This window comes from Biomphalaria glabrata, chromosome 17 (assembly GCF_947242115.1).
Source record: "Biomphalaria glabrata chromosome 17, xgBioGlab47.1, whole genome shotgun sequence".
Classification (NCBI taxonomy): Eukaryota; Metazoa; Mollusca; class Gastropoda; family Planorbidae; genus Biomphalaria; species Biomphalaria glabrata.
The window spans coordinates 19,584,374-19,706,269 of record NC_074727.1 but is presented as its reverse complement, the minus strand read 5'-3'; the positions used below and the strand labels follow the sequence as shown (position 1 = coordinate 19,706,269).

The following is a 121,896-nucleotide window of genomic DNA, read 5'->3' as shown; positions in this document are numbered from 1 at the left end:
CTATCTATCTATCTACCTATTTATCTTTCTTTCTATCTTTCTTTCTATCTTTCTATCTTTGATATATTAATCTCCCTATTTCGATAAAAAAATAAAATATTACCAGTAATTAATTAATCAATGGTTAATTTTAAAAAAAAAGGTTCCTGTTTTGTCTATGCCAATAAATAATTGTGCAAAGATTCCATTAAATCTAAGAACTAATGTGGTAGAAATCACGTAGACATTCTTTTTACAAGGCAGAAAGGGTTATTTAATATAAGCTTTCTAAAAATAGTTTTTTAGAGGTGGTTAAATAATGTATACTACACATTTGCCGGGATCCAACGGAGGCTTCACTTTTTTTTGTTTGTCTGATTGCTTGTAACATCTAGCTTATCATCAAAAGCTTGTTATCTACTCATCGTTTTTTTTATATATTTTTTTATTCTATTTTATTTCTCAACTTTTCAAGAACTAGAAAATGAAAGAAAAGCTTTTTTAAAAAGTATGCTACTTGCAATATCTTAAAAGATAAAACTTCCTTTGCCCTGGTCTTTGAGCCTCGTTTTGAATCATGTTGTCAAAACAAACACACAGCTCTCCAGCCCTCTCCATCCCCTCCGTTCTCTGCAACTCTCTATCACAGTGGTGTCTTTTCTACTCACACGCTCATCTCCTCCGCGGCAGACATCACCAACACCTCCGACAGAAAAGATTACTGTTCGTTTTTGCACCATTCAAAAGGACTTTCTCACAAAGCTCGTTACAAAATATCTTCCAACTTTGGCAGTTATGTGTTAGCATGTGAGTCTGTTCTCTTTAAACTACAAGAAACTAGTTCTACTAAATAGCAAGTAAGTTTAGGCTTATGGAGGCTCATGTATTTATCAACATAACTATTTTTTCCCCATCAATTCTAGTTAATTAATTTCCCTTTCTCCAGGACAACAATAGACCGCATACAGTAAACTATAAAGGCACACATTACATAAACATAAGCGTCATATGTTTATAAAGTATTTAGTTCACGTTGGTTCTTTAAGGCCATATGCAATTATTTTTATTTTTTTTAAACAAATGTGTTAAATATTTCAAGTTATTCAATTCTGTGGAAAGCGTGGGAAACATTCCAGCTGCTTGGAAGTCCTCTTCTCTTGTTGATCAGAAATAATTTGTGCCATTTTATGTAATTCATTTTTTTTTTCAGTTATTATTTTATTAACTGCTGCAAATTAAGTTCATTTATTTTCTCATGTGTGAGGTCATTTTCTCACAAGGTCGTCACGTGAACAGAGAAAATATCCTCATGCATTTCATAGCAACGTTATTGGAAATATATTGGAGGCGCTGTAGTTTTATAATTTCGGGATCTTTGGGCGCCTCTGAGTCCACCCAGCTTTAATGGGTACCTGACATTAGTCGGGAAAAAGTAAAGGAGGTTGGTCGTTGTGCTGGCCATATGACACCCTCGCTAACCGTTGGCCACAGAAACAGTTGACCTTTACATCATCTGCCCCATAGATCTCAAGGTCTGAAAGGGGGAACTTTTAATGGAAATATTACAACTTTGTTGGCCTCCTTCAGCTGTAGAACGACTATGGTTTATCTCGAACACTTTTTCATGTGGAGCCCTATTTTGGAGAGACACTCACATCCAGTAGAAATATTAAAACTTACATTGCTATTAGCCTCACCAAAATACGTTTTTTTTTTGTTTTCTTTTGGTTTGATTCCTTAAAAATTAAAACTATCAATTAAATCAGTAATGCCTAACCTACGGACCGCGAGCCATTTTCGGTCCCTGAATCTTTGCTTTCCAACCCCTCACAAATTCTGTCCACAGATTGTAATGAAGCTGCAGACTTATTTGTTCCATTGCGTTAATAATATTATAAGCGGTAATGTGGCATGTGACCTGGGGTCGGAAATGTATATGGCTCCAAGATGATATAGCTTGGGCATCGATGATATAGTTACATTGCTTTTGTGTTGAAAAATATAAACATACTATTATATATAAATGTTTTAACTTACTTATTCCTGTAAACCCCCTAGGGGAGCAAATACTCTGAAATCAGTTCTTAGCAGCTTTCTACATCTGCTCCCGTCATTTCAGTATCCTCAGCTTCCCCAACGACCTACTTCTTCCAGGTTTGTTTGGGCCTGTCCACTTTCCGCTTAAACTGGGGGATTCCAATCAAGTACCTGCCTTGAACCAATGGTTGTTGGTTTTTGAAGGGTGTGTCCTATCCAGCTTCTTTCTCACTTTTTAATATCTTTGGCTATTGGTTTTGCTTGGTTCTTTTCCACAAGTTGACAGATCATTTGTCAGGAAAGACAGTTTAAAATATTCTTAAGAACCTTTTTATTCGTGAAGATATCAGGGCCGGTTTTAAATTACTGGAGGCCCTGATAAGGATTTTCTGGAGGCCCCTACACTTTATAAATGTTTTAATATGAATGCACTGCCTTTAATAGTGATACGTAACACCTGAAACAATGTTAGATTTTGTAAAGGAAGAGAGTCATTTGAAATTGTATTCCATCTTAATTCTGCTTTTCCTCTATATTTAATAGGATTTTTTATTATTTTTTTTTAGTTTGTGGAGGGCCAACTCGACGTTTAGGCCCTATGTGGCCCCTTAGTCTGCATTTGTAGATAGCTGGTCCTGAAATCGCTCACCTACACAACTTAAACAATTATCAACAACTCGTTAAGCAAAAGAATCGATTGAATCTATATTCAATTTTGATAGCGATAAAATAGAAGAACGAGACTATTTCTATATCTCTGTATGTATTACATTTGTTTTGTTGTATTTCTACCAGGTTAAGTCTATCATGTTTCTCAACGCGAAGGAATCGAAGCATAAACTTGGAGCACTTTCTTCTTCCCGCATTAATGTCTTCACAGAGAACCGCATCCCTGGATGGTGAAGTCTACAATGACCAACCAAAGCTCTTTTAACATCAGTGAAGAGAAGCGTCTTGAAATTCTGAAGGCGATCAGCCACAGAGAGCTGGAGAGGCTGATACCATCCATCGTCATCCTCAGCATCTTCTCCCTCACGGGCACCGTCGGGAACTCGGTCTCCGTCTATGTCTTCGCCTCGCGCATGAAGAAAAACTTCCAGAACAACCTGTTCATCTATCTCTGCAGCATGAACATCATAGCCTGCGCCGTCTGCGTGCCCGGGAACATCGTGGACCTGGTGTTCGCCTTCAACTACCCGTCCACAGAAATTTGCAAGGCCACCAGGTTTTTTAACCTGTTTACAGTGACCGGCTATGTGGTGACCCTGGGTACGATCTCTGTGTACAGGCTGAGAGCGGCTAGTACAGCTAGTCTGACCATGTCAGTCAAGAGGACCAGCATAAGGGGAATTGTAGGCATTTTCATAGCCAGCCTTGCAATGGCTTGGTTAGGTAAGCATTGTGTCCGTTCTTGTAATAAACATATGCTGCGAATAGTATGGGAGGGGGTTGGTGGGGGTGAGTGATGACGCTCCGGGTTTCCAAACAAATGGCCACAAGTTCGAATCAACAAAAATGTAATTTTGAATTTCGGGATTCTGAGGACATCCCTGGGTCCATCTATGTAGTGGGCAATCAGGTCGATGTAATGTCTACATGACTCTTTCCTTAACCGTCGGGCATATCAACAGAATAGCTTTGCATCATTTGCCCCACAAGGTTTGAAAAGGAAGCCTTTGACCGGAAGAAATAGGTTTCCAAAAACTTTAAAGTTGTTCTTGTAGTCTTTTAGCTGAAGCACTTAGCTCATATCTAAGCTTGCTTTCTTTTTCTTTCTCTGTTCACATTTTTCTAATTGAAGTCAACTGTACACACACGCACACACCCACACACACACACACACACATCCCCCAAACAATAGTTATAAAAAAGATGTGTTGTGAACATTTTATTTAAAGCTTAAAGTCAAAGCACAAAAGAAATCAATATTTAACTCAATGCAACTCTCGTATCAGAAATACATTTCATGATTGCGTCTCAGGCTCTGCCAGGGTGTAGCACTGAGTGCTGCATACCGCCAGCTCCTGCAGGGTTGACTCCCGATGTCTCTTCTGTGATTGGGTATAGCTGTAAGGCAGCAGAGGTTTGAATTCAGAAAGATTGCCATGGGCGTTATCTTTAGCATTGTCGACTAAAATTTAAAAAACAAAATAAAAAACTGTACGCTTCCTTTCCACATCGAAACAATTAAAGATTTTAACCTTGAATTTATACAATAGAGACTCTTAAGTTATTATCAATTAAAAAAACTGGAATCGGTAAAGCTCTAGCTGATTGGAAAAGCAGCAGACTATAGCGTTGACACGAATAGAGAAAGCTATTAAAGAAAAACTTTTGCTTAACAATTACCCTCGTTTTCAGTACGAGGCTGAGTATGGCTGATTAAGGATAGACTCCGATAGAGTCAATCTACCTTTCATGATTTAAAATTCTTTTTCATTACATTAAATCATTTTTTTAAATATTCGTAGGTTTAATTCAGTTCATCAAGCAAGTTTATTAAAACTGGTTACAGGTTCGGGGCGGCACCTGGCAATCAACGATTCTGGATAGATTCTTTTCCGTATTAAACTTTAGCAAAAATAACAAAAATAATAATCTTACGGGTGGGAGGTGGGTTGATTTTCTTACATTTATAAATCAATTTTAAAAGCCTATTTCATTAAGTATTGTGTTCAGAGACATCAAAAATGTTTTCATTTGCATTTTCTTTTACTTTTTTTTTCCCTTTTCCGTGGACCATGGTCATCTGTTTGTTTGGACGAGGGTTGCCGATGGCGCTATAATGTGCTTAGATAATAAGATCTTTTTTTTTAAAATTGATATGACCTAAATGTTGACATTCTTAAATTTCCTATTGCGTTATAGATTGTTCGTGAATGTTCGGCCTGTTTTCGAGAGTTTCCGTAGTTTAAATTAAATTTAATATAATGTAGGTAATGATCATCCATTCTAGAAAAAATTTATTGAAAGGATCTTTAAAAAAAATTAGAGTTATATATATATATATATATTTGAAGTTCTATTTCAGAAATCGAAATTGTTGATGCATACTCTTTTTTAATGTATTCATTTATTTAAGAAAGCTACAATTATCATGTGAGTATCATACAAAATTTAATCCAGTTTGTTTTACGCCCATACAGGTGCCGTTGTTTATGGCGTTCGTCGCACTCCAACGGGGGTGCAGGGCATTAAAGGTCAAGACTGCTCCATCGCAGAAGAGGTCTCCGACACAGCATGGCCGGCCGGATTTTATTCCTTTCTGGGCATTGGCTTCACCACTCTGGTGCTGACCGTAGCCATTTCCTATTACAGGATCTGGCAGATAGTCAAACGCAGCAAGACCACGGTGGCCGCACACACGACCATCAACGTGGTGGCGCCCGTAGCCACGGGTCTCGCAGTGGTGACCAGCCCGCAGGAAAGGTCTGACCGACAATCACAGGCCCAAGAAGGTGAAGAGCCCTTAAAGCAGGATGTGGTTTCAGGGATGTACGACCTCATGCCGTCTGCATCATCGGTCTACCAGGAAGCTAGCGTGGACTACTATTTTGAGAAAGAAGGAAGCGATTTGTCCGCGCCTAGCGTATCTAAAATCTCGTGTGATAATTGGTTAAACCGGAATACCCAAACCTCATCACAATCTAAAAATAACATCAAAAGTATAACCACAACAGATGTTTGTGGCGTCACAACGATTTGCCTCCTTGACGACCAAGATGGCGTTGTAAGTAAAGACAAAATTTACGAACGTTTCAACAACAATTTGTTTAAAAGGAAGAACTTTCCCCTCCTTATTCAAACCACAGCTTGTCGACGTAACAAACGAAGCGGTCAGTTCAGAAGTAACCCTGATCTTGCTTCCGTGGAGTTGGACGACCAAGCGTCCGCCTTGTTTAGATCTCTGTCCGTTGTGGAACTAGGTCACAGAGGAAGCCATGACCTGTCTATGGCAGTGGAACCCCAAAAATGCTCTTGGCTGGATTTCAACAAAGATTTGATAGAAGCTTCTCCGAAATGCAACATTGGCATGGAAGCCGAAGGCACATGCCACGATTCCACATTTCTGCTCCAAAAGAAAAAATCAGGTAGGAAGTCAAGCCTGGCAAACATTACCCAGCTCAATGCAACAGCTAAGAAAAACGAGTTGGAAACTGATCCATCTCTAAATTCTAAATTTCACCTTAACCCTTTTAAACCAGAGAAAGAGAACCTAAGCTCCCAAGAACAGTTTGTGTTTGCCAATGTTGCTTCAATGAACTCGGTCATCTCTAAATCTAGCACTGCAGTGCAGGTAGCCCCCAAAGACAAAATCCAGACAGATACTTTATCGGATAAAACAAAGAATGACAGACTCCTAAACCTAGCCGCCACATCAACAGAGCAGTCTTTAATTCCTATACAGACTACAGCGAAAACCAAAAACTCGAAAACAGCCTTGGAAAACGCCATTACCCGGACGGCTTTTCTCCTGACCTTCACCTTTATCGCCTCCTACGTGCCGTTTTTCGTGGTCAGCATCCCTCACTTTTTGATCGCAGACTTCGACTACACCCAGAACACAGCCACCCTGAATGTCATCAACATGGCCTACCGCCTGTACTTCATCAACCCGACCATAAGCCCTTTCATTTTCTGGGCCTCCAATCTCGACTTCCGTCGGGGCATTAAAGCATTTTGTAATAGAGATTAGTGAATCATGCTGCAACAGTTTGCTTTCGAGATAAGCATGTCATTCTTGCTTGAACTCCGAATGACCTCGATGGATTTTCAGTAATGAATCTATTTCTTTAGGCAGCTTTCATACAGGCGACTGTGAATCGAACATAGGGTAAAATTAATTCAGTTAGAGTGCAGATGGCTCTATTGTTATCAAACAAAAACTGCTTAAATTGTTGTGTAAATAATGTTTTCAATATAGATGTTTATCCTTTTCTGTCTAATTAAGTCAATAGGCACAGATATACAATAAAATACGACGAGTATTTTAAAATGTGAAAGCTTTTTTTTTTAAATTACGTAAAATTTTTTTTTTTTATAAAATGGAATTATGGGATGTGTGGATAAGCGGTTTAATCCGGTGAGGAGGGTTAGTTTAAATCCTTATTTAGCCTAGAAATTTAGCTAAAGCTGAATAGTAGCTAAAACAAGCGTCTAAAGACTCAAAATTTAAGGAAAACGATGAATTTTTATTTAAAAAAAAAACAAGCAATTTAGTCTGTTTAACTCTAGTTTTGCAGATTTAAAACTATTTCCGAGCTGACAAAAATATTGTTTTTATTGCGATATGTCTTTATGTATGTAGCTTTTTTCTTCTTCTTCTTCCCAAGCCTGTTATCTCCATCTCCAGTGATTCGAATCCTGCTAGAAAATTGAATGCCATCGTATGGCTTAATAGTTATTTATTTCTTCAAAACGACAAGAGCTAAAAAAAAAACCGTCTATACCAGTAAAAATTCTACACCGATCTTTGTGAACCCCCCCCCCCCCCACTAAACAAAAAAAAATCGATTGTAGTTGTTTCACTTTCTATTAAGTATTAATCTTTTGAGAATCTACGTCCTTCCTTACAATTAGATATTTAAAAATCCCCGTCTACCCCACATTCAGTTGTTTGAGAACCCATGTCTATTAATTCAGTTGTTTCAGAACCCATTTCTACCCTTCATTCACTAATTTGAGAATACGTGTCTACCCTATATTCAATTGTTTGAGAATCCATGTTTACCCTACATTCAGTTGTTTGAGAATCCATGTTTACCCTATATTCAGTTGTTTGAGAATCCATGTTTACCCTAGATTCAATTGTTTGAGAATTTATGTCTACCCTAGATTCAATTGTTTGAGAATCCATGTTTACCCTATATTCGATTGTTTGAGAATTTATGTCTACCCTAGATTCAGTTGTTTGAGAATCCATGTTTACCCTATATTCAATTGTTTGAGAATCCATGTTTACCCTAGATTCAGTTGTTTGAGAATCCATGTCTACCCTAGATTCAGTTGTTTGAGAATCCATGTTTACCCTATATTCAATTGTTTGAGAATCCATGTTTACCCTATATTCAATTGTTTGAGAATCCATGTTTACCCTAGATTCAGTTGTTTGAGAATCCATGTTTACCCTATATTCAATTGTTTGAGAATCCATGTTTACCCTAGATTCAGTTGTTTGAGAATCCATGTTTACCCTAGATTCAGTTGTTTCAGAATCCATGTTTACCCTAGATTCAATTGTTTGAGAATCCATGTTTACCCTATATTCAATTGTTTGAGAATCCATGTTTACCCTAGGTTCAATTGTTTGAGAATCCATGTTTACCCTATATTCAATTGTTTGAGAATCCATGTTTACCCTAGATTCAATTGTTTGAGAATCCATGTTTACCCTATATTCAATTGTTTAAGAATCCATGTTTACCCTAGATTCAATTGTTTGAGAATCCATGTTTACCCTATATTCAATTGTTTGAGAATCCATGTTTACCCTAGATTCAGTTGTTTGAGAATCTGTGTCTATCCTATATTTATTTTATTTTGAGAATCCATGTTTAATTGACAATCTGTCTACCATGCAGCTATTTTAAGTACGAAGCTCCTGCTGACTGAAATGATACAACCTTATTTATTTATCTCCTGAAGCTGCGCGGCTCTATCTTTCAGTAACTCTCCATGAATGCCAACCGTGTGTTTACAGAAGGAGAAATGTAATTGGCTAAAAGCACTATTGAAAACTTAAGGAAACCTGCATTTGGATTTGGAAGTTATTTTTGCTGTCAAAGAGTCTTACACTTTGATGCTTACTCTTTAAAAAAGCTGCATGCGTCCAACATATTTACATTGTATCTACACGTAGAATTGTTAGTTTAAAAAAGAAAGGGAATTAACACATCTTTTAGTCTAATGAAAATGTAGGGATAAGACAAGGGAAGTAAATCTATTGTAATGTGCAATTTTTTTCTGTAGAAGCATTTACTCTTAATGGAGTTGCAGTTCTTGGATTCCCATAATGGGAGCAAGTCATAAGAATCATTAATGTTTAAAAAAATAGATAAACGGATTTTACTTATTTGATTCTATTCTCGAAGTCCTAAATTCTAGAGTATATATAAAAAGGTCATAATACAAATAGAGAACAGAGATATTAATGTGATAAGTAATGTACACTTATATATTTTAATAGCAACATAGCAACGTATACTATTGTCATTGTATATATTTGTTCTATTTTTAAACTCACTTTTTAACAATTGCCATACTTTTTGGCCAGTGCAAATACAGAAAGAGTTGATGTTATAACAATAACAACCTATAACATGTTTTGTATATTTTAAGATCTGCGAGTTACTTATTGATTTATTACTGTACCGACAATTGTCAAAGCGCGTGTCAGAAGTCAGTCATCGGTCAAGGGGTGACTTACTATTGTTCTTCGCATGTACTTTCAATTTGACAAATATATATCTTTAAACTTTCGTATTGTGTGACTTGTTTTTCTTACAGTAATTAGATATTAACTAACCTGGTTATCTCACTGACCGCACTACAAACAGCGATGTCCTTGAGAACGCCAGTATGGACAGTATAGAAGTACTTCTTATGGTCCAACAGTTACGCTGGGCAGGGCACGTACCCCGTATGGAGTACGAACGTATGCCAATAGCAGTCTTTTTTTTTTTGGTGAGCTAACAGAGGTGCCTTAATGAAACGCTTTAAAGACCAGCTTATGCGCCAACTTGTCTTAGCTGACATAGAATTGAGCACCTGGTTGCATGCGGCTTCAGAACGAGACACTCACAACGGCTGCGGGATACACATTTGAGACCAAAATAAAATTAGCTGCCGAAGACAGACGCGGATGGCGAAAAGAAAATCTGAATCGACCACTGGCGGACAATGGTTATTCTTACCCTGAATGTTGCAAAATATGTAGGTCACAGCTGGGGCTCCGTAACCACGGGAAATACTGCATTCCTCATTAATCTTCGGACCTGATGACAAGCCTTAATATCTCACTGAAATTATGTTACAGTTCTATTAAAAAAAAAGGGGCTGTGCTAAAAATATGACAATACGTTAGACGTGTGGCGAGGGACATAAACTGCTTTATTGCCAATCAATAAGGCTCAAGTTCGAATCCCCAATCGAGCTTAATTGCGTTAGCTGAGTGCCCGAATGCAGCAAGAAACCTGCTACCAGATACCCCCTCCACCCAATGATCCACAAAAGAGATTGGACCAAAGCGCTTTTCTTTAAACATCGTAGAATTAAAGACTGTTAGTTCGCAGTGCACTACGAGAAGATTAGTCCTTCCTGCTATGCGCTCAATTGGATTCATCTCAGGTATCAAGAATGTTGCTACTAACGATGTTGTGAGATCTGACAGATCAATTCTTATTGACCACTGGACGTTTAGGCCTCTGATAGTGTCCTGGTAAGAAACTCTTCTGTTTGGCCTAGAGCCTCCTATCGAGTTATCCCGCAGATACATCTCCCGGAAGATCTCGAAGCCACAGGAAGTTAATCATCAGATACAGAAAAAAAGCAAGGCATTATTGGTATACCCTGAACCAGAAACGTTAAATGCTTGTTTTTAATTGTTAAATCTGTGTTCTGTAAAGTCTGGTATCTTTGTTTAATAGAATTCATTGCTGTCGTTGATCTCAGTGTAAAGCTGTAAAGCTAACCATTTCATATCTTGTGATAGATAGATAAAGCTCATCTGTTTTTATGGTCGAAGGTTAACGAGAGTGTCATGTGACTACCACAACGACAAACCGCTTTATTTCCCCAACTTAGGTAAGATTCTCATTAGAGTAGAGTGGCTTCAGGGGTGTCTTCACCGAGATTCGAACTCGAAACCGCAGGTTTGGAAGTCAATCGCGTTACCATTCAGCCACCTCGCACGCTAGTCGATTTAAAACTAAGCCCTGAAAATGATCATCAAAAGAGGTATTTTTCAAACTTCAACACTATTGCTGCTCAGTCTATCATTCAGTATTCTAAGATAACAGTCACAGATTTCAGTTTTATAAGACTAGCAGTGGGCTTGCAGGAACAATTCTTCTATCCACTATCATATTTAGTATTGTCTTCTCAGCCCTGATCTGTTAGCAACTAGAATGAGAAGATTTTTAACGTTTTTGTAGTAGTTTTAGAAACAGACAATAACAAAAATAGGTCTATATCAAAACTGATTGTATAAATGTTATTAAAACATGGAGAAAATATATCTCCCTTTATCAATATAAGCTCTCCTGTTTTTTTTTTTACTATTAATAATAAATAGTACTAAAAAAGGTGTATTTTAGGAAAAATAAAATGGCTTCCATATCTAATTTAAAAAAAAAAGTTTTCATAGGAAAAACATAACCGCTAGAAACCGAAAAAAATCACCTAATTTGAATTTTCAATATCTAAGTTTTCGATATCTAAATGTAATAGACAGGCGGACTGACGGACAGGCCACACAAAACTAAAAGCAGATTTTCCTCTTTCGTACGCCACTAAAAAAAAACGATACCTCAAACAGTAAGCTCCAAAAATAGCATGAAAACAAAGTAGTTATCAACACTTTCATGCCAAATATAGCTTTTTATTCCATACGGACAGCCAATAATTGCTCCCCGATTAAAAGGCATTAGGTACTGAGCCTTGGCATTACATTTACAGAATGATTTAGTCTCTGTTATCACTTGGGACATTTCATTCTATTATTACTCTGTACAATTTTTAGGACTATTTTCTCCTAAGGAAGAGTCTAGAGTCTTTCAAGTATGAATAAATACTTGACAGAACTGTAAGATAAGGATGATTCTATAATAATTAATCAGCACTATTTAGATCTAGAAAAAAATATATTTTGATAAATGAAAGAAATGCTGTTTTTTTTTTCTTTTTTGTTGTATATTTTTACAGTTAGTTGTTTATTTCTTAAACTTTAAGCTAATAAGTTGATACTTTTTTAATGTACATTAATAGATTATTATTTACAAACGATCCGCCCCGCGGCGTAGCATACGCCGCTATTTAGTGAAAAGATTAGTTATTCTCTCCCCCCCCCCTCCCTCGTTTTTTTTTTCTGAGCCGTGCTCTCTGTCGCCGCGAAGGCTACGTGGGGTAAGTTAGCGTTGCAGAAATAAAAGAGTCACCGGCTCCTCAGGCTAGATTCTCGAAGACATTCCATATTTGGGTATAGCCGCAAGGCTGCCGAAGGTTGCATTGACAGTTTTCCTTCTCATAGATAACCAGTCAAGGCTAACTAACTCTAACTGACATACTTTTCATAAGGTACAGATAACAGTTTGGATAAGTTAACATAATAACATAATAACAATATAACATTTAAAAATCCAAGTCTACATTAAGATTTGAACTCATGTCTCCTACGTTAGGTAGACGAGTTATGTACGCCAGTTATCCAAACATCTCTGAACACATTAAACAGAAAACATAACAAATTAATGTAATTGTTGAAAGTGTTCAGATAACAAATAGATCTACCAGAAGTACCAATTTAAAAAAAATCCAACATACTATTGGATATAATTTACTTTGCACGTTCAAATTAATATGTTCGGACTTATTGATGGTATTAGGTTCAAACCCTGCCCACTCCATCCCCCTTCGTCCTGCGGTGAGGTTTGGACAAGGAAGTAAATTATCTTCAACAAATGTTATATCGTACAGACGTTCACTTTCTCGGGTTTTTTTTTTAAAGGTAGGTAACTGTTATGTGTTTTTTTAATTTCGTTTCAGCACTCAATTCCTCATGAGCTCACTGTAATGCTATTTGGCTTCAATTTTGGGTTGATGAATGGTTAACATTAGGAAGCCGTTGCGACAACTTAGGCCAGTATTTATTCAATGTTTTAAAGAACTAGATTTAAAGTGTTGGTTGGCATGGAACAAGATGCCAGGTGTAACAATTGAAGAGACCGTGCTTTGACTAAGAAAAAAAAATAGTTTGTTAAATTGCTTAATAAACAATATCACTACCATAAACTCTTCCTCTACACGGGAAAGCTTGTTCAAAGCAGCATTGAATATCAAACATGTTGTTGACCCAAATATCTCAGTGATCAACGTATCAGAGCTAGGGATCTTGACCACACGCAATTTTGGATAAAAAAAAAACATTTCAATATTAGGTACCACAGTAGTATCCACTGGCTTAGCATGGACAAGGTATTGGGAAGAACATGGGATGATCAAGGAAGAAATTGTTACGTTCTTTGAAGGACATTGATTGTAACTTTGTTACTAATATTTCTAATAAAGATTTAAGGCAGGCGTCCAGTTTGCCATCGACATTACTGCAACGGGTTGTTGTCACATGAAATGTATGTGCATGTTAAATCTTTTCAAACAAAGCTTTCGAATTTATCAAGGCAAGCAAGTGGAAACAGGTTTTGTCATTTTTCTTTTCTTAAAATGTGAAACAATTTTTCTAGTGAAAAGGTTGAAAAGTACAAGACTTATTAGTATTACTTTATGGTGGAGTTTGAAAGAGAATTTTAAGACGTCAAGAACTTGGAACCAGTTTTCATTATCGTCAGCTCACCATTTAGTGCAGAAGCTGATTCAGCTCCAGTGGACATGGCTTCAAGCAAATAATGACTTGAAAGAAAAAGTTCAAGTCAGTTCTTCTGCGGGAGTTTTATGGGTGCCAGAAGCTGCATTTCCACACTTACACAATTTTTTTCTGCTAAACCTTCACATTATTTAGGTCCACATACATCTGTAAATACAAATTTTCTTGTTTAAAATGAACAAGTGTAAGAACAAGTACAACTGAACATTGCCCACTACTTACTTTTTAACATTGGTGTGGAAATGTTGTGATGTAAACAAATGATCACGTAAGTTTGACAAATAAGTTTCAGAAATTGCTAACTCTTATTGTAATTCCTCATATAGGGATATGAGAGTGTAAACAAATGAAATACAAATGTACAATGTTGTGTTCATTACTCTTTAAAATCTTTGGATCATGGGTGAGGGAAAAACAATATCTAGGGCAGGGGCGTCGCCAAGCTTTTTTTTTCCAGCCCACGCAATTTTCTTTTTAACTTCGAATTCAGAGGAAAATATAACTGTTTAGTGTACTATATTATTTGATCTTGTAGTAGGAATTCATGTATTTATTGTTATAGAATCATCACTTTTACATTACATTTTTTATATCCTAATATGACAAGATATTAGTTTTTTTAGTAAGGTCATGTAATTAAGTCCTATTTGAGATGTCACATTTAAGGAATAGTTTATCCCCTGTTCGTTTCATTTATATCAACACTAAGGTAGCCTGCGGCCTATTCAACTCACAGCTACTCACTATCAGTAAGTATCAGTAATATTTCCCATGTTAATCCCCCTTTGATGACTAGGTTTCCTCTTATTATCTAACAGAAATTTTGAAGAAAATTAGAAGTACATTTTAGCATGACATCATTATTTTTTGTCATTATAATGATCAAACAAACTAAAAGGGATTAGCTATTTCTCTGAACTAGAGTCTCAAAGACATAGACCATCATAGAGCTATCGAAATAAACAATCGATTGTTGCTAAGACATTTCCTTCCCTTGCTTAATATTACGCCATCATATTTCTGAGTTTTTATTTTCTCTGGTTTGTTAGTCTTAGGGTTTTGTTGTGTTTTGTGTGTTCAAATATTATCATCTCGATGTGATCACCTCGTCACGAGATAAGACAGATGGCTTTCATATTCAGATTTAAAAGAATAAAAAGGACAAAAAAGAATTATCAGCTGGGAAGAAGACGTATAGTCGATAAGTCTCCTTAGCAACGGTAAACAAAAAGAGCATCGTTATCGTTGAACATCCGGTTCAGAGTTCATTTTGCATGAAAGTTTTGAAAAATTGTGCTAAAATTAAAATTATGGACCAAGTCCAAAGATTACAAACAAAAGAAAATATACTTCTGTCTTCTAGGATAGAGGCATAGAACTCAATCACTCATGCACTCACACTATATACAACCAGGAAATAGAGAGTTTTATCTAAACACAAGATAAAATTGTGAAACTACGGAAAGAATATATAAAACAAAATAGTAACTAAAGAGTTTTATAAATTAGAAACTAATTACACGTGAATATTTTCAAAACACAAATACCAACTTGTGAATAGTATTAACACACAATAGCAACTAGAAAATCGTATAATCAAAACATAGTAACAACTACAGAATCGTATCAAAACACAACAGCAACACGAGAATCGTATCAAAACACAATAATAAGGCTTGTTTTCGAGTCCGAATATTAACGTGGAATACATTATTTCCCGTGGCTACGCATCCCTAGCTTTGACCTACAAAACACAATAGCAACTAGCATTTAAACAGGATGATAGACTGTGCGAAATAATAATAATAATGTGGGTAAGAGTCAAAGAGCTGAAACTCGTGTTAAGTCTTTTACTTATGTAGAATAGTAACTCTTGCATTTTATTGCAGGTATAGTATAGATGATAAAGTAATCATGGACCAAAAGGTTATGTCTGGGATAGATATGATGCAGGCCATTTTATTCAAAGAGGCCAATTTAAGGCTTCATTCAAATGAATAAGCATATAACCTGTGTTCAACGTAGCGACACGAAAGTATGTTCATCCACTAAGGATACACACACACAAAATATTTGAAAATGTGAAAAGTGAGGGAGACAAGGCAAAGGGCGTTTCTTAAGTTCCATTTTCACTACGATCTGCCTCTGTCTGCCCTCTCTGCCCGGTACTTACTTTTAAGTTTCATGTTCTCTGCCATCTGTTCCTGTATGTCCTCTCTGCTTGCAAATTATGTAAATGATGTGCTGAACTGACTATGAACATTTCAATTATTCAATACCGCGTTGGTTTCACTGCCATGGCACCATTTACAATTGCTCCCTATTCAATCGAATGGTTTAAAAGTCAAGGGTTCTAATTCTAAAGAACAATCGCAAATGAAATAGCATATCCTACTCAAAGTGGCGTAGCTAGGGATTTGGAGGCCCAGTAGGCTTGGCCTCATTGGGTGCCCCCAAATTTTGAAACTACGACATCATGACATTTTACAATATCGTAATATTTAATGTAGAAATGTCAAATTTGGCCCCCACGCTATAAATATTAAAATTCAGCTTGCCTAAATCGTGCATTATATCATGAAGTGTTTTTTTCTTTTCTTCATTGAATAAAAGGTCATTCAGGCTATGTGGGACACAAAATTTGGGTAAATAGGTAACAATTTCTATTTTTAGTTTTAAACTAATTTAAATAGCCCAACCATTTCTGGACATAAAAATATCATTTTCATGATTGGCAAATAATTACTTTTTTTTTTTGTAAAGTATAAACAGCTGTCTCTTTATACAATTTTTCTATAAAATGCAAAGTTTGGCGCTAACAACAAATAGAGATAGGATTAAAAGCTATGTGTGTGATATATCACCGTAAAGCCATTTTTTTTCTCCATACAAGATGAATCTATTTTGTTTTAGCCAATAAGAATTCTGATTTTAATAGATATTTAGAAAATCTTTCTTCTGTTGCGTTTTTTTTTTCTATTTTCTATTTATAGCTTGTGACATTTATCAGTTTACAATCTCCCTAGACAGCTGACGTATTCATTGGCCTCTAGCCGTAGTCGGAACTGTCTTAAAATTTTTGATTGGCTGGCTACTTTTAGGGTCTTACTATAGGCTCACTTCCGCCGGCAGAGAACGTAAACCTTTGATGTGACTGAACCGTTACGTTGAAGCCGCATCGTCATAATGTCCTACATCTAGATCTACATCGAACTTGTTTACATTTAAATTAAAATGCCTCGCAGGAAGCTATCTTATCGCATTTCTAATGCAAAGAATGCTGCAGAAGCACGCAAGACAAAATATGAAACATTAGTTTTATCACTAATAAATACGTCGAGTGATGGGTCTAACTCACAACAATAACATGCCCAACTTGTCCATGTCTACTACTTCTAGATCTATGTCTACTAGTTCTACAGTATCTACTTCTGAGGCAACTGGTTCCACGGCCACGCTTATGAACAAGGCACCTGAAGAAATCAGTTTCAGTAGGAAGCTAAAACTGAGTGAAACAGTTTTTGACATTCCTAAATTTGATAACTCTGAACGCAACACTAGTGGAATTGGATCTGCTAATAAACTTTGTTGCACAGGTTGCTTGTCCTCAATGTTTTGGGAAAATGAAAGCACATGTGGATAAGAACAAAAGTAAAGGACTTGTTAAAAGCATTGAAGTTGCTTGCCTAGAATGTCATTTTATAAACATTTTTTATAGGCCCCTACACCTCAAACAGTGACTGTAATAAGCGATCTAAAGAATATTCAGTAAATAGAGAGGCTATTGCAGCTGAAATGTCTCTGGGACTTAGGACCAAACACATTTTGTGAGACTTTAAATTTGCCAGGACTTTGTCACAAAACATTTAGGAAATATGTTTTTTTTAAAGGAGTCAAGTCCCATATTTTAATAGGGAAAAAGACATTTTTTTTTCTAAAGCTGCCTCAATCGTAAAACAAGTTTATAAAAAAAGCAGAAGGCGACGCCCCACTGGACATTGTAGTCTTTTTTTATGGTAGTTGGCTGGAGAGAAGAGACACATCCTTGATTGGAGTAGGAAGTTTGATAGAGGTCCATACTGGACTTGGACTTGATGTTGATGTAACTAGCCTTTATTGTCAACAACTATGTTACCATTGGAAAGATTCTGAAAAAAAAACCATCAAAATATGCAACCTGGTTTACTCACCATCAAGAAAATGGATGTACAATAAACTATGAAGGTAAGTAATAATTTTATTTCTTTCAATTCGTAAAGTAATTTCTTTTAGTAGAAATGTATTAATAAGAGTACTTTTTATTATTGATATCACATTTATCAATATCATTTCTATAAACAAATGGTATGTGCAGATTTTTATATTTTCTACAGGAACATCTGGAATGATAGAGTCAGAAGCTCAGGAAATATGGCAAAGATCACGTGCTTTGCACGACTTCTTGTACACAACCTTTAGGTGGGAAATGGGGAATTCAAAGGCCTACGAACAAATCAAAGCTTTCAATTTTTATGGCAACATAGTACTGATAAAAAAAGAGGAGTGACTCAATCATGTCTCCAAACGTCTCGGAACTGCACTTCGAAATCTAGTCCAGGATCTATCTAAACAAAAAGTGAGGATATAAATATTCTTTTTTTTTTCATGAAATTATTTGCATTTCATTTTTTTTACAGAAAAATAAATTTAATTAGTTTCTATTAACTTTGGTTTTAATTTTTATTTTAGAAATACTATTGCAAGAAGAAAAACCCAGGTTAATTTTCCCATTTCCCACCAAGGTTGTGTACTCTTCTATTTGGTTCTCTCTTACAGGAATTCCAGACAGGGCGGCTCAGGAATACATGGCGCCGCAATTTGGAAGCAGATACCAAGAAGACCGCCAAGACATGGGGACAGTTGGAGAGAATCGCCAATAACCGAGACGTCTGGAGGAAGCTGGTTGGTGGCCTGTGCCCCAGACTGGACCACAGACAGAAATGAGATAAAGATTGGATTATTAGGCGTCATTTTTTTACTTTTCAATCAGTATCAGCGATGACAGAAGAGTCCATTTTTCTTTGATGAATTAAATGTGATGAATTTACGTCACGTCCTATAAACTCATTATTTTTGCACCCAGTGTTATGATAATTTTACTATATTTATTGTAAATTGTTCATTGCAATATGTTTATTGTGTTATGTTTTAATAATGTTTAATAGTTATGTTTATTGAGCTAGATTAAAGTTAAGATAATAGTTTAGAATAGATAATATTCACGACGATATTACTTCATTGACCAACAAAAATCAATATACAACCAAGATACAGTCAACATGCAATCAACATACAGTTGATATACAGTCAACATGCAATCAATATACAGTTGATATACAGTCAACATGCAATCAACATACAGTTGATATACAGTCAACATGCAATCAACATACAGTTGATATACAGTCAACATGCAATCAACATACAGTTGATATACAGTCAACATGCAATCAACATACAGTTGATATACAAGCAACATGCAATCAACATACAGTTGGTATACAGTCAACATGCAATCAACATACAGTTGGTATACAGTCAACATGCAATCAACATACAGTTGATATACAGTCAACATGCAATCAATATACAGTTGATATACAGTCAACATGCAATCAACATACAGTTGATATACAGTCAGCATGCAATCAATATACAGTTGATATACAGTCAACATGCAATCAACATACAGTTGGTATACAGTCAACATGCAATCAACATACAGTTGGTATACAGTCAACATGCAATCAATATACAGTTGATATACAGTCAACATGCAATCAATATACAGTTGATATACAGTCAACATGCAATCAACATACAGTTGATATACAGTCAGCATGCAATCAATATACAGTTGATATACAGTCAACATGCAATCAACATACAGTTGATATACAGTCAACATGCAATCAACATACAGTTGATATACAGTCAACATGCAATCAACATACAGTTGATATACAGTCAACATGCAATCAATATACAATTAACAAACAATCAACGTGTAGTCAACATACAGCTTACATAAAGTCAAAATACAGCAGACATATTTCCATTGAACAAGAATGATCACCATGAAAATGTTATGAAGAATGTCGAATTCTCTTGGTTGCGTCCCTTGAACCACATTAGCTAGAATTAAAACAATACATTGAACGTATTGAGTCGCTAATTATTTAAAAAAAAAATTAAAATTGAAGTTTCTACGAAGACATTATAAAATAGATATATCACTACAAATCTCTTAACAGCCAGTCCTTACGGTTGTTTTACTTTGGGCCTCGATCTCTTTAAGACTTTTCCATCAGTTTCTTTCGAAATCCAGTCGTTGTCAATATAGAATGCAGGGAGCACCTCAAGTGTGACATATTTATATAATCCACCAAAATGTACAGAGATTGCTAAGATAAGTGTAATATTCTAAAACAAAAAATAAAGAAAAGATATAAACTACACTTGGTAAAGAATAAAATGTATTATCTTTTCTTCAATATAACGATGTCTTTGTATGACTTTTATTTAATACACGCATGTGGACATATCCACATTTCAACAAATACAAAGAATTGATAAAGAAATATACAAAATATGGAACGTAAAAAAAGAGATAAATTGAATAAAGACGAAACAATTCATATATAAAAGGTTCAAATGTTATTTACAAATCATTTAAAACCAGGGTGTCGGTCAATTATTTGTTTTACAACAGTTGTGTTTCTTTATTGAGTGTGTGTGATATTATGATTTTACACTAGTGTGTCTTTATATTATAAGTCTATGTTATGAATTGACTTTAGTGTGACGCGATGTTATAAGTCTATGTTATGAATTGACTTTAGTGTGACGCGATGTTATAAGTCTATGTTATGAATTGACTTTAGTGTGACGCGATGTTATAAGTCTATGTTATGAATTGACTTTAGTGTGACGCGATGTTATAAGTCTATGTTATGAATTGACTTTAGTGTGACGCGATGTTATAAGTCTATGTTATGAAATGACTTTAGTGTGACGCGATGTTATAAGTCTATGTTATGAAATGACTTTAGTGTGACGCGATGTTATAAGTCTATGTTATGAATTGACTTTAGTGTGACGCGATGTTATAAGTCTATGTTATGAAATGACTTTAGTGTGACGCGATGTTATAAGTCTATGTTATGAAATGACTTTAGTGTGACGCGATGTTATAAGTCTATGTTATGAAATGACTTTAGTGTGACGCAATGTTATAAGTCTATGTTATGAAATGACTTTAGTGTGACGCGATGTTATAAGTCTATGTTATGAATTGACTTTAGTGTGACGCGATGTTATAAGTCTATGTTATGAAATGACTTTAGTGTGACGCGATGTTATAAGTCTATGTTATGAATTGACTTTAGTGTGACGCGATGTTATAAGTCTATGTTATGAATTGACTTTAGTGTGACGCGATGTTATAAGTCTATGTTATGAATTGACTTTAGTGTGACGCGATGTTATAAGTCTATGTTATGAATTGACTTTAGTGTGACGCGATGTTATAAGTCTATGTTATGAATTGACTTTAGTGTGACGCGATGTTATAAGTCTATGTTATGAAATGACTTTAGTGTGACGCGATGTTATAAGTCTATGTTATGAATTGACTTTAGTGTGACGCGATGTTATAAGTCTATGTTATGAATTGACTTTAGTGTGACGCGATGTTATAAGTCTATCTTATGAAATGACTTTAGTGTGACGCGATGTTATAAGTCTATGTTATGAAATGACTTTAGTGTGACGCGATGTTATAAGTCTATTTTATGAAATGACTTTAGTGTGACGCGATGTTATAAGTCTATGTTATGAAATGACTTTAGTGTGACGCGATGTTATAAGTCTATGTTATGAATTGACTTTAGTGTGACGCGATGTTATAAGTCTATGTTATGAATTGACTTTAGTGTGACACGATGTTATAAGTCTATGTTATGAATTGACTTTAGTGTGACGCGATGTTATAAGTCTATGTTATGAAATGACTTTAGTGTGACGCGATGTTATAAGTCTATGTTATGAAATGACTTTAGTGTGACGCGATGTTATAATTTTGTCTCTGTTAAACACGAGTGTGTTTATTTAAATAAGTGTGTGATTTAATGAGCTGAACATGCCTGTCCTGATGCCTTTCCTGATGCCTGTCCTGATGTCTGTCCTGATGCCTTTCCTGATGCCTTTCCTGATGCCTGTCCTGATGTCTGTCCTGATGCCTTTCCTGATGCCTGTCCTGATGTCTGTCCTGATGTCTGTCCTGATGCCTTTCCTGATGCCTTTCCTGATGCCTGTCCTGATGTCTGTCCTGATGCCTTTCCTGATGCCTGTCCTGATGTCTGTCCTGATGTTAGGGATTTAAATTCACGTGACACGATTTTATAACTCGACGATAGTGCGTCGTGATGATATGATGTGACGTTTGTAAGTCGTGATGTTATGGTGTCATACTGGGACGTTGATGTGACTTTATGTTATGATGGTATATTGATGTATCCTGATGTTATGATGGTAGATTGGTAAATCGTGATGTTATAATAGGGCATGGGTGTGTCGTGATGTCCTAACGGAAAATTGGTTGTCATGATGTTATAATGTGATATAGTGTTACATGTGTCGTGATGTTATGATGTGATTTGTGTCGTGATGTTATGATGTGACTTGTGTCGTGATGTTATGATGTGATTTGTGTCGTGATGTTATGAGCTTGAAGTGAAGCAAAAAGATTTACATTAACATTGTGAAATTACATTTACAGTAAGAAGAAAAAAAAATATATTACAATGTAAGTGAAGCGAAAATATTTCTTTTCGTATTTTGTTTTTTTCTTTTTGGTTAAAATTTTTTATCATCTTAAGACATTTTGTTGACTAAAGTAAAGTACATCATTGCTTTTCTTACAGGGATAACACCACCTATTGTATGACAAACATGCAGGAGTACTTCATTTAAGTTTGCATGTAAAGGGCTTATACGGTATAGAGAATGTGTTAATGTTACGCCTTATATATCAAAATAATAACAAATGAAAATAGATTAGAAAGGAAAAGATAGCATAAGACAATTACAATAACTGCCTTAAAGGCATAGAGCAGAGTCTAACAGTTCTAATCTACTAGTAGCTAGATAACCTAGTTAAAATTGTTATTTACCTCCCTTAGATTGATCATTTATTTGTTTGGACATGATCTAGATTATTTATGGGGTAGGTAAGACTCTAGCCGAGAGCAATAGGAATGAAGCGGCCCTAGGATGAGAAAGAAAGCTGCCCCTTTCCGTTTAGACCAATAGCTCGTACAGACCTTCGACATGGCAACGAGCTATTGGTCTAAACTGCCCACAGTTTGTGGCGTTACAGGTCATTTTTCAGGCCTTCTTTTACGATTGGTCTCGGTTGTATGCACTGTCGCACCCACAGCTACGTCAGCCCCTGTTCTCCTACCGGAAGTTAGGGCTAGATGTGAAAGAATGCTGGGAATTTCATGACGCCGTAAGCATTTCTCAAGCTCTAGACTTAATATATTTTAGAATATTTTTTTCTGCTACTATATTTTACTATATGCCCATTAAAAATATACACTCAGTGAATTTACATTGATATTTAAAATAAAATAAAAAATATTGATTCATTTATCAAATATGGCACAATGAGGAGAGCTGTGTCTTTGAAGAACAAAAGTGGGAAACTTTGGCTGCTGCCCTTCTTACACTCCGGGTGAATCAGATCAGAGTAGTGATGGAATGAATAGTGAGGTGTATACATGAATGTCATCAGTGAAGATATTTTAGTTTCTTTTTGCTGTGAATGTTGAGAATGTTTCCATGGCAACTCTTACTATCGTTTCGTCTGTTGTCTGAGAAGCGGAAAATCAGCTTCCGGTCTTGTAAGGTCTACAAAATAAAATAAAAAGCACAATAATAAAACATCTTCCGCTTATAGAAAAGTACAAATCAAGTGACATAAATAGAAATAACATTTTCATTGTTTAAATATTGTTCTGGGAATGAAGACATAAAGATTTGCATGACAATGAGATTATTTCAATTAGATCATCAGCCAATTTCTTCAGGAAATTTCAATTTTTTTCTGCACTCTGGGTAGGTGTCACTTCCGGTAGCCTTTGCTCGTGTTATTACAGTTATTACATTTATTGCTTTGTTATCTGGGACTGGCGTTAGGGCCCTACTTAAATGTCATTACTTTCTTATCTGAGACTGGCGTTAGGGCTCTACTTAAATGTCATTACTTTGTTATCTGAGACTGGCGCTAGGACCCTACTTAAATGTCATTGCTTTGTTATCTGAGACTGGCGTTAGGGCCCTACTTAAATGTCATTGCTTTGTTATCTGAGACTGGCGTTAGGGCCCTACTTAAATGTCATTGCTTTGTTATCTGAGACTGGCGTTAGGTCCCTACTTAAATGTCATTGCTTTGTTATCTGAGACTGGCGTTAGGGCCCTACTTAAATGTCATTGCTTTGTTATCTGACACTGGCGATAGGGCTCTTTCAAATGTCATTGCTTTGTTTTATGACACTGGCGCTACGACTGCCAGATGGCACTGCCAATATTATATCTCTGTACATGCTACAAAATAGACTATTTGCTATATAAAGTCAATTAAAAACAAACAACTTACGCGATAGTAGAGTTGGCTGTAATGGACGATGTCGTTGGTTCGACTGAAATAGATGGATACAGCAGAACTAAAGAGATTTATTCTTGTAGAAGCTTTATGTTCATGGGAAATTATTGTACTCTTAAATAAATCAAACTCAATGTCCAAGTATTAGGGGAGTATTAGAGAGAGACAGAGACAGAGAGAGATGGACAAGAGATAAAGAGAGAGAATGACGAAAGGTGCTGTACTTTTCATTAACCTTGAGTAAACGTGGAAGAGAGAGAGAGAGAGAGAGAGAGAGACAGAGAGACAGAGGGAGAGCATTATATCTAACTTTAGAAGTTTGAGTTTAGCATACTCCTGGAAACAAAAATAATATATTGCTTTTTTACGCAATTTCGAAATCGCTAATAGATAGATAGATAGATAGATAGATAGATAGATAGATAGAAAGATATTACCTTGAGCAACTGGTATAGATGTTGGTTTCTGTGTCACGCGACTTGTATCATCAGCTCTCAACTGGTCTTCATCAACTGTTTAAAAAAAAAAAAAGATTCAAATAAGGGACATAATAGAGAAAAAGTTTCAATTTTATCTTATAATCAAATGATTGTTTACCTCCCTTGTGTTGGAACACTATTTTTTTCATGAACGTATCGACATATATACATGAAGTTTTTGTATTCACATTTTAAATGGATAATGATATTTGAACATTAAATATTTGTATATAAGATATTAAATAGAAGTTTATATAGCATTCAAATAAGTCATATTAATTTGTATATTATCAATGTTTCTATTTGTCTTTGGGTAATATTATCACCTATAAACATTGCAATCGAAGTTATATTATAAACTTTAAACCTAGCACTGATGTAGAAACTATAATTACAATCATCTCTCGTATATACATTTGAATGTCAGTACACCTGTAAAACATAGACATGTATCGTTCTTTTATTGACGTTATGAAATGAACAAATAATGTAATGAAATGAGCACATGCTTCAACATGTCCAGCACCAAAGCGGCTGCGCTAAAACGCCTTCCTCTGTGATAACATAATACATAAATATATTCAAACATTGTTTCTGGTCCCTGATTTCAATCACGTGAAAAGAAATCAAGAAAAGATAAGTACACACACGGGAGTCTCTTTATAGAGTAGTTTCCCTTTCAGACCTTGCGATCTATAGGGCGGATGCTTTTAGGTCATCTGTTTCTTTTGCCAACGGTTAACAAGCAGGGTGTCATGTGGCCAGTACAACGACCAACCACTTCTACTGTTACCCAACTCAAGTCAGGTACCAATTTGAGTTGGATGAACTCGGGGGCGCCCTAAAAATCCCGGAATTTAAAATCCCAGTCTTCACTCAAGATTCGATTCGACCCCAGGACCCCAATTTCGGAAGCGAAGCGCTTAACCACTCAGTCACCGAGCATGAGCGAAAGAGAAAAAGAGTGAGAGCGAGAGACAGAAAGACAGAAGAACTAAATATAGATCTAGCAGCTTAAAGGACTGAAAGATAGAGCGATAGAGTGAGCTTACTTGTGGGACAAATAAATAAAAGTTGAATGACAAAGACAAAGATAGTAGGAACATGATAGACAGAGAGAAAAGAGAAGAGAGAAATAAACTATTGAGAGAAAGAGGGAGAGAGAAAGTGAAGAGAGTCATCAAAAAGTAGATCTAATTGTATGCCTTTAAGAAGAAGTTAGAAATATTTAAATTACAGAGTAAGAGATCAATATAGGATGGATCCACTCTAGATTATGCATAGATTTGACAGGATAAGTAAAGGAGAGAGAGAGAAGGAGAGAGTGGGAGAGAGATAGAGAGAGAGAGAGAGAGGGAGGGAGAGAGAGAGAGAGGGAGAGAGTGGGAGAGAGAGAGAGAGAGAGAGGGAGAGAGAGAGAGAGGGAGAGAGAGAGAGTAAGAAAAAAGAGTAGAGAGATGGATAGATAGGGCAAATGAGTGCATCAGGCAGGAGTAGATGGCCAGCGAGTGGTTACGAAGGCCAGCCACCAAGCCAGCTCCAAGCCTTATGCTTCCTTGACCCGAGCTGTCACAACCTATTGTGTGAGCTAGCTAATGCAGATATCACTAAATCATTGCCATTGCCTATCTGAAATTGTAATCTTTCATTGAACCCTGTGACCGAGCTATGTGTGTGTGTGTGCGTGTCGGTGGTTTGTTGTGTTAGTTACTAAGTATGTGTGTGGTATTGTAAGAATACCCAGATGATTGTTAAAAATGGCAATGCCTGTTTCGTGATTATAATAGGTGCAGCTGTGCAACGGCTACATCCAGTGTTTTAATTTCTTCTGAATTTTAGTCAAATGAAATTTAAAAAAAAAATGCGATTTCAGATTATGAAAAAAGTGGTTCACAGTTTTGAGTTCGCTTCAGACAACAGTAAGAATCGATTTCAATAGTTTTTTTTTTTTTTTTTTTTTTTTTTTTTTTTTTTTTTTGCATCTCAATGCTAATGACTGACGGAAAGTCAAGCAAACAGACGGACGGACAGATAGCATAAAAACAATAATTATATTCCCTACGTTGACTGCTACATAGGTAAAAAAGTTCAGCTCTTGGAAACGGAATAAGTATATTTAAATCTAGAAAACAGGTTAAAAACGAGGGGACACTATATCACACTTTGATAAATGCACTATTTGTTTCTGACTTGAACGACAGACAAACAACACACATATGGAAAAAGTGGGGAATACAGGACAATTGAGTGAATCGAGGGATAGTTACACAATAAATTACTGTGAAAAAGTAAGTAAACTATTGACAATAGGTAGATTTGCTCAGACATAGATAGAAGTCCTCCCTCACGTTCTCTGGCAAGCTCTGTCTTAAGAAATAGGTCATGCGTGACTTCTGCAGCCTTTTCCCAGCTGGTGCCTTTCTTTTCGTTTTCTTCTTTTTGGCATCTAGGTTGTGGCTGATTTCGGTAAACCTGTTTCGTCTATATGTCCAGCGTATCTTCTTCAAGTTCGGTCACCATCTCACTCAGAGAACGTGCTGCCGTTGGGGAAAGGACTTCTCTTTTGGTGGCATGATCTCGGTATGTTCTTCTTTGATTCTTTCCCATAGGTCTTTGCTGCACCACGCTCAGTCTTTGTGGCTGACTTTCACGTCTCGCAAGCGTGTAGGTGCTCTCTTCGGGAAAAGGAGTAGGATCTAGGTTGCCAGGCTGATTTGTTTGCCCAGCCCAGCTAGACTGTGGTTTCTGGAAGACGGCGTCCTGCTTTCCCTTTTCAACATGCAACATCGTGATGTTCATCTTCATCACTTGAGATACCGCTGCCTAATTGGGTGAACTATAAATAGAGTAATACCAAAACAGGTATATAATTGTCTTATCTTTTCTTATAAAATACATACGTTACTTTTAAAAAAGATGATTTTGTCCTATGCGTCATGCATCTAGTCATGCATGTTAACCAATGACTTAAATTCTGCCAAGTCATTGGTTTTCCAATGATAAAACATGGCGGTGTTGTTTTTGTTTTTAAATTGTATTCAACGCCCTGTTCCTCCCTCGTATTACACGCAGACGACATAACAAGTATTCTCCCCCAACACAAGCCACCTCTATTCCTCAACCAGGCAGAGACAGCTTAACTTCTCATCACACGCGGACAGCCGCGCCTTTCATTAAGATTTATGTTCAATCATCGTCTGCTTCCCTAAGCTTTGTAAGCGGAGGAATATGTGTTAGCGGAGGAATATGTGATAGCAGAGGAATATGTGTTAGCGGAGGAATATGTGATGGCAGAGGAATATGTGTTAGCGGAGGAATATGTGTTAGCGGAGGAATATGTGTAAGCGGAGGAATATGTATTAGCAGAGAAATATGTATAAGCAGAGAAATATGTGTAGCGGAGGAAAATGTGTTGGTGGAAGAATATGTGTAAGAGGAGGAATATGTGTTTGCGGAGTAATATTGGTGTTGTATGGTCTCTATGTATGAATGTTATTTATTTTTTCCTTTAAGTTTAAATCTGCTTTCGAAAGATTGCACTGCCTGTTTTTAACGATGGCCCTGTGTTGGCTTCAGTGTTAACAAGCTAAAGCATTTGGATCGATCTATGGCATCTTCCTATTCCGATGATGTAACCGCCTGAAAATGTGGAGGTACCGACTGTCCAGCTCACGGGTACCAATGGCGACTCACTTCTTAAACTGCAATTTACATCTTCATACTTTCACGAATATCTTCGTCTCAAAGAGAAACAAAAATCAGCTAACATGTCGTTATTTTTTTTTATTATTGAGTTCGCCTCCCTTGGCCTCTCTCCCGGCGTAAGGTTGGTCTGTGGTTTAAATTGTCTCCCTTTTATTCTGCCTGTTTATATTTTTTTCTTTCGTTTCATAATTGTATGCAAATAGCTTGCTGACTAATTCACACTTTCTCAATCACCATGGACTAAATACTGACAGTAATAGACGATAAATGGGACAAACTGATGCCTACGTTGCTGTAGTATAGTACATTATGTGCAAATCTATAATCATATATCAATATAGTATAAATAGTAAGTCAACCAGTAATGGTCTGTTAGAAGGCAGTGATCTTGACACATCATATTCAGAATGTAGGGGATATACTTATGTTATAGACTACACCCTTATGCTAGACATTATACACTAAATTTTAAAAAAAATGTTGATTTTAAAATAGGCTGTAGGAACGTTTTTGATTTGCATATTTTTGGCCTTATTAAGTTTCTTTTTCTATTTCAGTTGGAGCCACCCTATTCACTTCGCCTAGTGCCACCAATTACATAAGGCCGGCCCTGATATTTATTTATTTGTAGGTATACCCGTACGACTTACTGTAAGACTTAAAAGAATTCTTTAGTATGAACCATGAAATGTTACAAAAACACAATGGCAGTACGTCATTAATTACTCAAGCATTCATCTTAAAACTTACCCAAAATAACCTAACCTTACCACACATTATAAACAAATTTAACAAAAAAAAAGTTTTTTAACCCCAGATTCACTGAAATATTTAAAGAATGAGAAATTGTGTGCGCTGGGAATTCAACTAGATGTGCTTCTTTGACGTCAACACCGTCCGACTTGTGATCCAAATTTAATTTAGAGATGTCCGTGTGTGAGAGTGTGTGAGAGTGTGTGAGAGTGTGTGACTCTTATATCAAACCTTCTATCAATTCCCCCCCCCCCCCCGCCTTTATCCCCCTTTCTCGTATCTGGACGTTTTAGAGAGTTAAAAGGAAAAAGGGAAGGAGAGACCAGAAAGACAGAGACAGACAGACAGACAGACAGAGAAGGAGATTAATAAATAGTGGTAAGTATATAAAAGAGAAGAAAAACAAATCAAAAGACAAAGACATGAGAATACATCACTAGAAAGTGCTCTGCCTCTGACAATACATCACTAGAAAGTGCTCTGCCTCTGACAATACATCACTAGAAAGTGCTCTGCCTCTGACAATACATCACTAGAAAGTGCTCTGCCTCTGACAATACATCACTAGAAAGTGCTCTGCCTCTGACAATACATCACTAGAAAGTGCTCTGCCTCTGACGTATTTCTACACGAACAAGCCCTATTACATGGAACAATGAACATCTCGCCCAAAGAACAATAACTGCTCAAAAAAAGAAATAAACACGAACCGAGTTACTCCCTCGCCATTACCAAATTAATTTGCCTCGTTATGCAATTAGGATAATCACCACGTGCAGTTCACGTCAGCATGCCTGAACAGCCAATGGAAGGAAGGCTAATAGCACGTGCCTCTTGCTACGACAAGGGCAATATTGATTTTTTTTTTTCACCAAAAAGTGCGCATACAAATAGCTACATTATAGATAAGTGGACCAACGTAGCAGACGACAGGAAATGTCTATGTATTGACCTCAGTACGAAGTGTATGAACTTTTCACGGTGTCACTTGGGGCAATGAGGTTCCTACTAGCTTATTGTCAAACCCATTCTTATTGTGAATGCAATTTCGGTACTAATTTTTCATAATGACATCTTGTTTCATTCTAAATTTTCATCCATTCAAGTGCACTTCCTGTGATGCGGAGTGGTGAGGGCTTGAGCAGACGGTATGAATACTCTGGCGTTCGTAACTAGTACCTTTGTATTATAAAGTTCGATGTGCTTCTACCCATATAGAAGCATTAACTCTTTCTCTCCTAACTGACGATACCAACGTTGATTCCACCAGAATGTGGTAAATTATTACGGAGAGAAAGAGTTAATTACCTAACCACAGCTTCCCTGGGTCGGACACCTATCCCGCATGGGAGACGATCTCATGCCAAATGCGATCTTCTTTGGCGAGCTTAAAGGAGGACATCGTAGAAGAGCTGCCAACTGTAAGCATGATAAAGATCCACTCAGGCGCCATTTCGCCTCTCAGGCATAGAGGAAAGTAGCTGGCAGCAGATGGCCTCTGAAAGAGACGGAAAGCTTTCACAAAGACCGCGGGTACCACATTAGAGCCCCAAAGAAAAACGTTCATCGAAGACAGGTGAAGAAGAATTCAAGAAAATTGCAATAGACCGCCGACGGACAACGGCCTTGTCTGCATGAGATACGGAAAAATATCAATCTCGAACAAGGGAAAAAAATCGTACAAGACTGATGTGGTGGTATAAGTTGTAGGGCCTATTAGTCCTAAACAATTTATTATCGATAGTGAGAATTATGAACGATTTGTCAAGAAATTTAGATCCAATATTAGCCAGAGAGCGAGTTCAAACAATCGTTTGGCGCTAATATTTTTTTTTTACAAAAAAATCAGAAACTGTTTATTAACGGTAATCAGATTGTTGCGACTTTTAAGAAAGAAAATTGTTGTAAATCTGAAGAGCTATTTCAAACAATATTTCTGGTGTTAATCTGTTAATCTGAATGTCCGGGACAACCAAAGTAAGACCACTAAATACCATAAGCGGTTTTTCCATGTACGATACCGTTAAACAAACAAAAACAAACTTAAAAAAAAAAAATTGATTATCCGAAAAAATGTGGTATCTACAAACCACAAAACAGAAGACAATCAGATTTTTCAAAGTTCTCGCAGTTTTTTAGATGTAAACGAGACCGACTGACAGACAGACTCCATTAAAGGGGACGCTGAAAATTGAAAAACAAAAACATCTAAAAATAACTCAAGTTTGTAAGTAACATACATCCTAAATGTTCATCGGAATAGTTCAAAGACATAGTGACTTATTAGAACCTACAATTTGTGTTTACTGATACCTATCTATATATAATTCTCTTCATGATTAAGAGTTTGGACACTAAGTAATAGAAAGATCACACTTTTATTTCTGCAAGTCGGACGGACTAGAGTTACCCTTCGAAATTTTAGAGTCGAAAAAAAAGAGGGGGGGGGAGAACAACTAGTAATCTATAATTCGACAAATGCAAATGTCGTCTGCAAGTACACATCAATCTATTACAAAATCACAAACGCATATTGTCCATTTCTGGTGCTGAATGAACGAATCTTTCCCTCATCATTCATTGCAAACACTCCACAATCCCAAGAGAATTCAATATCGGGCCGGACCACCCTCTCACGCCATATTGGATGACTTGTATCACGTGATTATTCCAAACAACCAATAGTTTTCTGTAATTCCTCCCTCTCTTCCCAGCGTGAATTTCATATTTTCTTTACATCCGGGTATTTTTACATTTTGTTGTTGTGTCTTCTTTAATCTCATTATATCTTCATTTTTTAATCTCACATTTTGCTCCACGTGCTGTGTGTGTGTGTCTCTCTCTCCATAATCTCTTCTTTTCTTCTCTATCTCTTTATCTTTCTTTCATTTATTTCCCTTTGCCAAAGTTTCTCTCTCGCTTTCTTTTCTGATTTGTTGGCAAGGCTTGATTAAAGGAATCAATATAGGGAGGCAGTCAAAGGATTTAAGAATGAGAAGTCAACCAATGAGACATGTGGTTTGTTGTTTTACATGTTTCGGATGTTCCTTCAGAGTTGAAGATAGTTTACTTCCTAGTCCAGACCTCCCGCAGGACGACGGGGGATGGGAGGGAGCAGGGTTTGAACCCACCGGGACCATCGATAAATCCAAACGACAGTCCAGCGCGCAAACCGCACGATCAGGCAGCCAATGGAAAGATTTCCTAAGGTTGTGTATGGTCCTTAAGGACTCTATGTGTCCTTGTTCATCTTACTCTGAAAGAAATGCACACAGACACACGCACACACTAACACACACACATTCAAGAGATTCTGGCTTATCTTACAGAAATAATCAATTTAGGGTGTTTAGCTAAGTGGCATAAATCTCTTCACTGCTTTACAAGAGGCTCGAGTTTGAATCCCGATGTGGAACAGTCATTTTTAATTAAGATTTGTCTGGGTTGCCTGAATCAGCCAGGAAAACCAGAGTTTAAGTCCTAGATCAACACGCATGACTAGATGACACATGAATTGCGAATGTCGTAATTATCTTTTTTTTTTAAGTAATGTCTGTAATCTATAAAATAAGATAAGACAAGATAAGATAAGAATAAGAGACTAGAGAGCTAGGAACATGCTAGGGCAAAAAGGACTTATTATATCAAAGAGATTAGACCATAGCGCTCTATGCATGCTAGAAGCAGGCCGCTTTAAGCTTGCTAGTAGCACGAAAAACGCATTATACAAGGAAGTTTGTGCCAGAATGTTCTATGCAAGCTAGTAGCTGGAAGAACGCATTATACAAGGGAGTTTGTGCCAGAATGTTCTATGCAAGCTAGTAGCTGGAAGAACGCACTATACGAGGGAGTTTGGGCCGGAATGTTGTATGCAAGCTAGTAGCTGGAAGAACGCACTATACGAGGGAGTTTGTGCCAGAATGTTCTATGCAAGCTAGTAGCTGGAAGAACGCACTATACGAGGGAGTTTGGGCCAGAATGTTGTATGCAAGCTAGTAGCTGGAAGAACGCACTACACGAGGGAGTTTGTGCCAGAATGTTCTATGCAAGCTAGTAGCTGGAAGAACGCACTATACGAGGGAGTTTGTGCCAGAATGTTCTATGCAAGCTAGTAGCTGGAAGAACGCACTATACGAGGGAGTTTGGGCCGGAATGTTGTATGCAAGCTAGTAGCTGGAAGAACGCACTATACGAGGGAGTTTGTGCCAGAATGTTCTATGCAAGCTAGTAGATGGAAGACCGCACTATACGAGGGAGTTTGGGCCAGAATGTTGTATGCAAGCTAGTAGCTGGAAGAACGCACTATACGAGGGAGTTTGGGCCAGAATGTTCTATGCAAGCTAGTAGCTGGAAGAACGCACTATACGAGGGAGTTTGTGCCAGAATGTTCTATGCAAGCTAGTAGCTGGAAGAACGCTCTATATGAGAGAGTTTGGGCCAGAATGTTCTATGCAAGCTAGTAGCTGGAAGAACGCTCTATATGAGAGAGTTTGGGCCAGAATGTTCTATGCAAGCTAGTAGCTGGAAAAACGCACTATACGAGGGAGTTTGGGCCAGAATATTCTATGCAAGCTAGCAGCAGGAAGAACGCACTTTACAAGGGAGTTTGGGCCAGAATGTTCTATGCAAGCTAGTAGCTGAAAGAACGCACTATACAAGGGAGTTTGGGCCAGAATGTTCTATGCAAGCTAGTAGCAGGAAGAACGCACTATACAAGGGAGTTTGAGCCAGAATGTTCTATGCAAGCTAGTAGCTGGAAGAATGTACTATACGAGGGAGTTTGGGCCAGAATGATCTATGCAAGCTAGTAGCAGGAAGAACGCACTATACGAGGGAGTTTGGGCCAGAATGTTCCATGCAAGCTAGTAGCAGTTCTGAGAAAGCAAACAGCAGAAGCGACGCGCTTTGAAAAAATCGACTGAAAGCAGAACTTATTGGTTAACGGCAAAGACGGCACTTTTATGCACCCTGGGAGAGGTGAAGCAAACGTTTATGTGACGCCCCTAATCGTTAAGTAAAATGACTCCATATGTTTAAATCGAAGTCCAACACAAAGTGATGAGCAGAAGGAAAGAATAGCTGATTGGGTTATCATATATGCGGCCCTTGAATCACCAAATAGGATACAAGCCTAGGCTTGAAGTTCATGACTGGCACATTTGGAACGAGCCAAACATGCGCGGCAGAGATAAAGTGGCTCCATCGTCATAACGAGATAACGCGCTTGTGCCTTTGGCTCCATCGCATAACGAGCGAACGCGCTTGTGCCTTTGGCTCCATCGGAATAACGTACGAACGCGATGTGCCTTTGGCTCCATCGGAATAACGAAAGAACGCGCTAGTGCCTATGGCTCCATCGGAATAAAGAAAGAACGCGCTAGTGCCTTTGGCTCCATCGAAATATAGAAAGAACGCGCTAGTGCCTTTGGCTCCATCGGAATAACGAAAGAACGCGCTTGTGTCTTTGGCTCCATCGGAATAACGTGAGAACGCGCTTGTGCCTTTGGCTCCATCTGAATAAAGAAAGAACGCGCTAGTGCCTAAGGCTCCATCGGAATATAGAAAGAACGCGCTAGTGCCTTTGGCTCCATCGGAATAACGAAAGAACGCGCTTGTGCCTTTGGCTCCATCGGAATATAGAAAGAACGCGCTAGTGCCTTTGGCTCCATCGGAATAACGAAAGAACGCGCTAGTGCCTTTGGCTCCATCGAAATAAAGAAAGAACGCGCTAGTGCCTTTGGCTCCATCGGAATAAAGAAAGAAAGCTTGTAAGAACATTAAAGAACTAGAACGATAATTCCGCAGTTAGACCTTGCAACCTAAAAATTATCATGCTGGAGTATTAAGATTTTACCAGTTATTCAATACTTTTGTATTTATAAAACTAGAAAAAAAATTAAACATACAAACATTCATTATACGCAATTATAAAATGTCTTCATGTATTTAATATATTTTATAATAACAGAGCATTTTTTTTTAACATATGAGGGCATACCAGATTCTGCATTAGTAAAAATGAATTAGAGTTCGAGGCAGGCTGAGTTCCAGGCAGGCTGAGTTCGAGGCAGGCTGAGTTCCAGGCAGGCTGAGTTCGAGGCAGACTGAGTTCCAGGCAGGCTGAGTTCGAGGCAGGCTGAGTTCCAGGCAGGCTGAGTTCCAGGCAGGCTGAGTTCGAGGCAGGCTGAGTTCCAGGCAGGCTGAGTTCCAGGCAGGCTGAGTTCCAGGCAGGCTGAGTTCGAGGCAGGCTGAGTTCCAGGCAGGCTGAGTTCGAGGCAGGCTTATGCGATAAAATATACTCACCAGTGAATTGAGCTCTTATCAATTAATCCAACAAAACCACCACTTTTTGTCGGTTCTTTAGTTTCAGGATCTATTGTCACCTCATCATGGTTGCTGAGTAAACATAATGCTATACCTAGCAATCGCTAAGAGGTCTTGCTGCTCGCAGCGACAATAAGTGTCGGTACTGACTTAATAAGTGGTTAGAAAGGAACTATGTGGAGACCCCCCCCCCCCAAACCTCGGAGTCCCGGGGAAACGGTTAGTGAGACAACACTGCTAATGTTAAATGAAATGTTAAGACAATTTGTCTTTTTGGGAAGGAAAATATCAGCAAACGGCAAACTAGATGATTAGGTAGACTTCTTTGTTTTCGGAAGACTTCCTAGTCTATATTCCACAGGAAAAAAGCTATGCTGTCTGGCATAAATTCATCAGGTGAACTTATTCGACCACATGTCAGAAGTTTGAAATCCTACAGTTATTTCATATGAATAGTATCTACGCCCAAAGCAAAACGTCCTAATTTCGATTTTTGGGAAAACATTGTCCTCATATAGCAGTTTACAAAACTGTAATGAGTCGGGAAACATTGTCCTCATATAGCTGCTTACAAAACTGTAATGAGTGGGAAAACATTGTCCTTATATAGCAGTTTACAAAACTGTAATGAGTGGGGAAACATTGTCCTTATATAGCAGTTTACAAAACTGTAATGAGTGGGGAAACATTGTCCTTATATAGCAGCTTACAAAACTGTAATGAGTGGGAAAACATTTACCTCATATAGCAGCTTACAAAACTGTAATGAGTGGGAAAACATTTACCTCATATAGCAGCTTACAAAACTGTAATGAGTGGGGAAACATTGTCCTTATATAGCAGTTTACAAAACTGTAATGAGTGGGGAAACATTTACCTCATATAGCAGCTTACAAAACTGTAATGAGTGGGGAAACATTAACCTCATATAGCAGCTTACAAAACTGTAATGAGTGGGGAAACATTTACCTCATATAGCAGTTTAAAAAACTGTAATGAGTGGGGAAACATTTACCTCATATAGCAGTTTAAAAAACTGTAATGAGTGGGGAAACATTGTCCTTATATAGCAGTTTACAAAACTGTAATGAGTGGGGAAACATTGTCCTTATATAGCAGTTTACAAAACTGTAATGAGTGGGGAAACATTAACCTCATATAGCAGTTTACAAAACTGTAATGAGTGGGGAAACATTTACCTCATATAGCAGTTTACAAAACTGTAATGAGTGGGGAAACATTGTCCTTATATAGCAGTTTACAAAACTGTAATGAGTGGGGAAACATTAACCTCATATAGCAGTTTACAAAACTGTAATGAGTGGGGAAACATTTACCTCATATAGCAGTTTACAAAACTGTAATGAGTGGGGAAACATTGTCCTTATATAGCAGTTTACAAAACTGTAATGAGTGGGGAAACATTAACCTCATATAGCAGTTTACAAAACTGTAATGAGTGGGGAAACATTGTCCTTATATAGCAGTTTACAAAACTGTAATGAGTGGGGAAACATTGTCCTTATATAGCAGCTTACAAAACTGTAATGAGTGGGGAAACATTGTCCTTATATAGCAGTTTACAAAACTGTAATGAGTGGGGAAACATTGTCCTTATATAGCAGCTTACAAAACTGTAATGAGTGGGGAAACATTGTCCTTATATAGCAGTTTACAAAACTGTAATGAGTGGGGAAACATTGTCCTTATATAGCAGCTTACAAAACTGTAATGAGTGGGGAAACATTGTCCTTATATAGCAGTTTACAAAACTGTAATGAGTGGGGAAACATTTACCTCATATAGCAGCTTACAAAACTGTAATGAGTGGGGAAACATTTACCTCATAAAGCAGCTTACAAAACTGTAATGAGTGGGGAAACATTGTCCTTATATAGCAGTTTACAAAACTGTAATGAGTGGGGAAACATTGTCCTTATATAGCAGCTTACAAAACTGTAATGAGTGGGGAAACATTGTCCTTATATAGCAGTTTACAAAACTGTAATGAGTGGGGAAACATTGTCCTTATATAGCAGTTTACAAAACTGTAATGAGTGGGGAAACATTAACCTCATATAGCAGTTTACAAAACTGTAATGAGTGGGGAAACATTTACCTCATATAGCAGTTTACAAAACTGTAATGAGTGGGGAAACATTGTCCTTATATAGCAGTTTACAAAACTGTAATGAGTGGGGAAACATTAACCTCATATAGCAGTTTACAAAACTGTAATGAGTGGGGAAACATTTACCTCATATAGCAGTTTACAAAACTGTAATGAGTGGGGAAACATTGTCCTTATATAGCAGTTTACAAAACTGTAATGAGTGGGGAAACATTAACCTCATATAGCAGTTTACAAAACTGTAATGAGTGGGGAAACATTGTCCTTATATAGCAGTTTACAAAACTGTAATGAGTGGGGAAACATTGTCCTTATATAGCAGCTTACAAAACTGTAATGAGTGGGGAAACATTGTCCTTATATAGCAGTTTACAAAACTGTAATGAGTGGGGAAACATTGTCCTTATATAGCAGCTTACAAAACTGTAATGAGTGGGGAAACATTGTCCTTATATAGCAGTTTACAAAACTGTAATGAGTGGGGAAACATTGTCCTTATATAGCAGCTTACAAAACTGTAATGAGTGGGGAAACATTGTCCTTATATAGCAGTTTACAAAACTGTAATGAGTGGGGAAACATTTACCTCATATAGCAGCTTACAAAACTGTAATGAGTGGGGAAACATTTACCTCATAAAGCAGCTTACAAAACTGTAATGAGTGGGGAAACATTGTCCTTATATAGCAGTTTACAAAACTGTAATGAGTGGGGAAACATTGTCCTTATATAGCAGCTTACAAAACTGTAATGAGTGGGGAAACATTGTCCTTATATAGCAGTTTACAAAACTGTAATGAGTGGGGAAACATTGTCCTTATATAGCAGTTTACAAAACTGTAATGAGTGGGGAAACATTGTCCTTATATAGCAGTTTACAAAACTGTAATGAGTTGTGAAATTGACTTTGTTAAGACACACAAAAAAAGGTCAAACCCCTTGGTGGTAGTCCTTACTCTTCTACGTTCTCCAAACTCTGGGAACACTGGAACTTCTCTCATAAGGAACTGTTTCATCCATTTGTATTTCAGCTGCTTTATGTTATTTTTATTCCAGCGTTGCAGATAAATATCAATGACATGATAGATCTAATAACACCTGCAATCATCACAGACATAATCCAGCTAGAAATGCTTGGCTGAGTGATATAAGCCCTTTGGCTACCTTACGAGAGGGCTCGAGTTTGAATCTTGATGTGAAACAGGAATTTTTAAAGAGATTTGAGCCTCATTACACAAGGTTGGATAAGACGTAATGAGCATGCTAATACCATCAAGAACACACTATAGACCTACCAGTGTTTCCCAAAATCAGGCAAAATGTGTTCCGCAGAACTCTATAGTGATCCGCGAAGCATAAAAAGGTGTAGCACGAACTACTGAAAAAATTAACTAGTAGGCTACCGCGTGAATTAATCTCTCCAAATAAAAAAATAAAGAAAGTGCTCCGTTAAATACTCTAAATGTGCGAAGTGCTCCGTTAAAGAAAACGTTTGGGAACCACTGCACTATACGAAAGAGATTTAAAGCAAAGGGAGGAATAGTTAATAATAAACGACAGAGGCGGCACTTTTATTCAAAATTGGAAACAATTGGGAAAAGTGTATGTTACGCCCCTGATATTTAAATAAATGTGACTGCTATTTATTTAAATCGATAACAGCTACACACACACACACACACACACAATACATAAAGAAAGTAGGTCTGGGAGGGTTTTAATATGCGCGTGCGACTAAGCTATTGTATCCAATACACCTCCCGTTGATTGACCCCTGACCCCGGGTGCGTGACCCCGCGTGTCGTGACGTGACACTTAGCCCCTGTAACGGACATTGATCACCTACTTAAAGGGGGAAATAATCGGTTGAATGTAAACTATTGATCGAGTCACTTCCCCTGAAGTTAGCTCTTGTCTCTTTAGTGTTAGCTCTCTCCTACATTAAGTTTGTGAGCTCCAAGTAGACAAACCAACACCGCAATGGCAACTGAATGGAAACTGAATTTACAAATATAGTTGAAATGAGGTCAGGGACATTACTAGTACTATTACGAGACATCTATTGATCAACAATACAAACTGCTAATATATTTCTGTAGTCCGAAGTATCCTAACCGATACCATAATGGCAAGGAAACTGTTCCGTATGTATTATACAGCTGAAATGAGATCAGGGTACAATACCAGTACTGTTAGGAGACATCTATTGATCACCAAATACAAACTACTAGTATATTTATTTAGTCCAAAGATTAAAGAAGAATGCAGTGTTTTATGTCACCATTATCTTTAAATTGCAACATGAATGTTTTTTCACTCATTTTCTGCACTAATGGCGTATGAATATGAAAAAATAGTCCACTTTATAAAAATATATAGATCACAGACCTATATATATATTATATCTAGCCTGGACATGGAAATCTTATAACACTATAATTTACTAAAAAAAAAATTTTAAAAGATGAAAAAAGGTATAGTAGTTATAAGGAGTAAAGGTAAAGTATCAAGTCTGTAACATTAGCCAAGTATTTCTAGATCAGACGATAAGCCAGCGCCTGGTTTACCTAAGGGCAAGACAAGTTATTCCTTAGGGCCCCTAAACAAATTTAACACTGACATATAATATCTTGACACATGTAGGGCCTTATAAGGGGTTCGTTGATAGTATAGCGAGTTGTGTCTAAACAATTTTCACAAAGCTTATTTCAACTAACTCTGTCTGTCTGGTAAAAGGTTTGTACACGTAATGTCTCCCACACCCATTCTATGATTAATTTGCAACTTTTAACAATTATGCTGAAGAAACAAAATCAATTTTAAAAAAAGCAATTAGTCAATTAATCAATAGTAATTAATTATTTTATTTGATACTTACAAAGGAAATTGATTTCTCATTATTTAGAGATATGGATAAATATTTGGGGTTTTGTCTCCTTAGATAATTGTCCCACACCCACTCATGGATCAAGTTGAAACTTTAAACTATTATTTAGGCGTATAGTAACTAACAAAACATGAATCAATTAAAAAAAATCAATTAGGTAATTAATTATTGGTAATTAATTATTTTGATTGAGATCGAAAAGGAAAATAACTTCTACACTAACATTTTTTGGAGATACAGTAATAAATGTGGAGTTGTTTTCCTTAATTTTTTTTTTCATTAGAAGATATGTAAGTACAAGAGTGTGGATTGAATTTATTTTTCACTTTTGGAGCTGAAGACTTAGCACAACCTTTTTTCCTATAAACATAAGCCATGAGTTATATATATATATATATATATAAACATAGAGCTGAACCGAATCTTACCTTTTAATGATATACTACGAAATCTTTGTCGTCAAAATTGTATTACACAGGATCACATTTTACCTGATTTGACTTAGTTTGCGTTAGATGCGTTTCCTTGCCTGTCTTTATAACCTGTCTTTATAACCTGTCTTTATAGCCCCTCTTTATAACCTGTCTTTATAACCTGTCTTTATAGCCAGTCTTTATAGCCTGTCTTTATAACCTGTCTTTATAACATTTCTTTATAACCCGTCTTTATAACCTGTCTTTATAGTCTGTCTTTATAGCCTGTCTTTATAACCTGTCTTTATAGCCAGTCTTTATAGCCTGTCTTTATAACCTGTCTTTATAACATTTCTTTATAACCCGTCTTTCTAACCTGCCTTTATAACCTTGCTATTTGTTAAACTCACTTCTTTTTTGCCTGAATGCCCAAAACTCATAGGACCACTCAGGAGTGCATGATCTTGAGCTAATTTTTTCCAGTCAGAAGTGTGGACTTTACATTCTATAAGTTAGATGTGTACAAGGTGACAATAGAATATTCTGATTCCGTGTTGACTCAGGCGCTGAGCCTTGGGCGGTTGCACCACTCTCCACCCACTGAGATCGCCTCTGTGAAACGTTAGGGCGTATTTTAACACCTTGTGGGCGACCTCTGTATTCAACTTTTTTATAATGTATTACATGAACACTTTTTTCTGCTTCTTCTAGTAAGCATTTTAATTATTTTTTTTACTGCTAAGCTGTCTAGTGTCGTGTGGAATAGTGCCGTGGGAAAAATTGCGTGATGTCTTCGTCAGTGCGCACTGCAACTGAGTCTTAACGTTTGAGGCTACTACTGTTTGTGTACCGGAGATTTTCATTATTAAATAAACAATGTGATGTACACTAAAGCTTAACTCAACTGTTGCCAACTTACTAAAAAGTAAAATTAAAGCTCCCCTCTCAGACCTTGTGATATATTGGGGCAGATGATGTAAAGGTCATTTGTTCATATCAATTTATGTGGCCCACGGTTAACGAGGGATTCATGTGGACAGCACACCAAACACTCACCTTTACTTTTCCCTAACTAATGTCAGGTACCCAAATATATCAGGGTGGACTCAGAGGCGCTGTAAAGATCCCGAAAGTCTTCCCCAGGATTAGAACCTGGGACCCCGGCTCGTTAGCCAAACACTTTACCATTCAGCCATTGCGCCTCCAACTAAATAAAAATTATTGAATTGAATAAGGGCAGATAATCTTCGTATCAACTCTCTGTTATCCACTCTAGTTAGTTGCCCTATTGTATATAAATACATTAGAAGTCATCGTGTGAAAGTCTATTACTTCCGTTAAACTGAAATTATTTTGTGTTACATACGAATGAGCTTAAACTCACTTCGGCAACGCGCAAAAATATAACGTCTCAACGCCTTCCTCTTCTTAAAGTATTGCTAGTAATAAAACATACAACACTGGCTATAACTTACATATACAACAATAACACAACCTAATACAATACATAGAGACAAAGATAAAGACACGTGTTTTACTCTATATGCTAGGCAGAGTATGTATAATGGCTTCTATTCCCTAAGTCCCATTAGACAGCGGGAAACAAGTTGCTATATTCAGGCAGTAAAACCAACGGCTTAATACCTAATAGATTCTCCGGCTCCAATTATCGTGCACGATTAGAATGAAACTAGAAACAGGCAGGACGAAGTATCCTCTGATTTAAAGGAACATCAGTAATGTACTAGTCGACCGGTGGCGTAGCATACGCAGCTATTTTGCAGGGCCGGCCTTATGCCACTGCACCCTATGCGACCGCAGTAGGCCCCGAACTTTCATAGGACCCGCGCTAATTCTAGGTGTATAAATTATTAATATAAACCATTTTATAACTTAAAACAGATTTCCAGCGGCTTCCTGTCGATTTACTATGAGCTCCTGGAAATCTCCTGAAATTGCAAAGTTTAAGAAAAAGCCCTAGAAATATCTGGAAATTATTAAAATCTTTAGAAAACTCATACAAATCTCCTGAAATATATAGACCAAATTGTCATTTTGGGGTGTCATTTAATATGGAAAACGCCAATCCTACGCGCAATAAAAAACGGCATTATGCAATACCCGTAATTGTGGAATCTAGTGAAAGAAGCTTCTCGCGCCTTAAACTAATGAAGAATTACTTGAGGTCAACAATTCTCGTAGGTTGATTGAAACATTTGGTAATTCTTGCTATATAGCGTGATCAACGTAGGAAACAGAATTCTTACGATATACTGTATGACTTTGCTACACGGCGTGATCAATATAGGAAACAGAATTCTTATGATCTACTGTATGACTTTGCTACACGCAAGGCTCGTAAAGTAATTCTGTACTAGTAAAGTATGAATAAAATGCAAAGACGAATATATTTTCTAATACAAACTTTTATTTTCACTTATTATCCGTATCCCGACCCAAATTTGGCCCATCGAAATCTGTTTCGCATTGGGCCCACAATGGTTAAGTTCGGCCCTGCTATTTAGTGTCGAGTAAATACTCTTTATTCTTCCCCCTCCCCCCCCCCCCTCTTTCTTTTCGCCTCTAAAATTACGTGGAGTAACTCTAGTCCGTCTGACTTGCAGAAATAAAAGAGTGTTCTTTCCATTATTTGGTGTCCAAACTCTTGAGCCATGAAGAAAATTATATATAGAGAGAGAGAGATAGAAAGATAGTTGAGGGAATAACTAGCGAGAATCCTATTTCGATATTCATCAGCGAACACACACACAATCACCTTTTTAGACTGACATTTTTTGTTGACCTAATTATAGTTTCCCTTTTCAGACCTCGTCTAGGATGTCATGTGGCCAGCAAAATGACTAACCGGCATTTACTTCTTACCAACTAATGTCATGTACTCATTAGAGCTGAGTAGACTCAGAGGTGCTCTAAGGATATCGAAAGTGAGCATCCCAGTCTTTACCAGGATTCGGACCCCGGACCCCGGTTCGGAAGCATATTGCTTTACTGCTCAGCCACCGCGCCACCTGAGAAAATTATGATGGGTCACAATTCTTCTATATTAAAGCTAACTGCCCCATTCGCTAATTCGATGACGATTCCAGTCTTCCACGAAGCAAGTCTTTAATTGTGTGTAAATACTTCCGTAGAATTCGTTGTGTTTCCTTCAGGTCAACAGTTTCTTATCGATCCAACTTTTTAAAAAAAAACCCAGTAATGATCACGACAGACTAACACCTGATACAGACTTTTGTGTGTGTGTCTCCACACAGCGGCGCAATTGAAATAAGACATTTACGCCCGAGACAGTAGCTGGGTGTAATGCAATTAAAGACAGTTTCTAAGTTTCCAAGGGAATGACACGTTGTGGATACACCAGCGGTTCTCAGCGCTTGACATGGTGACCTTTTGGTTTGTGTTTTGACAGACTTGGTGTGGAAGAAAATTGTAATTATTAATGAAGTGCCTTACCCCAGTGACATTGTAACACAATACCTTAGCTTGAACCCATACAAATATAATAATTATGTTGTCACATGCAAATGTATGACGAAACATTATTTATTCACATTTTCGAATAGCTCAAGTCTTATTATTAAGACTTTAAAAATTGTGTTCTTCTTATGTTCTCGGTAATTCTAATATCTTCTGGTGTGTGCATGTGTGTGTGTGTGTTCGTGTAACGAGGTCCAGTTCTAGAATCTCTAGCACGTGTTGACCACACAACACCAGCGTAATATAAGTTTAGCTTTAAACTTGTTATATTGTCTTATGAGATAGAGAAGTTCACTCTGGAAAGAGGAATTACTAAGTTCAGACTTGTATGAGAAATGGTAAGATAAAGAACGCGAACAAGATTTAAACATTGGAGTCATTCTTTTGAGAGTTTGCTATGTCCACTAGCTATCAAACTGTCTTGTCAGTTAACAACGAAATATTTATTAACCCCTGCCTACCGACAGCATAAAATACAATGTACAATATATTGTTTCTTCATTTTAAACTAAACCTTTTAAGTTTAAAAACGTTAAATTTAAATGCTTGAAAAAAATGAATACAGTAATATACATGAATTTATATTATAAAATGTTTATAAATCAAAGTTTTTTAGTATCCAAAATCTGTGGCATTTTACGTCTCGAGAGAGACGATCTTTTCCCTTTGCAACTTCTTGTGTGACTAAAGAGGTCAATCCTTGATACACAGCTGCGATCGCAGGTTGGGCATATGTAATCACCAGGCGCCATTGCATTTTCACCCTTCTTTCTGCTTCCTTTGTGTATGACATCTGCAATCCCAAATATTATGTAGATATTAAGCTATAAGACTGTAAAATATTATCAAGGCATTGCTAGCATGAGCTCTATGGCCTCCTCCAGTCTCGAGGCGACTATGAACTATCTCATACGATTGAGAAGAATGCCTGGGCATTAGCTGTGGTCGGAACGATGTCGCCCACACAGCAGTTCCCCCGTTGCCTCCTCCCACGCTGATACATCCAAAGGAACAACAAGTGCCGATAATTTTTGAGTTGAGCAGCGTCGCAGGTTCTATAAGAGTGTAACACTAAAAGATGGGTCACCAGCTCTGCAGTTTATGCAAGGCTTGCAGACATATGTCACGTACAGGACCGGACTTGTTTAGGTGTTATTGAAAACAAAAAAAACAACTAAAATATTAAATATATATATAATATATACATACATATACATACATACATATATATATAATGCCACATATCAATTTATAAACCAAAGTCTAGTTTAAATAAAATTAACATATCTATGCCCAGTGCGGAAAAACCGCAGTAGCAGTTGTTCAAATTTCCTTAGACATCCCATCCTGGTGACATCATGACAGGTGGTAAGGAGAACCTGGATTGGTCTAGGGGATGGGGGCTAAGGAAACGCGGGATCTAGAGTTTTCAGTTGTAGAGAACATTTCATAGAGATTAGACGTGTTTTAGCTTTGAGTTGTACTTGCAGTGACAAGTCTTGAACTTTATTAGATCTACTAGTCATCTGAATATATTTTATTATTGTGCTTTGAAAGAAGTTATTCATCCGAGACAGTTTTATTTCTGTACATATTATATATATTTTGTGATTCCAAGTTTTGAATTAAAGTTCTGTATTTGATATAAAAGGATCTTCATTAATTGACTCTCTAAGACATATTTAGATCTAGAGATCTATCTACAGGATCCCCGGCACGTCACAGAGACATTTCAACGTCATCAGTCACAATAAGAAAACTCAGCAACAGATTAGCACCATCGAAGAATTAGCACTTTCAACAACAAGAGTACTGTGGCATACATATATATATGGGGAAGAATCGCACAATTACTGCCTTATAGTTCAATACTGCAGGCTTTATACCTTTTTAAATTAATGCAATATAACCACTAATTAATTAGATAGCTCGTCTTTTAAAAATTGGATTCCTGTGTTGTCATCGCTAATGAATAATTGTGCAAAGTTTCAACTTGATCCGAGAATGGGAAGTGGGGGAAAAAAAGAGTAAAAGAATCCTGACAGACAGACGGATTGAGTTAATATAAACTTTGTAAAAAAAAACAAGAGAGGTGTTGAATAAGGAAATAAAAAATATTCAAATTTGCGGAAGCTAAATTTTACAAATGTGAGAAGCACCGATGGAGACGGTCTGTACGTACACAAGATGTCCAGCAGAGTTCATTGTGATGAGAAATCAATATTTGAAACATTTTTTTTTCTCTTTTGTAGTTTATTGTTTTCCCTGGCGACTTTTGAAGCTTATCTAAAACACAATGGACCTCATTTACCAATCGTAAAGAAACAACATTTAGCCACGTAATAATATTGATAAAACAATGGGAAAAAACGTATCACGTGACAGCCTTTATGGATTACTTATTTTGTATAGAAGAGATAGAGATCTACGTGGCTAAATGTTGTTTGTTTACGATTGGTGAATGAGGTCCATTACAGTAAAAATAAATGACCCTTATGTTATTCGTTCCCAGTAGAATTAAAGCATTAAATTCAGTGAAGTACCAGAAGCAGATCTTGCTATGAATCTCTTTGATCTCTCATTCATATGAAGCAGTAATATTTGTTTAATACCTTCACCTACTGGTTTCGGGTAGTCATTTGATCCTGATTATAGTTTATTTCTCTGTCTCTCTCTGTTTGTCTCTCTCTTTCACTCTCTCTCTCTCTTAACTGCCTTTACGTTCCCTGTCAGGGATCCATTTAGAATTGGGTGGACTTAGGGTGTACTGAAAATCCCAAAGTTCAAAATTCTAGCTTTCACCTATATTTGACCCTTGGTTCGTAAGCCAAGCACTTTATCACTGAGCCACCTCACCCGACGCTATCTGATTAGGATGTAAAAAAACAAACAATTATAATGCAATTTATTTTCCTTAACAAGAAAAACAACAACATGATTAACAACATTAAAAATCATAATAATTAAGAACATCCAAAAGAAACAGAGTCAATTACAACAACATCCTTAACAACATCAACATTAGTATCAACAAGAACGTAACAAAAAACAACTTAACCAACTACATCAACAGTACCAAAAGCAGCACAAAATCAACAACAACAGCATCAACAATAACTTGCAGTATCAAGGTAAGGTCTTGGTCAATTAGAGCAGCAGCACCTTACATTTGTGTCGTTAAACTTCCGACATTTCAAGGATATTCTAAAATTTACAGTCTCTCCACTTTTATCCTACACGGCCCCATTTATAATCATAAAGTTTGAGAATCCCTGTCATAAAAAAAGACTAATGAAGAATTCCATCTCGCTGTTTTATTACATCAATTACTTCCCCTTTGTATTTCTTCCTCTTGTTCGCCAGTTATGGCCCTTGTTTGTTGTCAACGAGAAAAAAAAAATCTTTTCAAGTTTTTCTCTTTCCCATCTTTTTCAGTGGAATGTTTTCAAAACGTAGTTACAGCCTTTTTTAATACCGTGGACGATTCTGTTTTTTTTTTCGATTCCAAATACCTGAACATAATTGAAATAGGATCGACTTATTTTTTTGACCGACTTTAAATTAATTTAGCGAACACATAAATAGTATCTTCAAATAAATCATTGGTTGGTTATAAAATGCAATAGAAGGACGCCGAATGAAGTATCCAGACTTATAAGCTCTAGTAAAAGTAAGACCATGCGATCTATAGACAGATGATGTAAAGATCACGTATCATCGTCCCGAGAGGGATATGCATGGGGCGCGGTGGCTGAGTAGTTAATCGCCCTGCTTCCAAACCTGGAGTCCTGGGTTCGAATCTCGGAGAAGACTGGAATTTTTTAAATTTCTGGATTTATAGGGCACCCCAGAGCTCATCCAACCCTAATGGGTACCTGACTTTAGTTGGGGAAAGTAAAGGCGGTTGGTCGTTGTGCTGGCCGTATGACACCCTACTCGTTAACTGTTTACCATAGAAACAGATGACCTTAACATCATTAGTCCCATACATCGCAAGGTCTGAAAGGGGAACCTTACTTAGGGGGCGCGCTGGCTGAGAGGCAAAACGCTTGGCTTCCGGGTTCGAATCCTGGTGAAGACTGGGATTTTTAATTTCCGGATCCTTGAGAAAGTCAATAGATCATGTGTGATGCTCCGACTGTAAAGTATACTATGGGATAGGTGATGGGGAAGAAGCTATTTACAAAATAACCTTAGTTATAAAAGTATGTTATACATGATTACATTTTCTTGACTAGATCTTATTGCGTTTCATTTTTTTAAAATTTAATTCTAAAAGCGGTAGACGTTGATATTTGTTTTTAATTTGATTCTAAAATGTTAGAAAATCGACTACAAGGAACAATAACTTTGTTCACGTCTGCTTCCTTTTAACAATGTTACCAGTTTCTATATTTGGCTCGGACGGTTTCATTAGAAAAAGACCGAATCAGCGGGTATTCCCAATAAATAGAACTCACAGCGACGGGCTTTTATTTTCTCTTAAAGGTCATGCCAGTATTTTCTAGTTGCTCTTGCTAAATCTGGACATTTCAAATTTCGTTTTGTTTTTTTCATGGAATGAAGAAATTCTTCCTGATTAAAATTCGAGAAAAAAAAAGTTCAAAAGAGATGAATCCTTGAATTTGAAACAAAAATGAATTAATAAGTTTGAAAGGTTAAGGTAATAGCTTTGCAGTTAGGGCTACTCTAGTTCGGACTACTCTAATAATATTTTAGTACACCAACAGTGCTACCATCAAGTTCTGGTCAATTAGTGTTATAGTGTTCTATCTGTACACCTAGTAATGATTTAGTTACATGTATTTCAACTCATTCATTACAAGTTATATTATGGAATCTATGCATTTAGTGTCAATCGAATAATAGTAAAAAAAAAGTAAAGTTCCCCTTTTAGACCAAGCGGTCTATAGGGCAGATGATGTAAAGGTAATCTGTTTCTGTGGCCCACGGCTTGCAAGGGTGTCATGTGGCCAGCACAACGATTAACCACCTTTACTCTTCCCCAACTAATGTCAGGTACCCATTAGAGTTGGGTGAACTCAGAGGCGTCCTATAGATCACGAAATTAAAAACCTCAGTCTTCAATAGGATTCGAACCCAGGATCCCCGGTTCTGAAGCCAAGCGCTTTAACTTTTATCAACCTCGCCTTCCGATTGCATATGGTAATTTTCATAAATGGAGTTTGCATTTTATCCGTTGCAACCGGTGTGTAGTTGGTGGAAGTATGAATGGGCTTTAAATTTTAGAAATGTAGAAATTTTTATTTCACTCTCATTAAATCTAAAATCTGACATTTCCTATAGGTTCCATTACATTCTCCGAATTGCTTCATATTGCTTTCTTTTTTGTTTTTAATTGTATTCTATTCTTTAAATAACTTTTGAAATCAGGCGTATACTCAACCTAAGGTCTAACTGTCAGCGATTCTTTTCTTTTCTTATCTCGGTTCATTAAAAAAAAAAGGAATTTAAAGAACAAAAATGTCATCAAAATTCAAACGCAATCAAAGTCAAGAATGAAAAAAAAAATTATCTTCAACGCTAAAGAAAAAAAAGGTATCATTAAATCAGCTTTATTACCCCTGACCTATAAAACGATAGAGCCAATCGATAACGTCTTCCCTAACTGTCATTGCTTTGATATAGATTTCTGTGTATACCATTCTGTCACCCCTTGGGGGTCACGCGCTGAACCAGTCCGGTGTGAGTGTGTGTGTGTGTGTGAGCGCGTGTGCCTTTATGACATCCTTGATGCTGATGAGCAGTAGGTCACGTTGAACTTGCTTGATGGACAGCTAGATAAAAAAACCCGACCAGGCTGATTTAATGGCTTCACGACCTTGTGTTGGAGTTAGTTTATTTTAAATATCTAACATTGGATGGAAAGAGTGCGCGGAATTTAAGTGGAATAAAAAAAGGTAATTAAAGAGTAAATACATTTTCAGAACGCAAATCTTAATTACCATTGTAAATAAATTCTCAATAAAAACAAAGTATATGTTGTTTTCTTTCAGTTTATTTTTTTTTAACTATATTTTTAGATTTTTCGCAATGATTTGAAAAAAGAAAAAAAAAACTTTTTTTTTTATGACTGGGTCGAAGCCAAATCAAGCGATGACGCCTGGTTGGTGATTGGCTGCACTCTATGCGCTGAAATGTTTGCCAGATTGGAAAAGGAGGGGGGGGGGAACCAGTAGTTAAGTGCGCGTATCCTGACAACATTTCATGTCACCGTGACCCGAGGTCTATCGATATTCTCAGCGGTTCTCAGTTAGTATTGTTAGGACGTGGGTTGAAACAATAAATAAATACAAAGAACTCCCCGATTCCGCGGACGCCGCAATCACTATGACTGCAGCCAAATGACAATCGAGTTACAATGATTCAACAATCCCGTTAAAAAGAAATAATTTACAATACTCTAAATCAAATTCACAAACAGCGATCTTCAGGCATAAAAAAAAAAGAAAACAATTCTCAATCTTTCAGTCGGGAAAATCGAAAGTCAATGATCCGTAACACATTAACATAATCCAGTGATCATTTTACGCCCCCAAGCGCCCCCCCAAAAAAAACACTATTTCGCCTGTGAAAAAAAAATTAGTTGCGGGGGGGGGGTTTACATAATCGATGTACATGTTAAAGAAGAAAAGAATAAAACGATTTAATAGATGACGAGCAAGTCTAAATGAAAAATACAGTTAAAAAAAACAGGGTTTATATTGTGAGAAGTGGACTCAATGAGTTTGGATCAGTCATGTAATTAGATTTGTAATAGATTTAAGACTAACAGTCTTCACAATAATAAATCTGCGCGATTACAAATATTACCAATTGTTTTTGTTTAGCGCACATTCATGCTTTTATCGTTCTCAATATGTCATGATCCTATTACTTGTCTGGATCAGTTGGAAAGGGGAAGGGAGAGAAAGAAAAGGGGGTATCTGGGTGATCGCTTCTAAATGCATTTATAAAATAAAATAAAAGTTGAACGACTTGAATTTGAACTGGTTGGCTATAATCTCCTCAGCATTTCCAACCAATTAAACTAATTACTCGGCCAGCGAATTGTTTATAAAAATAATCGTCAATCGTCTTGACTACTCTTAGGGGGTCCGCGGACTACAGCTTGAGAACCACTGTAATGCAGGTGTCGGGGAAAAAAACTGTTTTCCATATCGTCAGCACGACTAGAAGAAGCTCTGAAGTACAAGCTATACACAACCACAGCCTGACCTGTCTTTATTGAAAACAGAAGGTTTATGGGTCAAGGTGTTGCCAACTTGGTTGCGACGATCACAGAAATGTCCTCACAGTGCGAGAACCTTTCAGAAACTAATCAAGCAGCTGAAATCGTAAGTATTCTAGTTTTAAGATGGCTGAATTGTATACGTTTACCAGACGTCCGGCAAAAGGAGGCCCTGTCCAACTTTTTGGGCTCGTGTCCTCCGGCTGGCCGGCATTAGCCTAATAGTATGAAAATGTCTGTAGTTTACTGCACTGGCAATGGATATGACCCGCTGCCCGAAGGCCTTAGTTTGGGTATCACTGATCTACTGGATTGAATTTAGATGGAGAATGTTTTCCTCACATTTTGTTATTGTCGTGAAAATACAATTTCTAGAGTACAAAATGGGTTTACCCGTACAGCCGACATATTCCTTTCCAATATAAATGTCTGTGAAAATGGGTTTACCCGATTCAATAAAAAAAAACTTTCAGTTTTTAATTAAGATACAATTAGGTACTTTTTGTCTATTTTTAGGAACCTCCGATTATCTGATGGACATTCAACATACACTATGGTCTCAGCCATGATCTAAAAATCTTTTATGCCAAGTTTTTATCAAGATTGGTCAAAAGGTTTATATTTTTATTCTTGACATACATACATACATACATACTTACATACACACATACATACATACATACATACATACATACGCCTTACTTTCTGCTTTATATACTAGATTCGCAGGACATAGAGATACATTTTAAGCTTCTTCGTGAACAGAGCTATACTAAGTTGTTTTAATGAAACGTGTTACTCAGGGCTTCTCAAACTGTGTAAATGTTTCCTTTGCGCGCAGTGGACAAAAGAGAAACAAGTCTTGACTCAGTGAGATGTCTTCTTCTCACAAACTACAATTGAAAGAAAATGTTTATACGTAAAGATCCACGAGTACGTTAGCGCAAAAAGATGAAAAGTAATGTCTTCTAAGAAATAGGATATTCTACTAATGTTCCATCAAATCCTATGTTTTACTATAAGTTTAATCAAAGAAAAATATTTAAAGGTTTTTAAATTTACTTTGTCCTATTTTTTGTTGTCCTCCTTTCCAAGGCTCTGTCCTATTTTTTGTCCTCCTTTGGGTATGTAGGTGTTTGGTAACCCTAAGTTTGTATGACACTCTTGTTTAATAATTTTGTTATTCAATAGATATCAGTGACTAATGTACAAACAAAAAAAAAACAACAGAAAAAAACAACATCTTCTGACCAGTTGTAATCATTGTAGGTATCGAGATATCAATCGATTACATCAATCAATATATCCACATGAGGATTTATTTTAAACACAATATAATGTAAATATTTCTACCAGACATTACCATAATGGAGTCTACGTTAATTTCCAATCTTTAGATCTCGATCATCTCATCAGTTGAAATATTCGCAGGCTAACCTATATATGTATATCAGTAATTTCCTTTTGCGTGCTTAAGTCTAAATTATTCATTAATTCAAAGTCTTAAAAGCATAAAGATAATCATAAATTTTGCATATACATTTTCGAGAATTCAATGTTCATTTGGTTGAATAAAATAAAACTAGTGTGATTTGCTTGCCTCAAAGCACCTATGCTGGAAATAAGGTCTCAATTACAAAGACAACATCAGGTGACATTTCAGGAAATAATTTCTACCCGGGAATTCGCTTGAAGCCAAGCTCAACTGGAATACGTTTTATGAACAATGTTATATCTAATGAACGCATAGTTAACACAGGGGCGCCCCAGGGGGCTGTAACATCGCCATTGTGGTTCATTTTGTACACCAATGATTTTCGATCCGATAGTTATTGTTGCTCCTTCACAAAATTCGCTGATGATGCGGCTCTTCTTGCCCTGCTCTCAGAGAGCTCAGACGTAAATGAGTATTTCAAAGAACTAGAACACATTGAGGAATACTGTAAAGATAATTTTTTATTATTAAATGTAAAAAAAAACAAAGAAATGATAATCGATTTTCGTAGGGACAAGAAGGGAAATGATATTGTTTCTGTAGCTGGAGAGACTATTGAAATTGTGCAAACCTTTAAATACCTTGGTACTATCCTAGACAATAAACTAAATTTTACTGCAAATACTGATTATATCAGCAAAAAAGGGCAGCAAAGATTACGACTACTAAGAAAACTGTCCTCGTTTAATGTTAGCGAAAAGGCCTTGGCTATGTTTTATCACGCTCACATCTGCAATATTTTAAGTTTCAATATCACTGCCTGGTATGGCAATCTGAGCATTAAAAATAAAAATAAACTTAATAGAATCCTAAATGCTGCTGGCAAAATCATTGGCAAAAAACAAACCCCATTCGGGCAGTTGTTTGAGACAAACATCTATAAAAAAGCTAACAAGATCCTCGAAATAAAGAATCACCCTTTGTGTCAGGATTTTGTGATTTTACCATCACAAAAGAGATACAAGACACCGATAGCAAAGACAAACAGACACAAACACTCTTTTGTTCCCCTGGCAATCAAATCATTAAATAAGAACAATCTGGTATAAACTTTGTCACATGTAAATTATGAGTGCGTCTGGTGTGAATGTACACTTTGGTTTCTTATAGTTATAATGTTTTTTGTTTGGTGTAATGCACAAATTGTAAGACAAATTTCCTTACGGATAATAAAGATTATTATTATTATTATTATAACATTAAAATACTTTCGTCTTATATAACTCTTGATGTGAGGCACCAAACGTTTGGCTTTGATCAAAATTAAATGATTTCAAGTACTATTATTATTATTATAAAAAAATATGCAATACAGAATTGATTTAAAATTTCAAGCACCTTCTCTTCACAGGTGGGAATCACTTTTTAACAGCTTGCCAGCTAGATTTCTTGATATTCAAGTTCACACTTTTAATTCCGAATGAGCACTACTTATTATTCCTATAGAGTTCGTCTCTTGTCATAGGTTGATGAGCCCTAATGGAGGTACAGGACTGTGGCAGGTAAGAACTGCGTGAGCACGCTATGACCGGATGCACACTGCACAAAATATTTCAGCTTGAGTCATTTGCCTATATGTTTTTCTTTGGCAACTTTTTTTTTTTAACCAAATCTGTTTTCTAGACTTCTGCGAGTTTTGCTGCCAGTTTTCCCAGCGCGGCGCCAAGATGCTCTAACATTTACTTCTGTCTCCCAGGTGGCACGGTCCATGTCTGAGTGTGTGTTAGTTGGGGGGTGGGAGGGGCTTTCAGGTGCCCTTTTGTGGGTGTTCCTCCTAAACGTTTTGTGTGGCCACGTTGCACTCAGTGATTATAATGACATCAAAATTACTCACTGACGTCACTTCCGTTTTTTAATGCTTTCTGTGCCTGTTGGACCTCAGTTACAACACAATTGTTTTCTATCTGTTAAAAAAGCAACTAGACTTTGAGGAGAAAGAGTTCAAATCTGCATTATGAAACTAAACTTTGGGTTCGAAACAAAAAAAAATCATTTTTCACAGACAAACACACAAACAGGTCAAATGCAATCAAGAATACAGATATCCTGAATAATCACTTTTGTAACAGAAAGAAGTCATACTCAGCAGACGACTTGATTATGGGTAGGTCATTATGGTGAATTTTATCATTATCTCCGTTATCTTTGCTAAACATCCTTCAGATTTGAAGATAATTACATTCTAGAACAGCGGGGGTGGGGTTGGCGGCATACAGGGTTTGAATATGGAACCATCGTGATCATTGAACGACAGCCCAGAGCGCTCGACCAGACAGCCATTACTATTTGCGCACTCATTTCGTTTTTTAATAATAAAAAAAAATTTCGAAATATCTCCTCTTCTCCCCATTCCCAATAAACTGAAGGAAAAAATGCAAGCACGATATGCATGAAATTTTAGTTGAAAATTATTGTTGATTTGGGGGAAAAGTAAAGGCGATTGGTCGTTGTGATGGCAACATGACACCCACGTTAACCGTGGGACACACAAACAGATGACCCTCACATCTTCTGCCTTATTGATCTCAAGGTCTGAAATGGGAGCTATACTTTTACTAAGACTTAGTCATGAATGCGGCTCAAATGACAAAACTTTGGGGTTCCCAGTTGAGAAAATAACTGCGTCACGTGAGTAGCAAGCAGAACGGACTGTCTTGATTTAAAATCCGACTGCTTTCGTTCCCTGTCGGCCTGAGGGGGGCTGCTTAGGGCCAGAACGCAATATAATATAATTATAAGAGTAGTGAAGTTTGAAACCTACAAGACTTAAGAGATTTCAAAGTTTTTCTTTTTCTTTTTCGTTCTCATTTTTATAAAGGGGTTCAGATACGTGTATCTGAGATGTACCGCACAGTGATTCCCAGGTTCGATAGTCCCCATTGTTAGCTAAGTTTGTTGTGTCCGGTTCTGAGTCGAAAAACTGCATGTTGGTCGATAGTCCCCATTGTTAGCTCATTTTGTTGTGTCCGGTTCTGAGGCGAAAAGCCTTCACCTATCCCTTAGTCTGTTGGACTATTTGTGCACCACACAAGATCTGTCAACAATCCTTCTCCATTCCTCTCTGTCCTTTGCCTTGGATAGAATTTCGTTCAGTTATAGGCCTGTTCATTCTTTGATATTGTCTTCCCATCGCTTTCTCTATTTTCCTCTTCTTCTTCTTTCTGGCACTGTTCCCTGAAGGAAGGTCTTTGCGAGCCTTGATAACCTTGTGATGTGGCCATACAGTCTGAGTTTACGTTTTTTGACCGTGGTTAGCAGGTCATTGTGGGGTCCGATTGTTGTATTGATCTCTTCATTATTATTGCGGCCTTTGTAATTGTTACCCATGTCTGATTTGTAGATGGTCTATTTCTCTGTTATTCTACTCTCTTTTATTTTTTCATTTCTTAAAGGATGGAGAGGAATTATCATTTCTTGGTTCACTTTCCCATATTTGGCCAGCTTTCTCATTGCCTTCTATCACAATGTGTGGAGGTATCCATCGAAGAACAGTTTTCTTGCTGTTTTTGTTGAGGTTAACAAGAGCTGTCCGAATTTGCTTTATGTACGAAACATCTGAGTTTGTCAAGCTTTAAAGGACTGCCATTGACTCACATGTCTCTTTTTCCATTGGTTTTTAAGGGTGTCATGTGACCAGCGCTAACACTAATTGGTTTAGCCTGACCTAACAGATGCCAGGCCAAGATGGATGACATTTAGGAACTCTTTAAAACCCGAGATAAAATCCAATCATGTTACTTGTTTGAGTGTAAGGGGAAGGGGGGAGCTAGCATGTATTTAAAAAACAACACAAAACTGCTAATGAAGTGGGGAACTAAAGAGCGGAACTTCACAATTAACCTTAACAAAAAAAAATTCTTTCAAATATGATAATTTTTTTTTAAATCTGTGTATGTGTGTGACTAAGTGTGAGTGTGTTTACACGAGTTATGTTTTCATTAAAATCTGTGCTATCATCACGATGGGCCCTAATTTGAATCATGTCGGCTTTCATTCCCAGCATCCCTGAGAGAGATTTGTGTTAGGCTCTAATAATCATTCGTCTCTCATCTCTGCCTGTGGTCCCTTCTGGAGCATAAGTTACCAACCAGCTTCTTCCAGGTGCCTCGGTTCTGGGCGAGTCTCTCCAATTGTCCCTACGTCTTGGCGGTCTTGCCCATCTGAATGGCATCTGCGTCCAAATTGCGGCGCCATGTATTCCAGGGCCGTCCCCTCTTCCTTTTTTCCTTGGGGGTTCCAGGTCATAGCTTGACTTGTTATGTTGGATCTAGGGTGTGACCTATCTATCTCCAGCGTCTCTTAAAGGATATCTACTTCAATGGGCTGCTGCTTTGCCCTTTACCACAGTTCCTCATTTGGAGATCTTCCTGGCCAGCGGATCATAAGAATCTTCCTCAGGCAGATATTTCCGTATCAACGTCCCAACAAGCAGACCAAATGACAACATTAAGAATTAAAAATGTAAGCTTCTTAAAAAAATTAATCCAAATTGAAATTAGGGAATTAAGAGCACATAATCTGTAATCTCATAAGGATGTATAATTAGATTTTTTGTTGTATAATGTCTTGCCTTATGCGTCACAATTCTTTAATTACTTTTAACATGTAACAAAAGCTACAAACGGGTGTAACATAATTCCCTCTCTCCAAATCACTTCACAAAGCAAATATTTATGTAAAAAAATCCGTAACTTTTTTTGTTTGGGAGGGCGTGGAGGGGGGGGGGGAGGGCAGATGTTACCTGCTACACGGTGTAATGAAACCCGTGACGTGTAACAGATGGCGAGACAGTCCTGGTGGCTGTTTTTGTTATCGAGCTTAACAAGGACCACAGTATGTCTGCGTAGTAACTGCGCACTAAGGGTTAACATAACAAAACAATTGAGGACCAGCAAATCTGTAGTTTATTGATAGATGTTTGCTTAAGTCTTAGGTTTACTTTATTAACTTTCTGCAACTGAGTTGCAACAATAATGAAAACAATAACATGTGAAATATTAAAATAATTTAGCAACTCTGAAATATAGTATAAAGTATGGAGCATATAATCTGATGATGATTGAGTGATGTCCAGGTACTCTTTTTTGCATTGATTAGCCCAGCTTTAACTCTTTCTCTCCGTAATTATTTTTCCACGTTTTGAAGGAATACCTCAATTGCTTATTACTATTTCACTACCCCTGTTATGATTGGGCTTCAATAGCTTTGTCGTTGGTATTCAGATAATGTTGTATTTGGCATATAATTAAAGAGAAATGCATGCTTTTTATATATAATTCAAAGCCAAGTTTAAAAAATTAGCCTAGCCACCGGTTCGAGCCTTGGTAGGCGCAGTCCCTTATTTTCGGCGCATTTAATTCACTACTTTCTCTCATTTAAAAACTTGGTCCCTGGTGCTGCTGTTTATTTATGTTTAATATGTATGTATCATCTTTTGTTTCAGCACCTAGCTTCACTTCTATATTTAAAGTGTCCTAAGGTAACTATTTTATGACGTTTTTATTATCAGGCTACGTCTTATTGTAACACGTCATCACGCCGGTCGAGTGGAAGCATCAGAAGCCATAAAACTTACAATTGTGTCAGATTCTAATAGCTGCTGTCGGGTACTAACGAAAGAGAGCTTTCTTTTTCTTCTCCTCAGCAGATCTCTAGTGGCGCCCCAACGGTCCTGACTAGACTAGTCAATAGGATACAGGTGGCGCCCCAACGGTCGTGACTAGACTAGTCAATAGGATACAGGTGGCGCCCCAACGGTCCTGACTAAACTAGTCAATAGGATACAGGTGGCGCCCCAACGGTCCTGACTAGACTAGTCAATAGGATACAGGTGGCGCCACAACGATCATGACTAAACTAGTCAATAGGTTACAGGTGGCGCCCCAACTGTCATGAGAGAACAGAACGTTAGTGACGACCTAACCTGCCTGAGTGAATTAGTTAACAGAATTCTAGTGGCGCCCTAACTGGCCTAAATAAATAAGGCAACAGAACTCCAGGAGTGCCACAACTGGCCTGACTTAAGTAGTCAACAGAATACTAGTGACGCCACAAGGGGTCTGAGTAAACAAGTCAGCTGTATTAGTGTTTCTCAAATTGTGGTCCGCGGATCCCCAGAGGTCCCAGAAACGATTGAAGAGGGTCCGCAGAAAGATGAAAATTGTATACAATTAAAACAACTTCTTCACTATAAGCCAGTTTTTTTTTCCGAGCAGATAATGTGAAAAATAATCGACTGTTCAATGTCTATTACTTACTATGTAACTATTTTATGTCGAACTTAACCAAAGATTTGAAGACATCTTCACTTGGATAATCCTGACTGGGTATTGAGCCCTTTTTGCGCGAGGAAGTTATAATTTTGTATAATTATTCATAGTCATGGCGGTAATTAGCTGTTCTTTCCCTTAGATAACCTTTGTTTTTAAAAACGTATTTTTTTTCTTTTGATTATTTGCCACATGTGGTTGAAAAAAAAAGATTTTTTTTTTTGTTTTTTTTTAAAGCAGCGAATCAGATGGGTGGAATAACTTTGAGAAGCCCTGATGTAAAGGAGGAAGCAGTGTTTGCTGGCAACGTCCTTCACCTTTAAGTTGACATGACTGCTTTTTTATTATACCCTAGTGCTGGCTTCCAAAGTACCCAGGAAAGTACCTCTGGCTAATGATAAAAGAGAAAGTCCATGAAAGGAAGACCAAAAAAGAAAAAAAAATGGGAGGGGGGGTGCGAAAAGGGAAAGAATATAAAAAGACAGTGTGTTGAAGCCGTGATTACCTCCCCCTGGCAGCCCAGAGGACAAGACCGCCATTTTCTGGCATCAGCTGATTTCTCTTGTCACTGGCCATCAACAATTAAGATTGACAAGGGGAGGTAATGAAATATCTCTTGGAGCTTTTTTCTTTACTTTTATGGTCTTACTTATAAAAAAAAATATATATACTGGTTGTAATTTAATAACTGACAGAAAGAAAAGAAAAAAAAAGGGGACATATTTTATGTTACTTTGTATAGTAGAGGATTAAATTATTTTTAAGTTAAAAGCCGATGCTGTTAATCAAGAAATTATGTGCCGGTACTCAGTGATGGATTGCCCAACTTGTTAACTACTAATAAATTAATAATAACCTTTGAAATACAAGAAAAGTACAAGTTTTTTCCCCACATTGAAAAAAGGTACCAGTACGCCGTACCGGTGCGTACCGTCACAAAAAGCAATGCTGTTAATATCTCCTAAATTTAGTTTCTCTCAACTTACTAAAGGAACTCTCTCGTCTTACCGTTACATGTACAACGCGATGGATACTATAAGTACATACATTTTACAAAGAAGCAATTCCTCACTTAGGTACGCAAACCTACTTTGTCTTTTATATGTTGATTTTACTGCATGCAGACAAAAAAGTTGTCTGGCGGTGGTTGATTACATTTTTGTTTTAAACCAGCTTTCGGAAATATCTTTTTTTTTTTTTTCTTCCTCATATTTGTGTATCTCGAGCTGTCTCTTTCGAAGGTCACTTGTTCTGTTCTATGCCAGTTAAGGCAAGATGGCGCCTGAGCTGATCTTTAAAGCATTGTCTTTATTTTACGGTAGTTCCCTATACGGGATAGGTGGCCTACAGAAGGAAGCTGTCGAACGCTAAGCATCGCCTCAACACTGTCCAGATCCTCGCTATTTTTAACGTGGTCTTGCGATGGTATACCTCTGATCCTTTGTTAAAAGGTGTGAGAAGCCCTTGGTTGCTTTCTGAGTAGCTACAAGATTTCTGCATAGTAAATTATCATTTTTTTATCACCCTGATCTTAAGAAGGACGCGTGGTGGATGAGTAGTTAAGCGCTTCGCTTCCGAAACTAAGGTCCTGAGTTCAAATCTCCGTGAAGTCTGGGATTTTGAATTTCGGGGTTTATAAGGGCGCCCCTGAGTCCACCCAACTCTAATGGGTACCTGACATTAGTTGGGGAAAGTAAAGGCGGTTAGTCGTTGTGCTGGTCACATGACATCCTGGTCGTTATCCGTAACACCATCTGCCCTGACCTGCAAGATCTGAAAGGGAAAAGATTTCTTAAGAATCTCGCCGACTCCCCCTTTCTTCCCCCCTCCTCCCTACCAACACCACCCCTCCCAGTGCCGCGTAATTTTGAACACTCCAGGTTCGCCCCAAACAACGCCTTAGCTTCAACACTATCCAACACGTGTTAAGCTAGAGACAGTATATACATTTACTTCAGTCGCCAATCATGTGTTTGAACAATGTATCAGATCCCTATGGCATCGCTACCATGGTATCGTTTTTAATCAGTATTCGGTTACAGGCGAACAACTCAATAAATTATGCACGGGGGCAAATTCTCAAGTCTAAAGTTGCCACGCAAAATCGAAGAATCGATACCTTAGTAGGTATTGTTGGGTTGAAAAAGATAAGGAACAGAATTTGTAAATAATGGAAAGACGTTTTGTAGATTAATTAAGATGTATGATCCTTAAGGTATCGCTCATATTATTTCTGTAAATGTGAATGAATGAGTGGCAATGTGTTTCGATTACGAAAATTAAGGATGAGTGATGTCTTTTGCCTGTTTGCCAGGCAAACCCAGTTGCGACCTACACATTTTTCAACATATGATGCAGTCAATGCTGATGTCCAGAGGGAGACCATTTCAGTTTTCACGACGTCTTCTACAAGATCCTTTCTTTGGTCTTCAAATGTGTGTCTCGTAGTCTTCAAATGTGTGTCCCGTGGTTTTCAAATGTGTGTCCCGTGGTTTTCAAATGTGTGTCCCGTGGTCTTCAAATGTGTATCCCGTGGTCTTCAAATGTGTGTCCCGTGGTCTTCAAATGTGTATCTCGTGGTCTTCAAATGTGTATCCCGTGGTCTACAAATGTGTATCCCGTGGTCTTCAGAGGTGTATCCCGTGGTCTTCAAATGTGTGTCTCGTTTTCTTATTGAGAGCTCTCCAACTGCCTCCTTCAAAGACCATCTGCTGCCAGCTACTATCCTCTATGCCAGTGAGTGCAAAACTAATTTGAACTTTGTTGTGCTTATTAGTATCCTCCTAAAGCCCAGCTTCTACTATGATAGTATTTCTTGATTATCATATTACAAATAAGCCAAAAGGTATCTAAAGACATAAATCCGAAAAAAATGAATTTCCTGTAACGAATCACTGTGAAGAGTAGGATTTCCACCCAGCTCTAGTTGGTACCAGACATTAGTTGAAGAACAGTAAAGGTGGTTGGTCGTTGTGTTGGCCTCATGACACCCTCCCTATTCGTTGGCCGTAGAAGTATAAATAGATTACCATTATATCGTCTGGGGGCGCGGTGGCTGAGTGGTAAAGCCCTTGGCTTCCAAGGTTCGAATCCTGGTGAAGAATCCTGGGGTTTTTTAAATTCATCATCTTCGGGCGCCTCTGAGTCCACCCAGCTCTAATGGGTACCATTAGTTGGGGAAAAGTAAAGGCGGTTGGTCGTTGTGCTGGCCACATGACATCGTTGTTAACCTTAGGCCACAGAAACAGATGACCTTTACATCATCTGTCCTATAACAAAGACCACAAAGTCTGAAAGGGGAACTTTTATATCATTTGCCCCTATAAATTGCAAAGTCTGATAGGGGTATCTACCTACCATACACTTATTAGTCTTTATAATCCAAGTACTTTACATTATTCCCCCCCCCCCCGCCCAAAGAATTAAGCTGATAAAAATACTCTGATCGTCTAATACCAAAATGTATTTTTTTTATCCATATCACTAATATTTCAAGCTTATCAATATCCCCCCCCCCCCTCTATAACTGTACACACTTGCACTCACTCTCAAACACAGATACACAAATGTGTTTCAGCTACACACAAACCTATGTGCTTATCTGATAACCCAAAATACATTCCTATATAAGACATGCCTGGTTTAAAATATTGTCGATTGATCACGTGTTATATGAGGCCATATATTACCTGTCAATTATTGATAGACTGTATCAATAGTTAGTTTACACAGATAATTGATTGACATGAGTACTGGGCCCTGAGTTCTATAATGATTTCCTTTTGTTCTCGTTACACGCAGTAGATTTGGATAATTTATCCACAGTGAAAGATTGATAACATATCACTATAGGAGGCGCGGTGGCTGAGAGGGGGGGGGTCCAGGTTCGAATCCCAGTGAAGACAGGGATTATTAATTTCGGATCTTTGGGCGCCTCTGAGTCCAGCCAGCTCTAATGGGTACCTGACATTGGTTGGGGAAAAGTAAAGGCGGTTGGTCGTTGTGCTGGCCAAATGACACCCTCGTTAACCGTAGGCCACAGAAACAGATGAACTTTACATCATCTGCGCTATAAACTACAAGGGGAACTTTATTTTACTATAAAACTATATCTACATATTTGTACTTAACATGTAATTGTCTGCACTAAAGAAAAAACTAGCGGGCAAATGGTAAAGCGCTAGGGTTCTGAGCCAAGACGTCGCGAGTTCAAATCCCGGTTAAGATAGGAAATTGAACTTTGATATTTTTAGGACGCACATGTGCCCACCCGTCTGCCATTGCGGAGGTAATGGTGATTAGTTGTGCAGGTCATATGACACTCTTCTTAACCGTCGACTATAGAAACAGATAAGCTTTAAATTTCGAAACCTTATAGATCGTAAGGTCTGGACAGAATACCATTTAGAAAAAAAAAAAATTTTTAATCGAAAGTGAGATAAACACTTGCTATTAAGAGATTCCATCCTCAAATAATTTGTACAAAGCTTATATCAACTCTGATACAACTCTGATACAAGAGTGAACACGTATTTTCTACCCCACCCATTCTTGGATCAAGTTGAAACTTTGCACACGTATTCATTGCGAAGACTATATATATGAATTTATCCCCCCAAAAATTAAGCAATAAGTCAATTATTAACTGGTAATTAATTATTTTGTTTCATGCCCACATAGGAAATGTTTCCTTCTGTATTCACTTGGGCCTTAATTCATTGGGCCTCGCACCCTTATAGACTTCTACACGTCTATATCTCCTACACCCATTCTCTGATTAAGTTGTAACTTTTAAAAACTAATGATTGCTCCCAAACAACAAATGAATCAATCAAAACATGGATCAATTATTGGTAATTATTTTGTTCCATATCGAATAAAGGGTAATAACTTCAACATTTTTGAGAGATATAGTTCTCTCCATTCTATAAGCCATTTTAAAAGTATTTTTATATTTTGCTTCTTTCTACCCAAGACAAAAATGTTGGTGTGGTTAGTTAGTAGTTGGTTTGTAGCACAAACAGCACAATAAACAACACAACAAACAGCACAACAAACAGCACAACAAACAGCACAACAAACAGCACAACAAACAGCACAACTAACAGCACAACTAACAGCACAACAAACAGCACAACTAACAGCACAACAAACAACACAACTAACAGCACAACAAACAGCACAACAAACAGCACAACTAAACCGATGTTGGTGTCAATTCTTAGTGACATAAACTTGAAATGACAAATAGATTTCTTTTTAAATAAACTTGAATTTGAACTTTTTTTTTAGTAATATACAGAAATTCAACTTGATAGTAGATGTATGTATGGAAAAAGGTGAAATTATAATTAAAACGCAGATATAACTCCTTACAAATACACGACCTTTTCGTCTCATCTCTTGAATTAAAAAAAAGACTTTCTCCACTCTCCTCCTCGTGAATTACGTTCAAATGAATTAGGACAGACCTTGCCGTGGTTTCATCAGAAACCTGTCATCCAACAAACGCGTACGTTTCCTAGTCGTTAGCATGGAAACACAGACGTACACTCCGTGACGGTCGGATTGTTAATCAGGGTTGACGTCTGCTCCAGAATACATTTTCGAACATCATTACAGTAAGAAGCAGCTAGTTCATGTCCTGATCTCATATCATTCCTGTAAACAATCAACTATGTTCTCAGTCTAGCTTGAAAAGCATTTAGGGTTACTGTTATGATTAAGTTGATTAAATATTATTAATTATTAGTAATCATATCTTTAGTTAGGTATCAGAATTTAGGAAAAGAAGACAAATGAGTTTGGACTGTTTCAAGTCAACACTCCGGCTGGCTAAATGAGGAACTCTTGATTACTGTGAAGAGACGAGAGCTGAGCTGGGTTGGTTATATTGTTAGACACGACTCATTGTATAAAAGTCATCCTTCAAGGTCCAGAGGAGGAAGCACGAAGAAAGGGTCGTCCGAAGAAAAGCTGGCTGAAGGCTGGACAATATAAAAGAATGGACCGGCCTCACTCTTGATATCTTTCTAAGTACTGGCTGGGAGAATTGGAGGGGTTTGGTTACTCGAACTGGCATAGCAGTTGACAAGGTGACGTAAGCACCTTACTCTTTGTCTAGTCATAAAACTGTATGTTGGTCTTGCAAGAAACAGCCATCTGTTGTCAACTTTCCATGTGCTGACTTCAGTAACACCTCACCAGCTGTTCTGCCTAGATAATTTCCTTTCATAAATATCTATATTTGTAAGGTAACATGTATGTTTTGCTGAGACACAGGGCTTCGCTATGGTCTTTGTAGCCTTGTATTTATTGTTGTTTTTTGTGTGAGTTGAAAGTTTGTATTTTGTTTCAATTGTTTATCATAAAACGCATGTTTCTACTTATACCAACATCAAAATTAAAAGATGTATATAGTGTCAATAAAAGTGAAGTTCTTTAACAAAGCTTTTTTCTACTCACTATGTCTGTCTGTCTGTCTGTCTGTCTGGTACAAATTTTGACCACGTTATTTCTCCCACACCCATTCTCGAATCAAGTTCAAACTTGAAACTATTGGGGGGTTTTTGTACATAACAAAACATGAATCGATTTAAAAACTAACCAAATGACTAATTAATTATTGGTAAAACTTGTTTAGATTAGTCTGTCCGTTTAGCTCTCGTGTTTGTGTTTGTAATGTTATCACAGCGCCTTGAGCCTACATTTTGTTTGTTAACAGCGCTTTATAAATAAAATTATTATTATTAATTATTTTGTTTGATACCGAATAAAGGAAATAACTTCTACTTTTAAAAAATATAGTTGCAAGTGGGGAGTTTATATTTTACCGATTAATGCGTGCAATTTAGACCAATATCGTCACGTTTTAGGTCGTGACGTAAGTCCTCTGACAAGGCACGAGCCGCTGATGTAAACTGTCGACAAATTTCGACGTCGCCGGTCAGTGTTCAGGCCTTTTATGATGATTGGTCTCTAGCAAGACTCAAGAAAATTTCAAATAATTAAAAATTTGAACGAATCAATTAAAAAAATAAATATCGAGTCTAATTCAGCTGAGCCACTGAGGCTTCATTATCAACCTGGGTAGAGGTTTAGTAAGGCCGGATAGCACCAGGTCAAGGGAAGACTATAACCCTTTAGTTTGATATTAAGACCTTTGAGACCCTAAATAAAAGTCACCTCCAAAGAAATGCGCGTCAGACAAAAGAGAGAACATAAAGAGAACTTCTATAGACAGGGGCTTCATCTATATCATAGGTGGCAAAACATGTAGGTCACATTACGGTCTTATTGTCCACAACAACTCTGCAATCTTTTGTTATAATAGTCCGAATTAACAGTGGGCCTTCCTCATTCTTGAAGAATTATAGTCATTTCAAATATTGGACTTTATTCATGATAGTGTTTACAAGGCTTATATCAACTCAATCCGTCTGCCTGTCTGTCTGTCTGCCTGTCTGTCTGGTACAAATCTTGCACACGTTATTTCTCACACTTCCGAATATCTGATCAAGTTGAAATTTTAGAAAAAAAATTACTGTCAATAAAAAAATAACTAATTAGTTAATTAATTAGTGGTAATTATTGAATGTTTTTTTTCAATGTAGACAAAGAAGATACGTATCACATCATTAAGAAATGCGGCGGTAATTGTGTGGATCTTCCCCTAATACCAGATTATTTTTTTGTTATTTCGCTAAGTTTTTTTGGGGGGTTGGGTGGGGGGTGAGGAAACGGGAAAATGGGGGGGGGGTTGGCGCAAACTTTTTTTCTTTCATTCTGTTAAGTTGGAGGAGGAACGTTATTATTTAATAATGTTTTGTATTCATGGAGTCATAGCCTCAAACCTGAATTGAATTTTACTTACTTAGGACTTAGGTCCTCCCGCGCCGTTCGGCGCATTGGGCGGCAAGCTGTCTCCATAATGATCTGTCACTGGCAATGTCTGAAGCCTCTTCCCATCTGGTGTCCACTGTTCTGAGGTCCTCCATGAAGGTGTGTCGCCAGGTAATACGAGGACGTCCCTGTTTGCGCTTTCCTCGTTTTGGCTTCCATGTTATCGCAACTCTTGGTGTGCGTAATTCATTTTGACGTAGAACATGTCCCGCAAACCTCATGCGACGCTCAGTCACAACCTCACTAAGTGTTCGACTCCCAGTTCGGCAAAGGATTTCTTTGTTTGAGATCCGGTCTGTGTAACTTACTCCCAAAATCCATCTCAGCCATCTCTGTTGAGCCACATTTAGTCTTTTCTCAATTTTGACAGATGACTTCCACTTTACAGCTATATCTAAATGTCAACCAGCTTTTCATTTGCTACAACATATGACATTGTTTTTTAATACTTTTACACTTGAACATGGCCTCTAACAATCTATTATCATTTTCATAGACAAGAGGTGTACGCGTCAACGTAGCCAGAGAAATGTAAACAAGACTTTTTTTAAAATATTGGCTTCTAGTAGCTTTGTGTTTAATACAAAATAGTCAATTATTTAGGAGATATAAGTAAGCAAATATGTAAAAGGCATTTTTAATTTTGTTATCAGAATGTTCGGTAATATTCGATTTCTAATTGCGCTTGGAAAATTTGAAGAAGAGGTTAGCTTGTTTCATGGAAAGTAAACAGTTCCTGTTGTCTGTAAGCTTTAAGCTACATGTTCAGTCTATATCTGAGAATTTATTATTGAATTTAAAGTATACTGTGTGCTATTACAATATTACAATATTACATGAAATTATTTATATAGTGTTTCGTTTTAGGATAAAAACTTCAAAAATGAAATTATTGTATTTAAAATACATTATGTTGTTGGTCTTTTACCAACACAAGATTCTTCGGCATAAAATTAGATATTTTGTGACGTGGCTATTAAGACAAAGACTAAGACAGTTTTATTGATCCTTATGGAAATTTGTTGTGAATTAGAGATCGGTCTCCACTGCCCAACTACCCACTGTGACGTTGACGGTCAGTGTTCTGGCCTTCTATGACGATTGGACTCACTTGAACACTATGAAATTAATAACTCATTTTAATTATACGATTGAAATTTTATATCAAGGTCATCGCCTTGAAAACTAACATGTATGTTGTTTTTTGTTTTTTTTGTTACAGCACACCAAACAAGACACCACACCAACCAGCACATCAGACAGTGCAGCACACAAAACAAGACAGCACACGAAATAAGACAGCACACGAAACAAGACAGCACAACTAACAAGGCAGGTCACCAGACAAGGCAGCACACAAAACAAGACAGCACACAAAACAAGACAGCCACAAAACAAGGCAGTATACAAAACAAGGCAGCACACAAAATAAGGCAGCACACAAAACAAGGCAGTATACAAAACAAGGCAGCACACAAAACAAGGCAGTATACAAAACAAGGCAGCACACAAAATAAGGCAGCACACAAAACAAAGCAGTATACAAAACAAGGCAGCACACAAAATAAGGCAGCACACAAAACAAGGCAGTATACAAAACAAGGCAGCACGCAAATCAAGGCAGCATACAAAATAAGGCAGCACACAAAACAAGGTAGTATACAAAATAAGGCAGCACATAAAACAAGGCAGTATACAAAACAAGGCAGCACACAAAACAAGGCAGTATACAAAACAAGGCAGCACACAAAATAAGGCAGCACACAAAACAAGGTAGTATACAAAACAAGGCAGCACACAAAACAAGGCAGCATACAAAATAAGGCAGCACACAAAACAAGGTAGTATACAAAATAAGGCAGCACACAAAACAAGGCAGTATACAAAACAAGGCAGCACACAAAACAAGGCAGTATACAAAACAAGGCAGCACACAAAATAAGGCAGCACACAAAACAAGGCAGTATACAAAACAAGGCAGCACACAAAACAAGGCAGCATACAAAACAAGACAGCCACAAAACAAGACAGCCACAAAACAAGACAGCCACAAAATAAGGCAGTATACAAAACAAGGCAGCACACAAAATAAGGCAGCACACAAAACAAGGCAGTATACAAAACAAGGCAGCACACAAAACAAGGCAGCATACAAAATAAGGCAGCACACAAAACAAGGCAGTATACAAAACAAGGCAGCACACAAAACAAGGCAGCACACAAAATAAGGCAGCACACAAAACAAGGCAGTATACAAAACAAGGCAGCACACAAAACAAGGCAGCATACAAAACAAGGCAGTATACAAAACAAGGCAGTATACAAAACAAGGCAGCACACAAAACAAGGCAGCATACAAAACAAGGCAGTATACAAAACAAGGCAGTATACAAAACAAGGCAGTATACAAAACAAGGCAGTATACAAAACAAGGCAGCTTACAAAACAAGGCAGTATACAAAACAAGGCAGCACACAAAACAAGGCAGCACACAAAACAAGGCAGCACACAAAACAAGGTAGTATACAAAACAAGGCAGCACACAAAACAAGGCAGTATACAAAACAAGGCAGCACACAAAACAAGGCAGCATACAAAACAAGACAGCCACAAAACAAGACAGCACACAAAACAAGACAGCCACAAAATAAGGCAGTATACAAAACAAGGCAGCACACAAAATAAGGCAGCACACAAAACAAGGCAGTATACAAAACAAGGCAGCACACAAAACAAGGCAGCACACAAAACAAGGCAGCATACAAAATAATGCAGTATACAAAACAAGGCAGCACACAAAACAAGGCAGCACACAAAACAAGGTAGTATACAAAACAAGGCAGTATACAAAACAAGGCAGTATACAAAATAAGGCAGCACACAAAACAAGGCAGTATACAAAACAAGGCAGCACACAAAATAAGGCAGTATACAAAACAAGGCAGCACACAAAACAAGGCAGCACACAAAACAAGGTAGTATACAAAACAAGGCAGTATACAAAACAAGGCAGTATACAAAATAAGGCAGCACACAAAACAAGGCAGTATACAAAACAAGGCAGCACACAAAATAAGGCAGTATACAAAACAAGGCAGCACACAAAACAAGGCAGCACACAAAACAAGGTAGTATACAAAACAAGGCAGTATACAAAACAAGGCAGTATACAAAATAAGGCAGCACACAAAACAAGGCAGTATACAAAACAAGGCAGCACACAAAATAAGGCAGTATACAAAACAAGGCAGCACACAAAACAAGGCAGCATACAAAATAAGGCAGTATACAAAACAAGGCAGCACACAAAACAAGGCAGCATACAAAAAAAGGCAGCACACAAAACAAGGCAGTATACAAAACAAGGCAGTATACAAAACAAGACAGCACACAAAACAAGGCAGTATACAAAACAAGGCAGCACACAAAACAAGGCAGCATACAAAATAAGACAGCACACAAAACAAGGCAGTATACAAAATAAGGCAGCACACAAAATAAGGCAGTATACAAAACAAGGCAGCACACAAAACAATGCAGCATACATAACAAGACAGCCACAAATCAAGACAGCACACAAAACAAGACAGCACACAAAACAAGACAGCACACAAAACAAGGCAGCACAACAAACAAGGCAGTTCACCAGACAAGGCAGCACACAAAACAAGACAGCACACAAAACAAGACAGCCACAAAATAAGGCAGCACACAAAACAAGGCAGCACACAAAACAAGGCAGCACACAAAACAAGACAGCCACAAAACAAGACAGCACACAAAACAAGGCAGTATACATAACAAGACAGCCACAAATCAAGACAGCACACAAAACAAGACAGCACACAAAACAGGACAGCACACAAAACAAGGCAGCACACTAAACAAGACAGCACAACAAACAAGGCAGCACATAAACAATAGAATACACCAGAGGCGCAGCTTACGGTCTATTGCCAGGTGTCTTTTATTTTACTTACCTTTGCTTTATTTTTATTTTTTTTTGGAGGCGAAGATGTACTAGAAGGCTCAAGATACGTAAAAGTAAAACTATTGACAAAGTAGTGGCTAATCGAATTTATTCTTTACCAAAAGCACAACTCGTTCGACAATGGACCGATGACACTTTTTCACAACGGGCACATTTACTAAAAACGAGATCATTAAAGAAATCAATTTAAATCGATTGATACGTTTAAATCCAGAAAAGAAAATAAAATGTAATTTACTAAGGGTTGCAGTGTTTTAAAATAGAACAATAGATTAATTGTAACAGCTGAATTTTAAAATTTTATTGACACTCTTTTTTTTTTTATAGTTGTTTAACATTTAATTAATATAGTTAATTATAATTAAGTATGTGTATTATGGCTCAACAAACATACAAAAACACGAGTTTTTTTCTGATGGGCGGGGGGGGGGGGCGTTGATGACACCCTAAGTTGACCACACCTGGTGACACCCACCTTAGTGACGCCACTGCCTCCAACCATAATCTCTCTAGCAAAGTTTTCGCTAAATATTCAGAATGTGCGGATGTTTAGGTTAAGGAAAAAGTATGAGAACCTTTCTAGATTTATGTATAACATTTTTCAACACATACACTTTTATTGGTTCATTTTATAGTGTGGGCCATGACGACGCATACACTTTTATTGGTTCATTTGATAATGTGGGCCATGACGACTCATACACTTTTATTGGTTCATTTGATAGTGTGGGCCATGACGACGCATACACTTTTATTGGTTCATTTGATAGTGTGGGCCATGACGACGCATACACTTTTATTGGTTCATTTGATAGTGTGGGCCATGACGACGCATACACTTTTATTGGTTCATTTGATAATGTGGGCCATGACAACGCATACACTTTTCTTGGTTCATTTGATAGTGTGGGCCATGACGACACGCATACACTTTTATTGGTTCATTTTATAGTGTGGGCCATGACGACGCATACACTTTTATTGGTTCATTTGATAGTGTGGGCCATGACGACGCATACACTTTTATTGGTTCATTTTACAGTGTGGGCCATGACGACTCATACACTTTTATTGGTTCATTTGACAGTGTGGGCCATGACGACGCATACACTTTTATTGGTTCATTTGATAGTGTGGGCCATGACGACGCATACACTTTTTTTGGTTCATTTTACAGTGTGGGCCATGACGACTCATACACTTTTATTGGTTCATTTGATAGTGTGGGCCATGACGACACGCATACATTTTTATTGGTTCATTTGATAGTTTTGGCCATGACGACGCATACACTTTTATTGGTTCATTTTACAGTGTGGGCCATAACGACGCATACACTTTTATTGGTTCATTTGATAGTGTGGGCCATGACGACACGCATACTTTTTTATTGGTTCATTTGATAGTGTGGGCCATGACGACGCATACACTTTTATTGGTTCATTTGATAGTGTGGGCCATGACGACACATACACTTTTATTGGTTCATTTGATAATGTGGGCCATGACGACGCATACACTTTTATTGGTTCATTTGATAGTGTGGGCCATGACGACTCATACACTTTTATTGGTTCATTTGATAGTGTGGGCCATGACGACGCATACACTTTTATTGATTCATTTGATAGTGTGGGCCATGACGACACGCATACACGTTTATTGGTTCATTTGATAGTGTGGGCCATGACGACACGCATACACTTTTATTGGTTTATTTGATAGTGTGGGCCATGACGACACGCATACACTTTTATTGGTTCATTTGATAGTGTGGGCCATGACGACGCATACACTTTTTTTGGTTCATTTTACAGTGTGGGCCATGACGACTCATACACTTTTATTGGTTCATTTGATAGTGTGGGCCATGACGACACGCATACACTTTTATTGGTTCATTTGATAGTGTGGGCCATGACGATGCATAGACTTTTATTGGTTCATTTTACAGTGCGGGCCATGACGACGCACACACTTTTATTGGTTCATTTGATAGTGTGGGCCATGACGACACGCATACACTTTTATTGGTTCATTTGATAGTGTGGGCCATGACTACTCATACACTTTTATTGGTTCATTTGATAGTGTGGGCCATGACGACACGCATACACTTTTATTGGTTCATTTGATAGTGTGGGCCATGACTACTCATACACTTTTATTGGTTCATTTGATAGTGTGTGCCATGACGACACGCATACACTTTTATTGGTTCATTTGATAGTGTGGGCCATGACGACGCATACACTTTTATTGGTTCATTTGATAGTGTGGGCCATGACGACACGCATACACTTTTATTGGTTCATTTGATAGTGTGGGCCATGACGACACGCATACACTTTTATTGGTTCATTTGATAGTGTGGGCCATGACGACACGCATACACTTTTATTGGTTCATTTGATAGTGTGGGCCATGACGACACGCATACACTTTTATTGGTTTATTTGATAGTGTGGGCCATGACGACACGCATACACTTTTATTGGTTCATTTGATAGTGTGGGCCATGACGACACGCATACAATGTTAGCGATACATTAGAATAATAAAAAACATTTAACCGTTCATTTGATAGTGTGGGCCATACCTAATAAATACCCAGAAAGACACAAAGTTAAGTGCATGAGATACATTCCATACACTACGACAAATGTGTACAAGTTCTTCTCTGCTGCCATTAGAGCATGGGATGGGTTTGCCTGAATCAGTCAGGAAAATCAACGACTTAGCAAAGCTTTAGTCAGTAATTAGCATACTCAATTAACACATGGACACGTGTAAGACGTATGCCAAATCTGGGCATGTAGAGTTGTGTTCATCTGAAGATGGTGATTTAGTGTTTCTGTACGCGTTATATTATTCTTAGTTGTTAGTAACAGACTTTCATGTCAAGACATATACATTAAAGTAAATCAACAGGCGTAGATCAAATGTTTAATTTGAGAACGGGAACAGTCAAGTTCCAGTCACTAGAACAAAGATGTTGCTCCCATGAAATCCAAGCCTCAACTGTCTGTTTATCTATTTCTATGATACAGTCTCGCATTGAATTCATGTTGTCACAATTGCGCGTTCACTAGCAGTCACCTAAAGTGCGTCTCAACAAGTAATGGACCTCATTCACCAATCGTAAACAAACAACTTTTAGCCACGTGATAATATTGATAAAACAATGAAATTTACGTATCACGTGACAGCCATGGATTGCGTAATTTGTATAGAAGGTATAGAGATATAGAGAACCACGTGGCAAAATGTTGTTTGTTTACGATTGGTGAATGAGGTCAATTATCTTCTCTTTTGAAGAAACGTCTGTAATTGATAAGATGAGTTTATACGAATTAAAATCTTTCATTCGTTCATTTATCCGTCATTCTATCCTCTTGAGTTTATTAAGACTTAACCTAATTCTCTCTCTCTATCTGAAGCACTTTACCAGAGCTTTGTTGTGTGTGAGCTAATACAAATAAAAAGAAATTCTCAAAAAGGTGGATGTGAATGGGACGAGTACAATGTTGGTACCAGGAGCAGCTGTGACTCCGCTGCTTCTGTCTCCTGGGGGGAAAATAATCCAATTGTCTGTGTCAAATCTTTTTTTTTCTGATGTGTGTTTGGGTCAGTGGCTACAATAGAGTTGTGCAACGTTGTGAGGGCAGATGAAATGATGGTGGAAGGGAGGAAAACAGAGGGAGAGAACAAGATTGAGAAGTTGATAAAGGCAGAAAATCAAAAGCTGAGAGTGGCCAAGAGAGAAGTTGATAAAGGCAGAAAATCAAAAGCTAAGAGTGGCCAAGAGAAAAGTTGATAAAGGCAGAAAATCAAATGCTGAGAGTGGCCAAGAGAGAATATGATAAAGGCAGAAAATCAAAAGCTGAGACTGGTCAAGAGAGAAGTTGATGAAGGCAGAAAATCAGAAGCTGAGAGTGGCCAAAAGAGAAGTTGATAAAAGGAAAAAATCAAAAGCTGAGAGTGGCCAAGAGAGAAGTTGATAAAGACAGAAAATCAGAAGCTGAGTGTGGCCAAGAGAGAAGTTGATAAAGGCAGAAAATCAAAAGCTGAGTGTGGCCAAGAGAGAAGTTGATAAAGGCAGAAAATCAAAAGCGTAGAGTGGCCAAGAGAGAAGTTGATAAAGGCAGAAAATCAAAAGCTGAGAGTGGCCAAGAGGGAAGTTGATAAAGGCAGAAAATCAAAAGCTGAGAGTGGCCAAGAGAGAAGTTGATAAAGGCAGAAAATCAAAAGCTGAGACATGCGAAGACAAAATTTAATAATGGCATTGAGAGAAAAGAGAAGATCGGCGAATACAGAAGCTAATTAAGAAGTACAGAAAAAATGTCTCAAAGAGATGCAGAGAGAGAGAGAGAGAGAGAGAGGCAGTATAAGAAAGAGGATAGAGAACAAGAGAATGAAAGAGTGAGAGAGAGATAAGATCAATACGAGGCTAAACCCACTCTTACAAAAGCTATGCATGCATCTCTTGTATCTGGAAACATTGAATTCGAAAAGAAAAAAAAAGATGAAAAGAAATTATTTGGACACTCGGTGGGTCACAGTTTGCGACTTTGTGTGTGTGTGGAAGAGAGACAGTCTTGAATAATTTTAAACTTTCATATGTTATTTCCTATATTGAAATTGCATTGATTTGTATATCTCTTGAATTTCCCAGCAAAGAAACTTATCTGTAATATAAAGCTGAAAGTAAGGTGTATGTCTGTATGTTCCGAATAAAAATCAAAACCGTTTGAACAATCCTGATTAAAACTTGGTATAAATGTTCATTAGATCAAGGCGGAGACAGTAATATATGTTTAGTGTCCCTGCCACAACCAGAGGGTACCCATGGTAGATTAACGATAAATATCTAACGGTATCTCTATTAAAGCACGAAACTTTGTAACAAATCGAGCAAACTCGTTTTCATTATATTTTATTTTGGATATAAATATATTGGCTGAGTGGGTAAACCTATTTTCAAACTACTTTTATTTTCGTGGCAAAATAAAAAAAAAAATTGTGAAGGGAACATTCTCTATACACAGATCTAAATTGAATCCAGTCGATCAGTAATATATTGTTATGACTCTACATTGTGCACTGTCATTTGGCGCGACATTGTGTACCAGAGGATACGATAGAGAAGAGAGGAAGTCAAGATGGCCGATGATTAGAGATGAAAACGACGCTTGTGATTCGATTAGTGTAATTCTAGATCTAGATCTAGTTTCCTATTTGGTTATTAAACATTCTATTTTGTTATTTCATAATCCTTTCGTTGAGGTTATTTGGCTAAGTTATAGCAATTGGTGTCAGATAGTGGGATCCTCAACGAAAGGGGAGAAGATGGTCTAGATCTATGTATGGGACATTGAACGAGTCCATTTTCGGGTAAATCAACATAAGTTTTGATTTTAGTTGATCAACGTTTTAATACTAGATGGCGTCTAAGAAAACACTTAGTCAACTGTCATTACAGGAACTTAGGCAGGAACTCAGAGGTAGAGAGCTGAAGGTGAGCGGCAACAAGGAGGCACTTATGGAGCGTCTTAGGCAAAGCATGATAGAGGAAGAACAGGACCCGGAGACCTATGAGTTTGAAATAGAACCGACTATGATGGAGCTTTGGAACATGATACAAGAACAAGGCAAAACAAATACTGACATAGTGAACTCGATGAAAGAAGACATGAAATCATTAAAGGATGAACTTACAAAAGAAATGGGTAATGAACTGGGCTCTATAAAATCATTTGTGACCGAATTGAAAAATGGCATAGACAGTTTCAAACAACAATTAAGAAATGAGGTCGCTGAATTAAGGTCCCGAATGGTGGGAGATGTTGATTCTAAAATTCAACAATTACGAAATGAAATGAAGGCGGAGCTGGAAAAGAAACAAGATGTGGGAGCCACTGTGACTGAAATGACGGGGAAGATTAAACCACCGGTGTTTGACGGCTCTGTGTCTTGGTCGGTGTATCGATTACAATTCGAGGCGGCGGCGCAAGTCAACAGATGGGTTACCAAGGCAGATAGGGCAACTGGTCTCATGTTGGCACTCAGAGGCAAGGCAGCCGAATTGATACAGACTATGACGGATCGGACAGACTACGATGCCATGGTCAAAACAATGGAACTACGATACGGCAATGAACACCTGCAGGAAGTTTTCAGGATGCAATTAAAGAATCGACAACAGAAAAACGGAGAGACATTACAGGAATTAGCAGCAGACGTGGAACGTCTCGCCCGTCTTGCCTACCCATCGGCAACACAGGAACTTCTGGATGTTCTGGTCACAGATGCTTTCATAGATGGAGTGCGAGATTCGGAACTTAAGAAAGCCATCCGAATAAGCGGAAAACGGAAAATCAACGAAGCCCTCATCTATGCCCTGTCCTACGAGGCGGCCGAAGTTTCAGCGAGGAGCATACACTATTGTCGGACGTTAAATGTGGCGGAAGAGGAGGATCTGCCGAGGCGGATTCGAAGAATGGTAGAAAAGGCTTTAAATGAACGGGAACATTATCAGACCTCAAGGCGTAGTAAAAAGACTTTTCGTTGTTGGAATGGTAACACTCCAGGTCATTTACGGAGGAATTGTAACATGTTGTTCCAAGGCCAAGGCTGTGCATCGGAACGTCAACCGCTACGATTCTACGGGCTTAGGGAGCAAGAACGGGCAGCCCAGGAAATCGAAACCCCGAGAATAAAGACTCCTTTCAGAGTGTTAGAACAAAGCAGAACCTTGAGAGTGCAGGGAAAGATTGGCGCTGGTTCTTATAGGTTCCTCTTGGACACAGGGGCTACGCGGTCGATAGTTGGACCCAGTCTAATTGGTGATCGGGAAATAATACGAGTGAATGGCTCTACTCTTAAAACGGCAGGTGGCGAACTGTTACCTATATTAGGACAGGTACGGCTTAATTTTGAAATAGGAAGTCAACCATTTAGTCATGATTTTCTGATCGCCAATGTTGTCGACGATTTTGGGTCTGGATTTTATGCAGGAATTCGGTTTATCTCTAAACATTGGAAGTGGAACTTTACAATATGGACACATAGAGTTCCCATTGCTTGATGATGGTGTGGAAGGCATTCAGGTGAAACGAATCGAACATACGACCATACCAAAGTGGTCTAATCTGTCAGTAAACAGGTATCATAAAAGGGACAAACTGAAGTGGATCGAACTGGAAGGCCAGCTACATCCTAGAAGAGCGGAGATTGAAACATCAACCAATCACTGTTGTGGCTATACGGGTAGTTACAAGGAAAGTGTTGGTGGTGGCAGCGCCGTCGATGATCATAATGACACATCAGATGCGTCTAGCTTTCAAGATAAAGAAAGTGGCAACCTTTTCAACGATTAGCGCGGACCCGAAAAGAAAACGCTAGATGAAGAAACTAGAAGAGTGACCTACAGGCAGAGTGAAACTATTGCTTTCGATGCCCTTGATAGTGCTTCAATGGGCATGACCAAATCGGACAACGTTGGGTCTGTGTCCAATACTCCTGTTTGGCTACCAGTACTAACTGCAGACAGAAATTTAATAAGAACTGTACGGGCGGCACCTCGAATGAACAATGCAAATACCAGAAAAACCATCAACAGGTCTGGACTTGACAAACGTGTGTACGTCTGCCTTCACAAAGCAGAGTAATAGATGAATCAATTTCAGCGGAAACTGGACACTGATAATGTGGTTAATGGACATGTGTAGACAGGCCTACCTTCTGGAGATGGCTTGAAATGACAGTGTGTTTATGACCTGGCATCCAGTGGGACTATAACTTTCTTGCCAGAACTTCATCTGCACTGACAATTCTTCAGCCCTAGCGAAAATCTGGTCATGTTCGGGACGAACATAACTAAGGAGGGGGCAGTGTTATGACTCTACATTGCGCACTGTCATTTGGCGCGACATTGTGTACCAGAGGACACGATAGAGAAGAGAGGAAGTCAAGATGGCCGATGATTAGAGATGAAAACGACGCTTGTGATGTGATTAGTGTAATTCTAGATCTAGATCTAGTTTCCTATTTGGTTATTAAACATTCAATTTTGTTATTTCATAATCCTTTCGTTGAGGTTATTTGGCTAAGTTATAGCAATACAAAGTAAAATCCACAAGCCGAGGGTCATATCCGGCTAGTACTGCAGATCTTATAAATAGTTTTGCATGCTTATTTAATTATTAATAACGCGTCACACTGGAGGACCAAGGCTTTTTTTCGTAACATAAAAAATTAATGAGATTAATTAGTACTATTAGAATACTTGTAGACAAGACTGAAGTGAGACCTCTTCAGAACGACAATGATGTTCTAGAGTATGTAAAGTGTTTCAAGACCTGTCAAAGAATCCTTCTTTCTTTATTCATGTATTGATGCTAGAGTCTGTAGAACAACAGACGAGGCATGACTTAAGCTAATTCTAAACAAATTTTACACCAACTTTGTAGGACAATTTTTCCCTTCCGAGTGGCCGTTAAATACACTGGATAGTTTATTTCTTTTTATTTCTAATTTCTAATGTACATAACATTATTCATCAAATTTTGAATGCAACAAGTGTGTATACTAGTTTGTTCCCTTTAACCAACAAGCGCAAATACTTAACCAAATACTTAAGTAATAAAAAAAAATCATATTAAATATTCTGGTAAGTTGAAAAAAACAACACTTGTGTGCCTGAGGATCAAATCACAGACGTTTGAACGTTTTGGAATATGACACAGTAAATTAATAATCTATTAAACAAAAAACCATCCAGGCGTATCGGGTGGGTTAAAGCTTCAGAAATGTTAATGCCTAAGACTTTAGCATAGGAGGTACTAAATGTTACCCTTTTTTTTTGTCACGATTCGCAATGTGTGGCCGTTTTATGCCTTTAGGGCGTATACAAGATCCTCGGAATGGGGAGGCACCAGATCTTTGGGTCCCCTCTCAAACTCTGTCCTCACGATGCTGCCCACCATCACCGCTGTGCTGGGCCCCCTCTCACAACTCTGTCCCCACGATGCTGCCCACCATCACCGCTGTGCTGGGCCCCCTCTCACAACTCTGTCCTCACGATGCTGCCCACCATCACCGCTGTGCTGGGCCCCCACTCACAACTCTGTCCCCACGATGCTGCCCACCATCACCGCTGTGCTGGGCCCCCTCTCACAACTCTGTCCCCACAATGCTGCCCACCATCACCGCTGTGCTGGGCCCCCTCTCACAACTCTGTCCCCACGATGCTGCCCACCATCACCGCTGCGCTGGGCCCCCTCTCACAACTCTGTCCTCACGATGCTGCCCACCATCACCGCTGTGCTAAGCCCCCTCTCACAACTCTGTCCTCACGATGCTGCCCACCATCACCGCTGTGCTGGGCCCCCTCTCACAACTCTGTCCCCACGATGCTGCCCACCATCACCGCTGTGCCGGGCCCCCTCTCACAACTCTGTCCCCACGGTGCTGCCCACCATCACCGCTGTACCGGGCCCCCTCTCACAACTCTGTCCCCGCAATGCTGCCCACCATCACCGCTGTACCGGGCCCCCTCTCACAACTCTGTCCCCACGATGCTGCCCACCATCACAGCTGTACCGGGCCCCCTCTCACAACTCTGTTCCCACGATGCTGCCCACCATCACCGCTGTACCGGGCCCCCTCTCACAACTCTGTCCCCACGGTGCTGCCCACCATCACCGCTGTACCGGGCCCCCTCTCACAACTCTGTCCCCGCAATGCTGCCCACCATCACCGCTGTACCGGGCCCCCTCTCACAACTCTGTCCCCACGATGCTGCCCACCATCACAGCTGTACCGGGCCCCCTCTCACAACTCTGTCCCCACGATGCTGCCCACCATCACCGCTGTACCGGGCCCCCTCTCACAACTCTGTCCCCGCAATGCTGCCCACCATCACCGCTGTACCGGGCCCCCTCTCACAACTCTGTCCCCACGATGCTGCCCACCATCACAGCTGTACCGGGCCCCCTCTCACAACTCTGTCCCCACGATGCTGCCCACCATCACCGCTGTACCGGGCCCCCTCTCACAACTCTGTCCCCGCAATGCTGCCCACCATCACCGCTGTAGCCACTACATGCACGGTTAACAAAACAACCATTACATTTAGCCGCCATGTTGGTCGTGCCGCCACTTGACAAAAAAATCCTTTTGAAATATAAAAACAGTGTTGTTGAATTTTTGCATAAAGAAACTCTAGGCGGGCCCCGTGGGTAAAAACACTCTTGTACCCTAAATGGGCATCTCTCAGCCCTGTTGCGTAGCAAGATTTTAAGACCACGGCTGTGCCCATCTCCCTTTCTAAGGTTAAAAGCAACAAAAATAAATCGCGTAATCGTGTAATAAGTTTTATATGATGCATTTTTTTTTCTTTTAGTAGCCCATATAAATCCCTATTGTCTGGGAATAGGGCTCAGTGACCCCCTCGCCCTATGTTCGCTACGCCACTGTCTCACCCCCCCACACATACACTTTCTCATATCCGTCAGAGCATTCAGAAGCCATACAATTCAGGTAACTAAAAGAAGACAAAATCTACAGTCTGCAAAATGGAATGCCAACTAAAAATCAATAATATTCCGGTTTTAAATATTTATACTCCTAACAAGGACAGCGCCTGGAAAAAATGAAAAAACCGAATCGATTTTTATAACTTCTTTTTCTTTCTGTCTTTCTTTCCCGTCTTCTTTCTCATGTGGAACTTATGAATCGATGTGCTAACAAAAAAAAAGTGATTTTCACAATAGGAGATTCTTTTAGCATGAACAAGAGAAACGGTTTCCTGGGTGGATGTTCCATCCACTGACAACAGAAAAGACAAGTAATGCTGGAACTATCGTGGGCTGGCGTTGATACAGAGATCCAGCAAGACAAATACCGTAAATGTGGGAGAGGGGTTGATGTGGACGTTGTTGATGGAGTGTACATATTTAGGTGCACGCCCTTATGTTATTGACACTTTCAGTGGCGTATCCGACAGCGAAGGAAACAAAAAGCAATGGTCATGTTGCTACTAGAACCTACACACACACAAACAAAAGTTTGACAGACTTCTATGAAAGAAAGCATTGTGATGGTGAACGAGGATTTTTAGTAACGCTTTTACCTTTTCCGATCTGAACGTGACAGGTAGACGGACAGACGGACAGCGCAAAAGCTAAAAATAATTTCCTCTGCAAGTAACTCTTAAAAGCACACTAAATAAAAGATAGAGGTATTTGCGATCTAGAGGACAAATAATGAAAGGTCATATTATTCTATGACCGACGGTTAACGAGGGTGTTATGTGGCCAGCACAAAGACCAACCGCCTTTACTTTGACGAGCCAGGTCAGGTCAGGTGCCCTTTATAGTTGGGTAGACTTAGATGCGTTTTAAAAATCCAGATACTCTAAATCCCATTCTTCACCGAGATTCGAACGCGAGACCAAATAGTTTCGATAGCCAAGCGCTCTATCATACATCCACCAAGCCCCTTCACAATAATTAGATACATAAAATCCTTGTCTTGTTCTAGCAAACTTCTATTCAATATGTTAAAATAGGGCTGCGCAGGCCACATCGTATCCTCTTAAACATCAAAAGATCGCGCGCTCCACTGACCAATCAATTTGTTCTCATCATACACTTATTCTTCACTTTTTTACGTTTGTTCACCATACAAACAAAGTTTGTCATTGCAGAATCACATTTCGGAGAAAAAAGCATATTTCAGAGCTAAACGTATGTGTCAGATACACAGTTATGTGTCAGATACACAGTTATGTGTCAGATACAAACGTATGTGTCAGATACAAACATATGTGTCAGAGACAAACTTATGTGTCAGAGACAAACATATGTGTCAGAGACAAACATATGTGTCAGAGTCAAACGTTTATGTCAGAGACAAACGTATGTGTCAGAGACAATCGTATGTGTCAGAGACAAACGTATGTGTCAGAGACAAACGTATGTGTCAGAGACAAAAGTCTGAGTCAGAGACAAACGTATGTGTCAGAGACAAATATATGTGTCAGAAACAAACGTATGTGTCAGAAACAAACGTATGTGTCAGAAACAAATGTATGTGTCAAAAACAAACGTATGTGTCAGAGACAAACGTATGTGTCAGAAACAAATGTATGTGTCAGAGACAAACGTATGTGTCAGAAACAAACGTATGTGTCAGAAACAAATGTATGTTTCAGAGACAAACGTATGTGTTAGAAACAAACGTATGCGTCAGAGACAAACTTATGTGTCAGAAACAAACGTATGTGTCAGAGACAAACTTATGTGTCAGAAACAAACGTATGTGTCAGAAACAAATGTATGTGTCAGAGACAAACGTATGTGTCAGAGACAAATGTATGTGTTAGAGACAAACGTATGTGTCAGAGTCAAACGTATGTGTCAGAGACAAATATATGTGTCAGAGACAAACGTATGTGTCAGAGACAAACGTATGTGTCAGAGACAAACTTATGTGTCAGAGACAAATGTATCTGTCAGAGACAAACGTATGTGTCAGAGACGTGCGAGAAGAATCAGCGCAGTCATGAAAATGTAAATGTGGAAATTAGCTAGTAATATTTTTTTCTATTAGCTACAATCAGACCGAGTTAATCAGACCACCGCTTAATTGAACCAGATACGGCCTTTAACCGGGCCTTAAGCATAGGCAAACTAGGCAGCAACCTAGGGCCTCCGATTGGTACAAGCCTCGCACAAGACTAAAAAAATTGCGAAACAAGTATCAAATCTTAAACATAGAAGAACTATGTGGCTGTATGTCTACTAGCCTAGCTCTAAGTGTCTACTAAGATTTAAGATTTACCACGAATGTTGACATCTGCTTGTTAGACTACATATGTAAAAGAAGACCATGTATTCTTCCTTTTGGTGAAATGTTTAAACGTGATTTCTAGTCTGGTGATCAGGCACTATCGGCGCAATAGGAATTTAACTTATTTGTTGATGTAGATAGAAATACAAGAAGGTTTTTAATGCATTGTGTGTCTTTCGGTCTTAATTTTTTGCTTTTCTATTTCATTTGGGGCCGCCGTATTCACTTCGCTTAGGGTCTCTTTAGTCGCTTCGCCTAGGGCCTCTAATTTCCTAAGGCCGGCCCTGTTCGTACCGAATCAATACTATTACACAGTTGGATCCTATTAATTGGACCAGCCGGTTATTAGGACCACATCGACATCGTTTCGTAATTCGACTGTATTTGATGGATTCTTTTGTCTTTTCTTCTTCTTCTTCGTTCTCATATTTATGTTGGAGTGTTCAGATGACTAGACCAATATAGATGAACTTCGCAGTGGTTTCCTAATCAGGGAGCTGTCCATATAGTTTTCTTTCTATTTGGGTGTTTTGGGGCCAGAGTCTTGTACGGGCCTCATGGTAAAGAGAACAGTTTTTGAGGACATGGTCAGCATACTCCAGTGACACATGGGCAGATTTCACTTGTTCCAATTTTGAGCTTGCGGTATATATGTTGTCGCATTCTGTTGTGTCCGGTCCTGAGTCGAGAGATTAGAGGTTGATCTTGTCGGGATAGCTTATAATAGGTATCATCTTGTGATTCGGATGAGAGCTCGTCCATTTCTCCTTTATTTTATTTTCATTTCTACAGGATAGATGGCAATGTTTAATTGTGAGTTTGTTCTCCTACTCTTGGCGAGTGTGTCAGCCTTCTCATTTCCTTCTAGTTCTATATGTGTATCCATTGTATCGTCTTTTCTCGAGTTAAAAGTTGTTTTTTCTATACTATAAGCGAAAGGCCCTGACACTATCAGTACTCATCTATCGCTAATTCTCTCACCTGCATTGGACGAAAAAACACAAAAACTGTTATTATTTACCTTGGGTCTAGAACTACTAAGATATTTTCTCGATCGATAGCGCTGTGGTTAAAATTTTAAAAAAATATTTATTCACAATTTCGACACAATATGTCTTTTAAAGCGGAAATAGCACTTCCTTTTCGCTCCAACGCAGAAGCCTAATTTCTGACTCTCTCCCTTTTTTTTTAAACCACGTAGATCTCAACAACAGTGTAAACACACACACACACACACACACATATATATATATATATATATATATATATATATATATATATATATATATATATATATATATATATATATATATATATATATAATATAATGTAAAAATACAATGTTTAAAACAATCATAGTGCTTTTAAAAAGTTCTACTTGAGTATATTATAGGAAATCATAAATATTAAAATAAAAAGACCAGCTAACCGGATGTTTCTATCAATGTAGCCTATTTTGTGACTAGATCTAGTTAGCCATTCAAATGTGTGTGTGTGTGTGTAAAGACTAACATAGTCAGTACGTACTGCTGTAAGCCTAATGTTGGTAAAACCTAAACAAGTCTGGTTAATTGAAACAGGTGTTTGGACGTTAATGGGACAACCAGATGTTTCTCTAATCATTTTTTTTTCTAATCGTATTAGTTTACAATGCATCTACATGCTGTTAGTAGTTGTCTGGTGTGAATCTATCTATCTATCTATCTATCTATCTATCTATCTATCTATCTATCTATCTATCTATCTATCTATCTATCTATCCATCTATCCATCTATCTATTTATCTTAAACTGATCATTGAACAGGCCGATATATCGATGTAAAAGAATGCTTGAAACTAATGAAAAAAAAAATTAACAGAACCCTATAGCCTCCAAGTTTAATTAACCCTGCGTTTCTCCACACATGGGGTGCCACCTCCAACACGTAATTTGTTTTAAGGACTGCTGTATGTGTATCGCAGTTAAAAGTGACTGTTTTGTTTGGAGTTTAAAACGGCTCCAACGCCTCCTATGTTTGACAACAAATTGTTAGCAATCTGAAGGGTAAGTTATTTCAATACGTTGGCTCTCTTTGAAGAAAAAGTTTATAGTGTAGAGTTACATTGTACTGGAGAGAGATTGTTATATATGGCGGTCGAACTATAAATAGCCAGCTTTTTTGGTGTATCCGGCGTACAAAACAAAGGAAGTGTGGATACGTTGGGTTTTTTAAAAAGTTTTTTTAAAGTTTTTAATTTTATTTTTAAGTATATGATAAATTTAGTGCACTGCTTAGCACTGTAGAATGAAATGTTGTAAGCTCCTCCGTTTGTAGCACAAAATAATTTTAATAATAAGGTTTGTGTTCGAGTCCGAAGATGAATGAGGAATGCAGTATTTCCTGTGGCTACGCAGCCAGCTTTGACCTACATAGCACTAACAAATTTGATTATAAAAGAAGTATTAGACTTTCAGTATATGACGTAATACGTATTTTACAAACAACAAGGTTACAAAGACAGTTTGTGTGGCAACACAAACTCAAAATCGGCCCTCGAAGTGGTCCACCCGGGCAGGTAAAAAGGCAGGTTTCAATATTTTCAGAAAGAACATCAGAATGAAATTCTATCAAAGACAAATGACAGAGAAAAATGGAGAAAGAAAGTTGACAGATCTTGTGTGGTGCCCCAGCGGTCCAGCGGCCCAAAGGAAAGGTGAAAGTGAATGTGAAGTTAGATGTGAACCTGGCCTAACTGGCCTCTTATAATGAATATCTAATTGATCTTATTGTTTTGTAAATGGTCAATCTCTTATACAAATCATTAAAAAAACATTTCCATTTTCGGGGGCCGCTAAAAAAGCAACTAACCAACGGTACTAAAAGTGATTTAATTGTGAAGATTAACTGCTATGCATTGATATATTGTTTAAATTATAGCTTTAATTCTTTTTTTTTTTAGTAGGCCACACTTAAAGATTAGTTTAGCGTCCTGGACACTGTTTAGCGTGTCCTGAAAATCTTCAATATTGGCATGACGGTTTCAGTGTTAATGCTGGATCTATCTTTTCAATGCTTTTTCCCTTTTTTAAGAAACCGCGTACCACGTGACAACATCAGAGCTGACTGTCCGCTACCACGTGACAACATCAGAGCTGACTGTCCGCTACCACGTGGCAACATCAGAGCTGACTGTCCGCTACCACGTGACAACATCAGAGCTGACTTCCGCTTCCACGTGACAACATCAGAGCTGACTGTCCGCTACCACGTGACAACATCAGAGCTGACTGTCCGCTACCACGTGATTTAATAAATGACAAATGGCGCAGTACTCTTGACAGTCAATATTGACAAAGTCCGGCATCGCCATCGACACTGAGATATTGGTGGTTTTTTTTTCCCAGACGTCTCTGATAGCACTGAAGTGACAGGTGGTCGCTTGAACTGATAATTGTCACTGGCACTTCGCCGTTTGAAAGTTAATGTAATTAGAACTCAATCTATTGGCCGAGTTAAGAGAACAAAACAAATGTCATTCTACAGTTCAATTGGATATAAACGTCTTTTGCTTCTTTCCACTTTTTTTTTTTTTGCCTTTCAACTATTTTTGTTCAACTACTTTTTCTTTCGAGTACCGCAGGAGGAAGAATCCTGCAGGTGTATAGACACCCAGACAACTACATGTAAAGGTCATCTGTTTCTGTGGCCCACGGTTAACGAGTATGTGATGTGGTCAGCACAACGACCAACTGCCTTTACTTGTCCACACCAAATGTCAAGAACCCATTTGAGTTAATGAGTTCTAGTGCACCCCCGAAAATTCCCCCAAATCAAAATCCCAGTTTTAATATGCGCTTTAGCACTTAGCAGGGCCGGATTTAAGTAAGTGGGGCCCCGGCATATGTTTTTATGGAGTCCACTTTTTCGGAAGATTTAGTAAAAATCCCCGTATTAATAGTAATACTTTTATTTAAAATCATGTCACATAGAAGAAAAAAATAGAGCCCTAGTAAAAGTATTCTATTTTCCTTTGTTTTTAAATATTTCATATGCATATTTTGGTTTTTAAAAAAATGTATTTTGGCGTTTTATGCACAACTGGAAATCTAGACTTGTATATTACGAGAAAGCCACATGCGGAAACATCTTAAACACGACAATTTTGCCAACTGTAATATTTAAAGTATTGTCAGTCAAGAATGCGATCAAAATGCAATTAAAATACTCGTTAAGCTGCTGACCCATGGATTCTATTTATTTTTGTAGGGTGCTCTTTTAGCCACGCCTGTGTTTCCTTAATTCTGGCTAGCTCTTAACCACCACGCCCCTCTCCCACACAGAGTTATAGAACTTCAATATATATATTCAGTATATATATATATATATATATATATATATATATATATATATATATATATATATATATATATATATAAGAGTTCAGTATGAAAGAAACTGTCTTATGCCTGTTTACGTCTTACTTCAGATGTTTACTGATCCGTGAAATAATATCTCGACTCGATCAGACTTGCGACATTTCTTGATCCATCATTTTACATCCATTTTGAGGTGTAGTTTATACTCAGTGGCGTAGCTAGAAATTCACCATCATATGGGGTCCCGGGGTGAAGACCTCTTTGGGGGCCCCTGCATTTTGCATAATATTTAATATTTAATGTAAATAACACTTATTTGGGGGACCACTCAAGTGGGGGTCCGAGGAATTTTCAAATTCTAACCCTCCTAACCCCAAACCTAGCTACGCCTCTGTTTATATGAATGTTCAGGACAGAAGAATTAAAAAGTAAAACCGCTATAATACATAAACAGTAAACCATAATTTACAAATAGAAAAACAAAACCTAATGAAATACTCAGAAAAACACAAAGATAGAGACTTATTTTTTTTATTCCATACGCTAGAATAAATTCATACAAGTGCTCCTTCATTCCTAGTGCCTTTAGATTATCTGAATCAGCCAGGAAAACCAACGAATTGGCAGAGTTTAAGTCATTGATAAGCATGTATGACTAGATTGACGCATGAAATGCGTCGGACGTAATTATCTTCTTTTTTTTTTTTGAAGTAACGTCTGTAATATATAAGATAAGATAAAAATTATAAAAAGGAAAGAAAAAGACAAAGAGAAAGGTAAGGATAAGATTTCCAAGAATGTATAGTTTGATGAAAACTATTTCAGACTTCACTGACGTTAAGGTTATAGTAGAAGATAAAGTGGGGCCATAAAATTATCATTTTCTTTCCTTGAATGGAACGTAGATCTAATACAATGATGATCGACCGTGTCCCGAAGAAATTGTAAAATCCAGAAGAGAAAGTAGACCTAAGAATCAAGAAAATGCTACACTCAGAGTTGGGGGCGGGGGTAAATAAATTGAGCTAATAGTGAGGTATAACTGAGATATTCTTAGGTCTGCGTGCTGTGTGAGTGTGTGTGTTGTGTGGGGTGTGGGGAAGTAAGTGGGGTGGGAAGGGGAGGACGCGTGTGGGAAGTATGGACAGATGAAAAGAAATATCTTGATAATTAATGTAGAAATGAGAATTGTCTTTTGTGTGAAAAAGAAAGGAAGGGAGGAGTGGAGTTCTAAAAAAAATTCATAAGGATTTAAACCAATAATTAATGAAAGATTTTAGACTCTTAAGCATTACAAAGTACGATTTCTTTCCATAGTAGAAGATACCAAACAAAATAATTTATTACCAATAGTTAATTTAATAATTGGTTAAATATTTTAAATATTTTAAATTGATTCTTGTGTCAAGGGAAAGAAATATTTTTTGCAGAATTTCAGATTGATCCGAGATTGGGTGTGGAAGAAATAAAGTGTACAAAATTTTGGCCAGACAGACAGGTAGGCTACCTATATACACACGAGCTTTGTAAAATAAATCTTTGACTAGACTCCCCTTCCTTTCTTTCTCTAGAAAGGTAAAGGGGAAGCTGCATAAGATTGAAACAAAGTATAAAAGAGATCAGTCAAAGAGTCAGAACGAGGCAGCAGAGAAGTGCATCAACAAAAAAGACAGCCTCCTACTCGCCTCAAAAAAAAATATCCGCTAAAAGTTTGTGTTTAAGCCTTTGTCTTAAGTGATTTGAGAATCACTGAATTAATTTAAATGGAACATTAAATGTACGAGATCAAACGGCAGCGTAAGACGCACTACAGGAGCCAATTATCCTACACCCAGAATAAAAAATAGAAATGCTCAAAATATTAGATTATTAATTCCACTCGACATCCCCCCCGTCACTTTTGCCCTCTTAGAGCTCGTGCTCTGATGAAGTGCCATTGTGTATGGTCTACGAGATAGACATGAGATCAGCCAGGGCAGGACAGACAGACACATGATTAAAACGATAGCTTGGTGTGTGATTAGCCAAGAGGCGCGGATCTCAGATTGATGAGACTTTCTTTTTTTTATATATATACAAGTTACAGTGGTGGCAGAAGTGGGGCAGTCAAATCGGATTATGGGCTCTGCCTTAATTAATTAAAGGGAAATGAGCTCAGTAAAGAGATATCAGAAGCATTTAAAAATAAATGAGCATTCTTTTATCTTTCATAGCAACTTATTTTTTCATCATTTTACAGGAATACTGATATTCTTTTTATAAACTCTGTCTCTTTCTCTCTTTCTATCTCACTATCTCTTTTTATGTTTCTCTTTATCTCTCTATCTCTAGTTCACTAGTTTTATTCTCCATATCTATCTCTAGATCTCTCTCTTTTTATCGTTCTCTCTTTCTCTTTCTTACTCTAATTTTAGCTCTTTCACTATCTTTCTCTCACTATCTCTAGCTCTTTCACTATTTTTCTCTCACTATCTCTAGCTCTTTCTCTTTTTCTCTTCTATTTCTATCTCTCTTTTCTCGCTCTCTAGCTCTCTTTCTCTCTTTTTTCTCTCTCTCTATCTCTCTCTCTTTTTCTATCTCGAGTTCTCTCTCTCTTTTTCTCTCTCTGGCTCTCTCTCTCTCACTGTCACCTGATGTTTTGCTGTTGTTGTTTTTGTTATGAACAGGTTGACCTTTTGACTTACTATGACTGTATTTAAGTCAACCATAATAGTGTTCCTTGGGTTCTGTTATGGAGAGAGTGTCAATAGTTTTCATATGAACCACGCGTAGGGTCACAGTAGATATTTTGTGTGTATGGATTCTGATGTCATCACGGGTAAGTCCATCGCAGTTTAAGTGAGTAGTAAGTGAATGAAACCGGAAGTAGCGGAGACCAACTGCAGACGAGCAGACGAATCAAAGGAAGACGTGTACTTTAAAAAGTTGGATTTTGTTGACATCGTTTAAGACTGTAGTTCATTTGGTGTTTCATTACACATCTACATTCAAGTCCAAAGCTGTAGATATAATGTCATGGTTATTCCAATATTGGCTTCAAAATGTATTTTTTAAAATGTTTTTCTTGTACACTACCTCTAGTCAATTTCGTACTTTGTGGAAACAAAAACCTTGGTTGAAATTTTTACAGGGCGATGGAGAATCTAAAAGACGTTCTAATGATGTTCCTAGAAATTTGATAGTTGCAGTGTATCGTTGGGAAAAGAATTACTAGCTCAATAGCCACACTGGTAACGTTCTAGTTTGACCTTTATATTTAAAAATAAAAAAAAAATTAAATTTGGCTTGAGAACGAGAACATATTTATCTTGAGCAGACTAGACGTCTTTTGGTATCTCCGCATGTAGGTTTATTCATTGAAGAGTTAAATGAATCAATGTTCGGGAACATTTTGTGCATCGCCTTGTCTAGTCCTAAAGGCTGGAATATTATGAATTCTATTAAATTTAGTACATCTACACATTCGCTACACCAGGAATTTTTTTTCCTCGGATGGAAGGGGAAATGAGGAGCGTTACGTGACGTTTTGGAGCAGCCCTTTGGACCGTATACCGTTCCGCTTCTTGTCTGTCGCTGACTTGACAGACATGAAGTCAGCAGGATTTTTTCCCTCGGATAGATAGATAGATAGATAGATAGATAGATAGATAGATAGATGGATAGATAGATAGATAGATAGATAGATAGATAGATAGATAGATAGATAGATAGATAGATAGATAGATAGATAGATAGATAGATAGATAGATAGATAGATAGATAGATAGATAGATAGATAGATAGAACTGTGGGAGTTGGACTAAAGCAACATGGCTATGAACGTCTCTTAGAAGTGTCTCGAGCCAGGGAAGAATGACGACCCAAGAGGATGTTACAGAAGGATTACCCAGGATAAGTGACGAGGCTTTTTGAAAATGACGTTTTTGCGGTAACATTGAAAAGGGGGGGGGGGGGGGGTTGTGAGAGAGAAAGTGTGTATGTGTGTACATGAGATAGTTTGAACATTTGTATGACAAATGATTATCCTGGATTAAAACTGTGATGGTCTGACCTGACAGATTTATTTCTCTGAGATCTTTTTATAAAAGATTTTTTGTTTGAAAATCAATTGATTATTTTTGCATTAAATATATTTTTAGCAGCATCTTTCTTATCTATCTATCTATCAATCTATCTATTTATCTATCTATCTATCTATCTATCTATCTATCTATCTATCTATCTATCTATCTATCTATCTATCTATCTATCTATCTATCTATCTATCTATCTATCTATCTATCCATCTCTCTATCTATCTATCTATCTATCTATCTATCTATCTATCTATCTATCTATCTATCTATCTATCTATCTATCTATCTGTCTGTCTGTCTGTCTATCTGTATGCTTGTCTGTCAATCTAAAAAGTAAGTCTCTCTCTATATATCTCTCTCAATCTATCTATCTACCTATCTATCTTTCTATCCATCTATCTGTAGGCTTGTCTGTTAATCTAAAAGTAAGTCTATCTATCTATCTATCTATCTATCTATCTATCTATCTATCTATCTATCTATCTATCTATCTATCTATCTATCTATCTATCTAGCTATCTATCTATCTATCTATCTATCTATCTATATGTATGCTTCTCTGTCAATCTAAAAAGTAAGTCTCTCTCTCTCTCTATCTATCTATCTATCTTTCTATCTATCTATCTATCTATCTATCAATCAATCTATCTATCTATCTATCTATCTATCTATCTATCTATCTATCTATCTATCTATCTATCTATCTATCTATCTATCTATCTCTCTGTCTGTATGTATGCTTGTCTGTCAATCTAAAAAGTAAGTCTCTCTCTCTCTCTCTCTCTATCTATCTATCTATTTATCTATCTATCTATCTCTCTGTCTGTATGTATGTCTGACAATCTAAAAAGTAAGTCATGGTTTCAGAAGGATAAAGCCTAAAACTATTAGTGGTCATGTCTAAAACCTTTGAGTTGACTACCAAGCTCGCCGCTACTTCTATAATTGTTTGTTTCCTTTAGTTTCCAAAACTAAAAGACGTCCATAAGTGACTGAATCTCAAAGTCACAGACTGCACAGCAGGTATTGTAACTCACTGAATCTCAAAACCACAGACTGCACCACAGGTATTGTAACTCGTCACTTCTTGTTTCGAAATCTTTTATTTGAGTAAGTCGGTCACAACGCCCCCATACATCCAAAGTCTACCAACTAGTACCAACAATCAAATTTTAAGTCCAAACATAATATATAAATAAATGAATACCTCGTTGCTCTTTCACCTGGGGAAAAAAACTGTCTTATTGAAAAAATGTCTAGGTCTCAATGGTTACATAGCAGCAATAATCAAAGTTCTTGAAAACAATTGTCCAAAACAAGTCTTTTAATATCACTGTATTTGTTCACCCCCCCCCCTTTTTTTCGACATCCCTCGGGCTGTGTGGCATAATAGAAGAATGTCAATTGGACAAGAGGACACGGAGAATGTCGGACTGGAAACATTGTTACATCAGTATTGATTTTACTGTCTGATGTTACATTCGTTACGGGCAATATTAGGCGGATTAGCAACCTTGTGTTGGACTGTATATTCACCTTTCTGATGAACCGTTGGGGCACATGATCTGTCATCCGTCTTTCTCCGTTGCTCTGTGTCTTTTGTTCTTCAATGACAAACCCGTTCATTATTAAAAAGCTTATATCAACTCACAATATCTGTCTGTCTGTCTGGTAAAAAGTTTGTACATGTTTTTTCTCCCTTTTCCCATTTTCGGATCTAGTTAAAACTTTGCACAATTATTTATTAAACTTGACAAGACATGAATCAATAAAAAGAAAATTAAACTACTAATTCATTAATTACTGGTGATTAATTGTTTTGTTTGATTTCGAAAAAAGAGGAATAAATGCTACCTCATGAGACGTCACTTACAAAGGACTCGGGATACACATTTAAGACGAAAAAAAAATCCGCTGTTAAGGACAGGCGAAGAAGGCGAAAAGAAAATTGTAATCGACCACCGCGGACAATAGTTGTCCTTGCCCTGAATGTGGCAAAATATGTAGGTCACAGCTGGGGCGACGTATCCACGGGAAATACTGCATTCCTCAGTAATCTTCGGACTCGAAGACTAGCCTTATTATATACATTTAAATATATATACATTAGCTCCCTTGTTACATTGTGACACGCTTTTTCTCCCACTTCCCATTCTCGAATAAGTCTAAATATTGCATAGGTATTCAAAGTGGATAACAATACATGAATCAATATATTTGTTTTATCATTTAGTATTAAGTAAATCACTTTGTTTTATATAGCAGTAAGGAGGCTAAACTCTGTAATTTTCAGATCAATGGCAGTAGTTAGCGGTTCTTTCACTTAGATATGCTTTGTTTTTTTTTTTTTTTTAAGTTTTTTTTTCTATTGCTTGTTTTATAGTGTGTTACTATCGCTTTCTCTGTCTGCTTCAATATTTTGTCTTCCTGGTACCTGAATGTTTTAGCTGGCCATGAGGACATTGTGATATGGACATATAGTTTTTTTTTACAATGGTCAGCAGGTCATCGTGGCACCCAAAGGCTGTTGTGCTCCTGTTTCTATCTCCTCTTTTATGATGCTATCATTGTAGGTGATACCTAGGATCTTTCTATAGCATCTCGATTCCATTGCTAGGTACCCAGTTTTTAGATCTGCAGTTAGCGTCCAGGATTCGTCAGCATACAAGAATGTGGCCATGACCTAAAAGTGAATAGGCTATCTGATTTTAGTGACGAGGGGTTTGCCTTTATCTCTCCAGATTGTTCTAAGTTTTGCAAGTGTTGCTGTGGACAGCGCATTACTGGCCAATAGACCAGGATTGGTTTATCTTAATGATTGCTCCGGTGTATTTAAAACTACTAACTGTATATTAATAGTGATAATAACTACTGACTATATATAAATAGTAAGAAATGATTGATGAAACACCTTAGGCCCATTATATTTGATTCACTGGTTGTTGAAATGGATGGAGTTGTCTTTGGCCAAGTGATAGAGAAATTGGCTGCTTAGTGGTGAGTCTAGGGTCTGAAACGTCATAAGGACTAAATTATGCAAAGCAGTGAATGTTTACCTCTCATACTTAATCCCCCTTGTAACAAAAGATCAAGAGTTAGTTTTTCTTTCCTGCATATTCTCATACAAATATTGGGTATCAGATACCAGGAAAAGAAGACAAATAAGTTTGCACTGTTACAAGTCAACACGCAGGCTGGCAACATAGAGAAGTTATACTGAGAAGAGACAAGAGTTGAGCTGGTTTAGTCATAGTGTAAGACATGACTCACTATCATCGTTCAAGGTACAGGTCAAGGAGCACCTAGAAGTGGTCGACCAAAGAAAAGCTGGACAATGTAAAAGAACGGAGCTCTCTCAATCTAAATGAGAATAACTTGAAACATAGGTACTGTGTAGGCCATTTCCAAAAGTAGAAAGTCATTTATCCCTGTGATGGTTTAAATATTAAAACGAGCATAATTTTAAAAAACAACAACAGCAAAGCTAATGTAAGGGAAAGAACTGTACATTTACAGTCATATATATATATATATGTGCAAAGTTTTAACTCCATCTGAGAATGGGAAGTGGGAGAAACAACGTGTACAAGATGTGTACCAGACAGACAGATGAAGGGAGTTGATATAAGCTTTGGAGAAAGATGTTAAAAGCAATATAAAAAGGCGTGTTTATCAAGGCATACATCTTGTTGTGGTACGTTCAAAACCAATATAGTGCAATTAGTACGCAAGTTTATAGCAGAATAAAGGAGAGTATTAGGCCATGTGTATTTCTTTTGTTTTTCCCGAACTGTGTTAAGGATTAAAGAAAAGAAGAAAGACTACTCACCAACATAGGTGTATATAATCACAACGAATACTGAAATCAGCAGGGCAACGCCTATGGTGATGAAAACGATGTTAAGCACTCTCTTCAGGACACGGTACTCCTCGTGGTGGGGACGGAGCGCCCTCTCGCTGTCTGGGCGCCCCGCCACCCTGTTGTCCAGCAGAATCATCCATATTCGCCGAAGGACTGCCCTCTTTCCGGAATTGACCGTGGACACCCTGGCGTCGTTTTCGTCCGAGACGATGATCTCAATCCCTCGCCCGTCCATCTCGTCCCAGTCCGTGTCGTCAAGCAGGGGCGTGCTCTTCGAAGGGTAGTCCGCTTTTCCGAAAGAGTGTCGCTTGTCCAGCGGGAGGGTCACTCGGAGAGGAGCTATAGGGAAAGTTGAAATGAGGCGCTCACTTTCGCCCTGGTCGTAGTGTGGCGTAGTGTGGCCTGGCGTCTTCTCACCGAGCTCCTTCGTTGCTAGAGAGAACGTAACCCGGGTTACGCCCCTGTGTCCGTCCTTAGCGAAGCGTGAAGTATCATTGACCGAAACGTCCTTCGAAAACTGCTGTTCTTTCTCCGAAAGGAATGCTGCCTTGTCTGCTAGGGCATTATCGAGAATGCCGTAATCGGTAATATCCGTAGCCTCCTTCTTCTTGATGATAGATCGGAACCTTCCGCCAATCTCCGTCGCTTTCGCCGAAGAAGGAGTCGAAATATCTAAACTACTTGAGTGAACACTGTGTTCGTTCACATCGGAAGTGTTTGCTCTACACTGTCCATCTACCGCGTGACCTAGTGCTTTTCGGTCACGTGGCGTAGGCACTTTGCCTGATTGGCCATTAGCGGTAACGCTCCACGAGTCGTAGTGCAATTCCCTTGGTGCACGGCCGTGTCCGTGCTCTTTCGTGGCGATGGAAATGCCAGCATGAATGGGCTTCGACGCATCCACCGGGCTCAAATCACATCCAGCACTTTCGATCGCTCGCGTGTTGTTCTGTTCATCTCGCGCGTACCTGCCTACAATACTTACGTGTCCCTCGGCGCCCGCGCACTCCACCGCCCCGCTTCCGGGAAAGCAGACGAGATTAGCGAACGTTTTGGTCTGATCTGCACTCGCAAACTTGCGCGCGGTAGGCGTACAGACGTTTGTCTCACAACGGTCAGCCACGACATCGTCTTCGGTAGCGCTCGCCTTGCTCTCGGGAACTCGATTTAGGAATGTTTTCTTCTTTACCTGTGTCGAAGAAGGCAATTCTTTTGCTGAGTTTGGTGAGCTCCTCAGGGGAGACGTCTTTACAGACCCTCCATTATTAAAAGGGTTCTGAACACGGGCGCCGATTGCCCGTTTATCTCCGACCAGCGCCTGATTTAAAGTTGTGTCCAACCCCATAGAGAATGTGACGTCGTTAATCTTGTTTGCTGTATTGTTTTCATTTCTATAAACAAAAACTGATGACCTCACAGGGTAAAGGTCGTGATCCGCATTCACTTTGTGGTTAGAATGGTAATCATCGGACTTGGGAAAGTGTTTGGGCTCAGTGGTCGGCATAGGCAATAGACTGGTTGTTAGGGGTGGGGGTGAACTCTGAAAAGATCGCAGCAACGTCCCGTGAGGGTGGGGTGTTGAAAAACGAGACGCACATCGAGTCTGAACACTCTCGACTTCGACACGAGTGCTAGCCAAACCGATCGATGAAACCGCCTGCTGCGGCTCGCGCTTCCCCCCGCACACTGTCGCTGGTGCGCTCGAGAAAGCTCGTCCCTCTTTGACGGCGGAACTTGTGGACATGGTTTCCGTTTTCGCTTTGTGGCGGGTGGACTGTGCTGTGGCGGCGGTTTCTTCCGGGGTGCTGGCATCCCCTTGTTTCCTGTTTGCGAATGGTAACGTTTCTTCGTCGCCGCCTCTGCCTAGGCTATGTTTACCTGTTGTTGAGTTAGCGTACATCAGAAAAGGCGGGAAAACCTTTTCACACTTATGCGCAAAGTTTTCATCACGTGCTTTGGCTGTACGGTGCGAAGCTTGTAAAACTGGGAATAACTGTACACTTGAGCTGATGAAGTCCCCTCCCCTGCTTATTTTATCGGCGTCTGATAATGGGGAATGCTCCTTACTATTAACCTCTTGTCCAACGTTTGCGCCGCCTATGTCAAGCGCATTTAAATTACTGCCGAATGTATACGAGGCCGGAGGAAACGTCTGCAGTTCATTATTGAATAGGCTGGATGCCTTGATTATAAGCTGATCATTTACATGGTCGTTCTGATTTAGATCACCAGCCACATCTTTCTTCCTAATTGCTTTCTGTCCATTCTCCGGAGGGTGCTCGATCTCTATTCTCTTCACACATTCTGAGTTTTTCTCGTCGTTAGACTGATAAGACTTATCATGTGTCTTAATTGTTGTGGTGCTAGTGAATGTGTCTTGATTTGGTCCAACTGCGCGTCTCTCTTTTGCGTCCGGATCGTGTGTTGAAGGCACAGTGATCCAAACACAATGGCCTTTTGGTGTCTCTCTTAGCTCTTGTGCTGAATTTAGATGAGCTACAATTTCTGGCGTAACAATCGATGAGACAGTGGTAGGAGTATGAGAGATAGCATTAGTGTCCGGCGTGAATGGATTGTTTTCAGAATCTTGGAAATCAGGCGTGAGCTGCGAATAATAGATCCCTGTGGGCCCCAGTGAACCCAGGTCATTCTCAGCACATTTCACTCTCAAATGACCCCGATAGGGTTGTAGGGCCGTAGAAACTTTCCCAGTGTAACCTTCTACTTTCGCTTCATTAATGACATTAGCGGCCAGTTCATTAGCTTGACCAGGCAATGTACTGGAATGTAGTGTCGAAGACGGGCAGTGAAGAGCTCTCTGAGTGGACGGTAGCTCGAAGCCATCTCTTCGATTGACCGCCAGACCAGTGGTTCTCAATCTGTCTTCTTCTCTTATCATAACTCCACTCGCTTTAGTGTGTTTATGGTTTTCATGACATTTGGTGATGTTCTCAAATTCGTTCTTCTGTCGAAACATCAATGAACTAAAATTGTAGTGCAATGATATATCAGAATTACTACTAGATGTTTGTGGTGTAAAATTTCTTTCTTCAGCTAAAAATGATAACTTTAATTTATTTTCATGATCAGACTCTTGCTGAGGTGTATCCATCTGTTTATTAGAAAATGGATTTCGGGTCATAGCTGTGCTATTTGAGCACGGTAATATTTTGTCATTCGATGCCAAAGAATGGCTGGGCTCTTGTTGTTCTATTGGCACCTCTAGAGTTTCAGGCGGAGGATTAGAATCGTGTTTTGGACGTTTGTTTAGTTCCATTACAATAAATCGATTTTGATAGAACATACTTTTACGCAAATAGCCGTCTTTAACGATGGAGCTGGTCTGTAGTAAGACATTTTTGAATGTATTATCGATGACTTTGTGTTTCTGACACGAAGTTACAGTTATGTCTTCCCCGAAATATGGTCTCTCGTCGTTTCTGGTCGAATCAGAACGAAAGCAGGGCGGTTCAATTCCGGAGGGCTCAATGAGGGACAAGTGTTCTTCCCTTAGGCTTCCAAAGTGGTGTTCGGACAAAGGGTTTTGACTTTGAGAGTTATCTTCCACACCTGGTGTTGATCTTTTCATCATATGAACATCTTTGGTCTGAGCTCCTGTCTTGGAGAGAATCGACTGAAGGAGACCTTTATTCAAACTGAACGACTTCCTAATTCTTTTGGAAGAATGTAGTGGTAGCTTTGTTGACGATATAGACGTAACGTCTAAACGTGAGGCTCTCATGCTTCTAAGCGAGCTAGCTCTGGAGAAGGTATTGTTACAACTTTCGTTAAAGGAAACCAGATCCAGCCGCATGTTGGCTTTAGTCCTTGCAATTAGATCTTTATGAGACTGAAGAGAGATATTGTCGCATCTTGAAGCTTCTGTTGGACTTGGAGATTGTTTCTCTGTAGAAGCTATTTCTTCTTTGGCGGAGTAATTTTTATTTTGAGATGTTTTTCTCTTAGAAATGCGTCTGTTTTTAGTCTGAATATCATCAAGCCTGTCAATAGCGTGGACACCAAAAGTCTCATCCTTTAACCTTTTGGTAAGGTCTATTTTACACTCCTGTTTAAACTCTTCATCTTCCCCATGATCTTTCCTCTGGTGCAAACGCTTCGCGAGATTGTCTTTGATTTCACGTTTAGTATTTTTACTTGCGTGCCGATGTTTGGATATCGTCTGCAGGTCTAATGACGTAGAAATTTGTCGCGTGGTGAAACCCTGCCAAAAACTTCTTTTGCGTGACGCACTCTCCTCTTTCACTTCCGCTTCCGGTTTCTCCTGGCCTTGACCCCTGTTATTTCTCACAATCATCTGCAGCAATCTGCTGTTGAGATTTAGGTCAATGTCTAATGGTCCTCCGATGTCGAACCCTCTCTCTGTTTCATTACAAGTTGGGTGAGGCTCGCTGCGTGCCAAGGAAAAGGCCTTTGACTGCTGCAATAATGTCGAAGCCGTGACATCTAGTGCCATTACCCGAGGAGACAGACTTTCTGTCGGGTAACTCTTCACAGGCTGATGGAACCTTGGGCAAATTTTGCTAGCTAAGGAGCCTTCTTTTGATGACGTCATTCTTGATTTAATCTTTTACACTGTCGCAAGAAAGAAAACTCAATTGTATAATGCAATAAATTTTGTTAAAACAAATATGTATAAACTGTTTAACTCATATCTGTGTCTCGGTGAGAAGCTAATAAATCCAACAAAATACAATTCAGATTAATTGAAATAATAAGCCCTAAATGACCCTCGTTAACCGGAGGCCACAGAATCAGATGACCCTTACATCATCTGCCCTATAGACCGCAAGGTCTGAAAGGGGAACTTTACTTTTACTAAATGACCAAAATAAAATCAAGTATCTTATCATTAATAGAAACAAAAGAATAAATCCAACAACCAAGATTTGGTACTTGCTAAAAAAAAGCACCAAATTAAAATGATTAACTGGCACAAAACATTCAGAAGTCTAAACGGAGGAAGCACTTTGGGAACCAACTAGTACAGGCGAAGGGTCATCAATATAAAGGTACTCGACGTTATTGAATGGTGGTTGTTACTAATTTTAATACCTAATAAAGGGGACCGTTGAATGGCGTTACGCTAAAAGCGACCTCTCTCTAAAGCTGCCTAGAGTATTCTGTGTTTACATTCGTTACACTTCTATTCCTAGTCTTGCTTTTAAGCTTCACGTCAATGTCGCTAAGCGAAACATTTTTCCACTTTGATGTGACAAATAACTTTTTTTTTGCGCTAAATTCCTAATTGTGTCCTAACAACAAGCATGAAAGTTCCATTAAACAAATGCAATTAATAAAATTATTTCCAAGTTATTTCCAAATTATTGATTCTGTTTGTAATCACAACAAATTTCCGTAAGGATCAATAAAGCAGTCTTAGTCTTAGTCTTAGTCTCTTAATATTTCTTCACTTCTTATAGATCTTACTCTTGAACTCTAAGCTACGTATCCACGGTTACGCCACTGCTATATCCTCGGTATATGGTGTTCAGATCATACAGAAACTACTCACAATATAAAGTTACATAAAACTATCGTTCTATATCCAATAGTTAGTTTATACATGTTGTAATAACAATGATGTACCAAAATCAATAACTCTTTTAGCATTAAAAACAGACCAAGCGAGGATACTCTGTCTTGAAAAGGACAAAATAACAGTCATTAGTAGTGTCCCTTATATTGAAACTAAATAGATAAGTCACACAATTAAGCAGGTCCCAGCATGTACACACTCTGTCCCATCTACTTACTTAGTTTATTTTTCAGCTATCTTCTGTGGAGATGTTTTGGTTGAAATGTAGAAGACAATCTCATGCGAGATGTGATGCATCAAACAGTATTTTTGTATATCAACGAACTATCTTTTTTATGGTCTTCCCTTTTTTTTTTAAAACAAAGCTTACATATATTCACTCTGTCTGTCTGAGTCTGGTTAAAGGTTTGTATACATTATTTCTCCAACACCTAAAAGATCAAGCTGAGATTAGCCAGATATTGCTTCCTGTAATGTCATCTTGTTGCTGTCTGGCTGCGTAATTGGAGCTAATGTTAAAGTTATTCCAGGGGCCATCCAGGGAGAGCTAGGTGAGGCATGTAAAACATTTAAGATTTAATCAGACCAATATTGCCACATTGAAGGTCTGTTCTGATGATCATATTCTTTGTTTAATATCCGTTCGTGTATCCCCTACCAATGTTTAGGGTGTTATAATACTTTTATATTAAACAAAAAGTAAAGTAAAAGTCCCCCTTTCAGACCTTGTTTCTATAGGGCAGATATTGTAAAGTTCATCTGTTTCTGTGGTTTACGTTAACGAGGGTGTCATGTGGCCAGCTCAATGACCAGCCTCCTTTACTTTTCCACAACTAATGTCAGGTACCCATTAGAGCTGGGTGGACTCAGAGGCGCCTAAGAGTCCCAAAATTATAAATCCCAGTCTTCACCAGGACTTGAACCAGTGACCACTGGTTTAAAACTGGTAGCAATGCTTGTCAGCCACCACGCCCCTAAATACTTCTATATAAGACGAAAAATGGTTTTATTAGTGATTTACTTTATGTACATTTTAAATATGTAAAAAATATTTCATTATCAGAAAATAAAAGTGACCTTCGCACAAGTTTTCAGCACCAAACAGACAGTGATGTCATCAGACTTTAGCTTTTGATACTAAAACATAACAAAGATAAACCGTTTTGCGGAATTTTCCTGCCGTGTAAATGGGGCGTTGGTCTGTAGCACCAATCAGCTAGTACAACTAAACCGATGTAGGTGCATTTAATTCTTTATATAGCACTTTAAATAAACTTCAACCAGCTTTTTTTAAACATAAAGCAAAAACTCAATCCCACCTTTGTTAACAATATTCACAGTTTCAACCAGAAAAGGGATGTTCAGAAACACAATTAAATTAATATTTAAACAAAATCTAACTCATTACAAAACCGTGTCCACACTTGTTCACGTCTTATGAAAATAACCCCATTCTTAATGATCACATCCGTGGCCTAAATTTACATCAATTATGACAGATCTTTTATTTTTTTTCTTCAGAAACTCCTGAGCCTACACAACCAAGTCGTCCGCTCCAATATTCGTCGCTGATATGTTAGATATATACTCGTACAATCCCTAACGGCTCTACAGAAGACTATTACAGCATACCGAATAATTCTATGGTGAATTTATATTTTGTATATTTTATTTGACAGTAGGCAGCCTTGTCTTACTCCAACTGTGGTTTTGAACCAGTCCCCAATATTATTGTTGAAGTACACCGCACTGGTGGCCTCCTTGTAGAGGTTCTGGATAACTTTGATTATGTTTTTATTAATGTTGTACTTTTCCATTGTCGCCCAGAGTGCTCCGTGCCATACTCGATCGAAAGCTTTCTTGAAATCAATAAAGACATGGAAAAGATTCTCTTGGTGTTGGAGATATTTCTCACAGAGCATTCTGAGGTTTAGGATTTGCTCTGTTGTGCTGCGACCTTGTCTAAAACCTGCTTGTTCTTCTGATATGATGTTGTCTGCTATCGGTTTTAACCAACACTCTTCAATATCTTCCTTGAAAGGATAATGGAAGATGCCCTCGAGGGCTATGAAGGTACTGTTAGCATTGGAGGAAGAAGAATTACTAACTTGCGCTTCGCAGATGACATTGACGGCCTAGCAGGGACAGAAGAAGAACTAGCTGACCAGGTGATGCGCATTGACAAGACTTCCGCAGCATATGGCATGCAAATAAATGCCGAAAAAACTCAAATTATGACCAATAGCCATCAGGGCTTTAAAAGAGGCATCAGTATTGGAGGTGAAAAGCTAACTAGAGTTAACATCTTCAAATACCTCGGAGCTATTGTCTCAGATGAGGGAACAAAACCCGAATTATTGGCCCGAATAGCACAGTCTACAGCAGCCCTTTCAAAACTTAAAATAATATGGAAAGATAAGGGCTTAGCCCTCGGCACCAAAATCAGACTGATGCGCTCTCTGGTCATGGCCACATTTTTATATGCTTGTGAGTCGTGGACGTTGAATGCAGAGCTTGAGAGGAGGATCCTAGCAATGGAATTGAGATGCTACAGAAGGATCCTAGGCATCACATTCAAAGACCGCATCACAAACCAAGAAATCAGAGACAGGGTTACTGTAGCGATCGGAGCTCATGACGACCTGCTTACTATTGTGAAAAAACGAAAGCTTAAAACCTTTGGCCACATTACGAGATCTACGGGGCTCGCAAAGACCTTTCTTCAGGGAACAGTGCCAGGGAAAAGAAGAAGAGGCAGACAGAAAAAGCGATGGGAGGACAACATTAAAGAATGGACAGGCCTGCCATTGATGAGGTTCTGAACAAGGCAAAAAAAAGGGAGGAATGGAGAAAGACGGTCGACAAATCTTGCCTGGTGCCCCAACGGTCCAACAGACTAAGGGATAGGTAAAGGTAAAGGTAAATATTTTATTTATATTTATTCCTTTAAAAAAAAAAGCTTATCTAAAGGAAAGAACTCTAAGCTTCCAACTATATCTCTCAATAATGTAGAATATATTTCCCTTATTCAGTAAAAAAATATTTCATCGACTAATTGTTTAATTTTTCAATTGATTCATGTTTTGTTATGTTAAATAAACAATTGTTTAAAGAAACTTTCAACTTGATCCAAGAATGGGTCTGGGAGAAATAACGTGATTGTTTTTGAAGTAGATGAAACCCGACATAATTTGCAGCATATGTGAACACCGAAGGAATAATTTCCCTTGTTGATATCAAACAAAATAATAAATTAACAATAATTAATTGACAAATTGGTTAATTGTTTTTTAAATGAATCATGTCTTCTCTATGCCAATGATCCGAGAAACGGTGTAAGAGAAATAACGTGTACAAACTTTTTACCAGACAGACAGACAGAGTGAGTTGATATAATCTTTGTAAAAATACATACTGCTTGTTAAGAAATTAAAGTGTTACGTTGACGGTATGTTGAGACTGGTGAATGAGAAAAGATTGACCATATTTTGAGAAACATCCAGCTAGATTAAGCCCGAGCCCACTGCCGATTAGATTTCTATGGGTGCCAACATGCCGTGAATTATGTACGATCAACCCCTGGAACGTGGTAGACATGTCCGCCTTCTAGGCGCCAGTGGAATAATCTGCTCCTGTTGATCAACATTAACGCGGGCTATGTCCATCCAATGTTTTTGTTTTTATTTGTGTTACTGATATCTTTGAAAGTATCAATAATGGCATTGGAAATTAATAATGATATGGATTAGCTGTAGATCTTTGTGCATTTTCTGACTCAGCAATTAATAATGGCCACATCGGAAAGGCATTATAATGTGTTTGTTTTGTTTGGCTCTTTTCTGTCATTTAAAATGTGCCCTTTAAAACAATACCCATAAATATTCACATTCATATAGACTACATTTAAAACAATATGAAAAACGCAACTTTATAGGCTGCATTTAAAACGTTGTGATTTGTATAATTCCAATATATCTATATCAAACTACTATATGTACGCGTATAAATCTGTGTTAACTTTCTTGGTCCGTACGAGTGCGTCAGCTCGAGACCAATCGTAATAGAAGGACTGAACACTGACTTGAAACGTCACAACCTGTAGGCAGTTTAGACCAATAGCTCGTTGCTACGTCGTACTGACCTGTGACGTGTCAAAGAACTGTTGATCTAATCTGCCCACAGGTTGTGACGTTGCAGGACAGTATTGAGTTCTTCTATAACGAATGATATCGGTTAGCTACTAGAGGTTTATTTTTAAATGCAAGTATTCATAACATGTCACGCCTCAATGCTCAAGGCAGGTGAGTGAGAGCTGACCAGGTTATTAGGTGACGTTGTAAATGTGTAAGAAAAAAATGTATATGTCGTACCAAAATTTTCGTAGACCTTGAATGAATGTCGACAGGGATAATTTAGATATACTTAGAACAAAGAGAGAAGGTTAAGATGGTTGGAGAAATGACTATTGAAGTACGAAAACAATCCAGAAGAGTCTTTGTACGAGACTATACAAGGGATGAGGTGCGGTGGCTGAGTGGTTAAGCGCTTAGCTTCCGAACTTCGAGTACTGGGTTCGAATCTTGGTGAAGACTGGGATTTTGAAATCCGGGATATTTAGCGCGAGCTCGAGACCACCCTGACTTTAGTTGGGGAAAGTAAAGGCGGTTGGTCGTTGTGCTGGCCACATGACACCCAGCTCGTTAACAGTTGGCCATAGAAACAGATGACCTAAAACGACCTTAACTTTATCTGTCACAGAGATCGCAAGGTCTGAAATCGGAACTTTAATTTATATAGTAGGAAAACAGAACTAACTATCAGGGTCTTTGTTCAGAAGTCATTATTCCATGATTGTTAGTTTTTGACCATAGGTATCTTTACTGTGCTATATATCTTCAACGATGATGTATTATGTCCAGACAAGTTATAATTCTTTTTCTACAAGTGATCTATGTTATACGTGAATGTGTCCATTCCTGGATTACTTGTTTTAATGAGGTCAGTTGGAAAGTATTAAATTTAAGAAAAATATATTCTACACTGTGCTTCTTTAGTGTGTTAAATTATAAGGACCCCTGAACTCGATTATTTGAGAGGCGACACTAGGCTCTAAACAAATCGTGAATTAAGATTCTTAAAGATTCCAAAGTCTTTAAGAAATTTTTTTTAATGTGGGGTATCTCTGAGTAAACTGAATGCCACATATGCATCAAAGTTTACACCCGCACAACGCGTGAAACACAACACGAATTGTGTGGAAGTGTATGGTCAAACTTAAAAGCAATGTAGATTAAAGGGTCATAAATATATATATAAAACTTGTTAAAAAGGCCTATTATATAGACGAACTCCACATTTACATTTACAAATCTCAAAAATGTAGAAGCTATTTACTTTTTACGAAATCAAATTAAATAAATAATTACCAATTAAAAGCTGACAAATTGTGTGGTTTTTTTTTTTACTTTGGATGTATCAATTTCATGTATTCTCTTTGCCATTAAATAATTGTGCAAAGTTTCAACTTGATCCGAGAATGGGTGTAGGAGAAATAACGTGTACAAAATTTTTACCAGACAGACGGAGTGAGTTGATATAAGCTTTGTTAACAAAAAAAAAACGCTAAGCATGTATAGAAACCTTTTAAAAAAATTCTAGATTTCCTTCAACAGAATAGAAAAAAAAATAAACTGACACGCGAGCCATTTTTAAAATATTGCTACAATTTTTTAAAGCAAAGATTGAGTGCGGGTCACAGGTCAATAAAGTTCAGACGAGCTAGCTACATGTTAACGTATATACTATACACATCATTCTATGTCCTCTTATACAAGTAAAATGTTCTGATCATTGCACTACAATGACTAGAGGCTACTACTTCTACTACTGTTTAGATTTAATATTTGATTTATTGCAGAGTTATCGTCTGTCTTTCTCGTATCTAAATCAAAATAATAATCCGCTGAGCGCCACCTCCTGGTCAGAGTGACACCGGAAATATTAGATTCGTTATTATTCGACGTAATCTCTTGGAGACTATTATGACTACCTGACCATAAAGTTTTCAATTCTAAACAAATGTCAAGGACGTATTATTAAAAGGTCAATGTTTCCAATAAATAATAAAAACAAGTCTAATATAAAAAGTATTTTTAAAACAAAACTTTGTAACTCTCGATACTGGGTCGAAGCGTGGTCGAGAGGCTAAAGTGCGCTTGTACTTGGCTTGTCTTGGCTACCTAGAAGGGGTTCGAGGTTCGACACCCGATTCGGGCAGAGTTGTGTTTACTGAGCACCTAAAGGCAGCACGGAAAACCAACTCCCTCCCCCACTGGTCCACAAATGAGATTGGACCAAAAGCGCTCTGAGCATGCTCTAAGCATGAAAGTAGCGCTATATAAAAGCTATAATAATAATACTGCAAGATTTATTTATTTAGTTACCACTAATTAATACAAATAATTTGTTGGATGATTCGTGTGTTGTTATTGACACTTAAAACGTGATCTGAACATGGAGAAGTGACGTGTGATTTAGTTGATGCTTTGATTTTCGATGCTTTTAAAATTCCTACAATGTATCGTATACCTTCTAAATTACATAACTAATCCCCACCACCTGTACACCAGATACACCAACTAGAAAGATATTTATAGTTATGCGCCATAGATGACAATCCCGAAGACAAAAGAGTCTGACCATAAACTGTAAGACGTAAGCTAGTCTACTTTAAGTTCACTTACCGCTGACGAATAACATTTGTGTTTTCCATGCAAAGAAGATCATATCTTGGAATCTTTGCGCATGTCACCAAAACTCACCACATTGTCATTGAATAGTTAAATCATAATTCATATTTAAAAAAAAAAAAACAACTCATTTACGGTAGTTTTGATATTTTTCTGTTTATAAAAATCTCAGATCCGAATTTCTCAGAAAAAAAACTGCACCAGAGCTTGGCGACATCTCTAGTTCTATTTCTAGACATGTTTTTTGGGGGGTTCGATTCCAAAGTACGGGCCTATTGATATGCTAATGAAGAAGATCATGATTGTTGGCTAATAGCGTCCATGCTCTCCAACACATTACCGAAGTCAGACACACTCCCTAACATAGACGTACACAAACACAGTCCATAGAAAAACGCCAACAAGACAAACCCACACAGACGGGCATTGCACTAAAATATCACCTCCCTCACCCGGGTAACTTACCTCTTCTAATGACCCTACGCCCCCCCCCCCATGCCCACACACTGATCTCCCTCCGTCCACTGCCTCATTTTTCCCCCCGAGACGCCACCTCACGAAATGCGGGCCGACATAGGAGGACAAATTGTCTAAAGCCCCTCGCTTGCATATTTTATAAAGCGCCGATGGGAAATGTAATAAGCTCGCGTGCTGACCAGGGGTGTATCTGGGAGGAGCACGAGAGGTCACTTTAACCAGGGCGCCATTTCTAAACCTGACGAGGTTCCAGCGAAAAGAATGTATAATTGTATTACGTTGTTGTTGTTGTTTTGGTCACTTAATGGGTAAATATGAACAATAAGAAAACACTTCCAGAGTTATACTATATGGCTACTGACGAGACCAGAAACCTAGATACATCCTCTGTTAATTATCACAAGAAACCTAGATATATCCTCAGTTTATTATCACAAGAAACCTAGATATATCCTCTGTTAATTATCACAAGAAACCTAGATATATCCTCTGTTAATTATCACAAGAATTCTAGATACATCCTCAGTTTATTATCACAAGAATCCTAGATACATCCTCAGTTTATTATCACAAGAATCCTAGATACATCCTCAGTTTATTATCACAAGAATCCTAGATACATCCTCAGTTTATTATCACAAGAAACCTAGATACATCCTCAGTTTATTATCACAAGAATCCTAGATACATCCTCAGTTTATTATCACAAGAATCCTAGATACATCCTCAGTTTATTATCACAAGAATCCTAGATACATTTTCAGTTTATTATCACAAGAATCCTAGATACATCCTCAGTTTATTATCACAAGAAACCTAGATACATCCTCAGTTTATTATCACAAGAATCCTAGATACATCCTCAGTTTATTATCACAAGAAACCTAGATACATCCTTAGTTTATTATCACAAGAAACCTAGATACATCCTCAGTTTATCACAAGAAACCTAGATACATCCTCAGTTTATTATCACAAGAAACCTAGATACATCCTCTGTTTATTATCACAAGAAACCTAGATACATCCTCTGTTTATTATCACAAGAAACCTAGATACATCCTCTGTTTATTATCATAAGAAACTTAGATTCATCCTCTGTTTATTATCATAAGAAACTTAGATACATCCTCTGTTTATTATCATAAGAAACCTAGATAAAGCCTATGTTTAGTATTATAACCTATCTAAACTTACATTCTGTTATGGAGTGAAGGTGCTTGTTTTTAAGTTAACAGTGGGAGAAGATGAGCGGATGTTTTGGTTGTGTAGGCTGAATACATTCTGATAACATCTCGAGTTGTTCTGTCGTACTTCAAGTTAATAAACACGGGCGTGAATACTGAAGTAAGGGAAACAAGGGACAGAACAAATTAGTTGTAGTTCTACATTTAGTAAGTTTTCTCTTGTTTAACCATTAGTGTTTCAACATTGAAGTCGAACGTTTTATATTTTATAAATAAAAGTTGTACTCCAGCCAGTCGCTTTTAAAAAGAGGTTTCTGCAAGTTTATATTAAGTTCAACAATAATAACAAAACAGGCGTACATCAGTTTAGTTGTACTAGCTGTTTAGAGATGAAAAAGTTAAAAAACCAACGACCGAAGATCAGGACACTCACAAGGAAATGATTAGTGTCAATACTTTTGAAAATTATAACAAAGTTTATTTAAGGGGAATAACTCCAGACTTAAAACTCTAAAAAAAAAGTAGAAGTTATTTCCCCTTTTCGATAGTCTATAAATTGATTAATTACCATGAATTATTCATTTCTTAATTTTTTATGTATTTATGTTTCGTTAGGTGCTATGAAATATTGTTTACAATTTCAACATGATCCGAGAATGGGTGTGGGAGAAATAACGTGTACATACTTTTACAGACAGACGTAGCGAAAGCTTATTAAAAAACAAAAAAAAACAAACAAAAAAAACAAGATTACAAAGAGAGTTTGTGTTACACAAACTCAGAGGCGGCCCCCGTCGAAGTCGGATCCCTGTCGGATCTGCATATTCGCAAATAATATTCAAGAGGTGATTTAATTTTGATGGTCAAAAGTAATAATGTTTCAAAGATTCATTAGCCGTAAATTTAAATTTAAATTAAATAAAAAAAAGTAGATTAGTTTTAGTATATTAAAACATTGCAATATTGCTCAAAACGTTTGGAAATGAAAATCTACACTTTTTTTTACACTTTAATTTTAGAAATTGAAATTCTACATCTTAATCTAGTCTATTTTAGTCTTAACTAGATCTAGAAATTGTAGATCAAGACTCTAAAATAATTTTAATTAGAATATAAATCCAGATCTAGATATACTGTAATAAAAATCTAGATCTAGTTTAAAAAATCTAGATTAGATCTAAATCAAGATATCATTCCTTTTTTAAACACGAGTCACATAACGAGGCTTAATAAACATTACTATACCGAGTTCTTTTTTCATTTCATTTAAAGAATTCATTCCATATGACGTCAAAGGAAAAAAAAACACTACGTCACACGGCCTAGCTAGACTAAAAATCGTCTTCATCATTACGAGCCATTTATCGAGTGTTCATAGACATTGGTGCACCGAGTGCGTTTTTTTGGCATTTCATTTAAAGAATTCATTCCATATGACGTCAAAGGAAAAAAAAACACTACGTCACACGGCTTAGTTAGACTAAAATATGTTTTCATCAATACGAGAAATTTTCGAGGGTTAATAGACATTGGTGCACCGAGTGCGTTCTTTTAGCATTACATTTAAAGAGTTATTCATATGACGTCAAAGAAAAAAAATTCCATTACCTCACAATAGGCTAGTACCGGTATCATAAAAAATGTCTTTATTTACACGAGATATTTAACGAGGGTTCATAGACATTGGTACACTGAGTTCTAATAGAATTTATTTAAAGAGGATCAAAGCCGCATTGTTTTTGCGTTTTGTCTGTCAGTCGGTCTGTCCGTCATTTTGATATACAAAAACAACAACTAAAAGTTATTAAAAATTGATTAACCTTTATTTTACGTTTCAAAACATCGCAATAATTTTTAGGTATGAACACAATTGAAAAGTTTATATAATAGATTGTTCCGGATGTTTGTATAAATAGTAAAAGAAAAAGAGAATTTCAGATAAATGTAATACCGTTAATTAAATTTTTTGAATGGTCTCGTATAAAAATTAGATGTACTACAGCCAAGTGGAGAGATTTTCATACCTTACTTTGGTGTTTGGATTCTGTTTTCCTTAAAAATCGGAACATAATATTAACGATAATTAGATTTTTTTATGTTTTAGGTAGAAAGTTAAATGTACTGTAAGAGAGTAGTGAGTTAAAATATTTTTCATAAAAATCCGTAAAAAACATTATTTCGTAAATGAGAAGATTATTTGTTTATTCATTAGAAGAGGGAGTTCAAACAATTATTTGGCGTTAGTAGATTTTTTTAAAAATTCGGAACTTTCTGGTGACGATTTGTAAGAAACAAAATCCGGAACATTCTTTATCGATTACAAAACTTCTATGTTATGTTTCAGCAAGAAAATTAAATGTCTAAAAAGTACTTTTCAGTAATCAATTCTAGTAAATAACTTTTTTTTTAAAGCCCTGAAAAACCTATTGTCGATATTTTTAAAATTTGTTTAAAGATGAAAATACGGAACAATTTTATATTGATAACCAAATTATAGTGACGCATTGTCAAATAATATAAGTGTAATATTAGTAAATTATGCGATTTTAAACAATCATTAGGCATAATTCATGTTTTATAAAACAATATTCGGAACATTTTTACACTTAATGAAATATAAGTCAGTATAGAGATTTTGATTTAGCATTAATATGCTATTTACATAAAAAACGGAACAACATATTATTGATAATGTGTTTTTGCAACGTTTAAGCATGGAAATTGAATGTAATATAAATTAGAAGAGCAAACAAACATTTGTTGGGGTTGATTAGTTTAGCACTAAAAAATCCGGAACAATCAATTTTTAGATAATTAAAACTATTGAGATGTTACGGGAGGAAAATTAAAGGGTAAATCAGATTTTCAATTGCTTTTAGAGTTCTAGTTATTTTAATCTAATCGTGACGGACTGACCGACCAACAGACAAAACGCACAAAAATAATCTTCTTTTATTCGGATGGGGGCACTAAACAAAAAATAAATAAAATCTGATTGTTTTTAAATGTTTAAGGAATTAGTTTAGCACCTGATCATGTTGCGACGTTACGCTACTGCACGAAAATCGCTGCATAAAAAGTCCATTAAAAAAAATGTGCGTTATATTTACATACAAGGTGCATTATTAGCCTTTATAAACAAACAGAAATGTTTTCTTTTTAATTTTAGCAGCTAGTTGGCTAGAAAAAACATCTTTAACTATTATTTATATTTGTTGTAAACATTTCCTGTACATTTTAAAAATATATTTGACTTAGTGATACTGAAAATACACAAAATTGTCCATCTTTGTTAGCATATTGTAACATTGCCTCCCTTACATTTACGTAATTGTTATAGAATTAATGTATTTTTATGAAAAAATCGCTTGCATAATTAATTTTATAAATTAAACGGTTTGCTTTTAGAAAACCAAAAGTAGCCGTTGCACCTAAACTTTTGAAGCCGCATTTAATGATGAAATAATATTTTTCATATCTCTTCTAGTTTTCGAGATCTGAGTGTGACAGACGGACAGACGGACAGACGGACATTTTGCACAAACCTAATAGCGGCTTTTTCCCCTTACGGGGGCCGCTAAAAAACGCAAAGCTACTATGAAAGTAAATTAGCTTTTTATTCAGAGTATTCAGTTTTGTGGATTATTTCCCTGGGGTTTTATCCTTTGTTTGTCAATAGCATCCAAAGTCTCTTTTCAAACATTTTTTAAAGAATTTATTTAAATATATTCAATATATTCACGGTAAGAAATGGAAGCAAAATAAATCATGATTTTATTACATATAAGAATTTTTATTGCATCGAGCAATGTTTATATTTATAATACTTTAAAAAAACAAAACGAAACCTATCTAAAACTATATCTATCGATAATGTACACTTTATTAACTTATTCGATATCAAACAAAATAATTAATTACAAATAATTAATTGACTAATTTGGTATTCTTAATTCATTCATGTTTTGTTAGGTTAAATAAATAATTATTTAACGTATCAACTTGATCTAAGAATGCGCGAGGAAGAAATATCGTTAACAATTAATTAACGGAACTAAACCCAACAAATTTAGCCACATATGTGAATATTGAATTGGTTTCCCTTGTTTGTGTCAAACGAAATAATTAATTACCTGTAATTGATTGACAACTTGATAACTTTTTTAAAAAAATTCGTTCATGCCTTGTTTATGTCAATGAATTATTATTGGAAGTTTCCACTTTGTCAGAGAATGGGTGTGGGAGTAATAACGTTTACAAATTTTGTACCAGACAGTCAGTCAGACAGACAGACAGACAGACAGACAGTTGTTAGTTGATATAAGCTTTGTAAAAACGAATAACTTATTTCTCTATTAACCAATTAGTTTCTGTCAGAAAGTGTTCGCGTCTGTTTTATGTCTTATGAAATGCTTTGCCTGTATACTTTAAACCTATGTTTTGATCACGAGTCATGCTTAAAGTTGATGATCATGGGCATAGCCTGGTTTTTTTTTCCGGGGGGGGGGGGGGGGTTTGGGGGGGATTTTTTTTTCTCCCCCCCCCCCCACACGCGAAATGTTTTTTTTATGTGTGTGTCTGTGTGTACATAATCTTTATTGTATTCCGACCCTTCATTCTTTCGTAAGATATTTATTGTGCCCTAGAATAGGTTCTTCCATGAGTTAGTGGAAAAATTGTAGATTCCCCGCCAATAATAGCAAGGGGGTCTGGGGGAGCGCTAGGAGCTCCCCGAGCGCGGGGTGAAGCCCCGCCGCCAAGCACTATTTCTGGTATTGAAAGCCAACAAAATGCATATTCTGAGGTATCTACAGTGCATTTTCCTGCTATTAAAAAGTTTTATTTCAAAAACCTAATATGCTATTCTTACTGACTTAGACCCTCCCGCGCCGTTTGGCGCATTTGACGTCAAGCTGTTTCCATAAAAATCTGTCACTGGTAATGTCTGAAGCCTCTTCCCACCTGCCATGAGGACTTCAATGAATGAGTGGCGTCAAGTTGTACTAGGATATCATTGCAACTCTTCTTATGCGTAATTCATTTTGTCGGAGAACATGTCCCACAAACCTCATGCGTCGCTCTCTCACAATCTTACTAAAGGGTCGACTCCCAGTTCGGCAGAGGATTTCCTTGATTTAAACCCGATCTCTATAACTGACTCCTAAAATCTGTCTTAGCCATCTTTGTTGAGCCAAATTTAGTGTTATTCAATTTCGAAAGATGACTATTCACTGCAGTTTATTAAGGGAGCCGTGCCACTGGTAAAAATGTGTAACCACTCTTGAATACGCTCTTGGAATTAAGTGACTGTTGTTTGCTTTCGATTTTATATCGAAAAGAGAAGTTTTATCGTCAAAATCATCTGTTGGGGGTTTTCCACCTCAAAATGCTCTGTAGGGGGATCTTAAACTCAAAACCATTTGGAGGGGTTTTAAACTTTAAACAAACGCCATTTGTAGAAGAGGTGTTTAAACTCAAAACCCCCGATTGGATTGGCTACGCTCAAATAATTTTAGTGTGTAATTTTTTATATTGAAGAGGGGGTTTATCGTAAATTTTGGAGGGGGTTTTAAAATCAAAATCTCCCTTAACTGTGCTCTTGGAATTAAGGGATTTTTGTTTGCATTTTTTTTGTTTTGTTTTATAGAAGAGGGGGGGGGTTAACTGCAAAAAACCCAACTAGGGGTTTTAAACTCAAAACCCCTGGTAGAGATTTTTAAAGTCGAACCCCCCTGGTAGGGGGTTTTAAACTCAAAACCCCCTGGTAATGGGTTTTAAACTCAAAACCCCATTGGTTGTGTTGGGGCAATTGATGGTTTAGTATTAAAATCTCACCTAAAATAAACAAAATCAAAGCAAAAAATCATTCACTAAATTCCGATTCCCCCCCCCCCCAAAAAAAAGGGGGGGGATTTCATTTCGGGTGGGGGGGGTTGAACCCCACCCCCCCTCCCCTGGCTACTCCCATGTTGATGATATACACAATTTAGTTGAAAAACCACACCTCTTCTAAATCAATTAATTGTATTACTAAGACCTCATTCTACTATTGAAATGAATTAGAGTAGCACACTTCATCTCAAGAGCTCCATCCCTTTTTTCATTTCAAGGACATTTATATCGTCTGCTCCGAAGATCTCAAAGTCTGCAAGGTTTTGCACCACTTAACTTGTTATCAATTGTCTTTAATTATAAGTAATTATTTTTTCCAAAGAAATATAAAAAGAAAACAAAAAAAAAACTTTTACAGTTTATAAAGTCACTGCACTACCCTAGAATAGAGGAGACTATGTATTGATCAATAGTTTAATGCTTACTAAAATTTGAGATCCCTCGGGCCAATGTTTTTTTTAGAATTGGTTACCTTTGTGCTATAAAATCGAAACTATACTTGGTGGTGGTGATGACAAAGCAAGGAAGTTCAAGTCCAGTGATTCTCAAAACGTATTTATGCAAAGTATCCCATTGATCAAACTCACCATTTCTTTATTCCCCTCCATTAGATGCTATAAAACATTTTTGTATTTAAGGCGATGTTTACAATTCTTGGTAATTACTTTTGAATGCAACTTTGAATGCCCCTATGCGAATAGCGCAGCATCTTCAACCCCACCCCCCTTTTCCTGCTTACGTTATGTGTCTCACTGTTTGAGAAACGTTGATCCGTGTCTACAAGATGTCTTTTGACTATGCGTTAAATAACTTACCAAAGTTTAAACGCATAGATCTATATGTTTGTGTGTGCATTTTGGATTTTGCAACGGGGGTTCGAAATGAAATGGCACAGGAAGAAGGTAATTTTTTTTTGTTGTATTGAATATTATATTTCACCATATTAAAATAAAGAAGCTATTTCTTGAGATTAATTTCGAAACAAATTCAGGCATCTAAACAAGAAAAAATGGTAAAGTACATTTTATAAAAAAGAAACATTTTGTTTTGACCGTACTAATATCTAGATAGTACTTCTCAGAATTTTTTTAATTAGGTCAAACTCTTTAGCAAACATGACTTTCTGGGAATGTGCAAAGGTTGACAAATTCTGATAGGTAGAAAATGTGTTTTCAACCATCCTATGCATCTTACAACGTGTCTTCAGTAAAGCGATTAGTCTTTTTTTTTTTTGTCTTCACCTATTGTAAAACAGAAAGGAAATGTTTAAATGATGATAATTTTATACAATCATTCTTACTCCAAATATATATGATTTTAAAGTATGCGTTTTTCTCCGACATACACACGAATTCTGGTGAAATTTCACACTTTTTAAGAACTAACCATTTTTTCAACTAATTCTTGTTATCTAATTAAATTGTGTGAAATGGAAATAGCGTCTACAATCCTGTGTGATATAGTTCTGAGTGCGGATTTCTTCCCCTTACCTAGGCTTTGTTTAAAAAAAAAATGATTTTTTATATCTTCTTTTGTTAATATTACCAATATGTGGGGTAGTGGTGGCTCATTTGTAAGAGCATACTTTCCGAGCCAAGGGGCCTCGGGTTTAAATCTCTATAAAGGTCTAAATTTACATAGGACAATATTTACATCGGACATTATTTACATCGGTCTAACTTTGATAAAATTTACATAAGCCTGGATGTAAATAAGCGCAGTGGTTGAGTTGTGAGTTTCAATAGTTCGTCGTATTGTCCATTTTATGTTTTTATGGTTTTCAAACGTATAAAAACAGGGATAAAAAATATTGTTCAATGTTTTTAACTAAACAAATCAGAATAAAAATATTCTTTGTATGTTAGAGTTTTAGACTAAGAAAAAAAAATTCAAAAATCTTTGTTTGTTCTAGACTAAAATAAACAGGGACAAAAACTTTCTTTGTATCTTTTAGATAAGTGTTTCCCAACCCCCTTCACTGAACACTTCGCACATTCTGAGTGTTTAGCCAAACACTTTGCGGTAATAGTTTAGATGCCCAGATACTTTTACTGACCACCATGTTGTTTTTAAGCATATTTATCTCCCTTATCTATATTAAACTTTCAATAACTTTTTAAAAATAGATTTTTTTTCTTATGCTGTCAACTTATGAATTTTTAAGTGTATTTACTGAAATGAAGGTTAAAAAAAATGTTAATAATAAATTGATGAAGTTGTTTCTTCTTTTTTTCAATAACTTTTTTTAAAGATAGTTTTTTTGTTCTTATGCTATCATTTTAAATGAATTTTAATATTAGATCTAATAGCTGCTAGAAAGAAAGACAAAACAGCAACAGAAAAAAAAGTTGGCAAGTAATTCAAGGGAGATAGTCTAGTATTAAGCCTTAAAACCAAAATGGCGTATTTCCAATGACAATATATATGGTAATAAGAAATAACACTTTAAAAAATATATTATAAAAACTATTTATCTCCGAGGAAATCAAATTACATATTTGTAATCTACATTTTTTTCTGCATATTCTTAGAGTGCAAGAGAAACATCATTTAGCGTTTCTAGTCACGTAAACTAATACACACTCCAACACACTTTCACTTTGCTTAATTTTTTAACACGCAGAGCACAGTTTGGGAAACACTGTTTTAAATGAGAAAAATATTTTTTTCTTTTTCATGTTTTAGGTTCAAAGAACACCTCTCACAATATCAGTGAAGAAAACTATCTCCAGAACCTGCAAAGCCAGACGACAAAAGATCTTATCCCTGCCATGGTCTTTTTGGGATCTGTTGCTGTTATCGGGATCATCGGGAATTCCCTTGTTCTATTTGTGTATACGCGGAGATTTCCGGAAACTCCAGTTCGTGTTTTTCTTGTGGCAGTGGCAGCCCTTGACCTAATTACTAACGTCATTGTTATACCTGGTAAATAACTCTAAATTTAAACAATAGAATGATAATTATTAAATTATGTTGTCTACTTAAAATATACACTTATAATGTTATAAAAATATTATTTTATTTTTTTTTATTTACTTTATAAAAATATATAGTCGCGGTGGCTGAGTGGTAAAGCGCTTGACTTTTCGAATTCTGGTGAAGACTGGGATTTTTAATTTCTGGATCCTTAGGGCGCCTCTGAGTTCACCCAGCTTTAATAGGTACCTGACATTAGTTGGGAAAAAGTAAAGGCGGTTGGTCGTTGTGCTGGCCACATGACACCCTTGTTAACCGAGGCCATAGAAACAGCTGATCTTTACCTCATCGCAAGGTCTGAAAGGAGAAACTTTTTTTTATACTTACATTAAAATATATTTGTTTTAAAGTATTTATTTGTTTTGTGTAATTGAAGGGATGTAATCCACAATTTGTATTGAGTTACTTGCCCTAGTAATTTGTAATTTTCTTGTTACAAAGGTGAAATCTACGATCTGCTTCACTCCTGGATGTTTGACAAGCCAAATGTCTGCAAGGTCAGGCTGTACTTTACAGTGTCCACCACCATGGCCTCGGCTTTTCTGCTTCTGGCCCTCGCCATCACAAGGTCAGGGGAAGACAGTCTAAACAGAAGAACAAACTTTTCATAGAAATGATTTCATCAGATGCTCTCCCCAATCAACTTTCTCTCTAAAATCAACTTTTTCTTATCATCTCAACTCTCTCAAATCAACTTTCTCTTATCATCTTAACTCTCTAAAATCATTTTTTTTCTTATCATTTTAACTCTCTAAAATCAACTTTCTTTTATCATCTCAACTCTCTAAAATCAACTTTTTCTTATCATCTCAACTCTCTAAAATCAACTTTTTCTTACTATCTCAACTTTCTAAAATCAACTTTCTCTTATCATCTCAACTCTCTAAAAATCAACCTTTTTCTTATCATCTTAACTCTCTTAATTAACTTTTTCTTATCATTTCAACTCTCTAAAATCAACTTTTTCTTATCTCAACTCTCTAAAATCAACTTTTCCTTATCATCTTAACTCTCTAAAATCAACTTTTTTGTTATAATCTCAACTCTTTGCTTTATCCAATCAATCTTTGACAATCAACTTTACTCCTCCATTTTACTCTCTACAATCAATTTTACTCTCTCTCTCTCTCTCTTATCAACTTTTCGGAAACAAGGTAGCTGAGTGGTATAGCACTTGACCTTCGAGCTTTTCTATTTCTGGATTTTTATTGCGCTTCTAGGTCCACCCATTTTTAATGGGAACCGCATGATAGTCAAAGAGCTTCTAGCTATAGGTTTGAAATAAAATCCTGTTTGAATAACCGTTCTGTCTGGAACAGATCCAAGTCAATGCCTATGTAAAGCATTGCTATTTCCGATATATCTGGCACTCCGGACGCATGGACTAGAATGCATGGCCGAAGGCCGAGAACACCGGGAACCTCCGCCATTTTCCTATGTTGTACCAAGCTAACTTGCAGGACTCGCCATTAGTATAACGGTCCCTTGAGGAACGGTGCATGGATTATCGACAGGGCCGTGGGAGCTCTCTTTCAACTCCACTCCGTGCAATGGGTCCACTCTCGCGTTCCCTTGGACACACCCACAGAGTCTTGTTTTGCTATTCATTTAGCCTAACCACTTTCTCTAATGGTCGTTTCCAAACGAATGCCACGTTGAGGTAGAATAGCGTACCCGGGTTAATGGTTACCTGACATTAGTAGTGTAAAAGTAAAGGCGGTTGGTCGTTGTGCTAGCCACATGATACCCTCATTAACCATGGGTCACATAAACAGATGAGTTTACATCAGCTTCAGTTTCTGAAAGGGGAAATTTTATCCACTTTACTCTCCCTAATCAACTTTACTATCAACAATCATCTCAACTCTCGACAATCAACTTTCTATCTCTAAAAAAATTAAGACAATGTTGAGAGAATGTTACAGAAGTCCTAAATCGTTCACTATCAATACATACATAACAAATCCAACTCGGCTGCCAGATACTTAGCTCAATGGTCCAACATTTCCTTTTTGAATAGTTCATAATGTTGAGAAGATTTGACATTGGTCTAAGCTTGCTATAATACATGATAATAATAAGTAAATGTTTACTCATATTTATGTAAATCTACCTTTTCATTCTTAGGTATAGAAAAATATGTCGACCATTCAAAAAACAGGTGAGCATTACCCAGGCGAAAGTCATTTGCCTCATCGTGGTCATCCTTGCCCATCTCTTGCCCATTCCTTATGCAATGATCCATGGGCGTCAGAAGAAAGACACAGAGCGTCCAGAAATCAAGGGATACTTCTGCGCCGTAGATGACCAGTACGTCGGCACCTTCTGGCCCAAGTTCAGCTCCGCGCTCTTCGGCTTCCTCTTCGTCTCTTGCTGCTCGCCTCTGATTGTCTTGTACGTCTTGATCTGGCTGAAGGCGAGGAAGCACCGAGTCAACAGAATCACTCAGCCTGTTTCAACGAAGTCTCCTCACTGCGAGCTTTCCAATCGT

The 121,896-nt window shown here is 37.6% G+C and overlaps 3 protein-coding genes across 4 annotated transcripts in view; 2 read left to right on the top strand and 1 right to left on the bottom strand.

Moving 5' to 3' along the window:
* The first annotated feature begins 664 nt into the window (after nucleotides 1–664).
* On the top strand, nucleotides 665–7,489 carry LOC106072224 (uncharacterized). Its single transcript, XM_013232564.2, has 3 exons — nucleotides 665–836; nucleotides 2,812–3,408; nucleotides 5,163–7,489. The coding sequence occupies exons 2-3, from the start codon at nucleotides 2,913–2,915 to the stop codon at nucleotides 6,710–6,712; spliced, it is 2,046 nt and encodes a 681-aa protein (XP_013088018.2). The 5' UTR covers nucleotides 665–836; nucleotides 2,812–2,912; the 3' UTR covers nucleotides 6,713–7,489.
* A 13,591-nt stretch (nucleotides 7,490–21,080) lies between these two features.
* LOC106065341 (uncharacterized) lies at nucleotides 21,081–109,408 on the bottom strand. Its single transcript, XM_056015872.1, has 5 exons — nucleotides 108,868–109,408; nucleotides 96,535–101,160; nucleotides 24,755–24,829; nucleotides 24,312–24,354; nucleotides 21,081–23,563 (listed from the first exon to the last, which is right to left on the bottom strand). The coding sequence occupies exons 2-5, from the start codon at nucleotides 101,138–101,140 to the stop codon at nucleotides 23,542–23,544; spliced, it is 4,746 nt and encodes a 1,581-aa protein (XP_055871847.1). The 5' UTR covers nucleotides 101,141–101,160; nucleotides 108,868–109,408; the 3' UTR covers nucleotides 21,081–23,541.
* Nucleotides 109,409–117,142: 7,734 nt separating this feature from the next.
* The window catches only part of LOC106061473 (alpha-2A adrenergic receptor-like), a 6,114-nt gene continuing 1,360 nt past the window's right edge, over nucleotides 117,143–121,896 (top strand). The window contains exons 1-4 of one of the 2 annotated variants that reach the window (XM_056016424.1): nucleotides 117,143–117,331; nucleotides 119,115–119,354; nucleotides 119,847–119,973; nucleotides 121,533–121,896. The exon at nucleotides 121,533–121,896 is cut by the window's right edge and continues 1,360 nt beyond it. In XM_056016424.1, the coding sequence (XP_055872399.1) occupies nucleotides 117,214–117,331; nucleotides 119,115–119,354; nucleotides 119,847–119,973; nucleotides 121,533–121,896 (849 nt within the window). In that variant the 5' untranslated portion in view covers nucleotides 117,143–117,213. Of the gene's footprint in view, nucleotides 117,332–118,600; nucleotides 118,857–119,114; nucleotides 119,355–119,846; nucleotides 119,974–121,532 lie in introns of those variants that run through there. The other variant, XM_013219634.2, reaches the window with a different exon arrangement.

Coding starts and splice junctions, on each gene's coding strand:
- LOC106065341 (XM_056015872.1), bottom strand. CDS start 101,140: ATGACGTCATCAAAAGAAGGCTCCTTAGCTAGCAAAATTTGCCCAAGG. Junction 24,830..96,534: donor GATTATATACACCTATGTTG/GTGAGTAGTCTT, acceptor TTTTTTAAACAG/TTGATGAAGACCAGTTGAGA. Junction 23,564..24,311: donor ACAGCCAACTCTACTATCGC/GTAAGTTGTTTG, acceptor TTTATTTTGTAG/ACCTTACAAGACCGGAAGCT.
- LOC106072224 (XM_013232564.2), top strand. CDS start 2,913: ATGGTGAAGTCTACAATGACCAACCAAAGCTCTTTTAACATCAGTGAA. Junction 3,409..5,162: donor CCTTGCAATGGCTTGGTTAG/GTAAGCATTGTG, acceptor ACGCCCATACAG/GTGCCGTTGTTTATGGCGTT.